This window comes from Parasteatoda tepidariorum, chromosome 4 (genome assembly GCF_982258835.1).
Source record: "Parasteatoda tepidariorum strain Cologne lab strain chromosome 4, Ptep-v5.0, whole genome shotgun sequence".
Classification (NCBI taxonomy): Eukaryota; Metazoa; Arthropoda; class Arachnida; order Araneae; family Theridiidae; genus Parasteatoda; species Parasteatoda tepidariorum.
This window is the reverse complement of record NC_141758.1, coordinates 96,987,891-97,109,786: the sequence shown is the minus strand read 5'-3', so window position 1 is coordinate 97,109,786 and position 121,896 is coordinate 96,987,891. Positions and strand designations below refer to the sequence as shown.

Here is a 121,896-nt window from a genome sequence, read left to right as displayed (position 1 = left end):
AAGGGGCAAAATAAGAAAAAAACTGTGATAAAATTTGATCTTTTCTTCTTCACATTAACATGAGTTTCTAATTTTAAAGCCAGTAGAAATTCAAATTCACGAATGGTTGAAAGTAAATGCTAGAGAAAAGAACAATGAAAATGAGATGCAAGATTAAAGAACAGAATTCAATCTTTCTCATTTATTTACAACTTCAGAGATAAAGTTAAATTGTGTTCCAATGGATAGTGTTTTCTTCACTAGGGAGCGCTGCTGGCTCTTGATTGCCTATACTTCCGGATTACTGTTATTGGTGTGTTTTGAAGATATTTAGCTCACAGCGTGATCATTGTGTTTTGAGACTCTCTTGAGCTGTATTTCTTGTATATACGTGTATTTGTAAACATTATTTGTGTTTAAAAGAGGAATCGTTATAAGACTCGTCATTTGAAGACCTGTCATTGCAAGGCGTAAGAATTGTCATTTGAAAAAGGAATCGTTATAAAGCACTTCTAACCTTATCAACACTATACCAACTTGGAAATTTAGGCCTAAATGATAATTTGTAAAATGAACTTAATCTCGCTGTTCGAACAATATGCTTAACGTATGATGGTGCACGGTTTGAACCAAGAACAAAGAGTAATAATGAGGCCAAATCAGAACTGCCAAAAAAGCGAGTTCTCTCAAAATCTAGCAACCATGTCTTTTTTAACAATACATCTCTAAAAAACCAAAACAAATTTTCACTTCAAACTCAGCAGAATTACTTAATATCATTAATATTTTATGAAATACAGCAGATTTGAGCTCAGCAATTATATAATTCATTTCTTTCATTAAAAAAAAATTATCTGTTTGAAAATATCTCCTCTCAGAATAAGGCGTAGTATACTTTCTAACCGGAAGTAGAGTAAGCCAAGATCTGAAGATTGTCGTTGTTTACATTTATATTGAAAACACCATCCATTTCTTGAAAATATTTGAAGGGAGAAACCAAAGGAAAATCAATTATTCGGTATGCTTAACATTTGTTTTTTAACCAGTCGGTATGTTCTACGACCTCTTGACAGTACTTTTGAAGTGTTCTATTGAATCCATTCGAATCGAAAAGGAGCAAAGAAGCTTTGTAGGAAGGGGCAAACCAAGACATCAACTGTGATAAAAATTTGGTCTTTTCTTTTTCACATTAATATGGGTTCATAATTTTAAATCTGGTTAAAATTCAAATTCAAGAACGGTTGTAACCCAGAAAGTATGTAACCTTACGGCAACCTTGTTTCGGAATTTTCTTTTTACTGTCACGAAAAGGTTTACTCTAAAAACCTTTTTTCAATAAAGCAAAAATATTGCAGTTTCAAACCTTTCATCCTAAAAGGATTAAAAATTATTTTTTAAAGATTTTTTAAAAAGTATTGTCACTTAGGTAAAATGGTCATTTAGGTCCAAAATGACGTTTTAGCTGACGTCACACTAGCGATGGGTCTATTAACATTTCATCAGATACATGACGTTGCGAAAAGACACCTTATAATTACCTAGATTTAAGGTTATTTTTATTCTGAGACAACCTCGATGTAAGGTTTTTATATACAGGTTTATTTTCCAAGGTTTTGGATTAGGGTAATGTGCGTGGAATAGAGCAGATTGTCACAGATCTAGTTTTAAGGTTAGAAGGTTTACACGTAAACCACATAAAAAACCTTTTTAGGTTTACATTGAAAAGTTTTTGCTGAGTGAAAAATAAACCTTATTTTGCTATCTGGGGAGTTGTCTCTTCGTAGTAAATCCTAGAGAAAAGAACAACGAAAAAGAAATGCAAAGAGGAAAAGAACAGAACTCAATCTTTCTCATTTATTTACAACTGCAGAGATAAATTTTGTCAAGTTAAATTGTCGTCTAATTCATCGAAAAATGTCTGGAAGGAGAAACCAAAGAAAAGTCAAGTATTATTCACTATGTTTAACATTCGTTTTTAACGAGGCGGAATGTTCGAGAACCTCTTGACAGCACTTTTGAAGTGTTCTATTGAATCCGTTCGAATCGAAAAATTCCGTTCTTGTGTCACAATCCGCTTCGTAAACTTTTGATTTGTTGTCATACTCTAAACAGGGAAAGTCCATTGCGTAAGAAGGGGGGTTGTCCATCATGCACGATCCTCTTTCTGAGGCACACTTTATATCATTCACCGGGTGATTCACTTTTTTATTGCAACACAACTCACTGTCTGGCATGAAATCTGTAAAAGAGGACACAGTCGAGTTCACGGAACACTCTGCTTTGTGGACATTTTCTAAACAGAAATCCATCGGATTCCGGCGATTGGCTGGGGGACTATTGGATGTGGCAGTTCTTGCAAGCGACCAAATTTTTGGTCTGCTGTTGGAATCGAAGGTTTCCGAAAACCTAGGGGAAACGTCTTTTGCACTAGGTTTTTTGGCCTGCTGGAATCCCGGGTAGCAGGATGTCCTAACTGGGCTAGAATGTTCTGATGTGATGGAATCTTCTGATGAAAGACTTTGAGTTCGATAACATTCCAGAGCACATGATTGGATGGGGGGAGATGTGGAATAATCGGCAGGGAAAGGTTCTTTGCTGTGGAATGTTTCTGGCTCTTGCTTCAAAAAATCTAAAAATAAAAATAATGTTCTTCAGATTAAATAAAATAAAAGTAATAATTTTTCTTGGATTAAACGTGATTAAATCATTAGATAAAATTTGTAGTTAGAAGGACAATGTGGTTTAAATTCCATCGTCATGTTTGTTAATATGCTAATGATTTCAAAGCATTCATTTTTTCAAAGCATCGACGTAGCGCGCTATATTTTAGAATTTCATTTGAAAAATACTTTCCTACAAAATCATAGCTAAAGTTTTATTACAAATAAAAAAGAATTAAAAGTATTTTAGATTTTTTTTGAAAAATATATTTGCTGCTTACTCCACTCGTGTGAGAAAAAAAATTGAGCTTTAAAGTAAGCTGTCTACTTCAGAACATTATACGATGAACCGTTTCAGCGGGATCAGCAAAATACGAAATGGAATTTTTTGATTAGTTAAACGTTAGCCGTTGTTTTAAAATTAACTATAGACGATTCAATTTTTCAAATATTTTAAAGATATAATCAATGATATTTGCTAGTTTATAGCTCTATTTGATTTTTTAAAAAAATACGTAAAAATTTATTGTACGTACTTTAATATTTAATTATTTTTTATTTGCTATGTTAGATGAATTCAGCATTAGCGTGGTAACATTCGTGAACTACTTCACTAAATTATTATTTCAACAGTTATCTGATATCACGTGTTTAGTAGTAAATCTCCTAAAATGTGTTTCTATAAAGTAAATAGTTTAAAATAAACAATAGTTGGAAGAAAATTAGTAATGTATTCAAAGGTAAAATGAATGGAAAAATGGTACTAAATCGCTTAAAAGAATTGCAAAAAATCGCCATTTATTTATTTTCGTCAAAGATTCTGAATTAATTTAGGTAATATATGTATATCGAAACAAAAGAAAAAGTTATGTACTAAAAGGCAAAATTAATGGAGTGAAGGTATTTATATATTAGGCCCTAAAAATTGCCATATCATTGACGACAATGATGCTTAATTACGTTGATAATGTGTATCAATTGAAATACAAAAATGAGCTGCTAAATAAAAAGCAAAGTTAATAGGAAAAAGAAACTTATTGGCTTTGGGGACATTATTATTCATCATATTTTTAATGATGCCAATACTTAATTAATATATAATTAATACATGATATTAATATATATAATTAATATATAATATTAATATATATAATTAATATTTAATATTGATAATATGCAGTAATTGAAATAAAAATAAACTACGTGATAAAACGCAAAGCTAATGAGGAAAAGGTTAATGGAAAATTCGTTAAGGGGAACCATAAAAAATCGCCAAGCTCAGATGACGCTTCTCTAATTTTTGTAGCATCTAGTATTGGTATTTTGGTAATTAGAGCAGCTTCAATAAGAATTCAATATCGGGTTTTCCGTAGTTTCAGAAAATATTTGTTTCAGAGATAGCAGAGATGGTGTATTAATATTTTAATGAATTAAAAGAGCCGGGGTAGCCTGGTTTGTAGGGCGCCAAACTGGCGTTTGTGAGAACGGGAGTTCGAATCCAGCCAGCCGAAGACTTCACGTGCAGTAAATGGTGACTGGTGCACGTTAAATCTGTCACTTCACAAAGTCCTCCACGCTCCCATTTCAAATTTTACTTCTGGGGGTACTGAATTAGAGATTGATTGTTCTCTGGTTCAGGTCAAAATTACGGACTGTGGATGAATGAATGGACTTATGAATGAGTCCGCCCTATAAATGGGTGTGACTTATGGGTGTGGCAGAAGTCGAATTCTTGGCCAAAGATGGTACCACTGGAAAACAAGAACTTGTTTATTAATGTTCTTGTTGCAAGCCGTACACCATCATACGCTGGCGTTAGCATATTGTTAGAGCAGCGAGATTAATAAGTTTTACAAATTATCGTTTAGGTTTAAATTTCGAAGTATATTGCTGACAAGGCAAGAAGTGTTTTATAATGATTCTTTTCCTTATTTTTCACATGACGATTCCTATGTCTCAAAAAAGTCTTCAAACGACGATTCCTTTTTTAAACACAAATAATAAATCCGGTGGCAAATACAGGTATAGTTTGTCTAAAGTAAGAACTCCCCTAGTCGTTCGACCGGACCCTTGGCGGAGACAATGATAATGAGGTATAACTATAGTAGGGCTGTAGGGTCGCTGTTTAGGACAGGTTTTGGCTCGGGTCGACGAGGGAAAGGGAATATTTTTTTTCGGTATTAGCCCTAGAGTGAAGGGAAACAACCCTCCCTGAAATGTGCTATTGTTGTTTCCATAGCAGCAGACGGCCTCAGAATTTGAGGAGGAGGGGGAGTTCTTACCGTAGACAAACTATATACAAGAAATACTCAAGAGTCTCAAAACGTTGTGAGCCAAATGGCTTCAAAATGCACCGGAAAGAGTATCCGGGGAGTACAGGCACTAAAGAGCTTGTAGAGCTCCCTAGTGTAGAAAGCACCAACCATACGGGATACCGAACTGACGATTCTTTATTTAAAGAATATAGAGAATATAGAGCAACCTTAATAAATAGCTAAATGAAAAAAAAATGAAAACACAGTGTACTGATAGTTTTCCAGATCTCCTTCAAAAGATAGAAGACGTGGAACAATTCTAATTTAAGTAGCTTGGAAAGACCATTATTTGTACCTTTTTGTAGTTATTTGTGTGTACTTGTAATAGTCTCGTATTACTACCGGTCATTGTGATTATTGTTTTACTTATTTCGATATTTTCAGATTGCGCGGTTTCATTGTATTTTAGTGAGTATGCGAGAAGATACTATTTGATATTAGTTTTTTTCCTCCATCATGTGAGAGATTAATGAAGATAGGTAGGTACTTTATTTACGTCGAACTAGGGCTGCACAATTGGCTACTGGCGACTGTCTGGGAAACATCAGAATGATCCGAAGACATGCCATCACAATTTTGATCCTCTGCAGAGGGGATGGCTCCCCTGCTTCGGTTGCCCGACGACCTACGTGCGAAGTCGAGCACTTTACGGTGGAACAGTTTAACGAGGACCGATACAGCGCACCCTCGGTCCCTACGCAGGCTGATCAAAGTAGTAACCATCTCGCTTACTGACCGCAGCCAATGATGCTTGATTTCGGTGTTCTACTGGGAACCGTGTTTTTACGAACAGTCCACTGCGGGACGATTAAATAAAGATAACATTTAATGTAGAGTGGGAATTAAATTATTTATTCACTTCTGTGAAAGATAAAATCATGTGTTTATTGGTGCAATACAGTTTTCAATATTTTAAAAAAAAGCAAATGCAAATAAATGCTATTACACTTGAATTAAAAAAAAAAAAACATAAATATTTCAAATTAGAATGTGAATCTCGAAGTATTTATTGAAAAACACTTCTACTTTATTGTTTTCATTTTAATTTCATTTATTATTTAGATACATGCTCAAGTCAAAATTTTTGATGGTTTTCCATTGATGAACCAACATTATCTTGATTTTAACCATCACCAATTCCATTATAAATCATTATATTCTTTGATGGTAACCAACATAAGTAACCATCATTCCAATCTACGATTTCGGGCTGATTTATGATGGTCTAATATTAGAATAGCAACTTGTTTTGATGGTTTGTTTACGCTTAACCATCAGAAATTTCTATCATAGTTTCTTAGGAATCAAATAGTGGAACGATTATGAACCACCATCATCCCAATGTAGGAATTCGGACTGATTTATGATGGTTTAATTTATTGAAAAGCCTAATTGTTTTGATGGTATATTCCTGAGAACCAACAGGAATTTTCAATGAATTATCGCGAAAATGTATAGTTGGAACCATCATGGATTGTTGTTTCATGAGGATCAAACTTCTCTTGATGGTTAACCATCATAGTATTAAGGAAGCATTTTCCATCATGGAATGATGGAAGTGTGTTGGCATATCTAAATCCATGAACGCATAATGTAAGATGTCGATTGATGGTGATCATTAGAGCCCGGATTTTGATGACCCAAAAAGTCTCAACTAATGCCCTTAAAAAGTTCAAAAAATGCCCTTAAAAAGTGCGAAAAATGCCCTTAAAAATGCGATAAATGCGTTAAAAATGCCTTATGACATGACTTAAATAAAGTAAAAATATTAAACCAAAACAATGTTTTACTCTTTAAAATTATAATGAGTCATTTAAAAAATATATAAAACAGTGCAATTCTTGTTCTACGTTAATTAAAGTTTGACACATATGTTTTATATCCTAAAATAACAAAAAAAGAGGAAAATATGTTGACTCCAAAACATTTTCATTTTGTATAGAAACTTTAATGAATATAACAACTCTCATCTCATAATATTGCTAAATATCAGAATTACATTGGATTTTTAAATGTTTTTTGATATTTTGAAATGTAAACGAGCATCTCTTCTGAAAGTAAATTTTTATTCCTGGAGAAGAGAATTTCCTAGAAAATTGAAATGTTCTAAACTATACAAATCAGAGAAAATGGGAAAGCTGTAACAAAGAATTACTTCTAAAGATTTTATATCAATCAATAACATAATGGAAAAACATAATGACATGCAGGTGGTATTGAAAGCTACAATATGAAATTTAAAATTATAAGACAAATATTGCATTTCATGTAATATAAATGCCCCAATAAATAATGAAAGTTGGAAAAAATTAACAAAAAGCTTAAAAAATGCTTTAAAATGCAAAATGCACACCAAAATGCCCTATAAATCTAAAAAATTGCTCTAAAGGACAAAAAATGTCCAAAAATGCAAAAAATGCAAAAAAATGCAAATGTCATCAAAATCCGGGCCTTAGTGATCATCAAATGATGCTGGATCATCATGAATTGTACTGAAATCAACATTAATCATCAAAATTTTTTGATGGAACCTTCAATAATTTTGACTTGCTTGTTGAAAAAATAACTTAATTTTATTAGTGGGTACTAAATAATCGATACTAAATACCCATAATTACGGACAACGCATTTTAATGACGAACAAGAACGTACACAAAATACAAACACGACAACCACATCACTTCTTAGAACAACATTTTAAAACGAACTGAGGAAAAAAAACATTTGTCCTCTCCAACAGCGACATCTATTGCTTAATATCATTAACAATTAGCCTTATGTGAATACAAATATTTCGATATTGTAAAATTTTATTTTGATAAATGACTTAATGATTCATTAAGTGATAAAACTGTAATAAATTCACAAAAGTCTATCATAATTTAAATGGTAGAAAGGTATGCCACACCCTACCGTTCAAGTTGCTGCACTCATCTTCTGCTGTATCGTCTGACTTCAGTTCGTGGGGTGATATGCTGTCGTCTTCTTCGCTTGTTTTGTTTCTAGGTTCCCAAGTCATCTTGTTCTCCTTCTTCAAGCGACGCCTAGCATTCGCGAACCACGTCGACACCTGCAATTAGAAATACTCAATTATTTTTCTTCTAATGATCCTGCTCATTCATTCACCTTAATAAAAACTTAGCCACAATTTCGAAAATAGGGTGCTGATTAGGAATTGATTTACAGATTTTAAGCACAAGGCTTTTTAGGGGCATGCATTTTGAAAAAAACCCCAGGAAAACTGGATACTAATTTTTTTTTTAATGTTTCAAATTATAAGAATTTTATTATTATTTTTTTTTTTAATTTTTTAATTGAAATATCTCTGAAGTACACGAATAATCCTTTTGAGACCTAGGAGTATCCCAGTCATATAATAATAATAATAATAATAATAATAATAATAATAATATATATATATATATATATATATATATATATATATATATATATATATATATATATATATATATATATATATATATATATATATATATATATATATATATATATATATATATATATATATATATTGAAAATAATAAATTTATATTCAGCATGTTTTGAGAGTCAAGAATTCAAATTTGTCAACAAAAAAAAGATAATAATAAAAATAATAATATGATTAAAGAGGAAAAAATATAAATAAAAGTGTGAGTGAAGCACAAATGCAAGTGCAAAACGAACATACTATAGTTTGTGTTCTATAAACATGAACAGCCTACCTCAGTGTCTAAACACCAAATGATGGTATAATTTGTTTATGGCAAGATCTCCCTTTTACCAAGTACAAAAATAGACACACTATAATTTCTGTTATATAACCATGAGCCTTCCTCAGTTTCTAAACACCAAATGATGTTATGATTTATCTATGGAAAGAACTCCCTTTTGCCTAGTACAAAAATCGACACACTATAGTTTTTGTTCTATAAACATGAGCCTTCATCAGTGTATAAACACCAAATGATGGTAAAATTTGTCTGTGGCAAGAACTTCTTTTTGCCACAAAGTTTAAGACTATGATTTAAGACTAAGTTTAAGACTATAAGCTAAGTAGCTATGGGAACAAGAAATTGCACATTTTAAAGAGGGGAGCGTCTCTCCCCTGATTCGCTTTCACTCACCGACCCGATCCAAAACTTGTCTTGAATATACATACAATAGTTAAACCTCGTCATCGTAGTAATCGCCACTACTTCAAACGGATAGAGAGGGGAGTTCTTTCCATAGAAAGATTACAGAGAAGTGAAGAAACAAAGTGGGAACAGCAGAGTGCTCATAGAATCGGGAAACGGTGAAATACTGGAAAGATCAATAACTGGATTATTATAATTTTTCAAAATATGGAATGATTTTCAAAAATTAAGTTCGGTAGACGAAGATGGATGATTTTAGCAGAAAAGAACGCAAACCTATGATTAACACTAAAGATACTATAACAGGTCAAATGACCGTTTAAGAACTTTTGCATCGAAAATGCGCTTTTCATTTTGTCGTTTGACTTTTTTTAAGAGTTATATACAGTTAATATTCTATTTTTTTTTGTATTTTGTTTGTTTCGAATAATACTTGTCCTTTACCTATTTCTACCACAACCGGTCATTTGACCGGGAGAACAATTTATTGCTTTGTAAGGTTATCGGATCAGAAATGACTATGTAGTGCGTGTTCAACGTATTGCATTCGTTTGTAGTTGCACATTTCTGCAAAGACTGTTGCGTAGTTAGCTCAATCAGAATAACTGTGGATTCAAATTTCAAAAAAGTACCTAAAACTTCAGATTGGCATTTTTGTGTAAAAAAAAGTGACAAAAACTAAATGTTTTGGAAAGTAGCTTATATTTTATTTTGATAGCTTTACTTCATTTCTAACTAACTGTCAGTTTTTACCCATAAAAATGTCGAAACCCGAATGTAAGAAAGTACAAGAACTTAGAGGAAATAATATTAATTACAAGAATAGTTATAAGAATTATAATTCTTATACATTCTTATAATTATAATTCTTTTACATTCTTATAATTATAAGAATTATAGAAATGATAATAATTAGAAGAAATACCTTTGTTGAAAATGCACAATGGAAACATCCTGTATAGGTAAAAAATGCGTTGAGCGATGAATTAAAAATTCTTATTCTTTGAGTTTGTAATACATAAAAATTGGCAATATGCAATTTTGTTTAATTATAATAAAGTTTTTTGTTTGTTTATTTCCTTTCTAACATCCATATTTCATCCATTCAATCAAGAAACATAAAGACCTGCATTTGACCTGCTATAGTAGAAATAGGTATACATGTGTTGGTATGTTTAGTGTTAAAATTCCAACTATGTAGAGCTTTCGTGTTCAAAGTTTAAATTGTGGTTAGTTGATCAATAACAGGGGTTTCCAACTTACATGTGGCTTGGGCGGCAATTGAAAACACCAGTCAAATGGCAGCCCACAACTTCATCGAAATTTTATTTAGGACTCTTTTATGTTTGAAGGAACCCTAAATATTATTGTCAGATTTTGATCAAAGTTTTTTTAATATTAAAAAGCAAAATAACAAGCATTACAAATAATACTTGTTACGTATCATTTTGAATCTTCTCTTAATCGAAAACTTAGCGACAAATTTTTTTCTTCTTCTTTTAAATTTAATTCTGTGATAAATTAAATTTTTTTCGACTTTTAGGAATTATGGCAACAACAAAAATTTTCGATCATATGAAATAAATTTTTTTTCTTCTTTTCTGCTCATGCGATATTCAATTCAAGGAATTTAAATAAAACTTGATATTCATTCCCTCTTTTATGCGTTTTAAAATTTTAAAAATGTAAGTAATTTTGTCCAAAAAAAGTGGGAGAATGGGAGAATTTCTTCGAGAAAATTTCTGATACGCATATGCTAAACTATGTTCACAAAATACAAAAAAACGAAATAAAAAAGAGCAACATACACGATTATTTTTGCATTTGAATAAATATTTTCTTGGATGCAAAACCTGAGAAAAAAAATTTTTTTTTGCATCGTTGATAAGTTAAATTTCATAGGAACGAAGAAATTAGTTTTTTTTATTAGGTTTTAGGATGTTTTACAAAAATTGTCTGCAAAAAAGAAAAAAAAAAAAAAAGAAACGACAACTAATATATTTTAATTCTCGTGCCACGAAAAAGGCTTCGAGGGTCGCCAGTTGGAAACCACTGGTCTATAATATACGAAAGACCACATTTACCCGAAATCTGATAAATACCTCAGCTATTAATATAAGCAATAGAGTCTTTACAATCGGCAAGGCTTCATTGATTTACTTAAGATTTATTTATTTATTAAAGGGCTTTAAACTCAAATTTATTTAAAATCTTAGCTATTCGAGAAGTGATTTTTGAATAAGATAAAGCAATAAAATTGTAAACGTTCGAACTAGAGAGTCTGTTTGGATGGCGAAATTCTTAGATGGAATCAATAATATTCGAAAGAAAACCGTGATCTACAGCTTTTCATCTAGGATATATAGTTTGTCTAAAGTAAGAACTCCCCTAGCCATTCGTCTGGACCCGTGGCGATTACTATGGTAAAGAAGTAAAACTATTTCAAGTAGGGGGTTTGGGATCACTGTTTACGACAGGATTTGGTTTTGTTTCCATAGCATCAGACGGTTTCAGACTTTGTGGCGGAGGAGTTCTACAGTAGACAAACTATAGTTTATCCCATTGATATAAATACTGAATGAATGTAGTATTATATGGTAAGATGCTCGTTGCTATGATATTTAAAATTAAACACATTCAAACGATTTTCGCTTGTTTTTATCAATTTAGAGGAGACGTAAGAAACCTCCTTCCATAGTATAGTTCGTTCACCTGGAGTTGGCTCTTGGCTCCACCTCTTCGGGGGAAGAGTTCATTTCAGCGCGGGAGTAAGAGGAGAAACGTCTTCCCGCTTGAATTTAAGACAACCCTTAATGCGAATCATACGCAAACAAGTGAATTCTTTCTCAGTCACTTACTTCGCTTTATCATCTGCTATTATACCTTTCGTTACTCTAGCTAATTAAATATATTAATGTCTAAAAAAGGACTAACTATTCACTCAAAAGAGAGAAATATCATCAAATTTATGAAAATTTTAATGTTAAAAAATGCACATAAAGATTGCGAAATAAATATTTATGTCATAAGATCGTCAAATAGCAACCTTGTTCAGGATTGTTCACATCCTTCTCCCCAAAATAGCGAAATAGTATCGTCGAATACCACGTGATGAAGTCGGAGCCAAGTGCCAACTCCTGGTGAAGGAACTATATTTATATCAAGCTGTTTAAAATGCAAAATTGTTGTGTGTTTCAGAATGAAATGTTGCATTGTGGGAAGTTAGGCTGCCTCACAAGCGTGTTAAGACAGATATGACCTGTGTGAGTGTCATTTTGGTGATGATGGCGAGCATGATCTTCTCTCCTTTTGTAGGGTAAGGGTTCTTCCTGTGTTCGTAGAGCCAGGCCTTCAACGTGTTGGTCGTTTCTCGGGTGGCATTCTTCCTTCTTGCAACACTCTCCATAGAACCGTACCTACGAACAGAAACTTTCTCATTATTATTATTAGTATTAAATACTCAAAAAGACTATTTAACTCAAAAGACTCATAATTTCGTTCCGCAGTGAACTGATGCAATGGAAAGACACGGTTTCCAGTAGAAAAACCGAGATTAAGCATCACTGGCTGTCAGTAAGCTGGTGGGTGACCACTTTGATCAACCTGCGTGATCAGCCACAATGATTACGTACTATGATTGCGTAAAATGATGACGTAAGAAATGATTACGTAAAAAAATTATTGGGTAAAAAATGATTACGTAAAAAATGATTACTTAAAAGAATGATTACTTAAGAGAAATTACTTAAAAAGAACGTGGAGGTAGCGGGTTCGTATCCTGTTATCCTGGATGCTACCTTCGTGCTGTATTGTGCTATAGGTATGTGTGCGAAGGGACCGAATGAGCACGGTATCAGTGTTTGTTAAACTGTTCTACCGTAAAGTGCTCGATTTCGAGCGCGGGCCGTCGTGCTACCAAAGCAGAGTATCAAAATTGCAATGGCATGTTTTCGGTTCATCGTAATTTTGATCCTCTGCAGGATGGCTTCCCTGATTTGGTATACCGATGACCTCCGCGCGAAGTTGAGCACTTTGTAATAGAACAAGTTTAACGAGAACACCGCACCCTTGGTCTCTTCACAAGTTGATCAAAGTGGTCACCTACAAGCTCACTGACCGGTGATGTTTGATTTCGTGTATCTACTAGGTATGCCAGGCAGATACCCGAATATCTACCCGGCATACCTAGTAGATACCCAAAATCATGTACCCGAATTCGGGTATGCCGAGTCTTACAATCAGTTCCTTGTAGGGCTATTTAGTTTAAGAAGCCTCTACCCACGCAAACTTGAACTTAAAGTTAGATTTTTGATTTGCGTTTTCTTGAAATTTCTTTTTCTTTAAACAAACTCTTGAGAATATTCGACAACACAAAAGGCAGAATATAAAAGGATTGATTGATTAGATGAGGAGAAATAGCACTTGATAATTTTTAGGAGTAACACTTGATAATTTGAGTTAGCACTTGATAATTTTTAGTACTTTATAATTTCATGGAGTTTTACTTAAAGCAATAAAGTTATTCTATTTGTGTTCGCAAGTAAATGAGAGAAAACTGTATATTTGCCAGTTCTTAAATAACAATTCAAACTAGTCAAACCAATTTGCATGTCGCTGAAAGTTGTTTTTTTAACGTTAATTAGACAAAGATACTTAGCATAAATCTTAAAACACACATTTGTATGCTATTTAATTACTTTTCAAAAACTGCTGATTGAAGAATGGTTTTGCTATAATTTGGTCAGAAAAAAATGAATAGAGAATCTTGCATAGTTTGTCTAAAGTAAGAACTCCCCATGCCATTCGTTTGGAACCGTGGTGGTGACTATGGTAACAAGGTATAACTATTTCCAGTCGGGGTGTAGGGTCATTGTTTAGGACAGGATTTGGAGCGAGTCAACCTGAGAAAGGGAATCTTTTTCCTCTGTGTACTGTGTTAGCCCTAGAGTGAATGGAAGCTACCCTCTCTAAAATGAGCTATTCCTGTTTCCATAGCAGCAGACGGCCTCAGACTTTGCGGCGGGGGGAGTTCTTACCGTAGACAAACTATAATTACCACATTCTTGATAATTTGATTCTACCTCAAACTGCGATGGGGATTGCATTTTAATGCATCAGGTATCAGTTTATCAGTTATCAGTTTATCTGTGAAAGTTAACTAAAAGGATTAAAAGCATTTTTTTCTCTCCTTCGATAGTTGAGTTTGGACGCTCTTAAGCAAAATATTTTAAATACATGTTTTTTAGAAACATTTAAGGTTACACAAACCTCCGTTTTTTTAAATTTTTTTTATTTTTAATCAAATGAATTGAAACTTTTAACGCTATTTAATCGGCTTTAGAAAAAAAGGATGCATATTTATTTTTTCATCATTTTTGTATGTGAAGTATGCTAATAATTTACACTTTGTATGTTTCATTTGACATGTCTAAAAAATGCTAACTTGTCAAAGATATCATAACTTTTCAATTTATATCATATTTTATCCCTCTTTGTATCCATAAGAAAAGTGAAGAATACTTTGTTGACAAAAATATATATTTTTTAAATTAAAGAGTATTTGTCACAAACATTTACATAAAAATGAATATCTAAAAATGGATCGAAAATATAGATTATGGTTCTTATACATCTGGGACTTTTTCCTTCGCAATTGGTCTGCCAGGTTTAGATATTTGTAAAATGTTATTTTTTTATCTAATTAAATTATTTTGCATGTAAGCATGATGCGTCGCGTTTGTTCTTAATAAAAATTCTTTGTTTTAGAATTTTATTGTACAATAAATAAATAAATAAAAACGGAAAACCCCGAATAACTTTTAATCTCACAATTGGGTATAATATGAAAAAAACACAACTACTTCGATTTAGTAGGAACAACATATGACGCAATGCTAAACGAATGGAATTTAGTTGTTGTTTATTTAGTTATTGTTATTAGTAGTTGTTGTTATTTGTTTTAGTTGTTGTTATTTATTTAGTTGTATTTAGTTTCAATAACTTTTCTTTATAATGCAATAAAATCTGACGAGCAGCTATTTAAACGATCGAACACTTCGTTTGTTTATTTGTGGCTTGAAGTTAGGCTCGCAGAAAATGCCGTTCATGGGTTAAATTTAGTAGGAACAACACAACCTGTGACGTAGGCTATATTATACCCAATTGCTTTCTCACGTGCTGAGAGTCAATTGTAATGGTTTGAGAGCCTAAACTTCAATATGCTAATGAATTATTGCAGACGATATATCAAGTTACGGAATCAGATATAAAAACGTAATTTTTCTGCATAAACATGCCTCGTTTACGATGGATTTGTATTAGCCGTAATTTGTGAAAAAAGATTCTAAAGGCTTGACCAGGTAAGCGGTTGAAAGTTTGGATCCCTTAATGTTGATTTCCTATTTTTGCATTTTGCAATATTATTCTTTACGCACTTTACATACATCCGAATATAATCTAGTTGCTGAATGAAATTATGAGTGGGCTGTTAAAAAATTTTGGGAAAAAAAAAAGGTTCAAGATTTTGAGCTTAATGATAAATGCAAGCAACCGGACACACCGTCGCAGTGTACAGAGTGTTGAAACCGAGGTATTATAAAAATAAAAGGAAACTTATCTAGCTGAAACAGGACTGATGATTATCATCCAATTATACTAATTAACTTGGTATAACGAATTAAGCTGTCGATTATATAATTCAAAATTTCATTGTTTCTTGAAACGGACAGTACATCAAATACGTCATATTTTTCGGTGTTGTTGACGTTGGTCATTAAGACTATGGGTGCGATTGTTCTTATTTACAAACCGGTGCCATCTATGGCCAGGAATTCGACTTCTGCCCCACCCATACGTCGGATCCATTCAAAGGGCGGACCCATTCATACATCCATTCATTCATCAACAGATCGTAACTTTGACCTGAACCAGAGAGATCAATCCCCAATTCAATATCTCCAGAGGAATAATTTGTTGGACATGGAGGACTTAGTAACCTGGCAGATTTAACTCGCGCCAGTCATCATTTAGTACACGAGATATTTTCCGTTACGGGTGTTATACACAAAAACTCGGCATTCTACGCCAAAATTGTCGTCTGCTTTTTTTTATTTATCTATCCTGTTGCATTTCTTTTTATTGTTTCTTAATTATAAATCGAAGTATTATGCTTCATATAACTCCTCCCCCCCCCTTCAAGAAGTGTGAATGAATAGTTGAATGAATCTGATTTCAATATTTGCTACTTTGAATGAAGAAGAATGCATAGATTTACGTAAGAATAAAACATACTTATAGAGACTTCACTCTGTAAGATCATCCCTTCACGAAAAATAAATCGAGTGAACTTGTTCGAAGAAGTATTGCTTTTAGGGAATCGTGATCTGCCGAAAGAGGTCAAGCGATAGTTCGACCACGCCTCCTTTTATTCGATAATCATCGCTCGTTAATCCACATCTTCAGACGATTCATCGGAGTTTTCATTTAACCACAAAACAAATTCTATCACATTTCTTCACTCACGATTCTTCTTTCATTTTTTTTTTGTTTCTTTATTTATGCAAACGATTATTTCATTCGAAGCCGTTTTTTGATGTATGATTCTTTTTGTGCACGAACAGCCGTATCATTTTCTTCTCAAACGATGGGAGGAGTTCTCAAATACAGAACGATTAAAGATACAAACGTATTTTCGTTCAGGAACAGGTAGCAATTAGTGTCAAACGATAGGTTTTCAGAGGAACTAATTGCCGAGCTCCTCCCCCCTTATGATGAGGGTAAAGAAAGGCTTACCAAACGACTTCATTGGATTGGGGCATTTTGAATGATGACACTAAATTGTAGGATAGGAAATGGTATTTTAATCGATCTCCAAAGCTTATAAATTTTCTCCCACACTCATCAAGAACTCGAACAACTTTCGAAATTATTTGAGTCTGATCCTTATACTATGTACAATAATTTACGAACTGTTTTGATGTGATAAATTTTTTTTTAATATAAAATATTTATTTTTTGTAAAAAAAAAAAAAAAAAAAAAAAAGATTTCTAAGTGCGAAGAATCATTTCCTAAAAATCATTTCTTTTTTTCCTGCTGCAAAAATTATTTTGTAAAGAATTATTATGAATTGATACAAGGTTCATTACACATTGGTTGGAAAAGTTGGAATAAGCTTAAAAATTTGCAAAAAGCTAGATTTAAAAAAAAAAAAAAAAAAAAAAAAAAAAAAAAAAAAAAAAAAAAAAATTCAAAACTAGAAAAGTCTAATTTGATCTGGTAATTACAGAGGAAGTAAAATTAATTCATTTTCTAAGTAGTTTTCGATTTTCTGAAATTTTATCCTTATTACCCATTGGCAAAATGGGTCTTGTTTTGGGTTTAATGGCGTGCGCACCTTATTTGGACGTCATCACACTTTTCAACTGTGTTCAAGAGTAATAGCAAATAATAGTGCGCATGCGCTGACATTGCAAGCGTTGCTATGGCGACCGCTGCTGTTTGATAATTTTTTAAGAATTTTTTTTTTCTTTTTCTCTTCACCAGCAGTCAGTCTTAATGTATTTACATAATAATATTTAAAGTATTTTTTATATTATTTTTAATATTAACTTATAATATACTGTCTTGACTGTGGATTTTTAATATAAATATGAATATTTACGAAGGAAAAGTATTCTGTGATTTCTTGAAACACGTATATAGGCAGGATACCAATCAGACCAATCAGAACTTGAAAACCAATCAGACGACAAACATCAATTGAGACAGTTTTTGCAACCCATGATTTGAAATGTTGTGGCGTTTATCGGAGTCAGTTCAGAAAAGAAAAAAACATTTGACCAATGGGCAACCAGTAATCGTAATAAAGCGATCACAATTTTTTCCTTTTTTATCTTTTTTTTAATAGTAGTTTAATCTTTTAAATTGTCTGTGAAAGTAAACTAGTTAATACTAACTCTATATTGACCGGCAATTTTACTTAGAAACTATATTATTGCACTGGTTATTATTTCGTAATTGAATATGGAAGCAAAGCATTCTGAATTAATTTTAAAAAATTCTTATTTACTCTGAACGAAATGAAATTAAAGTTTGTAATATTCTTTATCACACTGGGTTTCGTATATTGACAGAGATAATGCAAGTGCAATGACGAGTTAAATCGTCGCTACTCAATAATGTGTTAATACTTTCAATGTACCCAAAAGTATATTATTGTATCCAGTAAATATAAAAAGAAAATATGAATAAGAAGAACCAACTGACACAAAATTTGCTTCATCTTACAACTTCAGGTAATTTATAAATTTAGTATTGATGACAAATAAAATATTTATGAAATGAAAGAAATTTATTGAAACTGAAGTTAGTTTTTAAACGAGTTTCTCTGCAATTTTCAGCATTTGATTTTCTAATGATTGTATTTTTAATCAACTTTAGATTGTATCTGAATTAATTCATTCTGACTTAATTAAAAAAAATTCTTATTTACGCTGAACGAAATGAAATTAAACTTTGTAATATTCTTTATCACACTGGGTTTCGTATATTGACAGAGATAATGCAAGTGCAATGACGAGTTAAATCGTCGCTACACAATAATGTGATAATACTTTCAATGTACCCAAAAGTATATTATTGTATCCTGTAAATATAAAAAGAAAATATGAATAAGAAGAACCAACTGACACAAAATTTACTTCATCTTACAACTTCAGGTAACTTATAAATTTAGTATTGATGACAAATAAAATATTTATGAAATGAAAGAAATTTATTGAAACTGAAGTTAGTTTTTAAACGAGTTTCGCTGCAATTTTCAGCATTTGATTTTCTAATGATTGTATTTTTAATCAACTTTAGATTGTATCTGAATTAATTCATTCTGAATTAATTTAAAAAAAATTCTTATTTACGCTGAACGAAATGAAATTAAACTTTGTAATAATATTCTTTATCACCCTGGGTTTCGTAAATTGACAGAGATAATGCAAGTGCAATGACGAGTTAAATCGCCGCTACTCAATAATGTGTTAATACTTTCAATATACCCAAAAGTATATTATTGTATCCAGTAAATATAAAAAGAAAATATGAATAAAAAGACACAAATTTTGCTTCATCTTACAACTTCAGGTAATTTATAAATTTAGTATTGATGACAAATAAAATATTTATGAAATGAAAGAAATTGATTGAAACTGAAGTTAGTTTTTAAACGGGTTTCGCTGCAATTTTCAGCATTTGATTTTCTAATGATTTTATTTTTAATCAACTTTATATTGTATCTGAATTAATTCATTCTGAATTAATTTAAAAACAAATTCTTATTTACCCTGAATGAAATGAAATTAAAGTTTATGATATTCTTTATCACCCTAAGTTTCGTAAATTGACAGAGATAATGCAAGTGCAATGACGAGTTAAATCGTCGCTACTGAATAATGTGTTAATACTTTCAATGTACCCAAAAGTATATTATTGTATCCAGTAAATACAAAAAGAAAATATGAATAAGAAGAACCAACTGACACAAAATTTGCTTCATCTTACAACTTGAGGTAATTTATAAATTTAGTATTGATAACAAATAAAATATTTATGAAATGAAAGAAATTTATTGAAACTGAAGTTAGTTTTTAAACGAGTTTCGCTGCAATTTTCAGCATTTGATTTTCTAATGATTTTATTTTTAATCAACTTAAGATTGTATCTGAATTAATTCATTCTGAATTAATTTTAAAAAATTCTTATTTACGCTGAACGAAATGAAATTAAACTTTGTAATATTCTTTATCACACTGGGTTTCGTATATTGACAGAGATAATGTAAGTGCAATGACGAGTTAAATCGTCGCTACTCAATAATGTGTTAATACTTTCAATATACCCAAAAGTATATTATTGTATCCAGTAAATATTAATATTCTATATTTATATAATAAATATTCTATATTTATATAATAAATATTCTATATTTATATAATCAATATTCTATATTTATATAATCAATATTCTATATTTATATAATATATCGTCTAATTTATCCAATTATCAAATTCATATTATATATCTCCTAGTTTTACCAATTGGTACACGAACGTAAACAAGTGCAAACCGGTTTCAGTCGCGTAAAAACAATAAAGCTGTGTAGTATCACCTGATAATTAAGATTTTACATAGAATTTTATAGTCTAATAATTTTGCCTGGGACTGTAGAATTCTAATTGTTACTTCGCTGAACGTTAAACATTTTTCTCTCCGCTTAATTATGTTGATTATAAACTTCTAATCTTTTTATTTGTGCTTATTTTGACTAAAAACCTACACGTTTATTTATTTCATCATCATTTTTAAAAAAAGGGACTTTTTTGCATTTTTTAAAATTTCAATTAAAAAATTGCATTTTTTAAGGAATTTTAACTGGGTGTCGAGTCAATCGTCCCTGCCTTCAACCATCTGGAAACATGACCTTGGTTGTGAAAGTTTATTCAATAATTAATATTCTAATGAATATTTACAACATTGACGCTAATAGGCCTAGATAGCCTGGTTGGTAGGGCACTAGGCCCATGTTCAAGAGTTCATGGGTTCGATCCCCGTGTAGTAAAAGGTGACTGATGCACGTCAAATCTGTGGAGTCACAAAGTCCTCCATGTTCCCATAACAGATCAAAACCTCTGGGGGTACTGATCCAGGAGTTCCCTTTTGTTCTGGATTGGTTCAAAATTACAAGACTACGGAGTTGAACATTAGTAGTTGTAAACTCAAAATTTGGTCAGCTGTTCAACGACGGGTATAAAATAAAATATTGACGCTAAAAAGAAACACATTGGAGAAATAATTTTAAAATTGAGAAATGCATAATTTTTTTTTTTTTTTTTTTTTTTTTTTTGCAGTTAGAATGTTATACACGTAGTAGTACAAAACCATGTTTTAAATAATATGTATAATATTTGAAAAAAAAAATTATTTAGTGTTTTTATAGAATAAAAAAAAATTGATAATTATTCATAACATGAAATGTTCTTATATAGCTAATTACAAATTAGGTATAATTAAATGTATAATAAAAGTTTGATAGTATATTTCTTTCCTTTGGATTACGTCCCTCCTACGATTGAGTTGGGCCGCTAGTAATGAGCCTTTAAGTCTCAAATTAAAACCGTTTTTTTTCTCTAGCGAATGTTTTGCTATTTTTACAACTATTGTGAGCTCGCATTTATATTCGATATTCATCACTGTTAGCTACATATCTAGCAAACTCTCACTAATTATGAAAATGGCGAAAAAAATCAATATAAAGAACATTTTTGTGAAGTAAATTTTGAAAAATTATTCCAACACTGCATTGTCTGGACTCATGCATTGATTTTGTTGATTATTACCTCAGTTAAAAAAATAAATATATCTCGCCAAAATGGCGATTTAAAAAAAATTAAATTAAATAATTATTTAATTATTTTCGAGCTATTTTTTTGCTTGTTCTAAAGCCTAGATAATTCTTGGTGGCCAGAAAATGTCTTTAATTCTCATATATTTTCATATTATTATAGATAACGTGTATTTCTCATATATTTCACCATATTTAATAGCTCCTGCTGGCAACGCTAAAATTTTTTTACAGAACGGTCACTTTATTTTCAATAGCAATCGAACGTTCAGTAATTGAAAGGAAATGATGTTGAGATGTCTGTAATATATTTTATTCTCTCCTGAATAAATACGGCTTGAAATCCTGAATAGAACGTCATGACCTAAATCCTGAATAGAATGGCACTAGTACAGTAAGCAATGCCGTGCCTTACTGATGCTTTTAAACAACGGCAACATTAAGTTAACGTAGTTTGTATTCGAACATATTTTGCATTGTGTAAGGAACTTTTATTTAAATAATTTCAAAAACAGCTGTGATCATGAAAAGGCTAACAGATAATTCTAAAGGAAAAAAAAAAAAGAAAGAATATGTATATCAGTTTACGCAAAACAGCGGTATATACTTCTTTCACAGAAAAATGCATACGCATACACACTCTTATTTATTCACTGAAAAAACAATTAGCGGCCAATAGCACAGTGTGCAAAGTAAAAAAAAAAAATATATATATATATATAAACCTGAATAACTTTCGTTCTAATGATCGTATTTTCATGTAATAACTTTCTATCTTTAAGGCTCCTGAGGGTGACTTCAAGTATAATTAATTAGTGCTAATTATTAATTAAGATACCAAATCAGACACGAAATGCACTTTCTCTGAATAAAAGAACAAAAACAATGAAAAAAAATGAAGAAAAAAATGAAAAATCTGACAATCGAAGCTGACGTTGTCAGGGGGTACCAGGTCCTGAAGCCATAAATGCAAAACCTTTTCTAGCGAGAGCACGACAAATGTCTAAGTTACTCCTTCTGTACCCCAAAGGTTTTGCCGAAGTCCAGGTAGAGAGAAAATTTCAATACAAATTACAAAATCCAAATACAAAAAGTATAATACCTAAACAAACACAAAAGAATACAATGTTCAAAAACTTTGCTTCGAAATTATAAATCACAAAACCAAAGTACACAACATACTACAAAGCCGAAACTAAATTGAAATTAACGAAAAAACAACGCCCTCTAATTTAGTGCGCAGAAGGAAGAAAACAGAAAAGAAAAGGAGCAAGAAAGCAGTTGCCGTTATTAGTACAAATGTTTAACCGGAGCAACTCGGCTAAAACTTGATCATGCCCTATTAAAAGAAAACGAAACTAATAATTTTTTCAATTTTAAATTAAGTATCGCAGAAATTAAATGGAAAACCATTATTTTCCAATTTTTTTACAAAAATTACTTGTTGCCTCTTGAAAGCTTTCAATATTATTGCAAATTTTACTAATTCTAGACAATTGAGAAAAAACTAAATTTTTGAAAATTTTACTGCACAAATTAGTATCATAATTACAGAAAAAAATAACCTTAAACTTAAAAACCTTCCTAAACTTAAATGAAAATATTGATAAATCTCATTGAATGGATATTTGAAAATTTAATCTTTTTGAAAATGTTCTTTTTAATGGCCTTGATTTTTTATAAATAAAATATAGGGATTCCACAAAGTAATTCTTTTTCTAGCCATTTTGCTAATATTTTTTTACATTTTTTTTGAAGCTAAATATCTTGAGTTTAATGATTTTAAAGTTTTCAGATATATTGATGATTTAATTTCATTTAATTGTGATAATTATGATTTTATTTTTAATATTTATCCTAAAGATTTGGTTTTGAGGAAGACTAATGGTAATTGCTAAAACGTTGATTATTTAGATTTTAAAATTGATACTGTTAATAAACAAATTAAAATTGGTGTTTATGATAAAGAGAAGGCTCTTAAGCTTAAGGTTATTTTCTTTTCCTGTAATTTTGATACTAATTTGTGCAGTAAAATTTTCTAAAATTTAGTTATTTCTCAATTGTCTAGAATTAATAAAATTTGAAATAATGTTGAGTGTATTCAAAAGGCAGGAAGTAATTTTTTTTAAAGAAATTGGAAAATAATGTTTTTTCTTTTAATTTCTGTAATATTGAATTTAAAATTAAAAAAAAATGATTAGTTTCGTTTTCTTTAAATAGGGAACGATCAAGCCTTAGCCGAGTTACCCCGGTTAAGCATTTCTATTAATGACGTCAAATGTTTTCTTGTTCCTTTTCTTTTCTTTTTTCTTCTTTCTGCGCATTAAATTAGAGGGCGTACAGAGAATAACTTAGACATTTGTCGTGCTCTCTAAATAGAAAAGGTTTTGCATTTATGACTTCCGGAGCTGGTACCCCCTGACGACGTCAGCTTCGGTTGTCAGATTTTTAATTTTTTTCATTGTTTTTATTCTTCTGGTTTCAAATTCCTTTTAGAATTTCTGCTGCATAGCGCGTTTTGCCACTGGAAGTGTTCTATTGCTTTAATAATTTTGATTTATCTTCTTTCCCTGAATAAACATATTTTTTTACATACATACTTAGATTTCTGACCCCCTCAAAATAGGAGGGAGGAGTGGAGCCGAATCTGGAAATTGTGGTTCTGAGACTTTAGTCAAAAGAGCTGGTGGAAAGTTTGCTCCCATTAATAATTTCGCTTTTTGCGTTTTTGGTCATATCTTTAGAAGTAATTGCGCAATTTTTCAAGAGCATTGCACTCTCTCATGAAACTCGTTTACCCAAACATAATTTAACGCAAAAAATATTTTTAAATATTTAATTATTATTTTTTATTACTTAATTTAATACTGGAAGAAAAAGAAATTGAATTATGAGCCATAAATTTCTTTACTCATGTCAATTTATGTAGTTTTCGATAGGAAATCTCGAGTTTCAATTGTTTTACTAAGTAAAAGCTCAAAAATCTAAATTAATTATTTAAAAAAAATAATTTGGCGACAATGAAAAAAATATTTAAATAGAGCGATTAATGTCTAAATTTGGAGAATTTGCTAACAAGGAACTTAACTTACGAAAGCATAGCGTAAATTTCATTCGTGATTTTCAGTTGTTTTGATTCGATATCGTTTCCTTTTTTTAATTATAAAATATGGTGTTACTAATTGTTCTGTTAATTTATAATTAATTTAGTTAAGAGATTTGAACAAAATAATATATTTAACGAATGTCAAGTTTTATGAAAACATGTTTTTTGATTGAATGTGCGTATGCATCTTTTTTTCTTTAATTTCGGTTTTTAACTAATTTATTCCACAATTAATTCAATTTCAGTAATGTTCATAGGTATGAATTTATTAGGAATATATTTATCAATTATTCAATATATATTTCAATAACTAAACAATAAAAATATAAACGAAGATTACAAGTTATGTAAAAGGTATATCGTCTAATGACGATATACCTTTTACGTGACTTGCATCTTCCTTTATATTCTTCACCGAATCAAATTCTTGTGATATCAACAACGGTTTTCTGAAATATGGTTGATGTTTTAAAAGTCACTGCAAAGAGTATAAAGATGTCGAACATAAAGAACGTCGAATACGTCGTAATTTTTAAGCGTCCTAAAATATCTCAGTATCTTACATATCGTCCTAACATCTTAATTTTAAGATAAAATCTTTAATTACCTGGACACGTGTGAATGGCAAAACTATTCAATTAATTATTTCAATATATTTTCGCATTTTTCAAATTAGCTTTCTTCATGCTACCACGTCCATTTTTTCCCGATAATATACTGACCTATTTTGCTTAATTTTTATTGGCACTTAAAGTTTTTATTTTAATTAACACTCGTTTTAAATAATTGTCAAGTTTTTTTTTCGAGTCTCAGAATATGCCAATTCTGATTTGTCTGAAAAGAATTTAAGCCATTTAGCTGAAAAGTCAGCTTGTTAGAAAGTGCCTAGAGCTGAAAAGAATTTAAGCTATTTAGTTGATAAGTTAGCTTGTTAGAAATTGCCTATAGCTGAAAAGAATTTAAGTCAGTTAGCTGAAAAGTTATTTTGTTTGAAACTGCCTATAGCTGAAAAGAATTTAAGCCATTTAGCTGAAAAGTCAGCTTGTTAGAAATTGCCTGTAGCTGAAAAGAATTTAAGCCATTTAGCTGAAAAGTTAACTTGTTAGAAATTGCTCATAGTTGAAAAGAATTTTAACCCGTTTAGCTGAAAAGTTAGCTTGTTAGAAACTGCCTACAGCTGAAAAGAATTTAAGCCATTTAGCTAAAAAGTTAGCTTGTTAGAAATTGCTCATAGTTGAAAAGAATTTAACCCATTTAGTTGAAAAGTTAGCCTGCACAGTGGGCAGTAGGGATTGCTCCCCAACTTTGATAGTCCGACGACCAGCGCGAGTTTAACGGGGACCAATAACGCGCAGCCTCGGTCGCTACGCAGGCTGATCGAAGTGGTCACCCACCCGCTTACTGACGGCAGCCAGTGATGCTTGACTTCGGTGTTCGACTGGGAACCGTGTCTTTACGATCAGTTCAATGCGGGAAGCAAATTATATAGTTTCCCATTAGATAACTATTAACAGAAATGATTAAAGATGATCAAACAGTTTTTGTCAATTTTTTTGATTGGCTTGCCATTCATTGCATTTTGACCAATCAATAACCCAGAAAATCGGTTCTCCCTGCGAGTTATTACTCAGTGAAGATGGGTCATGTCCAACCGTAGACAAAGAACACATACATACAAAAAAAAAGGTGCAGTGAAATAAAACAATCGGAGGGAAGAAACGATTCTTGTCCTGCCCCATTTTATTTTTCCTCCCAACATTTTGTTTCAAAATGTTTAGAGGATATTTTTACAATTTTAATGTAAATTCATCGATATTTTCGGAATTCTTCGAGAAGAAAAATAACGTCGCTCTGAAAAATGTTGGAGCCCCGCATTTTTCTTCAGGAGGACATTTTGTTTTTGTTCTCTGATAGAATAATATAAATGCTTAATATTTTTAACAGACAAAAAATTCATTTAAAATTAATTCATAAAAAATTCATTTCGAAATTTTTTTTTTCTTTCGAGATATAAGGAATTTTCCATCAAGATCTTTCCTTTGCTTTCAGGAATTTTCCTCCCGTAGTGTCCGTTTTGACACTATTATGAGAAGTGGACAAGTTTATTCCAGTTTCCTTATGAATCGTTGGGCCCAGCTAAATTACATGAAATTTAAGGTACAAATACTCCCAAATCATATTCCTCCAATAGTTTGTATTTGTAACATAAATATAGTCCGTTCGCCAGGAGTTGGAGCTTGGGTCCACCTCCTCGGACGCTGAGTTAATTTTAACGCTGGAGTAAGAGAAGAAACATCTCCACGCTTGAAATTGAGACAACCCTTAATGCGTGCCAAACGCAAACAGTGAATATTATGCCTTTCGTTATTCCAGCTAATTAAATATATTTCAAATTTAAAAACTGCTGTTTTCTCAGCAAAATGTCTCCAAAAGGACAAACTATTCACTCAAAAGAGAGAAATATCATCAAATTTATGAAATATTTAATGTTGATGAAAAAATGACCATAAAAATTGCGAAATGAATGTTTTCGTCATACGATCCCCAAATAAAAACCTTGTTCAGGATTGTTCACATCTTCTCCCAAAAATAGCGAAATAGTATCGTCGGATATCACGTGATGAAGGCGGAGCCAAGTGTCAACTCTTGGTGAACGAACTATACTAAAAGTACACATAATTTAGTGGTTATTGCTGTGAGCTTTGCAGATCAAAGGTTACTCTAACAGGCAGCTCAACAGTCACTTAAGAAAGTTATATTTTCCCACTTATCAACTTATCATTAAATGGAAAAATTTCTGCCTCTATCTTGCTAGCAAAACAACAAACGTGATTTTTTATAGAAATCTTAAAGAACAATATGTAACTTTTATTTTCCACTTCAATTTTTATTTTTTATTTTTAGGAATTAGCAAAGTAGCTACATTTATATAAGCTACATATACAGTTATATATTATAATTTGTCTGTTTTTAACAATGTAAAATGAAAGATTTACGAATTTAGAGAAAACTTATTAAATTACTGTTCTTTTTTTAGAGTGGATTTTTTTTTAGCATTATTCAATCTAAACAGTCACAAAAATATATTTTAAAAAACATACAAATAAGCAATGTATAATGAGAGATTTACGAATTTAGAGAAAACTTATTAGATTGCTGGTCTTTTTTTAAGACGATTTTTTTAGCATTATCCATATTAAACAGTCATAAAAACAAATTTTAAAAAGCATACAAATAAGCAATGTATTATGTGAGATTTATGAATTGAGAAAAAACTTATTAGACTGCTGTTCTTTTTTTAAAAGGATTTTTTTAGTATTATCCAATTTAAACTGTCATGAAGACAAATTTTAAAAAACACACAAATAAACAATGTATAATGAGAGATTTACGAATTGAGAAAAAACCTATTAGATTTCTGTTCTTTTTTTAAGCGTATATTTTTTTTAGCATTATCCGATTTAAGCAGTCATAAAAACGAATGTCAAAAAACATGCAAATAAACAGTGCATAATGAGAGAAAATTTATTAGATTGCTGTTCTTTTTAAAGCTGATTTTCTTTTTAGCATTATCTAAATTTAAGCCGTCACAAAAACAAATTTTAAAAAACATACAAATAAGCAATGCATAATGAGAGATTTACGAATTGAGAGAAAACTTATTAAATTACTGTAACTTTTTTCAAGAGAATTTATTTTAGCCTTATCTAATTGAAACAGTCATAAAAACAAATTTTAAAAAGCATACAAATAAACAATGTATAATGAGAGATTTACGAATTGAGAAAAAATTTATTAGATTTCTGTTCTTTTCTTAAGCGTATTTTTTAGCATTATCCAATTAAAACAGTAATAAAAACAAATTTTTTAAAAAAACATGCAAATAAACAATGTATAATGAGAGATTTAATTGAGAGAAAACTTATTAAATTGCTGTTCGTTTTTTTAGGCGAATTTTTTTAAGCATTATTCAGTTGAAACAGTCACCAAAACAAATTTTAAAAAACATACAAATAAACAATGTATAATGAGAGATTTACGAATTGAGAGAAAACTTATTAGATTCCTGTTCCTTTTTTTAAGAGGACTTGCTTTAGCATTATCTAATTTAACAGTCATGGGAACTAATGTTAAAAAACATACAAATAAGCAATGTATAATGAGAGATTTACGAATTGAGAGAAAACTTATTAGATTCCTGTTCCTTTTTTTTAAAAGGATTTCTTTTAGCATTATCCAAATTAAACTTCCTTAAAAAAAATAAAAAAACAATGTATAATGAGAGATTCACGAATTAAGAGAAAACTTATTAGATTCCAGTTCCTTTTTTTAAAAGGATTGTTTTTAGTATTATCCAATTTAAACAGTCCCAAACACAAAATTTAAAAAGCATTCAAATAAACAATATATAATGAGAGATTTACGAATTGAGAGTAAATATATTAGATTGTTGTTCTTTTTTAAGAGGAATTTTTTTAGCATTATCCCATTTAAACTTTCATAAAAAAAAACAAAAAAACAATGTATGATGAGAGATTTACGAATTGAGAGAAAACTTATTAGATTCCAGTTCCTTTTTTTAAAAGGATTGTTTTTAGTATTATCCAATTTAAACAGTCACAAACACAAAATTTAAAAAGCATTCAAATAAACAATATATAATGAGAGATTTACGAATTGAGAGTAAATATATTAGATTGTTGTTCTTTTCTAAGAGGAATTTTTTTAGCATTATCCCATTTAAACTTTCATGAACAAAACAAACAAAAAAACAATGTATAATGAGAGATTTACGAATTGAGAGAAAACTTATTAGATTCCAGTTCCCTTTTTTAAAAGGATTGTTTTTAGTATTATCCAATTTAAACAGTCACAAACACAAAATTTAAAAAACATTCAAATAAACAATATATAATGAGAGATTTACGAATTGAGAGTAAATGCATTAGATTGTTGTTCTTTTTTAAGAGAAATTTTTTTAACATTATCCCATTTAAACTTTCATAAAAAAAATAAAAAAACAATGTATAATGAGAGATTTGCGAATTGAGAGAAAACTTATTAAATTGCTGTTCTTTTTTTTAAAGTGGACTTTTTTTAGCATTATTCAATTTAAACAGTCACAAAAATATATTAAAACATACAAATAAACAATGTATAATGAGAGATTTATGAATTTAGAGAAAACTTATTAGATTGCTGTTCTTTTTTTAAGACAATTTTTTTTTAGCATTATCCATATTAAACAGTCATACAAACAAGTTTTAAAAAACATACAAATAAACAATGTATAATGCGAGATTTACGAATTGAGAGAAAACATATTAGATTGCTGTTCTTTTTTTAAAAGGATTTTTTTAGTATTATCCAATTTAAACTGTCATGAAGACAAATATTAAAAAAAGTTCAAATAAACAATGTATAATGAGAGATTTACGAACTGAGAGTAAATGTATTAGATTGTTGTTCTTTTTTAAGAGGAATTTTTTTTAGCATTCTCCCATTGAAACCTTCATAAAAAAATAAAAAAAACAATGTATAATGAGAGATTTACGAATTGAGAAAAAACTTATTAGATCGCTGTAACTTTTTGGAAAAAAAAATTAAATTTAAATTAAATATGGCGAAGGAAGAGATCTAATAATAATAATAATACTAAAAAGTCTATAGATAATTCAAACGACACCCATTCAAAATTTAAATGTTCTCACGTGATTTCGTGATGCCATAGAGTATTTAAAAAGAAAAAAAGAAAAGACCACATCTTCCATCGAACCACTGTTATTAACGGATATTTTCTCCACCTGTTGGGGGATGGATGGACGACTTCTGTAGAAAATTAAGGAAGCCATTTCCTCTTTTCTTATATTAAGCATAACAATTATTGTTATAATAAGTGGAAATTCACCATTCGCAGCTGCCTTCGCGTGCACATTAGTCGGCTTCCAAGCAGATTTTTATTTATTTTTTTGCACATTTCCTGTAAGGCACATCTTCTAATGGTGATTATAAAAAACTTTTGGAGAACATATTTAGCGCCTATTAGTGACTTGCTGGTCACATTTTGTAAAAATTAAAAAAAAAATGGTAGGAAAAGATCTAAATTGTTTTCTTAGCTACTATAGATATTTGTATATCGTAGGAACTATATCTCAATGATGCTAATAATTTTCGAAAATTGAAAAGAAATTAAAACCTATTAAAATTTCCAATAGTCTCATTAAACATTTGCCGTCACCTTATTTGAAGTACTTTCCACTCTGTTCTTAGGATATAAACTAAATTTTTGTCACAAAAGAAAGTTAATATCTATCGATCTAGCTATATATATATATATATATAGTTAGAAAATTGAGAAAATGTGGAAAATAATAAAAAATAATGACAAGAGAAGAAAAATTATTAAAATTATTTTTAAAAGTATTCAAAAAAATACTTTTTATTTATTATTTACTCTTTATTATTTATTATTAAAAAAAATTAAAAATCCGGAAAACAAAATAAAGAAAAGATATAATCTCATCATCAGCTCACACGATTATATCCACAAAGAAAGGAGTGCTTTCTAATATTGCATCAATGTAACCAAATCAAAATGCATATATCAATACAATAGTGTGAGGAGCACTCAAAAAATATTTATGAGTTTATTTTATGAGTATTATACCTATTTTATGAGTTTTATATACTTGTAGTTTATGTTAGTTATATATATATATATATATATATATATATATATATATATATATATATATATATATATATATATATATATATATATATATATATATATATATATATATATAGAATAATATATATAGTTTAAAGAATTTAATAAAAAGACTTAAAAGGATTTAAAAAAAAGGAATTCAAAAGAATTCTTTATGGCGGTTATTATAAGACAAATGAAAGAGAAAATGTAGCCAACTCAACCTCACCTGTCTGTATAGGTTGTACAGGAGGCTATAGGATCGTATGGGTAACAGGATGCATTCCATGAGTTTCGTGATTCTTTCAAATCGTAAGGAGCACCCTGAAACAATCATCGATGTATTAGTACATGAACTCATAAAATTAAAATCGTTTCGAAGGAAGTTTCTTCAACAAAAAAAAAAAAAAAAAAAAAAAAAAAAAACAACTTTAGGTATTGAAAAACAAGCCGAAGGAGGTGGTATCAGTTTGTTTATGAGCACATTTGCTTATGCTTCACGGAAAATTGCAAAGGTACCGATTTCGATTCTTATCCATATGATAATATTTTTACTTTCAGTGTAGGCAATCTGAGTTTCTTTATCCTGTAATTTTATTCAGAATGTTAGTAATAATTTATTTACTAGTTAAGGAACTGATACCATTGCTTTTACCCCAAATTTTTTGATTCTTAAAAAAAGGGACGGATTTTTTAAAGACTCCTTCTAAACCTGTTGTTTCTATTACAAAAATTTTATTTTTATTGCAAACTTAATCTAGAAATTAAGAGGGTAAAAATGGTGAAGATCTATGTGATAACAAAATTTACAGTCTTCATAAGTTTAAATTTATCTGTAACTTATCAGGTTTCGTTATTATTATAATAATTAAGCCTGACATGCATAAAGCAGTATTTACATATGTTAAGCTAATAAAAATTATTCAAAAAAAAATCATATTATTTAAATTACAATTTTATGCGATAACTTTGAAAAATGGAATGAAACCTGATACCGCTTTAAATCAAGGGAAAAAATCGCAAATGAATAAAAATATTTATTTGAAACTTTTTAATGTTTTTTTTTTTTTTTAAATTACTAGGCAGTTAAAGAAAAATGCGCACTAAGATGTAAAGAAATGCCAGTTAAAGATTCGCACACTACTTTTTCAGTTTGAGATTATTCAGCCGGCCAGGTGGCCGAGCGGTCAGCGTGTCTTACTGTGAAGCCAATGGTTGCGGGTTCGAATCCGTTCAGGACATGAACGTTTCTCTCTATGTGCTTTTTTTCTTTCCTCCAAGCCCTGAGCATGTACCTAGGTTATGAAAACCCTTAACCATATAGCCCAGGACTTGCTTTCTATGTGCTGTTCTCTATTGTGTGATGTGGGGCCGGGATAGCCTGGTTGGTAGGGCACTAGGCCCGTGTTCAAGAGTTCGTAGGTTCGATCCCCGCCGACCGAGGACTACCCGTGTAGTAAATGGTGACTGGTGAACGTTAAATCTATCGAGTCGCAAAGTCCTCCATGTCCCCATAACAAATCAATACCTCTGGGGATACTGATCCAGGAGTTTCCTTGTCTTCTGGATTGGTTCAAAATTACAAGGCAACGGAGTTTGAACATTAGTAGTCGTAAACCCAAACAATTGGGTTGGCTGTTCAACGAAGAAAATATATAGTGTGATGTGTGAATGTGGCCCACCCAATAAACGGGTATCTGTGGCAGTGTGGAGCTCGCCTTCGTCACTTAGATTCACGTGTGCCCACTGGGTGCTGTTAAATGAGTAACACTGAGGTGAAGAACGAAAGTTCAGTTTATTAAATAAAAATATTTTTATAAAAAAAGAGATTATTTAGGTTTTCAGACCGTTTAGAGAATTTTTGCTTAAGCAAAACGAATAATTTAAATTTTTTGCTTTTACAGCAATTAATGTTTTGATGAGTCCAAAAGCAAAAAAATTGTCAATGAGGATTTTTCATGAAATCGTTTTGCCCTTTACTCTTTAATTTTTTTTCCTTACTTCCTGACAGCAAATTTTTAGCTATTTCTCCTCTCCAAATGTGAGAGGAAAAATCTGCAGATAGTGTGATAATCTGCAGCGCCCGCTGTCGAGTTGGAAAATTTCTGATGCCAGGTACAACCACAACTGTCATTCTGTTACTGCCTTTCATTTTTATCAGATCGATCGCCTTTAAAGTAAATTGCCTGATATATAAAGCAATTATTCTCAAAAACAATGATGTATCATTAGAAGCTCTCCAAACAGATATTTAAAGGTCAATAGATTCAAATAGTAAATTCACAGTTCCGAAACAAAAAAAAGTCTATTACTTTGCAAACTGTAAAATGGATTGAATTGCACCATTGTGGCAACTTCTCATATTGAAATCTTGCTCTCAACCCAATACTTCTACTGGCTACCTTTTAACATTAAATGTTCTATTTCCATTTTGTTATTTTCTTCTGTTGCCATTATTCTTCTTCTTTTCTTTTCTTTTTAAATCATAATATATAAACTCAATTCTGCAGTCTTGGTTTCTTAGGACAGGACACCGTCAGCTGGAAATCAGCGCTAACCCCTTATTGGTCCATTTGCGAGTTTGATAGTATACGTCATCCAACGGTCATCTTGAACTACAATTGCCGTCCAACTCAACTGCAGTTGGATTACAACGTGACGTTAACCACAGAAACAATGGCGGACAACATCCAACAGCACATTGAAATCAGCCAAGATTTTGATTTCGACATTAAACATAGCTTCTTCATTAAACATAGCACTCTTCATTTAGCTCAGCTATAATGTGTTTTTTCTTGGACGAAGTCATTATTTGTTCTTTAAAACACTGGACGACAAAAACAAAGTCAATACAAATTCAAAATAAGTATTTGTTTACGTTATTAACGCATGCGCAATGAGAGATAATGTCTGCGTTGGACCGACTGCTCACGCTGAGCTAACAAAAAAGTATTTTTTTGGCGTCAGCTCTGCGTCAACTTTCCGCTGACGCCCAGATAAGGCGCTTGTCCTAAGAAACCAGACCTTTAGATATCCAAAAGTAACTGGCTAACTTTACAGTACCTGGTCATATTATCAGACGCACTATAAGATTCCATGTAAAATCATAATTATCAGGTGATTCTATACAGCTGTATTGTTTTTACGCGACTGAAACCGGTTTGCACTTGTTTACGCTCCTGTATCAATTGGTTAACATTGTAACGCAATACGTTAATCATAAATACAAATAGGAAGTATATACAAAATCTCCTGAATAAAAACTAATTACACGTATGTTTAAATATAAAAGCATTGCATATAAACTCGTGCAAATCATATCATTATTTAAAAACTACAGTGACTCTAATAATTAGATCTAATTATTATAATACACTAATATAATGATTTATATAATGAATATTCTATATTTACATAATATATCGTCTAATTTATTCAATCGTCGAATTTATATTATATATCGTCTAATTTAACCCATTGATACACGGACGTAAACAAGTGCAAACCGGTTTCAGTAGCGTAATAATCAATAAAGCTGTATAGTATCACCTGATAATTAAGATTTTACATAGAATCTTATAGTGCGTCTAAAAATTTTTGCCATAGACTGTATAATTGTCTGTGGTTTTTTTCTTTTTGTTGAATTTCTTAATGAAAATTTTTTAATTAAACTTTTAGCAAGAATTATATTTAAGACATTTTGCGACTTTATCATCAAACGATCTTTCCGTGTATTTCATAGAGACGGATGGAGTAAAGGTGAGATGAAGGATTGCACAGATTATGACAAAATGAACTACCCATTAAACCCCTTCAACTTCATTGCCAGAAAACCTTCGTCAACTTGGGAAACAATTCCCTCGAATCCCTGAAATTCTTGTCGGGGACTTCCGTAATGGATGGAGGAAAAGCAGGATATCGAACGGGGGGCTTTGTAGCCTCAAGTTTTTGTGTGTGGGAGGGGGGTAGAAATAGAGAACCGCAGGAGTTAAAATCACCCGATGACTCCCCTAATTGAAGGAACGGGGTTATGGGGGGCTGAGTGAGGGTGGTATAATGGAATTGCCTTGTAACTGCCGACATGCTCCGGTGCCCCTAAAGAGGGGGAGGGGTGCTCCTTTCCAGAAAGGTGTCGATAACGAAGCAATCGCTTCCAGAGATTTATTCTTACCTCTTATGGAATCTAATAGGTAACACTAAAAGATTTCTGTTTTCTCATTTTAAAACCACCGTTTAGAATGAATAATGAAAGGCACGCTTAATACCGCTGTTTATTACTAAACGACTATCTCTGGAAAAAAAAATTGTTTTAAGAATGCAATTTTTTGTTTCAATCATTTTATTTTATAACCGGCATTGAACCGTCATTCCATGCTTTGAGAGTGCGACTATCATCACCGTAGCTCTGTCATTTTAAACTAATCCAGAAGACGAGGGAACTCCTGGATAAACTAGCCTTTTTGGGATGACTTTTTGATGGACCCGCAACTACTAAAACCTACTAAAACCGCAACTACTTTTGACCCGCATTTGGGTTACACGGAGAGTGAGAAACTACGAAAACCTTCCACGATTAGCCTGGCGATAATAATATTCTAACCCATTATCAATCTACAGCTGGGATATTTTTACGTCAGCACTGGGTTTACCGGACGAAAGATTCTAATCGATTTTACCGTCGCTGGGTCACCACACTTGGGAGACCCAACTCGGCTGATTTAGGCGAAATAATTTGATAATCATTGAGTTAACTTTCAATCAATTTTTATCAATTCAAAAATCAACTCAAAATCCTTCAAAAGAGTTCAGGTTATTAAGCCATGGGCAAGTGGTAAAATTGATTAAGTCTGTTTACCAATTAATGGAACTAAGTTATTTCTGGTATACTAGAAATTAAAGAACTGCTGTTTCCAAAAATGCAAATTTCATCAAAAGTTACTCGCACATAATTTTGAAATTTGGTACTTGCACTTCAAGAAGACCACCCGCACACGTGATCTATGACGTCAGCGGCAGCTAATCTTTATCAGCAAAATGGCGTATTAAAGTTGAGCTAAGTTTCTCTACATAAGTTAGGACGTTAATTAACGATAAGTTAATTAAATATAGAGCCGTATCGCTCATCGAATTAGTTGAAATATAATTCTTTCTCGCCTACTTCTTTTACTTAAACTTAGGTTTATCATTTGTTTACGCATTTTACTGTAACACGTGATACATTTTTGTTTCGTGTACCGTGCCTGGCAACTTCGATGCCTAATTAGTTTGTTTATGTTCCACATCGTGCCTGTCTTTGTGTTAAGTCTCTCTGTCAATATATAGTGAAAGAATTGAAGTTTCTGAGAAAGAATCTTTGCGAAAGAATTAAGAATGCGTCACTTAAGAGACTTGATACATGACGGGCCTGACTTACTCGGAATAGAATGTAAAGAACAGTTGATAATATAAACAAATGACGCGTTTCAACAACCAATCAGGATCGAAATACCACCACGACGTCACTTGCAAGTATCCCATTCGTTGATAAAAAAGCTCATTGAATTTGAAAGAAAAAAATTAACTGTGTTCCCACTAGAGGGCGCGAAAATAAATGAAATTATTTAATATTGCAAAGGAAACGTACAATGTCTTAGTGTAATTATTAATTTATAACGTCTCTAATATTTAAAGATAATATTTAAATAAAAAAAAATAACACAAATGAGATTCTAAAACAGGATATGAAATTAAGTTTGTCTGTTTTTAATGAGTTAGAAGCAACGGTTTTGTACTAACATATAAACAAATATTCTTTGCCTCGATTATAAACTTCACAATGAGATGTTTTTTTTACATATTCTGAATGGTATAATTCTTCCTATATAACAATAAAGTTTGTTTTTCTTTGAAAATGAACTTTCATCTACGTATATTGTTTAAAAATTAGAACAAAACACTATTCTTCTTCGTGTATTAAGTGTAATATTAACATTAAAGATAATATTTAATCATTAACATGAAATATTTAGTTAATTTAATATCCAATTTTAAAAAAAAAATTATCTCTAGATTCTCATTTGAAAAGCATATTACTTAGCCAAAACACTGAAAGCATCTTTAATAGTTAATCTTGGGGCACTACTTTAACCCGGTGCAAAATATTAATGCGTAAATTGTTGTGGTGAACTTTGTGTTTTTTAGTTGACGAGCACAATTTAAGCATGTTATATGCAAAAAATTTTTAGCTACCAGAGTTGGCAAACGAAAACCGGTTTTTAGCCATCTTTTGTTGCTTTGTTCCATAACCTAAGTTTTAAATGCTGAAAAAAAAAATCAAATTATGGTGTCTTAATTTTAATAGGACTTAATTAAAGCTCACTGTAAGTAATCTGACTTAAAGTATAATAATAATGATTGATTTTCGTTTGAACTCTTGAAAATAGTTTGATTTATTTAGAGCATTTATAAAATGCTGTTGCAGTTAAAATCATAAGGGTAACGAATTCAGGATTGGATGATTACACATTAGAGTTGAAGAAAATTATTCATTTCTGAACCCTCAATTTTCTGTGAAATGCTGTATTATTTGATTGATCGTGATGCGTTTGGTACAGTACCAATTATCAAAGTCAATTTTTGGACATTATAAGTTAGTATGAAAATCGATGAAAAGGAACTAATTGATATATTCTGGATATTAAAATTTGTATAAAAAATGCACGTAGCAAATCACAACTTAGATAACAAGAAACGATAGTTGTAAGAAATGTTAAGTAACTCATTTGAATTTCAATTTTAAAAAAAGGAATGATTTTTAATTATCCCAAAAATTAGGTCGACTGTTCAACGACGGTTATAAAATAAAATAAAATTGGGAAATCAAAATAAACCTTTGCTTGGTAACCAATTTTATTTAACTTTTTCAAGCCTAGATAGAAGATTTTTTTGCTACTGAAAGCTTTTTTTTTCCTTCTCAATATGAGAATCAGGAATTTGTGATCTTCAGTAATTATAGATTTGTATAATATTCCCGATATTGTAATATTCGATGTATATTATTGGTGGTCACTGACCTGTGTAAATTAGAATCTGAAATCATGTTCCCTGTATCCAATAATTACCGATTTCTTATTTATTTATTTATTCATTTATTTTCTTACAAATCTAATGATATTTTCATTTAAAGGAAAACAATATGATTTTAAAATTTGATCGACAATACATTAATATTATGAATATTATTTATTGAGAAATTCATAACATCGCTTTCAACTAATCTCTAATGATGCCTCAAATAATTCATTAGGCTATTAAATTCAAACACAATAAAAAATGTTTTGAACATAAATATATTAATCTTAAAATCCACTGTTGAGATGGCATCTCCAAGGATGACTAAAACAATTCGTTAGGCTATTTAATTCAAACACATTGAAAAATATTTTGAACATAAATATATATTAATTTTAAAACCCGCAGTTGAGATAGCATCTCCAATGATGACTTAAATAATTCATTAAGCTATTTAATACAAACGCAATAAAAAATATTTTGAACATAAATATATTAATTTTAAAACCCGCGGTTGAGATGGCATCGCCAATGATGATTCAAGTAATTCGTAAGGCTATTTAATTCCATAACAATAAAAAATATTTTGAACATATATATGTCACGGCGAAAGACCGAAATCGGTGGTTGTTGACTTTCACCGGTGAATGTCGACAAACACCAAGTACGCCGGTGAAAAATCGTATATTTCATTACATTCTTGTACATTCGGACCCTCACCGGTGTATGACGGCAATCACAGATATGCTTTGATGAATGGTCCGAAATATTTATTACATTCGATTTGATATGAATTTCGTGGATATAATTACATTTATTCGATATTTTAACACTACACTGATGTTTTTTTAAGGTTAAGTGCCACTGCCCGGTATACATTTGCCCGGTATACCCTACACTGATGTTTTTTTTAAGATTAAGTGCCACTGCCCGATATACATTTGCCCGGTATACCCTACACTGATGTTTTTTTTAAGATTAAGTGCCATTGCCCGGTATATATTTGTCCGATACTCCAAACATTGATGTTTCTTCTAATCTATCGTCAGTAGGTATTAAAATATAGAATAAATGTAAATATATCAAATAAATATAATAATATTAACGAATAAATGAATATAAAATTGGATATAACAAATATTTCGGACATTCGCCAAAGCGACTATGTGATTGTTGACATTCACCGGTGAGAGTCAGAAATAAGGGTATTTAGCAAATATTTCGGACATACACCAAGCGACTACGTGAATGTTGACATTCTCCGGTGAATGTCGACATTCTCCAGATTTCGGTGTTTCACCGTAACATATATATTAATTTTAAAATCCGCTGTTGAGATGGCATGACCAATGATGACTCAAATAATTCATTAGGCTATTCAACTCCAACGCAATAAAAAATATTTTGAACATAAATGTATTAATTTTAAAAATCTGCGGTTGAGATGGCATGCTGACTCTTATTTAAAAAAAAGGAACTCACCAGTGTTGAGTAGAAAGTGGTTGTGTTGGCTGCCAGTGATGAGATGTGATCAGCGTATGAAGAACCGTAGAGACCGAAGGATGCCAGCCGAGGTATCTGGGAGAGGAGTCGGCTATCCGTTGTATAGACCTGCGGTGGAGATCCACCCTCACTCGCCGGCTGGCAACACGGTCCGCCGCTGCTCACCAATACCTGCAACACACTTTCTCTTATCATTATGAAATGATTCTTATTTTACTTTTTTGTTTTTGTTTGGCTTGTTAACAACTGAAATTGTCTTAGTGACAACCGTTCTATCTGAGAAAAGATGCCATAGGTTAAAGGACGGAGAAGGATGTCACATTTTATAAAGGTATTAACCTTTACAAAAAGTGACATCCTTCTCTGTCCTTCAACCTATGGCAGGTTTCTTTCTCAGATTCTCGGTTGTCAGAGAGCTCTTCCGTATATTATATTCCATACATTATATATATATTAAATTATATAAATTATATGTAATAATATACATTAGAATTACGTTTATACAATAAGCGTTAAAAACATGGAGAAAACATGAAAAAAATTGAAAATTTATAAAAAGAGAAGAAAAAAAATTATTAAAATAAAATATTTAAGAAAAAAAATTTAAGGAACATACTATTAAAAATCCGGGAAAAAAAGTATAAATATTTTTCCGGCTTTTTAATATTATTTTTAAAATTTTTTTTAAAAATATTTTACTGTGTTTTATATAGTATATATGTATATTTAAAGTATATCTAGAATATATTTTAATCTATTCTTGTATGAAATTGCAATTTTTTTTCTTTTATTTGTGCTACATTGTGAAATCTACTAAATAAAAATGAAATTAGGAGTTTGTCTGTGTTTCTCTCTTACAATTTCGAAATTGTTGGCGCTGTCGTCGTAAAATTTGGGCAGCGAATGCAAGGGGCAGATTAACCGCTGATTGTTAAATTCAGTACGGGAGAGAAAATTTCAGTACGGGAGAGACATTTGAAAAATGGAATTTTCTCATTGATTTAGTATCAGTCATTGCTATACATTGCACTTGTATTTATCAAGTGTTTAAAAGATAATGCCAGAAATATATGCTAGCTTACAGCTCTGTTTGAAGAAAAACTAAAGTTTGTTGCACGATCTGTATTAAGTATATTTGATAGGCTCAGAGATGACAGTGGATGGCATCTGGTGATTAAGTCACATAATTAGTATTCCTAACGTTATTTTCAACCATGCGTATATTTTGTCCATAGTCTCGCTTTTTCAAAGGGGTTTCCGCTAAAATCAACCGTAATGGAAATTTTAAAAAAAGAGTTATGTACTAAAAAGAAATTACCGGCAAAAAGTATCATAAAAGTATTTATTATTAAAAAATTACTCCTTTCGGAAGGCCTACAAAATCACCACTGCTACTGATGTCAATGATGTTTTTGGTGACAGTACTGTAAGAAATTTCTCAGAAAAAATGGTTAAATAACAATTTACATAATTGTTATTTTACCATATTCAAGCAAAACTTTCAAATAACTATAAATAAGATGGCATTCAAGCTGCTAACTGTTGAAAAAACTGTTTATTTACTACTTTTGCCCAATACGATAAATTAACCAGAATTTTATAGCACCAACTAGACTCACCTAATGAAGTCATTCAGTTTCTTGCAGGAGGGTACATATTATAGCAGAGAGGGCTAATCAGTCAATCTCATGACCGACAGAACGGGGGTTCGATTCCCAATAAGCACCACAATAATTCCTCTAATGCCTCTAACACATGAATAGTTTTTAGTGTCCCGCGCTCCCCAATTTGCGATCTGGGCATTTAGAATACCATACATCTCATTCATGCATAGATGATTGCATCACAAAGCTGCTAAACTATCTCCGATGTCAGTTAAAGTGTTTTTGCATGGTTTTGAAACCATGCTAATTACAAATGGTTAAAAAAACAGTATAGCTTTGTATTTATGGTTTCTTAACCTTATTAGTTGCAAACGGTGTCAAAACCGTAAAGGGAAAAACTGTTCTTTACCATAAATTTTACGGTTATTCGGATGGACAGACAGCTACTGGTTATTTTACCATAATTTTAGAAGAAAAATTCTAAATGTAGTATTACTGATATTATGGTAATATATGTTGTTATTACTAAACATACTAATATTGAAATTTAATTTAGGTACTGTGGTAAGAAAATTTCTGTGACTCTTTGAGAGGAATACAAATTTCTTGATTATGATAAATTTTGTCTATCATGATTTGGTTGATAGTAAAAGCAACATGATAAAGTTAAGCTTTAATTTGATCGGATGAACTTCTAAATAGACGCTCCGCCTAATCTAATAACGTAAAGTCACCGGGAATCTAACTAATCATACATAAAAAAAGAGAATTACCAAAGCTTCTAACTAGGCAAAATTGGAGTTGATAATGGTTTAGCAATTTTTTACTGTTCTCTTAGACGAATTAGTACCGTTACCCCATTAATATTGCTTTTAGCATAGTTTTTGGACAGTACTTATTATCAAAACTAATTAAGAGTCTTCGCTGCAAAAATGGTGCATGGTGTTTTTTTACTTTCCTCTTCGAAGAATTAATACCCTTTCTCCATTAACTTTGCTTTTTAGTTCAAAGCTTATTTTTTTTTTTTAATTTCAATTATAGATTTGATTTTAAATTACTAAATTTTGTAGAAAGTTTTAAAAGTCCCACTGTAAACGAAATAAATACATGGCTTCAAATAAATTCAGAAAGACTAAAAGTGTAGGCCACGAAGTTTAAAATACTAATAAGAAAATTTAAAAATATACAAAGGAAAATAAACTGTGAGAAGATAACTTAGGATAGCGCAACGTAGAAGTTCTCTTTGAATAATTTGCTTGCAATTTAATATTTTGAGTCATTTTTTTAGCATGACTTACTCTAGGTTTGCCCGAACTTATTTTTTCTTTCTTTTAAATTTTAAATTAGAAAGAAAGGAGAAAGAAAATTTGCAACGAAAACTTTCTTTCGCTGAACGGCGACCTCTTAAAATGCTCAACATATATAGCGAAATACGCAAAGAGTAGAATTAACATGAATTGATCCAAGCTTCAACAAAAAAAAAAAAAAAAAAAAAAAAAAAAAAAAACTATTTCCAGAAATGATTTAAATATTTGAAAAAGGCTAGAATTAATAACTGAACGTGTGCTCTTATTAATGAAAATTGAAATAATCGCTTTAAAAAAGGAACTTATACAATTCTGAAAAGGAACGCAAGGCATGATATAAAATGAATTTATTTTCCTTCAGCAATCATCATCACTATCTGTTTAAACAACATTTCATGACAGGTGGTGGTGTCTCATCTCAGAGAAAGCATAATCCTTAAGAGAGAATGATAACTAATGAGCTGTTCGATAGAAGATTTCCTTCCAATTGGGGGGTTGCTCAGCAATTAGAATGACAATTATTGTTGAGTTGTCTCCTGAAGGCATTACAGATGCGGTTTCCTTCTTCAAGAGATTTAAGTGAAGAAAAAGTGTTCGCTAAAGTGAACGCGAGATAAAGTGAGGTTGTAGTGGTCCGGACTATTATTTAAATAATGTTACTTCACACACTTATAGTGAAGAAATGTTCGCTGAAATGAATACGAGATATAGTGAGGTTGTAGTGGTATGGACTATTATTGAAATCTTGGCGGTAGACGGATCATGGGTTAGAGTCCCCTTGTCGTAAGGCTAACCGTGGGAGGTTCTCGTGTTCTTCCTCTCCATGTAACGCAAATGTGAATTAGTTTTATCAAAAAGTCCTCCGTGAAGGCAAATTTCTCCCAATACTTGATCCAGGAGTTCACTTGGCTTCTGGATTGGGCTCAAAATTATAAGGCTACGGAGTTGAGCATTAGTAGTCGTAAACCCATTAAATTGGGTCGGCTGTTCAACGACGGTTGCAGTACAAAATAAAAAATATTAGCTGGTGCTGAAGTTATAAGTCACATGCGTGGGTATTGGTTGTCTTCTTCTTGGAGTGCAAGAATCTAATTATTTACTTTTTTTTTAATTATTATTATTAGAAATAACGTTTCCCTAAATGTACCGTTTTTTTTTCTTCTTAATTTCAATGAAAATCACACTGCAACTTTTTTCTCCTCATATACTTATTATTTAAATTTCAAAATTGGCTAGAGTAAAACATGCTTATTATCTATTTTTAGAGATAATAATAGTATTGTTTTAAGAAATAGTCTCCATTTAAAATATTTGATCCCCTTTTATGTGCCCTTTTATATCGAACCTCGAGTGCATTTGTAATTCGGAGGTTCCGACTTTCGCGTCTATCCAGAACAATTTCCAAACAATCTTCTATTGATTCATTCTTTACTTAAATTCCAATTCAAATGTGGAGAATTTATTGTATTTTTCCAACACTACATATTTTTTCATAAGTGAATGTATAAATATTAAAAATCTGTGCTTTTAATTTCTGCGATTTTTACATGACTGATATATTTTGAGAATTTCATTTAAATTTCTTAGAATACTGAAAGGCGTTGACTAATGTGTTACGTATTACGTTATTATTATTTTTATCCTGAAATTTGGTAGTTACATTTTCTGATATTTTTTTGTGCTAAGCTTTGGCGATGTTATTAATATTGCAACATCTAAATAATCAGAGAAAATATTTCAACCTCCAAATCAAAAATTTAAAAAAAATGTCCATTACGTAAGTATATAAGTATTAATAAGTCTTGCTTGAGCCGTGATGGCTCAAGGGATAGAGCGTTCGCCTTAAAACGAGGTGAACCGGGTTCGAATCCCAGCAATGGCCTGCAGATACTAATTCCGCATCCGGCTTGCACCGACCACAGTGCTGACGTAAAACATCCTCAGTGGTAGACGGATCATGGGTTAGAATCCCCTTGCCCTCAGGCTAACCGAGAGGGGTTTTCATGGCTTTTTTCTCCACGTAACGCAAATGTGAATTAGTTCTATCAAAAAGTCCTCCGTGAAGGCAAATTTCTCCCAATACTTAATCCAGGTGTTCCTTTGTTTTCTGGATTGGGTTCAAAATTTCAAGGCTACGGATTTGAACATTAGTAGTCGCAAACCCGAAAAATTGGGTCAGCTGTTCAACGTTGGTTATAAAATAAAATATAAAATAAGCGTTGCTTTCCGAAGAATTCCTATGTAAATAAGAATTATAAAAAAGTATAGAAAAATATTCCTGTTGATCTGTAAGACAATGTTTATAGATTGTTATTGTTGAATAATTTCTATTTATTCTGATTCCTAACTTCTTAACTTTTTTTAAGAAGATAATCAAGTCATTTGTCAACAGTATTTTATTTTCCATTAAAAAGGAGTGGATTTTTGTTACTGTTAGCTATCTATTTGACCTTTTCTTTACCTCGCTTCTTAGCTTCTTAAAACACGCTATTAGAAAATTTATAGTTTTACCCTCACTGAAACATTCGTTTATATTTAACCTTTCTTGGGATTCCGTAATAGACGCAGAATAATAGAAGGGCTAGCTAACTTCTTCGAAGAGACTAGTGCCGCTCCGACCATCTGATTTCAGTCAGTGACGTCACGGCGGAGCAGCATCACCTTCTCGCTTTAAAAATAAATTGTTTCGCATGTAACTATAGCATGTAACTACAGCATTCTTTTTTTAAACTTATTTCCATGTAGTCATTGTAATTTTCTTCTCGTTTGATAGCAAAAATTTACCAGTAGGGGAGAGTCGGGTAGCCCCGCCCGGCGGGTAGCCCTGCCCACTGTCAATTTTATATGTATAGAATATTTTTTCAAGTCAATGGGCCATCGGACATTAATTGTTATATGAAAAAAAGATTATTTTCAAAGTTTCAAGTATTTATGCAGCTGGTAACATGGTAAACAATAGTTTTGAAAATATTTTGAATGCAGTAGTCTTGAAATTAAGAAAAATTGGTTGAATGTTTAGATTAAACTTCATTTTAATACTAAAAAAATAATTTTTTCTATACATACAGCATTAAACTATGTAGTCTTATGTTTTATTTGCACAAAGAAAGAAGTTTATATGTGAAAAATTGTTCGAGTAATTACAAATTTACAAAAAAATTGGATTTCGGGTAGCCCCCCTCACATGAATGTCGGGTATCACCGCCCAATTTCATTTCGTCGATAAATGTACGGTTGCAAAGATTATTATTCTATTGCTTCAAATTTGAATGTTATATGCATTTTTAGCAACAAATATATGTTTTAATATTATATGAAACATAAATTTATATATTTAAAAATGCAAATGAAATATTTTTAAAATGTAATTGATATATCCAAATTAAATTTAATTCAAGAAATTATAAATATTATAATAAGCTATTCACTTACTTATTTGTATTCACTTATTTGGGAACGAATCAGTCTACAGAAGCATTTGAAAGTAATCAAAGTACAAAGTAAATTTGTAATTTTTTAAGAAGTATTTTATATTAAGTTTATAGGAAGAGATCAACCAAATAAGTTTATATTGAAAAAAACTATTGTTATTAATTATTGTTACTTAAATTAAATTATTTTCGTTAAATATTTAATATAAATTTATATTAATATTATAAAATATTAATATACATTAATAATGATAAAAAGTATGACATTTGTTGTTATTAAATGATAGAATTCACTAGAAAAGTATATAAATATGTAATAAATAAAATAATTTTGTGATAAAAATGATAAATGAGGTTTATCTATTGTCAATACATTGGTCATTTTCACTTACACTTGAAAAAACAGTCAAAAAACATTATTTTTGTAACTGGGCTACCCAACACATTTTGAAAAGAGCTGAAAAACATGTTTTTTTAAATTTCGATTTTTTTAAGTTAAACTATTATTTTTTTGGTTTATTCTTTTTGCATTATTTAATTAGATGATAAAAAAAATAGAAACATACAAAAATATTGATTATTACTCAATGTTATACAGAAATATAAGCAATACTCCTTAAGTGAGCGGGGCTACCCGACTCTCCCCTAATAGTCAAATATCAGCCTGCGTGAGAGCGACCGGCAAAAATTATTATAAAACGTAATTTTCCATGTTTAACTTCAGAAAATATATCAAGGTGACTTCGAATTAATTAAAAAATGTACTGGAAGAATTTATCCTGCTCTGAATAACGAAACATTATGCTTCATGTCAAGGCCGTAGCCAGGATATTTTTTCGGGGGGGGGGGGGATATGGTAAGAAGCAAGGACAGTTTCAGACATGCAAAGTAGGGGAAAAAACATTGTAACAAATATTGTTTATTTTGTTGTTTGCAAAAGTTAAACTAGTAATTAAAAAATATTACACAATAATTATTTTTCAATTAATATTACATAGTAATTATAGTCAATTTGTAAACAAAGTTTACAAAGACATGACATTTGAAGAAAATTTTTCGATTACTTTTTTTGGACAACCCGGAATATCCCGAAATATGCTTAATGAAGTTAGCAATGTTAGCCTTTCTTCCTTAGTAGCGTTTCTTGTTGTTGTTTTGACGCGTTTAAGAGTAGAAAAAGTTCTTTCTGCAGTTGCTGTGGTGATTGGCAACGTAGCCAATATTGATAACAAGCAATAAATGTTTGGAAAAAAGCATGGGAATAAGATACTGTCACATTCTTCCATTGCTGAAAGTGCCGTATCTGATCTACTAAGGGATTCACGCAGGTTCCACTTTGATGCCCATACTTCCATTTCTCCCATGAGGTTTTCAATGTCAATGAAATCTGTGTAGATTCGGAAATTGCATAAATTAATATACTGAAAAACAATTAATTTCGGGTCAAGTGAAGATGATGCACTAGCGTAGGTGGTGTACTGGGAAAAGGTTTGATTTGACAGTTTTTGTTTCTCTTTTTACTGAGAGGCTCAAAGAAAGACTAAAAAGTTTGAATCCCAAAATTTCGGGGGGGGGGGGATTTGTCCCGACGGTCCCCCCCACCCCCTGGCTACGCGCCTGCTTCATGTTTCCAGTTTAGACGCTTAAGAACTTTAGAATTTCGCCATTGAAATCGATACAACTTTAAACAAAAAAGAAGAAAAAATGTTCAAAGTCGAAGAAAATAAAATCCTGAACTTCGAAAATAAAAGTTATTAATGCTTAAAAATTCTTCAAATTTCATAATATAACTTTTAATGTCATTATTCAAAATATTTATACATTTTAATTATAGCGCCATAGTTTTAAATATTTATGAACAATATATATATATATATATATATATATATATATATATATATATTAAAATTAGGTATCCCATTTAATAAACTATTGTCATCGAACTATATGTGACTATAAAAGTTTCCTAATATACTTTTTTTATTTAACAATATAAGTTAAAAACGAAAATAAAACGATGACTCTAACCATTGAGAAATTTTTACTACTCTAAGGAATATCAAGAACACGTATGAATGCATAAATAATTTTTTTGACAGCTATTATCCGAAAAGTTCGAGCATTCAACTCATTTCTTACAACAAGTATAAGCAGCAAAGTTTTCATATCCTTTTGTTGAGATTTTCGAGATATGTGTGCCGCGTGACGTCATGATGTGAGACAGTTTTGGTGTCGTAAAGCACACGTTTTCTTACATTGCTTTTGGTATTGCCACCAGTCTTGGCGTTCACTAACACTAATACTAACAAGTTGACATAATCAATAAATTTTATATTATATCTACAAGATAAGAAACAAATAAGGGTAAAAGAAAAGTTTCTTTTTACGAATCAAATAAAAACAAAAACTTCATCGAGGTGTGCAGATTTCCAAATAGGGTGGCAACTACTTGACACCAAATTGGTGTAGTGAAAAATACCATACATATGTAAAGTAGCCGCCACTACTTTTGTGAAAATAAGATACGATGCCGATATTAGAGTCACATAAGAGTCAATTAAGTTATTTTTACGACACAATACAAAGCAAAAATCATAAGTTTTCGATGTAATTAAAATTAGCTTGTTAATATAGCCTACACACAGTATCGTGGGAATATTAATATGAATGCGAAATAGGCTTAACGAAACTGGATGGAAATTAAATATAACAAGATTATTCAACGCAACGGATGGATTTATGTAAATTTTCTCACGAGAACATGATTAGTTTTAATATACACCTAAAAGCATACATGCCTTTTTATAACAATTTTCTTCCGTTTTGGTGAAGTGCTCAGTATAGCGTAAGGCGAAATGTAACTTTCACATTCTCTGCTCGATTGCAAACAATATTCCGTTGTCATCTAACGGTTTCCAAACGCACGCAAACTACTTCATGAATGGTGTAAATGCATCCGAGTTTGGTAGGTTGGCACTTTATATACGTCGCACTAGAGCTGCGCAATGGGCTATTGGCGACGGTTTGGGAAACATCCTTGAGGATGATCCGAAGACAATGCCATCGCAATTTCGATACTCTGCAAGGGGGATGACTCCCCTACTTTGGTAGCCTAATGACCTGAGCGAAATCGAGCACTTTACGGTAGAACAGATTAACGAAGACGGATACCGAGCACTCTCGGTCCCTACGCAGGCTGATCAAAGTGATCCCCCTCCTTACTGATCGCAGCCAGTGATGCTTGACTTCGGTGTTCTACAGGGAACCGTGTCTTTACGATCAGTCCACAGCAGGGGGCATCTGAGTTCGGAGTAAACATTATCAATTATAATTGTTGATATTTATCTACACACTTTAAAGTTAATATGAACCCTCTAATCGATATTAACTTGAAATAAATTATTAATTTTCATAATTTTTGAAGCTTTCAACACCAAATTAAGATAGATCTCCACACAACAACTTTTACAATGTAGTTGAGAATGCAAACACAATACCAAATACAGATGGTGCATAGCAATGCCCACCCAAGTCAAAATTCTTGATGGTACCATCAAAACATTTTGATGGTTTATGCTGGTTTCAATGCTATTCGTGATGGTCCAACATCATTTGATGGTCACCATCATCCAGCATTTTTCATCATGCGTTCATGGTTTTTAATATGCCAGCAAACTTTCATCATTCCATGATGGAAAATGCTACGCTAATGCTATGATGCTTAACCATTAAAAGAAGTTTGATTCTCATGGACCAACAATTCATGGTGGTTCCAACTATACATTTCCATGATGGTTTAATGGAAATTGTTGGTTCTCAGGAATATACCATCAGAACAATTTGGGTTTTTTTATGTTGAACCATCATAAATCAGTCCGAATTCCTACATTGGGATGGTGGTGGTTCATGATCGTTCCAACATTTGATTTTTAAGATACTATCATGGAAATTCGTGATGATTCAACTGGAACAAACCATCAAAAAAAGTTGCTATTCTTATGTTGGACCATCATAAATCAGTCTGAATTCCTACACTGAGGTGATGGTTACTTATGTTGATTACCATCAAAAAATATAATGGTTCATAATGGTTACCATCAGGATTATGTTGGTCCATCTATGGAAAACCATCAAAAATTTTGACTTGGGTATAAAATTCTACCTCTCTTTTTTTTTTCCATTTAAGAAGACGCCATACGACGGGAGAAACCTTTCGTCATAAATTCTCTTGTCGCATAATGTTATTATTTAAGAGGACGCTATACCATGGAGGGAAACTTTTCATTGCAGATTCTTTGTTACTTCCATAACTAATTTAAAATGTTAAGTATAGAAAGAATGAATTCAGGCAAACTTAGAGTAAGCCACAAAGTTTCAAATACTGAAAATAATTTTTTAACATTTCAAAATTAAAGTATATTATGAGAAGATAACTCAGGAATACGCAATGGAGAAGTTCTCTTCCAATAATTTGTGTACATTTTGATATTTTGAAATTTTTTTATTCAGAAATTGAAACTTCGTGGCTTTCTCTTTTATTTAAAATTTTAAATTAGAAATGGGAGTGAAAAAGAGAATTTGTGACGAAAAGTTCTCCCGTGGTATGGCCTCCTCTTAATATACACAGTCGAATGGATAGAAAATCTTTTTTTTTTCTTTTTCGCAACTTAGCACATTTAATATCTCTTTCACATTCGAACTGCCCACCTTTTTTAAATTTGCTTTGAAAGTTTTGAGTTTAATCCTTCAACAGCAGATCAAAAAAATTTTGTTTTATCACACCCTCATTTTAAAAATAATAATAAAAAAAAAAAAAAATGCGGGGTTACCAAAATTTTAAAATGGCCCAGTGTTTGCAGCACTGCGCATCTCCGTCTTTTTTTTCTAATGATTCGTTCTATTTTAGGAAATTATAAAGCATTTTAATTTTTTTTTGAACAAAATTATTTTTAAATAAATAAATAAATGCATCATAAACACAGTCTGCAAGATACAAGAACATTTTACGAACAATCTGATTTTTAATCTAAAAAAATCTAAAATTTTCACGAAATTGATTGAGTACTTCCTGAGGAATAATAATAGCAATAATTATACATTTGAAATTATGGCATGTAACCAGAATTCCATGATTACTATAGATTGTAAGAAAAAAATTTCATAAAGAAATAATAAAAAATTACTACTGTGATCAGAAACTCAGTGTAAATCAGAAACGTTTTATTTTCAAGGAACTTTTATTGTTGATTTCAGTTTTGTGCCAATATCATGTTTAGTATAAAAATGCAGTTAAAAAGAATAATCACGAGGTTGACAGGAAATTGATGATAAAGGGATGCCTGCAAGTGACGGTGGATATCTCTTTAATTAACTTACATTAATTAACATTCTAACTTATATAGAGAAACTTAGCTCAACTTTCATACTCCATTTTGCTGATTAGTTTGTGCTGACGTCATAGTTCACATGCGTGTGTATGAGAAGTCTTCTTCTTTTTGAAGTGCAAATGTATGTTTTGCTTTGTTTTTTTCTTACTTTATGGAATAATTTTTTTTGCTTTTAAGATTTTTCCGTTTTTTTAAAACTTTTTCTTATGAATTTTTAATGGTATTTTTCATTTTAAGTACATTTTTTTCGCGAATTATTATTAATTTTTTTTACACATAAACGAGTATAAATTTTGTGTAGAATATTGTTATTTTAAATACCTTTCAGTAACAAATATTGATCTTGAACAGAATTTCTCAAAATATGAATAATTTTTTGTACAATAGACAATTTTTAAACTTAAAAAAATTAATGAAAAAACATTGCAAGCAATCCAATTTTGCTGTTTATAAAGATTGCTCATAATAATTTATAAATTTATTTCTATCTTCATTAGAAATTAATTTACGTTTCATTTTTTACAAAAATTATAAATTTGTTCCTAATTTAATTTTTAAATATATTTGTTAATGCAAGTTGCAATTTTGTTTCAGAGAAAAAAAGCCAACATAAAACATGTTTCGAAAATTTAAGGAAGTTATTTTTAAATTTTCATTTTTAATGGTTTTTAATCATTTTTTTTCTTCATTTTTAACGGCATTTTTTAAATTTTTTTTGCGTTATTAACCATCTAGCCGTATAAAAATTATAAAAATAACATATCATTCACTAAAAAAATAGTAAGACAAAAGTAAAAAAATAAAGGAAAAAAATAAAGGTTATTTCATCTCCTTTGCCTCCAAAGTAAAAATATTCAGAATTCGACATTTTTTAACGGCATTTTTTTTCAACAATTTTTTAGGTTATCAACCATCTAGCTCATAACAATCATAAATAGCATATCATTCACTAAAATATAAAAAGATGAAAAATAAAAAAAAGGAAGATAGAGAGAAATAAATAGAAAGAAATAGAAAAAAAGAAAAAGAAGGGTTATTTTATCTCCCTTGCCTCTAAAGCGAAAATATTCAAAATACGACATTTTTTTAAACAATTTTTTAGGTCATCAACCATCTAGCCCTGCTCATAACAATCATAAAGGTAGCATATCATTCACTGAAGAAATAATAAGTTGAAAAAAAAGAAAAAAAAGAAAGAAAGAAAGAAAGAAATAGAAAGATAGAAAAAGTAAGGTTATTTAATCTCCGTTGCCTCTAAAGTAAAAATATGCAGAATTCGACATTTTTAACGGCATTTTTTAAAAAAAAATTCTAGGTTATCAACCATCTAGCCCCTCATCATAACAATCATAAAAATAGCATATCATTCAATAAAAAAATAGTAAGATAATAAATAAAAAAAAAGGAAGAATGAAGAAAAAGCTTATTTGATCTCCCTTTCCTCTAAAGTAAAAATATTCGGAATACGACATTTTTTAACGGCATTTTTTTAAACAATTTTTTAGGTTATCAACCCTCTAGCCCTGCTCATAACAATCATAAAAATACCATATCAGCCACTAAAACAAAATAGTAAGATAAAAAGTAAAAAAAAAAGTAAAAAAAAGAAACAAAGAAAAAGAAAGGTTATTTCATTTCCCTTGCCTCTAGAGTAAAAATATTCAGAATGAATTCGACATTTTGTAAAAAAAATTTTAGGTTATCAACCATTTAGCCCTGCTCATAACAATCGTAAAAGTAGCATATCATTCACTTAAAGAATTGGCAGGATAAAAAGTAAATAAAAAGAAAGAAGGAAAGAAAAAAAATGTTATTTCATCTCCCTTGACTCTAAAGTAAAAATATTCAGAATACGACATTTTTAAACGGCATTTTTTTAACAATTTTTTAGGTCATCAACCATTTAGTCCTGCTCATAACAATCATAAGAATAGCATATCATTCACTAAAAAAATAGTAAAAATAAAAAGTAAAAAAAAAAAAAAGAAAGAAAACGAAAGAAAGAAAAAAAAAAAAGAAAGGTTATTTCGTCTCCCTTGCCTCTAAAGTAAAAATATTCAGAATGCGACGTTTTTTAACGTAATAGTAAAAAAAAAAAAAAAAAAGGAAAGAAAGAAATAGAAAGATAGAAAAAGAAAGGTTATTTCATCTCCTTTGCCTCTAAAGTAGAAATATTCAGAACGGCATTTATAACGGCATTATTTATATTATGAGAATATTTTAACGGCATTTTTTTAACATTTTTTTAGGTCATCATCTATGTAGCTCTGCTCATAACAATCATTAAATAAGCATATCATTCACTTAAAAATATAAAAAGATATTGAGTAAAAAAAGAAAGAAAGAAAAGGAAAGCAATAGAAAGAAAGAAAGAAAGGTTATTTCATTTCCCTCGCCTCTAAAAATATTTAGAATACAATTTGTTCGAATAAACCGTAGAAAATGAGCAGGCGTGAGGAAATTTCTCCGCCTCATTCGACTAATCGAATACTCCTCAATGGCAGATGTTATCAACACTTTAATCTCCGCCCCAATGAAAAATTCCTATTGTTCTGAGCACACAATTCGCCAATTTCAAAAAGGCATTAATTAATCACACTAATTGTTCATGACCCAAATATAGAGACTACCAAATACGATGAAGGAAGTTTCTATTCAACCTATAATTAATTATTCCTTTCTGATAACACTTTTTACTAGAAAGAAAGAATAAAAGTAAGAAAAGAGTTCAAATGTTTAGACTCATAGAAATAAGCAAGAGCTCATTTAAGTGTTTGTCAAGTGCTCACAGCCGTTCTGTGAGGGGTTAAACAAGTATACTTAATTTGCATACCACCTTAACAGGTCGCACATCAAGGTAACAAAAAGTTGAAAATGATGGCAACAAAATTAAAACAGGGAATAGGACAAAAATGGACTGTATAAATGTATTTCCTTATAAAGGCTCCCGAAAGGAAGCGTTAAATGTTTTAGCACATAAAATCTGTTAAGCTTACTCTATAACATTCTGGCTCCAAAAAATGTCTCATTTTTGTAGACCTCTGTTTATTTTTAATTTTATTTTATAACCTTCGTTGAACGGCAGACAAATTTTTGGGTTTACGACTATTAATGTTCAACTCCGTCGCCTCGTAATTTTGAACCCATTCCAGATGACAAGGGAACTCCTAGATCAAGTAGTGGGAGAAATTTGCCTTCGTGGAGGACTTTTTTTGATGGAACTAACCCACATTTGCGTTACATGGATAGGAAGATCACGAGAACCTCCCAAGGTTAGCCTGGCGGCAAAGGGACTCTAACCCATGATTCGCCTACCACTGAGGATATTTTAAGTCAGCACTGTGGTCGGTGCAAGCCGGATGCGGATTCATTTTGACCAGACATCTCCGGCATTCAAACCCGGTTCACCTCATTGGAAGGCGAACGCTCTGTCCCCTGAGCCATCACGGCTCAGACCTCTGTTTATATGTCGATTTGAGGTACATATATTGTCTTGGCGTAGAAAAATCGAAGACCGGCAGAATTCGCAAAAAACGGCAACAGAAAATTCTGCCGTTTTTTCAAGGAACAGGAATTCATTCGGACTAGAACAAATGGAAGTATTATATTTTTAAGATTTAAACAGCATCAGTAAAAATTGTTGTCTAATGCAGTCGAATCCCGTTTTAGCGAATTCCTAGGGAACGAAGCAATCGCTACGCAATAACGAAAATTCGTTATACCGATATTGCGAATTTCTGTATTAACCAAAATTATTTCGTCGCATTGGAATTTTTTGCATGAAAAAGATATTAAATACTACATTTAATGACAGTTTTGATCTATTTGTACTCTGCATTTAGAAAATATAAAATCAATATTTTAAGAGCTCGCAAAAACAATTAAATTGAAAAGAACAATGGATTTATTACCACTTACCTATCAGAAATTACGCAAACTGTAATTTTTTTCAGTACAAATGAATTAGAAAAAGTAGAAATTACAAACTTCTCCAAATTATGCACATTTTCTGATTTTTCATCTTTTATTAAACTTTTTATTTTGAGGATGCAAAAATATTTGAATTCTGAGATCATTGTGTACTTTTGAAGAATGGAAAAGTGTTTTTAATCACGAGAGAAAATGAGAATTATTGCTTATTTTCATCTTCGTTAAATCGGGCCACGAGTTTCGTAATATCGGTATTTTTAATCCCTCGTTTCTATGGAGATTCCTTTGGGGTTTTGGAAAATATTCGTTACATTGAAATTTTCGATATGTCGGATTTCACTAAAACGGGATTTGACTGCATTTAATATTTTATACATTAGGTTTTCTTTTCCTGAAGCCGTGGATTCTATTCAACGGGAATAAGTAGTAAAAAGGGAAAGCAAAAACCATGCATAAAGCAGTTAAATATTGCAATTCCAAAGGAAAAATGCGCAATGCAGCAGAAATTTTATAAGAAAATTTAAACCAATAGAAAATTTTAAAGAAGAAAACAATGAAAATATAAAAATGACAACCGAAGCTGAAGTCTTGAGGCTGTACCAGCTCCGGAAATCATAAAAGCTCAAAAGAGTCATTCTCACAAAAAGGTGATTTTTTAAGTCCCTTAGTAATAAATATTAGGAAGAACAGCAGATTTCTTAATATTTTTCTTCATCATTTTTCGTAAAGCTCTAACTAACAAATCATATGCATTTCTGCTAAATGTATTTAATATTTCATTCTTATTTTTTAATAAACATACCTAAAATCCTCTCCGAGGACGTCCCTACGTCTGCGACTCAAAATAATTTTGAATGGCTGTTAAACAATTTAAATGTTATTTTAATGATTTTTGTAGTTTTAACTAGTTAAATGTTTATAATAACTTTTTATTTGATATTTTTTTAAAGAAAATTTATTTTTATAAAATAAATGACCAGTAAACTTGTCCATCAAAAGTGAAATCTCCCTCCATGGACAATTAATATAGTTCGGTAAATATGCAATAAAGGGCAGTATATGCGAAATCCCTCTAAGACTGCAGGTGGGAAAGGTAACCATTCTATTTTCCGATGTTAACTATCAGTTGTTTTTGTTCTCTTTGGTGTCAGTTTTGGATTGTTGTGTTCAACTGGGGTTTGACAAAGTTCTCACCGTATACGCCGTGGACATCATAAAGAAGGTAAGAGAAAATTATTTCATTTTTGATTTATGAATTTTAGATTGCAAAAATAGTATATTTAATAAAAAGAACTGCGCCGTTTTTGTAACTTTAAAATCAAAAATCAGAAAAATTCAAGAACTAGTTTTTGTCTCCTCCGTGGATTTCCCCTTCGTGGACATAACAAATCCACGGAGGAGAAGACACAGTCAATGGAAGAGACAATGTGTTAGATAACCATAATACAATTTTAATAATTAAAAAACTATTTTCTTTTAATTGATATTTTTTAAAATGGAACAAATTTGCTAATTTGTTTGTATTTTTAAAGAAAATCAATTAAGTTTAACTTTTTCTTATCGGAGAAGTAAATATTGGCAATTTTTCAAAATAATTTCTGTGATGTTTAGCATTTTTTTTTCTCCTCAAATTTTAGGAAAATAATGGCAAAACCAAAATGTAAAAAAAGAAAGCAATCAAATGTTCAAATGGAAAAGAGAAGGGAACAGAAAAAACTTAGTATGAGACAAGCTAGACAGAAATTAAAAGAAAACCTTATATTGCTTGAAGAAAGTAAAAAAAAAAGAAAAAAAAAAAAAAAAAAAAAAAAAAAAAAAAAAAAAAAAAAAGAAACTTTAAAATTTGTATCAGAAAAAGATTTAACAGAAAAATCGTGATTAAATGTACTTAAATTTCTAGAAATTGATAGAGCAGGCCATTTGTGCCCAGGGAAAAAAGAAACAATAACAAGAAGAAAAGAGAAAAAACAAAAACGTTATTTGGATGACAGTATGTTTAACTGGCATTAAATGTTCATAAAAGAGTACCCTCAACACTCAACTTTCATGTGGAGTCTGAATTTTTATTTCAATAGTCTTTACATTTTAATTTATTAATTTTCAGTTACTTAAAAAATTGTACACCTAGGTTAAAAATGGATGTTTCCTTTCATAGCAGCATGATTAATCGGAAGTAGCTCTATCTCTAATAATGAAATATTTTATTATTTACTTATTAATGTTAAACTCATATCAGTTGTAACCAATAATTAATGAATTAGTCTTCATTGACATTTTATATTTTATAACATAAAATGTCTCCTCCGTTGACTATTACATCTCCTCCGTGGACAAGGCAGAATTTAAGATATTTTAAATCTTGCAAAAAATAAAATAGAGAACTTGACCATTATTATAAGGACATATAACAAAAACAAATAAAGGCATTTATGTAATTTTTATCACTTTTTTAATTACTTTCATTTAAGAAACTTTTTCAGTCTATTTATACCTTTTCAGTGAGAATGACCTAAAAACCTTTCTTCTATCGAGAGAGTAAGACAAATGTCTAAAAATTTCTCTTTCTGTACCCCAAAGGTTTTGTAAGAAGTTCAGGAAAAGAGAGAAGAAATACAAAATACAAAAACAAAACACAAAAGTAAGTTACATAAACTAATTACTAAGGCCCGGATTTTGATGACATTTGCATTTTTTTGTATTTTTTGCATTTTTGGACATTTTTTGTCTTTTAGAGCATTTTTTAAGATTTATAGGGCATTTTTCTTTAAATTTTGGGGCGTATTTTGCATTTTAATGCATTTTTTAAAGTTTTTTGTTAGTTTTTTCCAATTTTTACTATTTTTTATCAATTTTCATTATTACACTGGCTTCCAAACAATGAAGAAAATCTATAGAATATTAACAGGTGAAGCAAAATCTTTTCAAATTGAAGAAGAATTGTCAGTAAGTGAGACCGTCTTTTTCAAGACATCAGTAGTCACCTATAACATCAGTAGACGTTGAAAGAAGCTTCTGCAGGAACGAAAATATACTTTCAGACAAGAGACACTCGCTTACATTTCAAATTATCAAAAAACATTTAATAATCCAATGTAATTCTGATGTTCAGTAATATTATGAGATGGAAGTTGTTATATCCATAAAAGTTTCTATACAAAATAAAAATATTTTGGTGTCAATATATTTTCCTTTATTTGTTATTTTAGGATATGAAACATATTTTTCAAACTTCAATGAACGTAGAACAAGTATTGCATTGCTTTATATTTTTTAAATGACTCATAATAATTTTAAAGACCAAAATGTTTTTTAATTCAATATTTTTGCTTTATTTAAGGCATTTTTTGCGCAATTTCTGCATTTTTAAGGGCATTTTTTGCCCTTTTTAAGGGAATTTTTTGCACTTTTTAAGGGCATTAGTTGAGATTTTTTAGGTCATCAAAATCCGGGCTCTACTAATTACAAAAGGAAAACATTGTTGAAAAAACCTACTTAAAAAAGGTCCTATTTCAAGCCAAAGCACACAACTTTCTGAAAATCTTTAACCGAACTGAAATTTGAAAACTACGCCCACATTTAATGCGCAGAAAAAAAAAAGAAGAAAAAAAGGAAAGCAAGAATAGGTTTTGTGTTTTTACGACTTCTGGAGCTGGTACCCCCTAACGGCGTCAGCTTCGGTTAATTTTTATATTTTCATTTTTATATTTTCATTGTTTTCTTCTTGAAAATTTTCCACGGGAATTAGTAAGCATTAAAAAAAAATGTGCATTACAAAACTATTTAAAAAAGTCACACGATTGCAGTTGAAATCAATGTCCAAGAGTTGATCATTGCTTTTCATGGAACATACCTGATTCTTTTTTTGTGATATTCAAATCTAATTTATTACTATAAGAATGCATTGAGCTGCGTTGGCTAAGGGATAGAGCGTTCGACTTTCAATGAGGTGAACCGGGTTCGAATTCCAGTCGATACGAATTCCGTATCCGGCTTTCACCTACCACAGTGCTGACGGGAAATATCCTCAGTGGTAAACGGTTCATGGGTTATAGTCTCCCTGCCGTCAGGTTAACCGTGGGAGGTTCCCGTGGTCTTCCTCTCCATGTATCGCAAATGCGGGTTCAAAAAGTCTTCCACGAAAGCAAATTTCTCCCCAATACTTAATCCATGGTGCTTCTCTTGTCCTCTGGATTGGGATCAAAATTACAAGGCTACGGAGTTAAACATTAGTAGTCGTAAATCCAAAGGTTGGGTCGGCTGTTCAACGACGGTTAGAAAATATAAAATATTAAAAAAAATAAAAATATAAAAAAAATATTTTTAAAAAAATATATAAAAAAATAAAAATATTAAAATATATATATATATATAAAAAAATAAAATATAAGAATAATCCGGGGTTTTTAAACAAAATAGCCTGTGATTATTTGTTAAATCCAATTGAATCTTTTCGTTTCAGAAAATGACTAAGGGCTTCAGCTTCAATATTACCGGTGTTTTTCTTACAGCGATGCACTTTCAATTCAGATTTTTAATTTTTTCAGCTTTTTAATTTTTACTAGGAAGAAATTTAGAGATGCTTTTAAATAGGAGTTTCAGCAATCCCCTCCACCTATTTTGCTTTGTTTGCTTATTTTATAAGAATAATCCGGAGATTTTTAAAACCAAAAGCTTTTGATTATTTGCTAAATCCAATTGAATCTTTTCGTTTCAGAAAAGGACTAAGGGTTTCAGCCTCAAGTATTATCGGTGTTTTACCCACAGCGATGCACTTTCAATTCAGATTTTTAATTTTTATTCGGGAGAAGTTTGGAGATTTTTTATATAGGAGTTCAAGCAATCCTCTCCCCCCCATTTTGTTTTGCTTGCTTATTTTAAAAGAATAATCCGAGGATTTTAAAACGAATAGCCTGTGATTATTTGTAAAATCCAATTGAATCTTTTCGTTTCAGAAAATGACTGAGGGCTCCAGCTTCAAGTATTGCCGGTGTTCTACCCACATTGATGCACTTTTAATTCAGCTTTTTAAATTTTTCAGCTTTTTAATTCTTATTAGGAAGAAATTTAGAGATGTTATATACAGGAGTTTCAGCAATCCCTTCCACCTATTTTGTTTTGTTTGCTTATTTTATAAGAATAATCCTTGGATTTTAAAACAAATAGTGTGTGATTATTTGTTAAATCTGAATCTTTTCGTTTCAGAAAATGACTGAGGGTTTCAGCTTCAAGTATTACCGGTGTTTTACCCACAGCAATGCACTTTCAATTCAGATTTTTAATTTTTATTAGGAAGAAATTTAGAGATGCTTTAGATAGGAGTTTAAGCAATCCCCTCCACCTATTTTGTTTTGTTTGTTTATTCCATTAGAATAATCTGAGGATTTTAAAACAAATAGCCTGTGATTATTTGCTAAATCCAATTTAATCTTTTCGTTTCAGAAAATGATACGGGTTTCAGCTTCAAGTATTAGAGATGTTTTACCCACAGCGATGCACTTTCAATACAGAATTTTAATTTTTTCAGCCTTTTAATTTTCATTAGGAAGAAATTTGGAGATGTTTTAAATAGGAGTTTCAACAATCCCTTACCCCCGTTTTATTTTGTTTGCCTGTATATAGGAATAATCCGGGGATTTTAAAGCAAATAGCCTGTGATTAATTGCTAAATCCAATTGAATCTTTTCGTTTCAGAAAATGAGTGAGGGCTTCAGTTTCAAGTATTACCGGTGTTTTACCCACAGCGATGCACTTTCAATTCAGCTTTTTAATTTTTTCAGCTTTTTAATTTTCATTAGGAAGAAATTTAGAGATGTTTTAAATAGGAGTTCCAGCAATTACCTTTCCCTATTTTGTTTCGTTTGCTTGGTTTATAAGAATAATCCGGGGATTTTACAGCAAATAGCCTGTGATTATTTGTTAAATAGAATTGAATCTTTTTGTTTCAGAAAATAAGTGAGGGGTTTCAGCCTCAAGTATTACTGATCTTTTACCCACAGCGACGAGGTAAACAAACCCTCAGCACCTGCCAGCGATATACTTTGTAGCTAAAAACCTCATTGATATTAATGAAATCAACCCTCGGGCACTTCCGTCAACAAGATAAATGTTAGCAATTCTATTTTATCGACGGCTATTATCTACCCTCTAAGTAATTTTAGTGTGTGCCAACTGACTTGGTTGGTATAAAGTAACACTAAAATTTGCAGTACTAATAGGAAATACCGTTTTATTTAACCACTTTGTTTATAAGGACAATGAAAGCAAATCTTTTTCATGTTATACCCAGAAATAAAATTAATAATACTAATAGTATTCAAAGAAAAAAACTATTTCTGATTTGTAATAGCTGAACTTTATTCATTCATTTTTATTTTTTATTTTTTTAAGTATTCAGTTAAATAAAGGGGAGAATAACAATTTATTTTAAAGGTAATATCATATCCTGTTTTTATCCCCACCCTTTTAACGTTACTTATACGCGTTCTTATATATCGCATTTATATGAATTTCAGTTAAAGATAATCAACTGAATTAGCAACTGAACTAATTAACATTATAATTAACTGAAGATAATCAACTGAATAAGGTTGCAGTATTTGCGAGATATTTCAAATGTTTAAAGCTCAAGTATAAAGCTAATCTTCGTTTATAATTGTGCCTTGCAATAAAATTACATTTTCTTGCAAGTTATTTTATTTCAAGAGCCACAATGAAATGTAATTTGATTTTTGCAATAGAATGTAATTTGATTTTTGCAATAAAATGTAATTAGAAAAACATTCAAAATTTTTTTAGTATTTTATACAGTTTTCGGAAATAGAGTAATCTTTGTTTATATTTGCGTCTCGCAATAAAATGCAATTCGATTTTTGCAATAAAATGTTATGTGATTTTTGCAATAAAATGTTACGTGATTTTTGCAATAAAATGAAATTTGATAAACATTAAAAAAGAAATTTTGTAAGATTTTATTTCACTGAAAACAATTCAGTATTTTATACAGTGGTCGGAAGTTGAGTAATCTTTGTTTATAATTGTGGCCTGCAATGAAATTACATTTTATTGCAAGTCATTTTATTACAGGAGCCACAATAAAACGTAATTTGATTTTTGCAATTAAATGTTATTTAATAAACATTTAAAAAGAAATTTTGCAAGATTGTATTTCACTGAAAACAATTTAGTATTTTATACAGTGGTCGGAAATAGAGTAATCTTTGTTTATAATTGTGGCCTGCAATGAAATTACATTTCATTGCAGGTCATTTTATTACAGGAACCACAATAAAATGTAAATTGATTTTTTCAATAAAATGTTACTTGATAAACATTTAAAAAGAAATTTTGCGAGATTTTATTTCACTGAAAACAATTTAGTATTTTATACATTGGTCGGAAGTAGAGTAATCTTTGTTTATAATTGTGGCCTGCAATGAAATTACATTTTATTGCAAGTCATTTTATTACAGGAGCCACAATAAAATGTAAATTGATTTTTTCAATAAAATGTTACTTGATAAACATTTAAAAAGAAATTTTGAAAGATTTTATTTCACTGAAATAGTTTAGTATTTTGCACAGTGGTCGGAAGTAGAGTAATCTTTGTTTATAATTGTGACCTGCAATGAAATTACATTTTATTGCAAGTCATTTCATTACAGGAGCCACAATAAAATGTAATTTGATTTTTGCAATAAAATGTTATTTGATAAACATTTAAAAAGAAATTTTGAAAGATTTTATTTCACTGAAAATAGTTTAGTATTTCGCACAGTGCTCGGAAGTAGAGTAATGTTGTTTATAATTGTGGCCTGCAATGAAATTACATTTTATTGACAGTAATTTTACTGCAGGAGCCACAATAAAACGTAATTTGATTTTTGCAATAAAATGTAACTTGATAAACATTTAAAAAGAAATTTAGTAAGATTTTATTTCACTGAAAACAATTTAGTATTTTATACAGTGGTCTGAAGTAGAGTAATCTTTGTTTATAATTGTGGCTGACAACAAAATTACATTTTATTGCAAGTCATTTTATTACAGGAGCCACAATAAAACGTAATTTGATTTTTGCAATTAAATGTTATTTAATAAACATTTAAAAAGAAATTTTGCAAGATTGTATTTCACTGAAAACAATTTAGTATTTTATACAGTGGTCGGAAATAGAGTAATCTTTGTTTATAATTGTGGCCTGCAATGAAATTACATTTCATTGCAGGTCATTTTATTACAGGAACCACAATAAAATGTAAATTGATTTTTTCAATAAAATGTTACTTGATAAACATTTAAAAAGAAATTTTGCGAGATTTTATTTCACTGAAAACAATTTAGTATTTTATACATTGGTCGGAAGTAGAGTAATCTTTGTTTATAATTGTGGCCTGCAATGAAATTACATTTTATTGCAAGTCATTTTATTACAGGAGCCACAATAAAATGTAAATTGATTTTTTCAATAAAATGTTACTTGATAAACATTTAAAAAGAAATTTTGAAAGATTTTATTTCACTGAAATAGTTTAGTATTTTGCACAGTGGTCGGAAGTAGAGTAATCTTTGTTTATAATTGTGACCTGCAATGAAATTACATTTTATTGCAAGTCATTTCATTACAGGAGCCACAATAAAATGTAATTTGATTTTTGCAATAAAATGTTATTTGATAAACATTTAAAAAGAAATTTTGAAAGATTTTATTTCACTGAAAATAGTTTAGTATTTCGCACAGTGCTCGGAAGTAGAGTAATGTTGTTTATAATTGTGGCCTGCAATGAAATTACATTTTATTGACAGTAATTTTACTGCAGGAGCCACAATAAAACGTAATTTGATTTTTGCAATAAAATGTAACTTGATAAACATTTAAAAAGAAATTTAGTAAGATTTTATTTCACTGAAAACAATTTAGTATTTTATACAGTGGTCTGAAGTAGAGTAATCTTTGTTTATAATTGTGGCTGACAACAAAATTACATTTTATTGCAAGTCATTTTATTACAGGAGCCACAATAAAATGTAATTCGATTTTTGCAATAAAATGTAATTTGATAAACATTTAAAAAGAAATTTTGTAAGATTTTATTTCACTGAAAACAATTTAGTATTTTATACAGTGGTCGGAAATAGAGTAATCTTTGTTTATAATTGTGGCTTGCAATAAAATTACATTTTATTGCAAGTCATTTTATTACAGGAGTCATAATAAAATGTTATTTGATTTTTGCAATAAAATGTTATTTGATAAACATTTAGAAAGAAATTTTGCAGGATTTTATTTCACAGAAAGCAATTTAGTATTTTATGCAGTAGTCGGATGTAAAGAAACTACTGTAGTCGTTATTTTTTCCGTAGTTTGTAGTGTAGAGCGCTACTTTTTGAAAGAAATAGTGTAGAAATAGAGAGTAGAATGGTGAGTAGTGCGAAACAATAAAACAGTAGTATGTAGTGATTCCTGACAATCTAATTTTAACGTTAGTTTAATAAAGAAACGAAGTTCAAACGCAAAAACTTTTCGAATCTGATTGGTGCAAATCCTTCGTGAGCCCATCAACGTACGTAATGAGAATGCCTCTGCTGAGCGTTAGTAAGATCTACGTCTGAATACTCGGAAAAATCGGTGCGAAATCGGTCGAGTTGTTCGTGAGAAATCGAATATTAAATATTTGACTTTTTCAAAATTCGTGTTCTATAAAGCACGTTTTTGTGCCTGATTTCGTAACTTAAAATATCGTCTGCATTAATTGATTATCATATTTACGGTCACCCCCTTAAGCACCCCCTTACGGTCACCCCATTAAGATTGTGTTCCAGAACGGGAAGATCAAAAACTATTCATAGTGGTCCGTTTTTCTTTCTTTTTTCGCTCTGTACTTTATATCTTGGAGGATATAAAAAATTATTGATCACTTAAATCACAAATATTCGATAATTTCCTAGCATTTCTTAAAGCATTGTCTAAGAAAAGCATAGATTTTGAAAGTTAAAAGAACAAATTCGTACAAAGTGCTTCAGAATTAGAAACTACTTCTTGTAAACATGAAATAAACGTCTTAATATCTCCCCCTATTTAACCAAGTCAATTTTTAATTCAAAATCATTTCGAATATTGGTGAAAATTGAGTTTGTCTTCGAAAAGAAACAAAGTAGAGACTGCATTTAGAAAGTAGTTTGTAGTCGGCATATTTAAAAGAAAGTCGTTTTAGTTGTGGCATCCCAATTGCAAACCTCATCCTGGACATTAAACCCCGGTCTTTTACAATGACAGCTTAGAATCTTTATTGCTGAGGCATCACTTTGTACAATGCGCAAAGAAGAAAAAAAAAGGAACACTCTGAATAACTTTCGATTTACTAATCGGATCTTCAGGTACTACGACTCAATCTTAATAGTTCAAGAGAGTGACCCAAAATATGCCTTTTAATAACTGCAGACGATATTTTAAGTCATGAAATCAGACACAAAAACGTACGTTCTCTGAATAAACATTCCTTTTTTTCGACAAATTTGAATTTCTGCTACCCAAAATAAACGAGGTGGCCGTAATCTGGGAAATAGTTTCCCAATAGTTTGGTGAGAAGAGCGGTCTGAAGTTTGGACCCCTTAATGTTAATATTACATTTTGCGTTAACATATATAATATCTATTATATATAATAGATATAATACATATAATATATAGATTATATATATAATATATATTATATATATATAATATATATAATATTTATATTACATATATTATATATTATATTGCGTTAATATAATGTTAATATACAACTTTTTAAAAAGTTTTTACGCACAATTATAAAGTCCGTTTGTTCAAAAAAAAATTCCCTGCAAGAAACAACTTTAAATAATAATTTTTTTCATTACTTTATTTAATAACAGCCGAAATAGTTTTCAACTGCTAAGTATATGTTTTTTTTTTTTAAATTTTTTTACTTTATTTAAAACATTAATTTAACGAATGCAATTTTACAAAGCAAAATACAAAATTTAGGAATTGAGAAATATTTTGAATATCAGAAAATATTAAAAACAAAATTTGAGAAATGGAACTTAAAAAATACGGCTTTTTTTTGAAAGATTTTTTATTTTTTATTTTATAACCATAGTTGAACAGATGACCGAATTTTCAGTTTACGACTATAGCAATGTTCAACTTCGTATTTTTATAATTTTTAACCCAATCCAGAAGACAAGGGATCAAGTTATGGGAGAAATTTCCCTTCGTGGAGGGCTTTTTGAGGGAACAAAACAACATTTGCGTTACATAAAAATGAAGACCACGAAAACATCCCACGGTTAGCATGACGGCAAAGGGACTTTCACCGATGATCCGTCTACCACTGAGGATATTTTATGTCATACCTGTGGTCGGTGCAAGCCGGATGCGAATTCGTATCGACCAGCCAAGGCTCGGATTCGAACCCGATACACCTCATTGGAAAGAGAACACTCTATCCTCTGAGCCACAACGACTTTTTTTTCGAAAAATTGGTGATTTTTCTAAGTTAAAGCTCTCTGAATCTATTTTTTTTCATAAATTTTGAAATTGAGTGAAAAGAAAATGGTTTGAGAGTTCCAATTTTTCAACTGTCGTGAATAAAAATTGAGTACATTTTCACTTAACACAATGTAAATCATGCCTGAGCCGAAATTAACCAACGTGTTTATACGCACCCAATAATTAGCAACACGTAATGAACCTTTAAAATTTCTATACTACGAAATAGTTCGTTTTATTGTATAGGCTAATAAAACATTCAATACTACATAATGACAAAAATTGTTTGTTCCACACAAAATAAAGAAAATTGAACTCATTTTAAGGAACAGTTGATGTAATACATTTTTAGGGACATATGCTATTGGAAAACGATTAAGATAGCCTTTTTAGCATTACTTTATATCATTCGTTCAAAACGTTATCGTTCGTTATTATATCGTTAAAAAACTGATGAGACCACTTTCCTATTCTAATTGAGTTTGCTTAATTGGAGGAGATGCGTCTTCTCTACGATATCGTGCATAGGCAATATCATTGTCGTTAATGAACTTTATTGTACCTCCCTTTCTACATTAAAAGGCACGCTTGAGTCACATAAATGCTTTATTTTTCTTAAAAACTACCGCTTGTCGCTCTTTCCTTTAAAACCGAAGTCATCGATTGTAAAGGCCATCAGAAAAACATCATGTTAACACGATCAGCCACATTTTGTAAATTATCTTAATTCTTATTGTTAACAATCAGCGCAATATTTCGGTTATGTAAATGAGTTTCGGAAAGGGGTGGCGGCAGTGTCATGGTTTGGTGATGCATCCACCAATCTAATCATGTCTGAGCACGCCCTCTAATGACAACCGACACGCGAAGTGTTATGCCCCGATCTATGCACAAATAAAGTTACAGATAATGCCGTCATTACTAGAAATTATGCTTTGCAACGTCATTTTTAAAATGATGCCAAATTGAATCTGATAGGTCCGTTGTATTTTATTCATCACGCGAATTCGTATTCTAAACCCATCGTTAGTTTAACTCTGAAATCGAAATAAGTTTTAATGGAAATTTTAGTTTCTATTAAAGGAAGCACTTTCATTGCGTTTGAATCTCCATCTGAAGCAGCCTGAAGCTTTTATTACCGTTCTTGAACAGCCGACCGAATTTTCAGTCTAGAGCTACGAATGTTCAACTCCGTATCCTTGTAATTTTGAACTTAATCCAGAAGACAAGGGAACGCCAGAGTAAAGTATTGGGAGAAATTTGCTTTCGTGGAGGACTTTTTGAGGGAACTAACCAAAATTTGCGTTACATAAAGAAAAGATTTTCGAAATTTTTTTATTTTAGTTTATAACCGTCGTTGAACAGCCGACCGAATTTTTGGTTTGCGATTAGCAATGTTTAACTCCTTATGTTTGTAATTTTCAACCCAATCCAGAAGAAAATCCCAATTTCTTTAAATACGAATAAATTACATTTTATTCGTACTTAAAGTATTGGGAGAAATTTGCTTTCGTAGAGGACTTTTTGATGGAACTAACTCTCTATTGCATTACATAAAGAGGAGAACCACGAAAACATCCCACGGTTAGTCTGATGGCAAGGGGACTCTAACCCATGATCCGTCTACCACTGAGAATATTTCACGTCGGTTATTGTTGTTATTGTTAATTTACGTCGCACTAGAGCTGCACAATGGGCTATTGGCGACGGTTTGGGAAACATCCCGGAGAATGATCCGAAGACATGCCATCACAATTTATTTCACGTCGGCAATGTGGTCGGTGCGAGTCGGAGGAGGACCTCATTGGGAGGCGAGCGCTCTATATCCTGAGCCACTATGGCTCAAAACAGGGTATTTGCCGAAATTGGGTTGTCGTTAAATTGGATCGCATTTGCCTCTGACTAAAGTTGTAGTTGTGATTTTATTTATGTCGCAGTAGAGCTACACAATGGGCTGTTGGCGACGGTCTGGGAAACATCCCTGAGGATGATCCGAAGACCATCCAACACAATTTTGGTCCCCTGCAGAGGGGATGGCATCCCTGCTTCGGTAGCCCGACGACCTGCGCCCGAAGTCGAGCACTTTACAATAGAACAGTTTAACAAAGACCAATACCGCACACCCTCGGTCCCTTCGTAAACTGATCCAAGTGGTCAACCACCCGCACACTGAACGCAACCAGTGATGCTTGAATTCGGTGTTCTGCTGGGAACCGTGTCTTACTCTGACTAAAGAGTTGGTTTGTTAGGACGGGATCGCGTAGTTGCGGCAACTGAGCCCCTGTTGACCTATAAGCTCAACTTATGTCATCAGACGCCAAGCTTCGCCAGCAGTTGCCGTTCGAAACACTTTGCCTTGATACCGACGTGCAGATTTGATTGATTAAAAAAAAAATAAAAAAAATTTGAAAATATTTCTAATTTAACGTACTTAAAACCTTCAACGTCCTTAATTTAGAATTACGCATAAAAAATAAATATTTAACGTTAATGAATAGGGACACAATATTAAGATTAGACTCTATGAAAAATCTTAATTATCAGGTGATACTGTTGATTATTGTTTTTACGCAGTTGAAACCGGTTTACTCTTGCTTACGTTCGTGTGTCAATCGGTTAACATTGCAATGCAATACGTTAGAAATAAATACAAATAGGAAGTACATAAAAAAATCTCCTGAATAAAAACCCATTACATGTAAGTTTAAATATAAAAGTATTGCTTATGAACTCTTGCAAAGCATGCAATTATTAAAACACTACAGTGCGTCTAATTATTTGGTCTAATAATTATAATAAACTAATGTAATACTTGATATAATAAATATTCTATATTTATATATCGTCTAATTTATCCAATTGTCGAATTCATATCATATATCGTCTAATTTAACCAATGGATACACGAACGTTAAGAAATGCAAACCGGTTTCTGTCGCATAAAAACAATAAAGCTGTATAATATCAACTGATGATTAGGATTTTACTTTGAATCTTATACTGCAATTAATAATTTGGCCACTGTATGTGTCGCACACAGAGAAATCGAACAAGGCTTAAGGAAAATGAAGAAATTATACACGATAAAATCACTTAATAAAGTCCACAGAGATTTAAAAATTAAAATATAATTATCCATATGATACAACAAAAAGCACGCAAATCTATTTTATCGGCGAACAACAAATCATTCAATCAAATCACAACTACTCACAAACAACAAACAACTCTCGATAGCAAATGATAAAAAAAGAAGAAGAAAAAAAGCGTGATTTTGGAAGTTAAAATAATTTTCGTTTTGTTCGAATGAGAGAGAATTTGGTGCTTACTTATTCTATTACATGTTTTTAGATTTAAATTGCCCCTTTTAAATAGTATATGAAAGCTTGATTTGGTGGTGTGTTCCTCAACGCCATTTTTTGTTGTTGTTCTATTTAAATTTTATATTATTACAAATATGGGTTTAAATATTTTTTCCACAAAATAAGCACAGTTTTTGATTCATCAATTATATCATGAAAAGTAAACATGGTTAGTGGGCAGTGCTGACCCTTCCTCCCCTATCATCAGGGCCGGGAGGCAGGCAAGGCAGCCGTTCGCCCGGAGAGCCGAGCGAGGCCCAGATTTAATGTTTACTAAATTATCGATTTTCTTCTTTTTTAAAATGTTGTTTGCTTGAAAGATATATTTGCAGGTTTTTATTTCTTATTTATGTATTCTTAGATTAACTCTTTTTTATGGTTAAAAGTTCTCTATGTAAAAGTTTTAATTAAGCTTCACGCTAAGTAAACGAATGGCAAAAACAGGAGTGACCTTTGAGAATGACCACGTGGACTTATCTCTTTTACATTTAGTATTAGGCTCATTCTCTTCAATTCTTTAGTGTGTCCTATTATGCTAGTTTTATGAAAATATGCAAGATATTTTTTTAATGAAATATAATTTTAGTATTTAGGTAAGTGATTGGAAATTTTGTTTTGTCTTACTTTAATTTACTTTTCAATTACAGATAAAAAAAAAATTGTAAACGAATGATTTTTTTAACACTATATCTCGATACGTCATTCTTTATTTTACAATATTTGGTCTTTTTTTTAAAAATTTTTTTAGAATCGAATTTTAAAAAATCCACTATTTAATATTGGATTTCGAAGTGACTATTTCAGCTATTTCGTTCAAATTTCGTAATTCGCCTTACAAAATTGCATTCTTTAAATTGATGTAAAAATTCATACACCTCACAATTCAAAATTATTTTGACTGTTACTAAATTTAACAATAGAAAAAAAAAATGAGTGTAAAATTTTTTTTACATGGAATTATCTTAGGATTAACTATAATAAATGTGTGCAAAATTTTTATTAGTTCACTTCGGAAATTTTTGAACTACGGTGAAATACACACACGCACCAAAGACTTAAGATTGAGGGGTCAAAATAATTTCTGACCGCTTTCCCGACCAAACAATTCGGAAAATATTTCCAAAATTCCAGATTTTAGGGGCAAGAATCATATGCATCATAATCCTTCGAAGAAAAAAAAACTTTAAGAAAAGATTAGAATAAAAGATTCATTGAAAAAAAGTGCGAAATTTGTTTAGTTAAAATCTTTTAAAAACATTTAATTGAAAAGATTTATTTAAAGACAGTACGTTTTTGTCTCTGATTTCGTAATATCGCTTGCATTAACTAATTAGCATATTTGAAGTTACCTCCTCAAATCATAACGATTGAGCCCTAGTGCGTTATAGTATAATCATTAAATCAAAATTTATTCAAAGTATTTCATTTTTATTTTCTTTTTTTCGAGCATTTTACAGTACGCAAAATTAAATACGGACCACCCGAGTAACTTTTGATCTAATGATCGAATCTTCACGTTCTAGTACTCCAACTTAATGGCTTAAAGGGGTGACCACAACTATGTTAATTAATTGGTGCAGACGATATTTTAAGTTGCGAAATCAGGCGCGAAAACGTTCTTTCTCTGAATAAACATACTTTTTTCGAAGGATTCTGATTTTTGATCCCCAAATTATAGGGGGTAGCCACAATCTGGGAAATAATGTCCTAATAGTTTGGTCAGAAGAGCTATCCAAAGTTCAGATCCCGTAACCCTTAATGTTAATTTTATTTTTTGCGTATTTCACCATATATCGAGAACTTTACTAGGCGAATTCAAAAATTTCCGCCACAAATTATAACATTTGTTTATCCAAAGATAATTCCACGCAAAATTTAAATTTTAGTAAATAATTACCATTTTCTATTATTTTATTTAGAAATAGTCAAAAGAAATATTGAATTGTAAGGTATATAATTTTTTACATCATTGTAAAGTATCTAATTTTACATGTCAAAATATAAAATTTGAGCGAAATCGTTCGAATAGTTCCTGAGAAATCTAATTTTAAAAAAGTCGTATATTTAAAATTTGATTTCTCGGGAACTATTCAAGCGATTTCGGACAAATTTTGTATTTTGACTTGTAAAATTAGATTCTTTAAGATTATGTTAAAATTTGAGTACCTTTTGATTTAAAAATTTTACAACTGTTATTAAATAAAATAATAAAAAATAGTAAATATTGACTAAAATTTATTTTTTGCATGGAATTATCTTTGGATAAACGAATTTTATAATTGTGGCCAACTTGACATGACATGGGCTTTGCTGAAGTACCTGCCCGCGGTAGCGAGCACCCGACTTCTTCACCTGTATTTAGCTGATTGGCAACTGAGACTTTTGGCATAAGGATCTTTCAATTTTGTGGCCAAGGATTTTTCACTTCGCTTTAAAAGTTCTCGAGATATAGCGAAATACGCAAAAAATGAAATTAACATTAAAGACTCGAAACGGATCGTTCTCCTGACCAAACTATGAGGTCCCTATTTCCCAGATTGCAACTACCCCTTTCATTTTGGGGTCAAAAATCTGATTACTCGATGTCACCCCCTCGAGTTATTAAGATGGAGTCCAAGAACGTGAAGATCCGATCCTTAGATTAAAATCTATTCAGAATGGTCAGCTTTTTTTTATTTTTTTTCAAGACTTGTAAAACTAGATATTTTAAAATTATGTAAAAATTCATTTCTAAAATTCATGTAAAGATTCATTTTCGAAATATTTTACACATTTTGTTCTTTGATATATTTATACATTTGTTTTATATATATATATATATATATATATATATATATATATATATATATATATATATATATATATGAAATAGTTATTAAAAGATTTTCTGGAAAACTAAATTTAGATTTCCTTTTCTCTACAAATATTAGTTATTAGCGGAATCGATAACTACCCTTATTTATTCGATTAATCTAAACGTTTATTATTGAAGTAATTTGAGTTGAACGCATGTGTTTGTGTAGGTTTTTTATATATTTTTCATATATATATATTTTTATGAACCTATATTTGCCTCTGGTTAGATAATATCTAATGTTTTCAAAAATCACTTGATAGTAATAATCATTAGTATTTTCCCATTACTACAACGACAGCCCGTTCTTCTGCATTAGTATTTTAATACGAGGCTATATTTAGTTTGTTTTAAATGTTTATTTTAAAGATAATATGTATTTCATTAATATTTCATTACAAGCGGAATAGGGAAAGGTGTATTAACAATGAGTCAGCAATAAGTAGCAGTTAATTTGCGTATTGGCGAATCATTATTGTTCTTTGCAAAACTATTAGACGAACAATAAGTTTCAATGTAAAATCTTAAGTATTAGGTATACAGCTATCCAGCTTTACAACTATCCAGCTTTATTGTTTTTACGTGACTGAAACCGGTTTGCACTTGTTCACGTTCGTATATTAATAGGTTAAATTAGATGATATATAATATAAATTTGACGATTGGATAAATTAGACGACATATTTTAAGAATATAGAATATTTATTATATCAGGTATTATATTAGTATATTATAATAATTAGGCCAAATTATTAGACACATTGTAGTTTTTTAATAGTTACGTGCTTTGCAAGAGTTTATGAGCAATACTTTTATATTTAAACATTCATGTAATCGGTTTTAATTCAGGAGATTTTTTAGATACTTCCTATTTGTATTTATTTTTAACGCATTGCATTACAATGTTAACCAATTGATACACGAACGTAAACAAATGCAAACCGGTTTCAGCCATCCCTTACATATAATTTTCACAAATAAACTGATGACGGATATTTATTCTATTAGAATTCAATGAACAAATACCACTAGTTGATTTAAACTATTTATGTATTATTTTTTTCCTTGCTTATTTATTGGCCGGGAGAATTGTCTTTACTTCACCGGATTTTTGAGCGTTATTTTGTGAGCAAATCAACTGTTTAATGTGGACCATGCATGGATGTTTGCGAGTACATATCACGTCCGGGTCACCAATGTGGGGATTAAATTATCGACCATGTCAACCTTCATCAATCAAAAGGTACCACAAGATAGAATCAAGCTATCAAGTCTTATATAGTAATGAATTGGTATTTTATATTCATAGTGGTAGTTACGCCACAATATTAAGAGTGCGGTATTTTAGAATCTCCATTAGTTTTTTCTCAATGAATTATGCTAATACAATTTTTCAATCAGCAATTTTTTAAAGATATTTAAATAGTTAAGAGTTACTAGTTTTAAGATTTTTGATACAGTCGAACCTCAATTTAATATACTTTGATTTAACGAATTCTCCGATTTAACGATTATTTTCTCTGTCCAGATTAAAAGGGGGCTAAAATGCTCTAATTTAACGAATTTTTAGCTTTGATTTAACGAATAACAACCGCTGGAAAAAATTCGCACAAAAAACTAAAACTTTGAATTTTTCGCACTTAAAATTTTAAATATTTCACACCTTAATCCAAATGTGTAATTGGATGCATGTATTAAGTGTTAAGTTTTAAAAAGAAAGTAGCGATAAAGAATTAAGATCATTTTAAAGTTGATTTCCTTACATATAACATATAATTTTAAATTCGCAGTAACAGTAATCACTTTTTTTCATATTTGTATATCTAAGGATATTTTTGAATTGATATTTTTATGCCATACTCTTTATAAAAATTGATATTCGATTTAACGAATTGCTTTGACTTAACGAACGGATTTGCCGGTCCCAATCAGTTCGTTAAATCGAGGCTCAACAGTAAATAATTTACAAAAAAAAAAACCTTTTTATTTTAACAAACTGATATCAACACGATACCTGATTCTTAAAATGGCATTATTCAAAAATATGTAATTCAGGAAATATTTCATACACCATTACTAACTTTATTTCCGAAGTAAATAAATATTGCAGATACTTCAAAAACAAAGTAATTCAATATTAATCTTTTTTTTTTTCCTGATACAATCCGGAAACTTAACGGTTTTAATATCTGTATACATAAGTTTATTTTGCATTGATAATTTTAGACCATATTCTTTACAAAAATCGATATTCGATTTAACGAATTGCCTCGATTTAAAGAACGGATTTCTCTGTCCCAATCAATTCATTAAATCGAGGTTCAACTGTATATATTTATGAATTAACGCCAAAAGAATTTTTTGGCGTCATCCAAATCGCTTTTCATCAATTCAAGTTGCAACGAGGTTAGACTCTAAAAAAGTCTAAAAACAGAGAATCGCGTACGACCCGCTCCAAACCGCAAATCGAATCATTTTATTGGTTTAATGTTTTAAGAAAAATTTCATAGGAACCAATTATCGAGCGCGATATCTCCTGATCTAATTAAATGACCCTTTTATTTTTTTTAACCTTTTGAATGGAAAGAAGGCGTGGGTAGAGGCCTGTTAATTCTTTGGCAATAATTTCTATTGAAAATGAAACAGTAAAACAATTGAAAGTAAAACAACTAAAGTAAGATAAAGTAAATTTCAACGCTTATACTTATAAATTTCTATGTCACAAAAGATTATGCTCATTAAAAATATTAATTACAATACATATTTATTCTAGAACACTTTAGGTGATATTTTCACTCACTAAACTAATGGCTTTCTTTTTTCAACCTTGAAATCGTTAAGTGCTATTTCATCTTGTTCATATGTTTCTTAAATGGACATTTAGGGCTGATACAGTTTTTATAATTTCCTGGTAGAAAAATTGGAATTTAAAATATAATACATTATTATATTATACAGCGCTGTGTCTCCCCCAACGGGACAATTCAATGAGAAAAATAAGTTATTATCGTTATTATTATTTTTTTAATTCAGTTTCCCTTTCTGAAAGTGAGTTAAGAGGACGCCTTAACACGAGAGAAATTGTTCGTTGCAATTTCTCTTTCACCTCCATGACTAATTTAAAGCACAGAAAAAGTGATTACAGACAAACGTAGAGTAAGCCATGAAATTTCAATTACTGAAAAGAAATTTCTAAAATATCAAAATAAAATTAAATTATACGACGATAACTTAGGATTACGCAATAGATAAGCTCTCTTCCAATAATTTGTTTGCATTTTGATAGTTTGAATGTTTTTTTTTTTTCTCCAGCAATTGAAACTTCATAGTTTACTCTAGGTTTGCCAGAACTCCTTTTTTCTTTCTTTTATATTTTAAATTGATAATGGAGGGCAAAGAGAAGTTGCGACAAAAAGTTTCTCCCGTGGTATTGCCTCCTCTTAAGGGCGCCGTTTTCAGCATCACCTTGGGAGGTAAAACTTCTCCTGCCTGTACTGCCCTATCATGTCCATAGAGTTGATTCTACTATCTCAACTCTATGATCATGTCATGAAATAGGAGAGCTTTCACCATCGTGATGCAAGTGCTTTGTAATCTATGCATAACCCAGCTTCATCAGTAACAATAACCAATTTGTTGCTGTTTTACTTTAAATTGATATTAGTACGTAACTGAAGAGTTCAGTTAACAAGTTTAGGAAGTGAATTTGAGAAAACTATGCGTATCAGAAAGTTCTTCAATTCTACATATCTGAGTTTGTATATATATATATATATATATATATATATATATATATATATATATATATATATATATATATATATATATATATATATATATATATATATATATATATATATATATATATATATATATATATATATATATATATATATATATATATATAAAGGCAAAATTAATGGTATAATGGTACTAATTCACTTAGGGGAAAGGTAAAAAATCGCCATACTATTATTGACGACAATGATGCTTCAGTATTGATAATATGTATTGATTGAAATAAAAAATAACATATTACAAAGAAGTAAAATTAATGGAGAAAAGATACCCATTTGTTTTGGAGATATTATTCGCCATATTAATATTGATATCAATGTTTAATTAATATTGGTAATATGTATTAATTGAAATAAAAGTAAAAGTCATCTGCAAGTAAAAAAAAAACAAAGTTGAAGGAGAAAAGGTAAATGGATTAAAAGGTTAAAGGTCAAGCAATACGTTCCCACTAATTACCACCATGTGTTTGACAATGGAAGTCATTCCATATTTTCTTAAGTCGAGTAATTAATTGGAATGGACAGACCATACCAATTGACTGCCACAGACAAGCCCAAGCAATGATTTCTCCTTAAAATAGTAGTGCGCAGACAATGTTGCCAAAGACAGTACCTTCCTGAAGGTTAAATAAATGAAAGTGAAAATTTTTTTTTAAAAAACATGGAGACATTCGAAAAATTTCGAATGCACATTCTCTTGCGTTGTTACATATGCAGAGCGGTGATCAAACGGAGTTATTTTAGATCATTTTTAGAACTTCTATGGACTCAAGTTGTGCTATTCGTGGCTTAGAGTCGTTTGAAAATATAAATTTGTCAGCTTTTATAATTTTTTAAATTCAATTTTATTACCATTTAAGTGGATGAGAAATAATTTAGTTGATACTAAAAAATTACTTTAATATTAATTGGACAAAAAGATATTTATCTAAAATCTAAAAACAGATAATTGGATGTTGATCTTGCATTTACATGAGTCAAAAAATACATTCGAATACAGCAAATATATGACCATTTTATACCATATTAACCATATTTAACCAATAACCCAATGCACCATTTCAACCATATTTAGCCAAAACTAAATAAAAAAGCGTGAAAGCATATTTAGAATTATCCTTTCAACAGATTCAAAAGTTAAAAATACAGAGAAAAAAAATTTTTTTTTTAAGAGCAGAAGAAAAGTTAGTAATAATTAAAATGTTATTTAAAAATATTTATAAATTTAGAAAGTAAAAAAAAAAAATGAAAATCCGAAAAACAAAGTTAGAAGAAGATATAATCTCGTTGTCAGCTCACACGATTATATCCGCAAAAATGAGTGCTTTCTAATCTTGTATTTATATAACTAAAGCAAAATATATCAATGCCATAGTATGAAAAGTACCAAAAAAATTGAAAAGAAAATGAAACATGTTAAACAAAAAATGCAATATGAAACATCTAAATCAAAGAATACAGAATACAGAAAAGAATTCAAGAAAAATACAGAATAAAACAGAAAATGTAAAAAAGCGAGTAACGAATTCAAATGTACTTCCACTTACCGGCATCGTGCGAAAATGAATTAAATTATTTTCGTAACAAGTTTGCCAGATTTTAAAAAATATGAATATGAAAAAAAAAAAAAAAATATGAAAATAAAAGCGTAAATAGAGGATAGTGGGGCGTATTTTATGTCGCGTTCTTATTGAAGTAAAGAACCGTATTTGATTTCTTAGTCACCTAGGAGGTGCTCCAAACTGGAAATAATAATATCACACTGGATAACTCAAAGTTTATAATTAATAAAAAGTTGAATTTTAATTATAAATTTTAAATCTTATAATTTTTAGAGAAAGTATTGACCAGTATTTTACTTTAAAAAAAATTTTTTTTTTAAATATTAGAAGATTTTTAGCTACGGATTTGCACGTGGTAAAAATATAAATTTAGTTAGCAATCAAATTTTTAATAAATTTATTAATAATTATAAAATATAATTAACTCAACGATTTTACATTGAATTTAATTACACTAGTTAGATATGCATTATATTTTTTTTAAATTTAATTTTGGAAAAGTTTCTTTATTTGCTTTTTTGGATGATTCATTCATTTATCATTCCTTCTATAGATAGATAGATAGATAGATAGATAGATCGATAGATAGATAGATATAGATATATACACGTCACTGTAGTTGCCACCAAACATTTGTTTTGTTTTTCAAGTCATGAGTTTCCTTTTTTTTTCTTTTGAAAAGGGTATTCGACAACATTTATGTTACTTAATTATGAATTAATTTATTTGAAAACTTGCAGTATCTTCAAATAAATAAATAAATAAATAAAATAAAGTGAAGCAAGAAACTTAGTTTTTATGAGTATTTATATTGTTGCAATCGAGTGTCTTGCATACAATGCTTCATTAGAAATCATAGATGGTAAAATTTAGGTATTTTTCCCCTACACTTGGAAACGAAGGAGACGGTTTATATTCATTAATGCACACAAAATGGACACATTTTCCTGACGGTTGGATCGCCATCTGCTTTAAGAGTAGCAAGAACTCGATTTAAAAAGCGAAAATAAAAATATTCCGTAAGTATCCCCTAAGATCTTCAAAACAAAATTTTCAATTTTTGATGCTTAAAAAAATTGAATAAATAAAATTTTAGAAATGGTGTTTCCTCACTATTTTCTCATTAATATTTTCGCCTTCCAAGTTTCGTCTCGTTTCCTTTCCACTTCTTCACAAATTTTCCCCGTTATTCTTTTTTTATAATCCTCAACAGATGGCGATCCTTTAAGGAAAATGTGTCCATTTTGTGTCCATTAATGAACATAAACAGTCTCCTTCATTTCTTTGTATCAAGTGCAGAAGAAAAATTATCTAAATTTTACCCATCCCCTCTGCAGAGGATCAAAATTGTGATGGCATGTCTTCGGATCATCCTCAAAGATGTTTCCCAGACCATCGCCAATAGCCCATTGCGCAGCTCTAGTGCTACGTAAATGAACTACCACCACCACCTAAATTTTACCACTTATGATTTCTAAAGTAGCGTTGTGCGCAGAAAGCTCGATTGGAGCAACATAAATACTTATAAAGTTTCTTGCCTCACTTTTTATAAATTTCTTAAAATTTTATTTGAACAGATTGCAAGTTTACAAATAAATTAATCCATAAGCATTTTACCCATAAGTACATGCCTTGAAAAACAAATGTTTGGTGTCAACTGCAGATATATATAGTATATATATATATTGATTTTCAAAGCCACTTAACTTTAAGAGAGCCCTTTCCCTTTTTGCTTGCATTTCGAACGAAAAATTCTGACAAAATTAGCTGATTTTATCAATAGCAAATTGAACTTAAGAAAGCATGTGGTAATGTGTGTTAAAACTTACTTTTATAATAAATGCAGTGATAATTTTATACATAAATTTAGCTGTCATTAGTTGAAAATGTATATGTAGCATGATAGTGTAACACTGGATAAGGTTTTGCTCAATTCTTGCCTTCTATACAGATTTCTTTTATGGTTAAGAGTTATAAAATAAATAGTAGATACTAGTTTACAAGATAAAGGTGTATCATTTATTTTTTAATTATGTCTAGTGTTTATGAATTTAAAATCTGTTTTGTGTTGTTTAAGTATTTCATAAGGTGATTTTCTATTTAACGAATTTTCCATATAACGAACTTATTATCGGGATTTAGCTACTTCGTTAAATAGACTTCTGAAAAGCATTGTCGACTTATACGCTAAAAGGAATGATAAATGAATGTATCATCCAAAAAACAAATAAACAATTTTTTACCAAAATTTAATTTTAAAAAAATGCATATCTCCCTACAATGCATATCTAACTAGTGTAAATAAATTCTATATAAAAATTATTGAGTTAATTATGTTTTATAATTATTAATAAATTTAACAAAAATTCCTTTGCTAACTAAATTTATATTTTTACCACTTGCAAATCAGTAGCTAAATATCTTCTAATATTTGAAAAAAAAAAAAAAAAAAAAATTGATAAATGCTAATATTTTCTCTAAAAATTACAATATTTAAAATTTTATAATTAAAATTCAACCTTAATATCTGTACCTTAATGTGTGTAACCTTAATGTGTACAATATATCATGAAAGCAAAATAAATAAATAATATAAAAAGAAAGAAAGTAAAAATGTCCCTTACCTGTGTTGAAGAAGGTGGATATGCATAACCGAATTGTGAATAGGACATTATTCGATTTGGACGGATTAGTGGGGTGTGTAGAAAGGGAGATCGGCCTCACAGTGTCATCATTCGGCCTTTCTTGAACCGATCCTCCAAAAACATGGCGATCATCGGTCAAACATTCCGTTATTCCAACTGTATCCCTAAAATCCGAAGCAAAGACCTCGTGGATGTAACCAACTTTCCCCATCGAAAACCACGCCCATCTTCAGTATGATTGGGCGGTGAGACACGCCTCTTTTGTTTCCATAGCAACCATTTCCTAAAAACAACAACAATACAGAGTAAAGAGAAGAAAAAAGAATTTTTTCCCCCCTTTCTTCTTTTTTGCCAGCTGGAATATTGATTACAAAGTGAAAGGAAACAGGCTGGACTCGATCACCTCAAACAAATATGAAATTTTGTCCATGGAAAAGAATCAGAGTTCTTTTTTTTATTTTATGAGATTTTTCCTATTTGTCGAACAAAGAGAGAGACATTTTAAAATAAACAAATAAACTAGAAAAGCTCTTTCTGAATATCATTTTGTGTTTTCGAATGTTGTTTGCTATGGGTTATTGATGGAAAATAAGATAGACCGAAGTTATTCAAAAACATTGTTGTGCACATATTAGTTTAAATTTTAAAAAAATAAAATAAAAAAATTAAACTTCAGGGCTGCGTTTGAAACTTTTTCGCCAAGGAAGTTTGCTGCGCACATATTAGTTTAAACAAAAATAAAATGAAATAAATAAAGTTATGGCATGTGTTTTTAAAACTTTTTCGCCGAGGAAAATGAAAAAAAATTTATTTTAAATTATTAATCATTTAAAATCAAGAATTATCATTTAAATCCAAAGGTATCTTGTAGTAAATATGTTAGCATGTCTTGAAAAAAGGCATGTCTACAACGGACAAATAATGTAAATATTAAAAAAAAAAAAAAAAAAAAAAAAAAAATGTGGAACATTTTTAAAAGTTTTATTGGTATGAGAATCTTTTATTTCGATTTTTCCATTAAAAATATTAAAAGAAAGATATAATTCTCAAATGTTTTCTGAGCCCCTAACACTACAGCATTTGAGTCAACTTTAGTATTAAAAATATTAAACTTCTGAACAAAAGGGGCTCGAGCTAGACTTATCCTAGACTTATCAAAACTTATCCAAAAAGTCAAAAGTAACAGTTACAAAATCACAACTACTATAAAAAATAGCATATTATGAGATAAAAAATAAGCAAAGAACAGCAAGCTGGTATTTTGAATAGTAAAGTATATACGCAACATTAAAAACTTCAAAAAATATTTTTCCGTTATTTTTTCACCGTAATCTTCTACTTAATTTATTATTCAAAACTAAACGCTTTCTCACACTTAATATTACACTTCCTCTTTGCGTATTTTATATTTAGATCTGAAGTATGTATAAATTAACATTTTGGATTTTTCCCTTTAATTAACCGTGAGAAACATTTTCCCCCCTCTAGCTATTTAATAAACCAATTACTACAATAACTCAGATTTCCCTTATTCTCTAAAACGAAATATTTTATGGCATTATTTTGCTAGATTTTCCCTAATTTTTATTAGAGAACACTTCGATTTGTGTGTCATTTGGATTATCGTTGTCTGTTAACAATGGTTTAATAAATATTTATGTCCTCTTCCTCTGCACTGTTAGAATTTTCATTCCAAAATTATGGTAAAATAAGCAGCAGCAGTCTGTCCACCCGATAAACCGTAAAGTTTACGGTAAAGAAGATGTTTCACCTTTACAGTTTTGAAACCATTTACAACTAGCATGGTTATAAAGTCATGAATACAAAACTGTACGTTTTTTTAACCATTTGCAACTACCAGGGTTTCAAAACAGTAAAGAAAGAAATTTAACTGTACATAGTACCTAGGCTTCTCGTTAGATAATGCGCATTGGAGAGTGCAGGGCACTGGAAACTCTTGTCTGTGTGTCAAAAGGAATGGACGTGTCAACGCTGGGGCTCGAACCCCTGGTCTGTCGGTCATGAGATTGACAGAATTGCCCTCTCGGCTATAATATATACGCATCTGCAAGGAACTAAGTTGCTTCATTAGTTGAGCTTAATTGGTGCCATAAAATTCATGTTATTTAACCGTTTTAGGTAAAAAATAAATAAAAATAAAACAATATTTTTAAAAACCACGTTTTTGTAGTGGAGACGAAAAACGTGGGGTGATAACAGTAACAGTATGTGTGCTCATGAGAATATGTGTATGTATATCTGTAATTGTATCTGAATGTGGATGTGCATGTGGAATATGCTTGTGTATATGCATGTGTATGCGGATGTATATGTGGATGTGGTTGTGCATGTGTATGAGTAAGAAAATGTGTATATATGTATATGTACTGTTATGTATTTCCTGCGCCCCACGTTCTTCGTTTTTCAAATTTTTCTTTTTTAACTATTATTCTCCACTACAAAAACGTGGTTTTTAAAAATATTATTTTTATTTATTTATTTATTTATTTTTTTTGTACTCACTTCCAAAATCTCAATTTTTCCACTCACTGTACGCAAAACTTTTTAGCTGACATGTGACACTAATTTGAAATAATCGAATCGACAACAAAACACAATTGCGAAAATATTAATTTTTCTTTAATTTTAATTTTACTTAACTTCGTACGTCTTTTTTTTTTTAATCATTTTCATGCATTGTCATGCAATTCTGAACTATGTACCAAATTTAAAGTCTGTAGCTAGTCGGGAAGTTAGTTTAAAATCGATTAGAAAATTCCACCCGAAACACACATACACGAAGGCAAGTTGGTATAAACGTGGTAAAATAGTTTGTAAACGATCTTTCTCACGTTTAATAGTTTTATTACCATCTTATTTATGGTTATTTGACTGTTTTGTTTAAATATGGCAAAATAACAATTAATTGGATTGTTATTAAGCCATTTTTAAAAAGAAATTTCAAGCAGTGTGCTGCCTAAAACCTGTTTTTATCCATCCTCTCTGCTTTATATATATACCTTCCAACATACACAGAGTAACTTTAATAACTCCTCAACTTACGCACTTTTTTCACAAAGATAATGCGTTCAAATCAAGGTGGATCAGGATGTTATAAATACTCTCTTAATAATGACAAATTAAAAGCATTTCTAATAAGGAGAACGATTTTAAGGATCATCCCAATATTAAATCGATAAAAGATTTTGTTTTGTCCCTTAAAGATAATCATGATAAGATAATGAAAGATAAAGATCGTATTAATAACTTTTCTTTTACTAATTTACAATTCAAAATTCTTTGTTTCGATCTTGTGAAAGCCCAAATGAGTAAAATTTCACCAAATAAGAAGAAAAATTTAGATGACTTATATTTTGTTATTAACTTTCAGAACCCTATTTTTAATTTGTTTAAATTTCATAAAATTTTTGAAAATTAAAAGAAAAATTGTTTTAAGTTAATAAATTTTAACATAATTATAAAATATAAGTATAATAAATTTCTTATTCGAACTACTTTTAATTATATTTAAATTAGCAAACATTTAGGGAAAATTAATGTATCCGATTATGAATGTAACTATGAAGAAATATATGTCTTGAATTTGCTGACAAAGATCATAAACATATTATTACTGGTAATTTAAATATTATAAGAAAACTTATAACTAAGAATAGGCATAAGTTAAAAGGCATAAAATTTAGATCCATTTATCATAAGTCAATTAATAAAATTCTAAAATATTTTTTTTAAACGTTTTAATAATTTTTGTTTGAAGGTATCAAATAAATTCTCTTTACCTTTAGGTATGTTAACAAAATCACTTTGTTTAAATAAGAACTTTATTTTTATTAAGGAAAATTTAAATAGCAGAAAACAATTCAAGAAATTTTTCTAAAACATTAGCATCAACTAAGAAACTACAAAGAAAAAAATTTTTTAATTACTCCCTTAGACAAAGCTATTAATAATTATGCAATCATTTGCAAAAAATTCTGTGCTGATTTTTTACATAGGGAGTTAAAAAGTAGTAAACTTTTTAAGCCTAATAATTTAAAAAACAATATCATTAAAATAATTTAGCTTTATATAGGAGGTTAAAAACTAAAATAAATAATATACAAATTAATTTCCATACTTAATTATCAGTCTAAAATTTCATAAAATTACTACTATATTTAGAACAATCAATTGTGGGTCAATTACTTACCTAACTAAACCTGGTCCCATTTTCTCTGACTACTTAAATAAAATTATTAATAATATAATTAACGAAGGTTTTTCTTGGATTATCACTAATAATCAACCTATTTCAGAATTTATTAAACAAAATAAAATTAATTCTATTTTGATTTCCAGGATCTCTTCGATGGCATTCCCCTTAATAAACTAAAATATGTCCTTTTGAGTTATTACTATGATTATAAAAATATCGTTAATTAAGATTTTAAATATTTGGAAATTCTAATAAATATTTGATTTTTCAATAATTTTCTTTACAATGGAAAACATATTTTTGTCCAAATTGATAGAATACCAGCAAGGATCTAATTTTTCATCACTTTTAGCTAACATAATTTTACACTATTATGAAGAAAAAAATACTCTTAATATTGAATTTGTTTTTAGATTTATTGATGATTTAATTATCTTTAAATTTTAAGACTAATCAATTTCGTTAAATTTTACTTACCCAGAGGAAATAATCTTGCTTTGTAATACCGAGGATAAAATTAATTTTAATTTTTTGGATTTAAGTATTAAAGAAGAAGAAAATATCTACATTGATGATTTATACGATACGAGAAATGATTTTAAATTTAATATAAATAAACTATTTACATGGAATTCTAATGTTTCCAAAAACATTTAATTAAAAACCATTTTTAATCAAATAAATAGAATTAAAAAAAATTGTAGTAATGTTTATTTATCGAAGAAACAAATAGACAAACTAATTCAAAATTTGATTTTAAAAAAAAATGGATATCCAACTAGTGTAATTAAATTCTACGTAAAAAATACTGAGTTAATTGCATGTTATAATTATTAATAAATCTTGTAAATTTTTTATGGGACTTTTTTTTTATTTCACATAAGTTTTTTTTGTTGAGTAAATTTTTATTTTTACCATGTGCTAGTTCAATTCGGTCTAATCTGTGGCTAAAAGTCTTTTAATATTCAATAAGGAATTTTTTTTAAAAAATTCATTTACAAAAAAATCAACTTTTATCAATTTCAATCAAAAAATTTATTTTTTTAGAAAAGGATAGTAATTTATATAAAATCATCCATATTAAAATTTAATACTAAATATATCCTTTTCTTTATAATATTTCTCAGTTCTATCAATTTGAAAATTTAAACTAAGTCCAAACAATTTCAAAATATTCCTAAGTCCAAATAATTTCAAAACTTCAACTACGCCAGAATAGCTTCAAAAATTTTCGAAGTCAAATCAAATGTATCTTCCAAATAGTTCTGAATCCAAACAATTTCAAAATTTTAATGAAGTTCAGGAAGCTTCAAAAATTATCTATGACCAATCAAAACCACTGATTCCGCTCCGATATATATCCTTTTCTTTTCAAAATATTTCTAAATCCAAACAATTTCAGAATTTTTCTGCGTTCAATCCAAAATTCTGCTGTTGCTCCTATAAATATATACCGATTAGTTCGAACGATTTCAAAATATTTCTAAGTACAAACAATTTAAAATTTTTTAACTAAGTCCAAACAGCTTCAAAATTTTTCAATGCGTAAATAAATTCAAAATTTTCAAATTCAAATGTTCAATCAAAATATTTCTGCTACTACTTCTATTATGCTCATTTTTTTCCAACTTCAACAATTATCTAGCTCCAAACAGGTTAAAAATATTTTTAAGTCCAAACGATTTCAAAATTTTCTACGTCCAATCAAAACTTCTGCTCTTATATCTATCCTTTTTTTAAAAAAATATTTCCAAAGTCCTAACAGTTTAAAAATTTAAACTAAGTCCAAACAGCCTCAAGAATAATCAAAGTCCAATCAAAATTTCTGCTGTTGCAATATTTTTAAATCATTTTCACATGACGTTAGTATTAAGTAAATAGAAGTCTTATCTCTCTTCTTTTTACTTTTAACCATTACTGTTGAAAAAAAAGAATATTTTAGATATTCTTTTATTTTTTTACTGAAATATTTTTAGTTTCGTATAAATTTTTTGTGCTCCTCATATTATTCTATTGGCTTTGGCTATAATAATACAACATTAGAAAGAACTTTAATTTGTGGATATAATCACGTGAGCTGACGTGAAGATTACATAATTTCGTTATTTTGCTCTTTGGTCTTTCAATTTCGCTTTATAGATTTCGTTTTATGTTTTATTCTGTTTCTTCTTGATATTTTATTTTCTGTTTTTGCGTGATATTTTTACCTATTCTGTGCTATTTTAATTGTTGCTCCTCACGCTATTGTATTGATATATTTTGCTTTGGCTATATTGATACAATATTAGAAAGCACTCCTTTTTGCTGATATAATCGTGTGAGCTGATGAAAAGATTACATCTTTTGTTTTCCAAACTTTTATAAATTTTTTTCCCCTTTTTTCACATTTTATATATTTTTTAATTATTTTCATTATTATTATTTTTCTTTTTCCGTTTCTTCATATTTCTGCAATTTTTTCCATGTTTTCTCTATATTTTGAGAAAAATACAAATAGGAAGTATATAAAAACCCTTCTATTCCAGTAAATTAAAAATCTAATCCAATAACTATAAAAACCCATTACATGAATGTTTAAATATAAAAATATTGCCTATAAACTCGTGCAAAACATGTCATTATTTGAAAACCAAAGTGCGTCTCATAATCTGGTCTAATCATTATAATATACTAATATAATACCTGATATAATAAATATTCTATATATATATAATATATCGTCCATTTTATCCAATCGTCGAATTTATATTACATATCGTCTAATTGAACCCATTGATGCACGAACGTAAACAAGTGCAAACCGGTTTCAGTCGCGTAAAAACTATAAAGTTGTATAGTATCTCCTGATAATTAAGATTTTACATAGAATCTAACAGTGCGTCTAATGATTTCGATATGGACTGTATAACCGACATATTAAAAAAAAAAAAAAAAAAAAAAAAAAAAAAAAAAAAAAAAAAAAAACAGAATCCTTAAATTTACGTAGAATATTTTATTTTTTTAAATAAAATAAACATTTAAAACTTGTATTTTTAAAATTAAAAAAAGAGGGAAAAAGGAAAAAAAAAGAAGGGGGCGTAGCATAAGCTAAAATTCTGACAAAATCTCGAAATTTGACTGTTTACTTTAATGTACAACAACATTGTTATTCTCATCCTCTTTGATCATCTGCGTGTTGATTGTGGCGGCTATTAAAACGAAAGGCGAGAAATAGCAGGAAATGTTTGTTTGCATAAACCACGAAAACAATGGAGGCGACATCGCCATAAGTATAAAAAATAAACGATATTTGCCCGGGCAACTCAGACGCCAAATAAAATAGTGATCGTCACGCTACTTGCATGTCTTCCCCCCTATAATTCATAAAAATTTCTGATTACGCCATTATTTGTAAAGTAATAATCCCGCCCAATCGAGTACTTTCCTTGTCAATAATGTTCCAACCTTATTTTCGTTTAGTAGTTACATAGAATGTTTTCACGCAAACGGACGTTAGTGTCAGGAACCAATAGGTATCAAACACTTAAAGTAGATCGTTTGGCTGGCCAAAATCGAATAAAAGAAAACGATATTTTTCATCTTTTTTTTTCTGTATTCGTTACCTTGTTCAACAATCACAAACGCGTAGAGAAAAAGATTAAATATTTGTTACAAATTTAAGCCATTTATTTATTGGCAATCGATAGAATGGAACAAAAAAATCTCTTTCAAAAGTGCTTTTTGGAGAATTTGTATTTAGAATGTAAACATTTAAATTGCGAAGTATCAGAACCAGTTTTAATTAGAATTATGACAAAAGTGAACACGAATACTCCATCGTTAAGTTAAAAACAAACAAGGTCTTATTGAGTTTTATTTTATTCCTATTTTAAAAAGAATTATAGAAAATCGGTTAAAAAGAAAGTTTCGACATATAAATATAACTGTTACAATACTTAAATGTCTCTCACAAATTTTTTTGTTTATGTTAAAAAATCATAAGCGTCGAAGCCGATGGTGTTCGACTTCGTGTTACAGTTTTGTTTTGCTGTGAAAAATTAAATAAAAATAAAACTTAGAAACTTTAAATAACGATTGTGTGTTGAAAAATGTACAGAGCGTACGATGAAATAAAAATATTAACATATGATAGTTAATTAAAGTTAATTAAAGAACTGTTAGACGTATAGCAAACAACACCATGCGGGCCGCTCTGCTGCTCGCGGGAATGTAAGAACAGACTTGAAATTCAACATACTGAAAAAACTATGTTTGTTTATAAACTTATTAGAAACTATGTCTGCAATTCCAATTTGTTCGAAAATTATCTCAAATTAAAATGTTTTTTCCAATCATATTGTTCTTTTAATTTTTTTTTGTTTTAAATAATAACTATTTATCCATTGTTGTTGGATTTTTTTTACTCTGGTGATTTTTATTTAATAAGCTCGCGCTTAAACTCAATGTCAAAAGTAACAAGGATTAAAAAAAAATCGAACAAATATAAGAGAAAAAGAAAATGATAGATATTGCCAGATTTAACATTTATTTCGAAAATTTTAAAGATTTAAGAAATATTAAAATTCGTTTCATTACGAACTGTTCTATTTATATAAGGTTATCTATTGTTAACGAGCAACTCATTATTAATTCGTTTTCTGTCGAACATTCTGTATTCCTAAATTTAAATATTCTTTTTTCAAGTACAGGTGACTTGACTTGATGTATTGTACTTCGAAGTACCTATAGAAGCATATGGTGATTCGGGCACCGCACTTCTCAATCTTTGTTACTAACTGGTGACTTTGAGACTAACTAGCGTTAGAATAGAGAAAGGGTTTGGGTAGGTGCAAAGCCTCCTAGAGGCTTTGGTAGGTGGCGGCTAGGTAGGTGGCGGCTCTAGGAGGCTTTGGTAGGTGGCGGCTGTGTAGCTATAAGCAGATACTGATCAAATCATGATTTGTTATAGCGATAATTAGTTAGAGCGAAATAGTTAGGAGTTATGAAGATAATAAGTTAGATAGGAGTTAGAGCGAAGTAGAGCTTTCGCCTTCCAAAGAGGACAACCGGATTCGAATCCCAGTGATGGCGGGTCAATATGAATCTGATCTGATCGTCAATCTGAGATACTAAATTTTTTTGTGTAAATAAAAATTTTTTTAGAGCTGAAGTGTTGTATTTCATAGTTATATTAGGGGGCTAAACCCCCTAATATAACTTACACTCGCCAACCCCGATGATTGCTTTGCAATAATTGTTGTTTCTTAGTATAAAAAAGTAAAAATTATTCTACTTAAAATATATGTACGAAATAGAACACTTGTGTCGCCACTTCCAAATATTTCCCGTATGATACTATTAAGATCTGTTAGTGGACATAAATCATTTTTCTAAGTAATCATTTTTCTTAGTAATCATTTTTCTAAGTAATCATTTTTTTAAGTAATCATTTTTCTAAGTAATACTTTTTCTAATCATTTTTCTATCATTATTTAGAGTTCGAATCCAGCCGGCCGAAGACTTCTCGTGTAGTAAAAGGTGATCAGTGCACTTTAAATCTGTCGGGTCTCGAAGTCCTCCATGTTCCCATTATAAATCAATACCTCTGGGGGAGATGAATTGGAGATGGATCGTTCTCTGGTTTAGGTTAAAATTACGATCTGTGGACAAATGAATGGATGTATGAATGGATCCACCCTATAAACGGGAGTGACGTATGGGTGTGGCAGAAGTGCGAATTCTTGACCATAGATGGCACTACTGGAAAACAAGAACAATCACTTCCCCTCTGCCTTAATGGCTGACGTCAACAACAGCTACAAGTAATCATATTTTGAAATAACATTTAAAATTAAAAGTACACTGATATAAGAAATTTGGTAATTTCACAATTGTAATTTAATATTTTTGCTTACCAAACGGACGGACATATTTTAAATACAATTTTTGCATTCATCACTTTATGCAGGAACCTAAAAGTTAAGTTTTGAATCATTTAACGAACTTCTTTAATCGTAATTCATAATAGTATATTGATTTAATTTGCACCCAAAAATAACAATTGTAAGACAGTTAATAAAAACAGACGTCGATTTATATAACTTTATCTTAAAATGTAACGTAGAATTACGTTATTCTAATAATAATAATAACAATCCTCTTAAATTATGAGGCGAACCGGGTTCGAATCCCAGCAATGGCTGGTCGATACGAATCCGTATCCGGCTTGCACCCACCACAATGCTGACGTGAAATATCCTCTGTGGTTGACGGATTATGGGTTAGAATCCCTTTGCCGTCAAGCTAACCGTGGAAGGTTCTCGTGGACTTCCACTCCATATAATGCTGGTTAGTTCCATCAAGAAAAGTCCTCCAATAAGGCAAATTTCTCCCAATACTTGATCCAGGAGTTCCTTTGTCTTCAGGATTGGGTTCAAAATTGCAAGACTACGGAGCTGAATATTAGTAGTCGTAAACCCAACGGCTGTTCAATTACGGTAATAAAATAAAATATGTGAAACTGCTATCATTTCATGAATCCATTTTCAGAATTTTTTTTTTCTTTTCTTCCTTTTTTAAAGTTGAACACAACTATGAACCGTTTGTTCAGTTCAATCTAAAATTTAAAACAATTATTAGGCGTCATTTTTGAAATTTTTTTTTTAAGGTTTTGGAGTAAATCTTATTTTCAAACATATTTCGCATATCGAGTATGGGGAGAAATTCGCTTTCGTGGAGGACTTTTTGGAGAACCATCGCGGCTCTTATTCAATGTTTTGTCTTTAAATCTGCTTTTCTCAATTCATATTTTTTCTTCAAATGGTGTGCATGTGCCTTGATGTCTCAGGGAATTTAGTGTTCACCTCCCAGGTGAATTTGGTTCGAATCCCAGCGATGGCTGATCGATACGAATTCCCCATCCGGCTCACACCGACCACATTGCTTACGCAAAATATCCTCTGTGATAGACGGATTATGGATTAGAGTCCCCTTGACTTTAGGCTCACTGTTGGAGGTTTTCGTGATTTTCCTCTCGATGCAACGCAAATTCGGGATAGTTTCATCAAAAATTGCTACCAGAACTTAATCCATGAGTTCCCTTGTCTTCTGGATTGGGTTCAAAACTACAAGACTACGGAGCTGAATATTAGTAGTCGTAAACCCAACGGCAGCTCAACGACGGTAATAAAATAAAATATGTGAAACTGCTATCATTTCATGAATCCATTTTCAGAATTTTTTTTCTTTCTTTTCTTTCTTTTTTAAAGTTGAACACAACTATGAACCGTTTGTTCAGTTCAATCTAAAATTTAAAACAATTATTAGGCGTCATTTTCGAAATTTTTTTTTAAGGTTTTGGAGTAAATCTTATTTTCAAACATATTTCGCATATCGAGTATGGGGAGAAATTCGCTTTCGTGGAGGACTTTTTGGAGAACCATCGCGGCTCTTATTCAATGTTTTGTCTTTAAATCTGCTTTTCTCAATTCATATTTTTTCTTCAAATGGTGTGCATGTGCCTTGATGTTTCAGGGAATTTAGTGTTCACCTCCCAGGTGAATTTGGTTCGAATCCCAGCGATGGCTGATCGATACGAATTCCCCATCCGGCTCACACCGACCACATTGCTGACGCAAAATATCCTCTGTGATAGACGGATTATGGATTAGAGTCCCCTTGACTTTAGGCTCACTGTTGGAGGTTTTCGTGATTTTCCTCTCGATGCAACGCAAATTCGGGATAGTTTCATCAAAAATTGCTACCAGAACTTAATCCATGAGTTCCCTTGTCTTCTGGATTGGGTTCAAAACTACAAGACTACGGAGCTGAATATTAGTAGTCGTAAACCCAACGGCAGCTCAACGACGGTAATAAAATAAAATATGTGAAACTGTTATCATTTCTTGAGTTCATTTTCAGAATGTTTTTTTTTTCTTCTTCCTTCTTTAAAGTTTTACACAACTATGAACCGTTTGTTTCAGTTCAATCTAAACTTTAAAACAATTATGAGGCGTCATTTCTTTAATTTTTTAAGGTTTTGGACTAAAAAAAATTTTTTTTTAAAGGTTTTGGAGTAAATCTTATTTTTAATTTTTTTTAAAGGTATTGGAGTAAATATTATTTTTAATTTTTTTAAAAAGGTTTTGGACTAAATATTATTTTAAATTTTTTTTTTTAAGGTTTTGGAGTAAATCTTATTTTCAAACATATTTCGCATAAAAAAAAGACAGGCAAAAATGAAAACTGAACGTCAGAAGGAAAAATTAGCGAATACTGGATGCTCTGCATAGGGGGAGGAGGGGGAGAATAGAAAATTCCGAAAAATAACCGTCTCACTCAATGCCGCAAAAAGAAGTGGCTCATATGTATGTAGTGTGAGACCCCCTACTTCACGTAACATAGCAAATGTTGGCACCAGAGTTTCGCTGCAGGGGGGCGTGAGCAAACGCAATAACGCAACAGGAGGCTACAAATATTGCGCGACCCCCTTTTTCTGACTTTCCATTCATAATGAAAAATGATCAGAATGGATGGGAAGTAAAAAAAATATGCTTCGTTTTTTTGTTCACTTTCTTTTCTGAAGGGGGTGTTCGAGCGAGAGTAACTCTAGTTCTTTTTGAAGAGGGATTAGTCTTTAAGCCACATGATGCCATTCTAACCCCCTTTCCAGGTTCTTTTTATTGAAACACTCCCCCCCCCTCCTCTTCTGAACTTCCGGAATCTGTGTTCCCTTTTTTAATATTTCTCCAAGAATCATTTTGTTGCGGGGATCTGATCAGCAACTGTTTTATTAAATAAAAATTACTAATAAAAAAAATTGAAGAAAAAAAAAACATTGCTATTTTCTTTATTTTATTGACTCACCTTCTCCGTCAGGTGATCGAAATTAGCACAACCCCTGATCAGCTTGCTTATAATAATTCCGCATACAAAAATGTATCGATAGATTTTTCATGCAAGAAATTTCGTTCAAGAAACCATACTCTTGCACTAACTTGATCTGATCCGTCAGGTGATCAAAATTAGCACAACCCCTGATCAGCTTGTTCATAACAATTTTGCATGCAAAAATGCACCGATAGATTTCTCCTGTAGGAAATTTCGTTCAACAAACTGTATTCTGGTACTAATTTGATCCGATCTCATACTAACTTGATCTGATCCGTCAGGTGATCAAAATGAGCACAACCACTGAACAACTTGTTTATAGCTGTTCTGCATACAAAAATGTATCGATAGATTTTTCATGTAAGAAATTTCGTTCAAGAAACCATACTCTGGTTCTAATTTGATCCAATCTGATAGTAACTAGATCTGATCCGTCAGGTGATCAAAATTAGCACAACCCCTGATCAGCTTGTTCATAACAATTCTGCATGCAAAAATGCACCGATAGATTTCTCCTGAAGGAAATTTCGTTCAACAAATTGTACTCAAGTGCTAACTTGATCCGATCTGATACTAACTTGATCTGATCCGTCAGGTGATCAAAATGAGCACAACCACTGAACAACTTGTTTATAGCTGTTCTGCATACAAAAATGTATCGATAGATTTTTCATGTAAGAAATTTCGTTCAAGAAACCATACTCTGGTACTAATTTGATCCAATCTGATAGTAACTAGATCTGATCCGTCAGGTGATCAAAATTAGCACAACCCCTGAACAGCTTGTTTATAACAATTCTACGTGCAAAAATGTATTGATAGATTTTTCCTGTAAGAAATTTCGTTCAACAAACTGTACTCTGGTACTAATTTGATCCGATCTCATACTAACTTGATCTGATCCGTCAGGTGATCAAAATGAGCACAACCACTGAACAACTTGTTTATAGCTGTTCTGCATACAAAAATGTATCGATAGATTTTTCATGTAAGAAATTTCGTTCAAGAAACCATACTCTGGTTCTAATTTGATCCGATCTTATACTAACTTGATCTGATCCGTCAGGTGATCAAAATAAGCACAATCTCTGAACAGCTTGTTTATTATGATTCTGTATACAAAAATGTACCAATAGATTTCTCCTGTAAGAAATTTCGCTCAACAAACCAAACTGTGGTACTTCTTAATCTTGATTTTGTAATTCCATTTCAATGGATTAACATCCAATCAAGGTTGAAGTAATTTTTTTTTGCCGTATTACGGGACCAATAGAATGGCTTAACGTTTAACTGATTTTTTACCCATTGGCAAAATGGGTCTTGTTTTGAGTTTGATGGCGTGCGTACTTTTTTTTTGACGTCATCATACTTTTCAACTGTGTTCAAGAGTAATAGTAAACAGTACGCATGCGTCGTCATTGCATGCATTGCTATGGAGACCGCTCTTGTTTGATAATTTTTTTAGAATTCTTTTTTTTTCTTCTTTTTACTTTCACCAGCAGTCATACTTAATGCATTTACATAATAATAATTTAAAGTATTTTTATATTCTTCTTATTATTAACTTATGAATACTGTCTTGACAGTGATTTTAATATGAATATGAATACTGAAGAAGGATGGTGACGTCTTGAAACACGTACATAGGCAGGATATGAAAACCAATCGGATGACAAACATCAATTGAGACAGTTTTTGCATCCCATGACTTGAAATGTTGTGGCGTTTATCGGAGCCATACCAGAAAAAAAAGCATCATAGAAAAAAAAGCATAACCAGTGATCATAATAAAGCAATCAAAATTTTTTTCCTTTTATTATTATTATGTCTGCAAAAAGCGCAAGATGAGCCACAATGATTCAGGGGATAGAGCGTTCGCCTCCCAATGAGGGGAACCGAGTTCGAATCCCAGCGATGACTGGTTCATACGAATCCGCATTCGCTTTGTACCGACCACTGTACTGACATGAAATATCCTCAGTGGTAGATGGATCATGGGTTAGAGTCCTTTTGACGTCAGGCTAACAGTGGGAGGTTCTAGTGGTCTTCCTTTCCATGAAACGCAAACGCGGGTTAGTTCCATCAAAAAGTCCTCCACGAAGGTACATGTCTCTCAATACTTAATCCATGAGTTCCCTTGTCTTCTGGATTGGGTTCAAAACTACAAGGCAATGGAGTTGAGCAGTAGAAGTCGTATACCCCAAAATTGGGTTGTCTGTTCAACGACGGTTGTAAAATATAAAATAAAACGTCGCAAGCTATTCAGCATTCTCTCATCTGACTGAATTTTTTTATTCTAATGACAATCAGTCTTTCGTCTGATAAGGAAAAGTTTGAAGACTTATTCAATCTGATTAAATTTGTTTAAGCTATTTGCAATTAATCTTTAGTTAGCCAATAAGCCTTCACTACTCTCGGATCATTGTAAGTTGCCTGAAATAAATCAGGCTGCCATGTAAAATACATTTACTAATGAGCCTAAAGGTTTGTAGGACCACTGTTATACACAGGCTAAATATAAAAATGCTTCATATTTTCCCAATTAGCCTGGTGAGTTTGAAGAAGGCGGCGAATACTTGCAATCTGCCGAGTTAATTCAAAGAATTTGAGACTTTAGTTCTATGTGCAACAACGAGATTAGCTTTCGACAGCGAGTTGTTCGGGATGAATATTTTATTTTACAATCGTCGTTGAACAACCAACCTAATTTTGGGTTTACGACTACTAATCCTTAACTTTGTAGCCTTGTAATTTTGAACCCAATTCAGAAGACAAGGAAACTCCTGGATCCCCAAGAGGTATCATTTGTTATGGGAACATGGAGGTTTCTGTGACTCTACAGATTTAAAGTGCATCAGTCACCATATACTACGCGGGGAGTCTTCGGCTGGCGCGGATCAGACCCACGACCTATTGTAAATGTGCCCAGCGCCCTACCAACCGGACTTGTCAGGTGAGTGAATGGCCGGGATAGCCTGACTGGTAGGACACTGGACTCGTGCTCGTGAGAAAGGGAGTTCGAATCTCACCGGCTGAAAAGTCCTCGCGTAGTAAATGGTGACAGGTTCACGTGAAGTATGTTGGGTCACAAAGTCCTCCATGTTCCCATAACAAATCATGTGTCTGGAGAGGTAATGGATTAAAGATTGATCGTTCTCCTGTTTAGGTCAAAATTACGATCTGTGGATGAATGAATGGGTCCACCCTATAAACGGGTGTAACGAATGGGTGTGGCAGAAGTCGAATTCTTGGCCATAGATGGCGCCATTGGAAATCAAGAACAATCGCACCCCTTGCCGTAATGGCCTACGACAACAGCAGGTGAGTGAATAATCATTTTTTTTTTGTGATAAATGTTTTTGAAGATTTTCATTCACTTTGGTGGGAAATTTGGTGCATTCCGAGGGTTTTCATCCTTAAAATAAAGTACACTGGAACTAGATCACTGGATTTGAAAAACTCTGTATTATATCATGCTCAAAAATAATAAATACAATCACGTTTTGTATGATTTACAAACTGTAGCTTAACAATGACATGAGTTGATGAACAAAAATAAATTAATGAAAAATAAATAAATGAAGAATAAATAAATGAAAAATAAATAACTGAAAAATAAATAAATGAAAAATAAAATTAAAATAAAATAAAATAAAACTCTACGATGAATTTTTTAAAAAGTAAAGTTTAAATTCGAAGAGGGGAGATCGAATCTAAACATTTATGCTTAAACTTCATTTTTAAAAAATATCTTGCTGTAAAGAGAAAAATCTATATGCTTTCAAAATACCCTGATTAATCTTTAAGCATTAACTGAATTTTCGTGAAATATTTCATTGTCAAAAATAAAGATATCTTTAATTCTTTATTGGAAATTTAGAAGATGAATTTTTTACTTCACGTACTGTAAGTTTTATACGTGAAATATTAAAAAGAATTGAAAAATATTTTATATTCTAAATTATGACTGGAAAACATATCAATGTTTTTTTCTTCTTCTTTTGTTTTAAATGTTCTTTCGTTCGGGTTTAGCCCTCTCAAATTCTTCACTTTTTAACATCGAAAATAGTAAAATAAACCATTATGTCCTCAGAATTCCTTCTATAAACCCCTTGATGTAAGAGCTGGGATAGCCTGGTTGGTAGGGCACAGGGTCCACATCCAAGGGGTCGTGGGTTCGATCCCTGCCGGCCGAAGATACCCCGTATAGTAAATGGTGACTAATGCACGTTAAATCTGTCCTTCATGTTCCCATGACAAATCAATACCTCTGGGGGTACTGATATAGGAGTCTCCTTGTCTTCTGGATTGGTTCACAATTGCAAGGCTACGGAGTTGAACATTAGTAGTCGTAAACCCAAAAATTGGGTCGGATGTTCAATGGCGGTTATTTAAAAAAATCCATGATGTGTTCTGAAAAATTTGAAAAAAGACGTACAATTTTACGAGGAGTTCAATTTTTTTACTTCTGAGGTGGGGCGCGCTCCGTTATTGATGGAAAAAAAAATTCGTTGCTGCAAGAGTGGGGGCCAGTTGGTTCTTTTTTGCGTACCCTCTTAATAAGCATGATCGATTTCTCACCTGATACTTTTTTTATAATTCTTTTAACCATTGAAAAGGAATAACAGGTAAAAGAAATAGCAACAGGTGAAACTCGGACCTCGCCCACCAATTAAGGCTATCGGGCACCGCCCCATCGATAGAGGAGAGACAGACAAATGAGTAGTTCGTGGTAACCTCCGGGCTCCTCTCCTCACCCCCTTCATCACCTTCTTTTTATTCAATGATAAATTGGATATATATATATATATATATATATATATATATATATATATATATATATATATATATATATATATATATATATATATATATATATATATATATATATATATATATATATATTCACTTGATTTCGAAAACATTACTTTTCGATATTCTTAACCAAATACTAGTGCAGAAAAGTATCTTTTTAACGTTCTTAGTCAAAGAAGATTTTTGTCTGCAGATTACTTAATGGTTACTTCGATTCAGAAAAAGTAAACACTACCTGGGAATTTCGGTTCTTAATGAATTGTCATTTTGAAAAAGTTTTCAGTAATTTTTGAGCTATGATTCTAACCATATGCATTCAATTTTGACTTCTCTTCACTTTATTTGAGCAACATTCATCAGATAACACTCAATTTAAGCATATATATATATATATATATATATATATATATATATATATATATATATATATATATATATATATATATATATATATATATATATATATATATATATATATATAGCACGAAAAGGATGAAAAGAAAGAGAAAAAAAAAGAAATTTAATAAGTTTTATTTACTGTGTATAAGCTGCAAGTATATGGAATTGGTAAAATAAGTTAAAAAATATATGTGCAATAACATGGAAAATAATAAAGATTAATAAAAAGAGAGGAAGAGAATTATTAAAATAAACTAAAATAAATTTAAAATTATTTAAAATGAATTAAATATTTAGGAACAGATTTCGTTTTGTGCTTTGTTCTATATTTTCGTTACATTTTTTTTCTGTTTTTTGCTTGATATGTTTTATTTCGTACTTACTTTTATTTAATGTGTTCTATTTTCGCTTTAATTTTTTTTGAGTGATCCTCACACTATTGTATTGATATACGTATTAATATGATTATCTTGTGCATATCCAGCTTCAGTCCAATCCAAGGTAACTGATAAATCAATATGAGAATCAGTACTTCAGTAAGAATGCTCCATAAAATACATCCCACTATCATATATTTACACTTGTATTTTTATATTTTATAATCAACCAAACTTGTTACAAAAATATTTTAAATCATTTTTGCAAGATGCTGGTGGCTTTATCTGTTATTATTTTCTTGTTATTTTCCTGAATTTTTACTTCCTGTTTCTTGCTTGATATGTTTTTTTGTTTGTATTTTTGCTCAGTATGTTTAATTTTCGTTAAAGTTTTTTTTGGAACTATTCATACATTTTCATTGATATATTCTGCTTTTCTCCTTATTGCTGAAATAACCGTGTCAGCTGATGAAGAAATTTCTTTTATTCGTTAATTTGTTTTCCGACTTTTTTTTATTTCATTTAAATATAAAGTTTTTTTATTTATTTTGAAAATATTTTATTTAATTTTAATAATTTTTCCTCTTTTCTTTTGAAACTGTATTATTTTCTATGTTTTCACTACCTTTTTAACTTATTTTATGAGTACTTGCAGTTTATGCGCAGTAAATATGTCCAAAATTCAAAACTTTTAAATTGAAATTGAGTACAAAAAAATAAAATATTAAAGTAGAATACAATGTCTAACAGAAAGTATAACCTCACCTTGATATTTAATGATGACCCACAAAATATATTATAAATTGAAAATTTTATTGTAAATTAAAAATTCCTTAACACTCAATTTGCATGCACATTCATGCGAATCATGCAATTTATGGATTCACTGTAAAAATTTCAAGTTAACAATTCGATGACTCTATTTGTTATTGTTTGCAATATCTCCCATAGCATACAATAATTTGTTTTAAATACCCACTAAGAGTTTTTTCAAATATTTTAAAGATTTCAGAAATCGGACAGTTATGGTTGGACATCTAAATGACGTGAAAGGCGAAATTTATGTAAACCTTGTTTCACATTGAAAAGTGTTTTAAAGTGTTTTCTCTTACACACACACACATAAATATTTATTGAATTTTTTTAAATGAAGCTTGTCCGTGATGGCTTATGGGATAAAGCGTTCGCCTTCCGTTAAGATGAACCGGATGCTAATCACTGAGCTGACTGGTGGATACGGATTCCGCATCCGGCATTCACTGACCACAGTGCTGACGTGAAATATTCTCAGTGGTAGACGGATCATGTAAGAGTCCCCTTGCTGTCCGGCTAACCGTGGGTGGTTTTCCTGCTCCATGCTATGCAAAAGCGTGTTAGTTAAATCAAAAATTCTTCTATGAAGGCAAATGTCTCCCAATACGTGATTCAGGAGTTCCCTTGTCTTCTGGATTGGGTTCAAAATTACAAAGCTACGGCGGTGAATATTAGTAGTTGTGAACCCAAAAATTGGTCGGCTGTTTAATGACTTATAAAATAAAATGAAGTTTGTTCTAGTCTCAAATGTACTGAAGTTCAGAACATACATTTTGCTACCACTTGGCGATTTTTTTAAAAATAATTTTTAGCAAAAGGGGAATGCTTTTAAATCTTATTTTATATAAAAGTATTAGAGTCAATTTGTTTGAAATATGCCACGAAATAAAGATATTTAAAACATACTTAGTTGTGAATGTCTATATTGTTTGTCTAAAGTAAGAACTCCCCTAGCCATTCGTCTGGACCTGTGGCGGTGACTACGGTAACGAGGTATAACTATTTCAAGTACAGGTGTAGGGTCATTATTTAGGACAGGTTTTGGCTTGGGTCTGCGAGAGAAAGGGAATGTTTTTCTTCGGTCTATTGCGTTAGCTCTAGAGTTAAGAGAAGCTACCCTCCCTGAAATGCACCTTTGCAACATCCGGCCTCACACTTTGTGGCGGGGGGGGGGAGTTCTTACCGTAGACAAATTATACACGTTTTTTAAGTCACTTCTTCGGTTGTTCAATTCGTAATCAGCACAATTTGTAAATAAAAATCAGATCAAACTGCCTGTCGATCTCATTCTTCTGAGACATTTTCAGATTCAGAAATATCTTAAAAGAGAAATTTTGCTTTTCGAAAACAGTTATCGTCAAATGACTTATTTTCAGGCTTTGATCAATTAATTAATGAAATTTTTTAAAAAATTTAATCAGTATCAAATTTCGAATTAACCACAAAAATTGGGAAAACGTTCTGATTTTAGATAAAATTTGAACATTCGGATCGAAAAGAAATTCTAAGCGAATTGATTTGGATCGAAAAGAAATTCTAAGGGAATTTATTTGGATCGAAAACAAATTCTAAGCGAATTGATTTGGATCGAAAACAAATTCTAAGGGAATTCATTTGGATCGAAAACAAATTCTCAGCGAATTGATTTGGATCGAAAACAAATTCTAAGGGAATTCATTTGGATCGAAAACAAATTCTAAGGGAATTCATTTGGATCGAAAACAAATTCTAAGGGAATTCATTTGGATCGAAAACAAATTCTAAGCGAATTGATTTGGATCTAAAACAAATTCTAAGCGAATTGATTTGGATCGAAAACAAATTCTAAGCGAATTGATTTGGATCGAAAACAAATTCTAAGGTAGTTTATTCGAGTGACACAGTATTCCGAATTCAAAAGAGTCGTCTCTATATATGTCTCCTTAATAAATATAACTTAGAAATTTGCATAAATTTAAATATGATTTCTGGTCACATTGAGCATAAAATTTCAAAAGTAAAATCAGACAAAAACGTTCAATGGAAATATTACAAAGAATGGGGACAGGAATGTTAGTTGTAATACTACTTTACATGCTGATAATTAATAGGGAAATCCACTTTAAACTTTAAGGTCTTGTAAGGAAAGATATGAGGTTGCAAAGGCAGAAACTTTTGGACTCAGATCAAGCAAACAAATTCTTGGGTTCAGATCTGGTTATTCAGTGATTGTGGTTCACATTCCATCCTTGACATGATTATAGATCACTGTTGTCTTTTCCTGTTATCTATTATGATTGTTGACCGAAATGTTTTGAATGATATGCAGAACGTGCAGATGGACTCTTCTCAAAGTCAAGTAACACCAATAGTCCGAAAACTCTTTTTCAATTTATAATTTATTCAGAGCCGTGCTAGCTCAGGGAATAGAACGCCAGCCTTCCAATGAGCTGAACCGGGCTCGAATCCCCGGGTACAAATTCCGAATCCAGCTTGCACCGACTACAGTGCTGACGTAAAATATCCTCAGTGGTAGACGGATCATTGGTGAAAGTCCTTTGGCCGTCATGTTAACCGTGGGATGTTTTCGTGGTTTTCTTCTTTATGTAACGCAAATGTGGGTGAGTTCCCTCAAAAAGTCCTCCGCGATGGCAAATTTCTTCCAATACTTGATGCAGGATGTTTTCTGGATTGGGTTCAAAATTACAAGGCTACGGAGTTGAACACAAGTAGACGTAAACCAAAAAATGGAACGGTTGTTAAACGACGGTTATAAAATCTATTATTTAATACCTAGTTTTCAGAAGGTTTTTCTTGGATTGTCACTAATAATCAACCTATTTTCGAATTTATTAAACAAAATAAAATTAATTCTATTGCGACTTTCGATTTCGAAGATTTATTTAATAGCATTCTCCCTTCCAAACTGAAAGATGTGCTTTTGAGTTATTACTTATGATTATAAAAACATCCTTAATTGCGATTTTTATTTCTAGAAAATTCTAATTAATATTTGTCTTTTTAATAATTATCAGTACAATGGATAACATATTTTGTTCAAATAGATTTAATAACACAAGGATCTAATTTTCCATCACTTCTAGCTAACTTCTTTTTACATTATTATGAAAAAAAATCGTAATCATAATATTAAATTTATTTTTAGAATTATTGATGATTTGATTATATTTAATTTTGGATTGATGTATTAAAAAAGAAGAAAACATCTGCATTCTTGCCTTGTAGGATAAAAGCAATGATTTTGAATTTAACATAAATAAACTGTAATTGCATGGAACTCTAATGTTTTTAAAAAGCATCTATTTAATTACTATTTTTAATTGAGCTAATAGATATTAAAGTATTTGTATTAATGTTTATTTATCCAAAAAACAACTATACGAACTATTCCAAACAAGCTATATCCAACTAATGTCACTAAATACTATAAAAATCATTGAGTTAATTGTATGTCATAATTATTTTAAAATTTATAAACATTTCATTTTTAACTAGAATTATGTTTTTACCACTTGCAAATCCTACTCGGACAAATCCACCGCTAAAAATCTTCTAATATTTTTTTTTAAACAAATTTTTTTAAAAATATTAAAACATTTTCTTTTTTAAATCATTGTAATTTAAATTTAATTTAATTTATGTAATTTAAGCAATCAATGTTTAATTTAAATTTAACCCTTATTAATCATAAATTTTGAATTATCCAGGAAAATATTATTACCTTGTGCATATCTAGTTTCAGGCAAATCCAAGGTAACTGACAAATCAAATGAGGTTCAGTACTTTGTAATCTATCAAACTTGTTACGAAAATATTTTAAATCATTTTTGTTAGATGCTGGTGGAAGTACATTTGAATTTGCAGCTCGGCTTTATATGTTACATTTTTTGTTTTGTTCTAAATTTTTCTTGAATTTTTACTTCATATTTTTTGCTTGATATCTTTTTTTTGTTGTTGTATTTTTTCCTTAATTTGTTCCATTTTCGTTAAAATTTTTTTGGTGCTCTTCACACAATTGTATTGATGTAATTTGCTATGGCGATATTAATACAATATTAGAAAGCACTCTTTTCTGCGGATATAATCGTGTGAGCTGACGACAAGATTATATATTTTCCTTTTTTTTTTGGTTTCCTGCTTATTAAGTTTTGCTTAATTTTTCTTTGCTTTAATCTCTTAAAGTTTTTAAATCTTTTTAAAAATATTTTATTTATTGATAGTTTTTTTTTCTTATTTTTAAATATGTATTTTTTCTTGATTTCTTCGTATTTTTAACTTCTTTTCATGAATTCAATGTATTTGTAGAAAATAAATAAAACAAATGGAGTAAATAAATAAAACTTATAAATATACATACTTTGTATCTAAAAACCAATATTATTTTCTTTTCTTTCTTGAAATACCATTTACTTTTTTTGTACCACGCATTATTTTCTTTTTTTTTCATTTTGTTATTTTTTCAAGGTGGTGACATTGAAAAAATGCGTTTTTCACGTTAATACCTTTCTAGTAGGTCAAACATTTGCACTAACTCCACTTTTTTATAACTTTGAAAAATAATTAATATTATTTTCCAGCCTGAAATACAGTGAATTTTGTTATTAAACAAGCTTTTACATTAATTTTTTGAGTTTTTCTCTGATAACGGCAAAAGAAAAATAAATAAATAAATTATAAAAAAAAACCCATTTTGAATACTAAGAAATTTTCTGGATTCTTAAAATGCTCTAAAGAACTTTGTGGGAATCCACCCAAAACGTAATTTTTCCACAGCAGATTTTTTTTCTTTTTTTTTTAAGTGAACATTTTTATGTTTCAAATGGTGGATGTATTTCTCAATTTTGAAGCAGAGATTTATGTTGGGGGGGGGTGAAGATTCTAATGTCTTTATTGCTATATTAAATTATAATAGTAAAACATAATATGTAATCATAAAAAAAATTTTTTTGCCAATGTAAACTATGAATTTTAAGTTGTAAATTGTCTTTAATGATCTGCATCTAACTGTAATAATAACTAACTATTCAAATCAAATTAAAATAAGGAAAATATTCTAAATCTAAAGCTCCTCGTTAAGTTATAAAACGGGTTCATTAATCCTTATTCTCAGTGTAAAAATAAAAGCAGATTTATCTCTCCTCAAAGTGAGAGTTGGGAAATATCGCACGGAGCGGCATCTGGCGGTCAAATCAAGAACGATTCTCTGTTTATTTTAAAATTTACGTCCAGTCCATGAGAGGGTGTTCCTTCTCTATAAAGATTTTACCATTTCATTTTTTTTTTCAAGTAAAAGAAAAAAAATAATTGACCTATCTGTTTTCTATCGCTTGTGACCTACAATATCTAGATGAAATCAAATTAAATTTTGGTAAGAATTATTTTAAAGCACAACAAAACGAAATAAACGCAAGAATGATTTTAAAAAATAGTTATGCCTATTATTGAATAGGGAAGAAACCTATTCTTGAAATTGATCATTTAAAAAAAAAATGATAATCATTCAAGAGGTACTTAAAAGGTTATTTTTATAGTATCATGTTAATTTGATGGCAAGTTCATTTTTAATTAAAGCTCAAAAATTGTGTTCGCCTACATCGGGGCGTGGTTGCGGGTGACGTCAGGTGGAGAATCTTATTATTTCGAATCGTTTTTATTTTTTTATTTTATAACCATCGTTGAACAGCCGACCCAACTACCACTTTACGACCAACTTTACGACTACCAATGCCTTGCAATTTTGAACCCAATCCAGAAGACAAGGGAACTCCTGAATCAATTGAAATTTGCCTTTGTAGTAACCCGCATTTGCGTTAAAAACCACGAAAGAAACCAGAAGAAAACTACACAAAACTCCCACGGTTAGCCCGACAGTATTTACTTCAGCAACGTAATTGCTATTAAACTGTTGTTCTTTGTAATACTGTGTAATTTTTTTGCAATACCCTTTGCCTGTATTAGGATATCACTTCAGTAAATAGCTCTTTCTTACACTCTATATTGATACCATCAAACAGACAGAATAATAACCTGCGCATTTTATTTTATAACCGTCGTTAAACAGCCGACCCAATTTTTTGGGTTCACGACTACTAACGTTTAACTCCGTAGCCTTGTAATTTTGAACCCCTATCCAGAAGACAAGGGAACTGTTGGATCAAGTATTGGGAGATACTTGCCTTCGTGGAGGACTTCTTGATGAAAAAAACCCGCATTTGCGTTACATGAAGAGGAAAACCATAAAAGCCTATCATGGTTAACCTGATGGCAAGGGGACTTTTGCCCAGGATCCGTCTACCACTAAGGGTATTTCACGTCAGCACTGTGGTCGGCGCAAGCCAGAAGCGGAGTTCGTATCGACCAGCCATCGCTGGAATTCGAACCCCGTTCACCTCATTGAAAGGCGAACGTTTTATCCCCTGAGCCACAGTGGCTCTCTAATCGTTTTTATGATTATTTTACACCTTTTAAAATAAATGACGGATTTGTCAGAGGACAATGGGACACTTTTCTTTTTGTTACTGTCTTTAAGGTGTCGAATTTTTTTAAAACAAAAAATGGAAAAATAATTACACAAAGCTAAGAAATGAAGAAAATTAAATTTTCTCGTTTATTATTGTGTCATCGTTGCTAGAACTATTTTTTTTTTATTATTAAAATCTTACATTTTTAGTGTAATTTGACTTCTCCAATATATTTCATAAGGTTCATGGACTTTTGCGAATTTTTAAGTGATACGCTGAAATTATAAGCAATATTCACACCACTACGTTTGAGTCTAGGGTTCTTGAATCTCAGAGATACTTGGGTTTTTCTATAAGAGTCGACAAGTTAACTTGTTTTTAAACGTAATTTATTTTTTTAATGGAAGGCAGTTGGGTCTATTTCTAATTGGTCTCAGGTCCGCAGTGGGCTGACCGTTAAGACACAGTTCCCAGCAGATCACCGAAGTCAAGTATCCCTGGCTGCTGTCAGTGTGCGGGTGAGTGACCACTTGGATCAATCTGCGTAGGTACCGAGGGTGTGCGGTATTGGCCCTCACTAAACTCTTCAACCGTGAAGTGCTCGACTTCGCGTACAAGTCTTTGGGCTAACGAAGCGAGAGGATCAAAATTATGATGACATGTCTTCGGATCATCCTTTGGAATGTTTTCCAGGCTGTCGCCAATGGCCCATTGTGCTGCTCTAGTACGACGTAAGTGAACTACTACCAGATCTACTATCTTATCTTCACCCAGTGGGCACCTAGGGACAAGCCCTGGATGTCTTCGGATGATGATGACATGTCTTCGGATCATCCTTTGGAATGTTTTCCAGGCCGTCGCCAATGGCCCATTGTGCTGCTCTAGTACGACGTAAGTGAACTACTACCAGATCTACTATCTTATCTTTACCCAGTGGGCACCTAGGGACAAGCCCTGGATGTCTTCGGATGATGATGACATGTCTTCGGATCATCCTTTGGAATGTTTTTCAGGCCGTCGCCAATGGCCCATTGTGCTGCTCTAGTACGACGTAAGTGAACTACTACCAGATCTACTATCTTATCTTTACCCAGTGGGCACCTAGGGACAAGCCCTGGATGTCTTCGGATGATGATGACATGTCTTCGGATCATCCTTTGGAATGTTTTTCAGGCCGTCGCCAATGGCCCATTGTGCTGCTCTAGTACGACGTAAGTGAACTACTACCAGATCTACTATCTTATCTTTACCCAGTGGGCACCTAGGGACAAGCCCTGGATGTCTTCGGATGATGATGACATGTCTTCGGATCATCCTTTGGAATGTTTTTCAGGCCGTCGCCAATGGCCCATTGTGCTGCTCTAGTACGACGTAAGTGAACTACTACCAGATCTACTATCTTATCTTTACCCAGTGGGCACCTAGGGACAAGCCCTGGATGTCTTCGGATGATGATGACATGTCTTCGGATCATCCTTTGGAATGTTTTTCAGGCCGTCGCCAATGGCCCATTGTGCTGCTCTAGTACGACGTAAGTGAACTACTACCAGATCTACTATCTTATCTTTACCCAGTGGGCACCTAGGGACAAGCCCTGGATGTCTTCGGATGATGATGACATGTCTTCGGATCATCCTTTGGAATGTTTTTCAGGCCGTCGCCAATGGCCCATTGTGCTGCTCTAGTACGACGTAAGTGAACTACTACCAGATCTACTATCTTATCTTTACCCAGTGGGCACCTAGGGACAAGCCCTGGATGTCTTCGGATGATGATGACATGTCTTCGGATCATCCTTTGGAATGTTTTTCAGGACGTCGCCAATGGCCCATTGTGCTGCTCTAGTACGACGTAAGTGAACTACTACCAGATCTACTATCTTATCTTTACCCAGTGGGCACCTAGGGACAAGCCCTGGATGTCTTCGGATGATGATGACATGTCTTCGGATCATCCTTTGGAATGTTTTTCAGGCCGTCGCCAATGGCCCATTGTGCTGCTCTAGTACGACGTAAGTGAACTACTACCAGATCTACTATCTTATCTTTACCCAGTGGGCACCTAGGGACAAGCCCTGGATGTCTTCGGATGATGATGACATGTCTTCGGATCATCCTTTGGAATGTTTTTCAGGCCGTCGCCAATGGCCCATTGTGCTGCTCTAGTACGACGTAAGTGAACTACTACCAGATCTACTATCTTATCTTTACCCAGTGGGCACCTAGGGACAAGCCCTGGATGTCTTCGGATGATGATGACATGTCTTCGGATCATCCTTTGGAATGTTTTTCAGGCCGTCGCCAATGGCCCATTGTGCTGCTCTAGTACGACGTAAGTGAACTACTACCAGATCTACTATCTTATCTTTACCCAGTGGGCACCTAGGGACAAGCCCTGGATGTCTTCGGATGATGATGACATGTCTTCGGATCATCCTTTGGAATGTTTTCCAGGCCGTCGCCAATGGCCCATTGTGCTGCTCTAGTACGACGTAAGTGAACTACTACCAGATCTACTATCTTATCTTTACCCAGTGGGCACCTGGGGACAAGCCCGTCACGCAACCATAAGCCCGTTATAGGGCGGGTTATATTCACACAGAAGAAAGGACATAGAAAGGACACAGAGAGGGAGAAAGTTACATCCATGTCTAAGGTGGGATTCGAACCCAGTAGCCCCGTAGTACAACACAGTAAGCACTTGAACAGGCATTTAAACACAATATCAAAAGATATTTTAAGCGACAGCGTAATTATATACAACCTGATCTCTTATTTATCGAACAAAAATTTAAAATATTTAATGTATATAAATTATGATACTTCAAAAAACACTAATTATCAAATTTATTTGAGTTAATAATAATGTTATAAAGTGAACATAACTTTTCACAAATTGAAGCAAAGGACATTTGCACCACAATCGTCAATTTATCAGTCCCAGTTTGAAGGTCAGAAATAAAATGTATAACTGATGTACATGTACAGTGCGCAAAAAAAAAAAAAAAAAAAAAAAAAAAATGGAGCGTTTAGAGTAACTTTTGATCTAATTATCGGTTTTCACGTTTGAGGGCTCAATCTTTAAGTTACGACATCAGATAAGGCTTCAAAATTAACGCGTAATAATTCTCAAACTAATAATAGAATCGTATTTTTTTTTTTTTTATTCCTTTGAATTCGTTGTTTATTTTTTTACACACCTTTGTAATTTCAAATGAATTGCGCAGTAAAACTAACTGTAGAATTGAGGATGGAGAGAAAAAATACACTTAAAATCGTTATAACTTTCGAACAAATTGTAATATCGCAAAAAAAAAGAAGAAAAAAAAGAAGTTTGTATTAAATTTATAGTTTTGCAGCGAAAAAAACACTATTTCTTAAGTTGAACACCCAAAACATTTACATCATTTACGATTGCGTCATTTACGATTTTTTAAGAAAAGGAGAAAACTATTATTATTTAATTATTTTAATTAATTATTTCCATAGATATTCAAAAAATTACCAATTATCTATTCTCTACTTCAAATTGTTTTCATTATACATTTTACTTATTTTTAAGTAAATTAATGAAAACCAGAACTTTGACTTGAACATTCACTTTTTTAACCGGGTTCAAATACCAGCTATGATCCGATCAAATTCCGCACCAGGCTCCCACCGACCACAGTGCTGACGTAAAATATCATCAGTGGTAGACGGATCAGGTTTAGAGTCTCTTTGTCGTCAGGCTAACCATGAGAGGTTCTCGTGGTTTTCCTCTCCATGTAACGCAAATGTGTGTAGTTCCATCAAAAAGTCTTCCGCGAAGGTAAATTTCTCCCAATACTTGATCCTAGAGTTCCCTTGTCTTCTGGATTGGGTTCAAAATTACAATGCTACCGAGTTGAACATTAGTTAGTCGTAAACCCAAAATTTGGGTCTGCTATTCAACGACTTTTATAAAATAAAGTAGAATATTGGATTGATAGCTTTTTTCAAGTTTAAACTTAAAAATCAATAGGATCCAAAAAGTGCCACCAAAAAATATGTCACGTGCCTTCCAGTGGTTAAAGGGCAAAAAATTGGGAATTTTTATCATTGGCAAGTTATAGCATTTTTAACAGGGGCCACTCTTTCAAAAATTAAAAGTTTTAATCTGATAAAAAAAAAAACTTTCGATAATAATAATGCCTCAAAATATATACCCTATGACAAAGTTTACTTTTATAAAAAGTGTGAAATGAAGTAATTTTCCTCAGAATAATAATTCCATATTTGCCAAAAAATAAATAAATAAATAAATGAAATAAAAAGAAGAGAATAGTAAAATGCGCATTTCAGCATTTTCGACAAAAAAGTTAGCTATCAGGCGGAACTGGCCAACCGATTTTTGATCGCCATTCGTCGCTATTTAGTCGCCTAGACCGTTTATTTTAACCTAAACTAGCGGCCATAATTTCTTCCATATTCTTTAATGTGATAATTATGCACATTATTTTTTTTATTTTTTTATTTCTAGAAGTGAAGCGATGATTGTCTTTCATTTCTCAAATCCATTGTTCTCTTACCAGATGGCGCTCTTTTCACCTAACGGAACTTTTCTCTCGAAATCAAACGATTCTTCTAAGTTTGGCAGGAGGGATGGATGATAAAAATAAATCTAAAGTTTTGATCCCGCTCCCGGGATGCGGGAGAGCAGATGCGGGGGGATCATTCATCAGGCATCTGACGTCACGGAACAAGTCAAAGGCGTACACCAATCAGCGGAAGGACACAGAAAAGGAGGGACACGTCATTACGTCCATTTACATTTGAGACGGTGATCAGGAGCAGCAGAGAAGGGATATTGGAAGAATGGGGGTAGAGTAGATTCTTCAAAATTTCCTTCTCCAAGGGGAGGGGGGTGACCATTCACTTTTCTGTGTCTGAAAGTGCAATAAAAATACCAATTTTACAAGAAAAATTCCAGCGAACAGCAAAACAAAATCCCGGTATTTATTCCAAATCGAATATTTATTGGATATCGTTTGCTGATCGTAAAATTTTCCAAAATAACTTTAAACACTTTATAATTGAAAGAATTTGTTTGAATAGAGCTAACTGATCTCTATATTTCTTTCGTGCATTTTTGAAATATATTTATGTTTAGGATTTGTACAAGTAAACGCTTAACATTGCATTAGGCACTGTTTTTTCGATTCTGATTTATGCATACCTATTAACCTAGTTCAATAGAAATTTCTGTAAAAAAAAAAAAAAAAAAAAAAAAAAAGAAAAAGAAAATTGTGGGTTGAAAGCAAATTTTTCGAAGAAAAAGGTTTTAAGTTGTCCTTGGTGGGAAAGATAAGTTGACGATAAGTTTATCTTAGCAGACAAATATATAGATTTTCAAATGTTACTTTCTGTCTGCGGTCTCTTTGCCACCTAATGTTGATTCTAATCACCCTAAGTGTCAGAAAATTTCTGCATTTCTTACTTTTGTTTTTCGCGCATCGACTCTTCTTCTTTAAACTCCGAGCTTAACTTCATCCGCTTGCCTGCTCCTGACCGTGAATTTAACCCTTCTTCAGTTGATTCAGCTCTTGCTAAACTCACTAGTTCTTTTAATCCTTACAGGGACATTTATTACTTTACTGTTAGTGCCAATTCCCTTGTTATAAACATTAGTTCCTCACTACCTCAACATAGAGCGTGGAAATGTATTTTGCCTTGATTTGCCCCTCTCGGCTTCAGTGGTTTTTCTATTTAATCATATTATTTATCAGCTACTGAGGTTTTTCTTGTTTTGTTTCTTAACTTTTACCTCGATTCGCCCCTTTCAGCTGCAGTGATTTTTCTTGTTCTATTTTTTCATCTTTAATTTTTCATATTATTCTCTCTCGGCTACTGAGGTTTTTCTTGTTTTGTTCCTTAACTTTTACCTTGATTTGCCCCTCTCAGCTGCAGTGATTTTTCTTGCTCTATTTTTTCACATTATTCTCTCTCGGCTACTGAGGTTTTTCTTGTTTTGTTCCTTAACTTTTACCTTGATTTGCCCCTCTCAGCTGCAGTGATTTTTCTTGTTCTATTTTTTCATATTATTCTCTCTCGGCTACTGTGGTTTTTCTTGTTCTATTTTTTCATATTATTCTCTCTCGGCTACTGTGGTTTTTCTTGTTTTGTTCCTTAACTTTTACCTTGATTTGCCCCTCTCAGCCGCAGTGGTTTTTCTTGTTCTATTTTTTCATGTTTATTTTTTCATATGTCTGCTGCTAAGGTTTTTCTTGTTTTGTTTCTTAACTTTATTTTATATTTTTCGTTGGTAATTTTACGTTTTGAATCTCAAGTTACTTACGTTTTTCTTTCCTCGTTCAAGTTTGAAATTAGGCCTCTTGAAATTCTTGGAAAGTCATAGTTTGGAAAGTCGTGAAATCGGGCCTCTATTTTTGAGCTCTATTATTTCCAATCTGTATATTTTTGAAGCGGATGAAGTATTTAAATCAAGTAAAATCTTGCCGCTTCCAGTTTCTTGAGATTATTTATTTCATAATTGATAGCCAAGTGCTGCTTATCTTTATTTCCTTTAAAAAATTTACAAAATTATTTTAATATTGCCTTTTTTTTTATCTTAATTTATTCTTATTGTGTTTCGTTAGCCATTAGTTGGTTCCTCTCATTTCAATAAGTCCTTAACTTTTGACCGTTATTCTGTGAAATAAGTTATTTCATAGGTATTTCCTGAAATAACTTGACAAGTCAGTTAAAGTGTATAAAATTATTATATAGTTATTATTTATCCTATTATGTAAGTTATTCTGCTACTTAACTAGGTATTCTATAGAATAGCGATTACTTCATCGTGCAAGACATTCTGTCGTTTAATTTCCATATTAGGAATTTGAGTTGCCAAACAAGATTAGTTTACGTACAGTGGTTCAAGGGATACAATGAGACTTGTTGTTGTTATAAGCCATTAAGGCAGAGGGGTTTCTTGTAGCACCTTCTATGGTCAAGAATTCGATTTCTGCCCCACACATACATCACAGCCAGCTTCTAGAGCGGACTCATGCATACATTCATTCACAGATCGCTATTTTGACCTGAACCAGTGTACGATCAATTTAAAATTCAGTATCTCCAGAGGTATGATTTGTTATGGGAACATGGTGGACTTAATGACCAGACATTATATATATATATATATATATATATATATATATATATATATATATATATATATATATATATATATATATATATATATATATATATATATATATATATATATATATATATATATATATATATATATATATATATATATATATATTGTATATATATATATATATATATATATATATATATATATATATATATATATATATATATATATATATATATATATATATATATATATATATATATATATATATATATATATATATATATATATATATATATATATATATATATATATATATATATATATATATATATATATATATATATATATATATATATATATATATATATATATATATATATATATATATATATATATATATATATATATATATATATATATATATATATATATATATATACGGCTACTAATGCTCAACTCCGTAGCCTTGTAATTTTGAACCAATCCAGAAGAAAAGGAAACTCCTGGATCAGTACCCCCAGAGGTATTGATTTGTTACGGGAACATGGAGGACTGTGAGACTGGGATCGAACTCATGACCTCTTGGACATGGGTTCAACACCTCACATCCAGGATATCCCGATCTAACAATGAGGCTTAAATCCCTGCAATGACTCGTGCTTTGCTGATGGAAAAAAATCTCAGTGGTAGACAGATCATGGATCCCTAACCATGGATAGATTTCACGGTTTTTCCGTCTATGTAACGCTCTAACAAAGCCCTCCACTAAGGCTAGTTTGTTCCAATGCTTGATCTAAAAGTTCGCTTGTCCTCTGGATGTTTTTCAGGACTTCGTAACCCGAATATGGGCCGGCTGTTCAACGCTGATTATAAAATACGAAATGTTTTAATGTCATTGGTCTTTTTATTCAAGTTTGTCTGAACTCACTTTCTCTATGCTTTCTATTTTAAAATCAGCTATGGAGTTAAAAAAGAATTCGCAATGAAGAGTTTCTCCGTAAATACTTGTGCCGAATGTTGCTGCAAGGACCACCCCTGTGAAAGGGGAGAGTGACCTCCATTATTTAATATTCATAGGAAAAAGAGAGAGACTCTTTCTTCACCTGCTGCTGATTCCATAGCAGCTGATTCACAGCCTTATTATAACAAGATTAGCTTCTCTGAACACTTAGTTGACGCTTTTGCTCTTCACCGTTAATTTATTTTAAAAAGATGATTCTATAAAAATATGGGTGAGTTTCACATTTTTACCCCCTCCAAGTTATTTATTCAAAGTTTTGTCTTTAAATCTGTTGTTCTCAATTCATATATATATATATATATATATATATATATATATATATATATATATATATATATATATATATATATATATATATATATATATATATATATGAATTGAGAACAACAGATCTGAGATCAGAACAGATCCACTAAGGATATATTACGTCAGCAATTTGGTCGGCTCGCGCCGACCAAATTGCTGACGTAATATATCCTCAGTGGTAGACGTGATCAGTGGTAGACGGCAAGGGGATCGTGGGTTAGAGTCCCCTTGCCGTTAGGCTAACCGTGGCAGATTTTCGTGGTTTTCCTCTCCATGTAATTCAAGGTTAGTTCCATCAGAAAGCATCGAAGGCAAATTTACTCCAATATTTGATCCAAGAGTTCTCTTGTCTTCTCGATTGGGTCAAAAATTACAAGGCTACGGAGTTGGGCTTTAATAGGTGTAAACTCTAAACTTGGGTCGGCGGTTATAAAATATAATACAAAATAAAATGGCGTGCATGATTACTCAACTTCTAATGTACCTATTAAGTTGAAAATCTAAAAATAAATATTTTTTTATTAAATTTTTTATTTTTACTTTGCAATTTCCTTAAGCTGGTGCAATTTTGAAAGAAATTTATTTGACTGTCTAATAAATATGGTTTCAAGTCATTAACATGATTTTTACGATTCTGATCGTTCGTTCTTGTTTCATTGAATAATGTCCGTGGTTATGTTAAGAAATATAGAATAGTTGAATTTTAGTTATAGAAAGTAGAAGGGCGTTGCTCATTAATGTCTTGAAATCAAAACCACCATATCAAGAACCATGAATTATTGGATGATAGAAAAACCATTGGATGATAGAAACCATCCAATGATGTTGAACCAGCATTAATCACACAGAAACCAACATAAACCATCAAAATATTTTGATGGGATCATCAAGTATTTTGACTTGGGTGTAATATAAATTAATTTTACGCTGCATGCGTATATATCCTATACATACAAACACAATGTATTCATACATGTTATAGGTGTGGGCATATAAATACATTGTAATTAAATACGTTGATTAAAAACTCCTTCTATTGGAATGATTCACAACAGAAAACGACCTTTGCCGTTAATTATCTCTCATCCCTCCTATAAATGATAATTTATTCTTTCGAAAAAGAAGAAAATTAGCTTCTCTGAGTAAATGGATTGAAATTTTCCATTTGCATTTTTAAACTTTTACTTCGAGAGAGGAGAATTAAATCGAAAGAGATGTCTCTGTACTATATACAATTATAATGAACACACCCTTTTGTGTACAAAAGGGAGCATCCAGTAAGGGAAAGATAAAAAAAAGAAAAAAAGTACCAATTTGCATACCTAAATCAATCTATTAACCGCTCTAAATATCCACCAAGACCTAATCATCTCTTTATCTCATTCCAATCGTCTCTTCATTTTAAAAATCGCATGCACTGATTTTATAAACAGGGATTATTTGCATTTCACTCGAATCCTTCCCCCACCCCCCTTCGTTCTAGTACGATACCGCAAAAGTATTTTTTGTTTCCCCTGCCGCTTCCGTTAGGCATTGCTTTAAAACTCGTTTAATTAGATTTGACAATAAAGTTTGGTTTGCCACGTGACAAAGCCACTTTTTGGCGCCCCAATCAAAATGCCGCCCCTTTCTGATCGTTTCTTCCACCCCCACCCCCGCAGACGAATTTTCATCTGCCTAATGTTTTGAATCTTCGTTTTTCATTCAAAGAGGCTAACGTCCCCCCTTGGCCCCCCTTCCTTGAAAAATTTTCGGAAGAAATTTTTGTGACATTACGTTAGAGCTATGAAAAGTCAAAGAATCAAATGAACTTATCAGTTGTTTATTATGGGAAGATATTCTATTGCCATTTGTTTACTAGTTTATGAAATCAATATAATGAGCTGGATGTTACGGAAACTTATCAAAACATTAGCTTTTTTTTTTCCTCAATTCCTAGTATTAGTTCGCACTCTTGTTCAAATTTTGATAACATTTGCCATTGATAACGGCAGAAATAATAGGAGTAATTGGTAATAGGAATAATTTCAATCGTTAATAAAATACTTTTTATTCATCCACTCCAGTACAAATACATTTTTTTAAACTTGTACTGGATGACAATTGATATTAATGCAGTTTTTTCAACTATTAATTCATTCATTAAATAAGGATGAATGAAAAACGAAATGGAATTTACGGATTGGTTAAGCGTTAGTCATTGTTTTAAATTTTACTACAAACGATTCAGTTTTATCACATGTTTTAAAGATAACATCAGTGATCATTTCTAACTAACTTATAGCTCTATTTGAACCAAAAAAATAGTTGATTGCGCGCATTTGAATATTGAATTATTTTACATTCGCTGTGTCAGATAAACATTGAACATTGCGTGGAAACATAAAGAACATTGCGTGCAACATAAAGAACATTGCGCAACATAAAGAACATTGCGTGGTAGCACGTGTGGTCCACGTCACCAAATTTATACTTTTATAGTTGTCTGATAGCACGTGACCTTTTTTTTTCTTCTTTTTTCCTATCTATATATATATATTTCTCTTACACGGCGACAAAAAAAACCTCATTACAACTCCCCGAATCGGAACACTAGAAAATCGACCAATGATTGCCGCCAAAAATGTCACATGCCAAATCCAGCTGATGTGGCTCAGCATATAGCGCTTTTAAAAACGGAAGCTGAAATAACCAGAGAGAGCATAAGCTAGGCAGAAGTGAGTAGTCTTTGTCGATAGATCTCTATTTTAGTATTTTGTCGAAAGCGCTTTTTTTCACGAATTTACATATATCAAATTTATTTGACGATTTTTGATTTATATCACGAATTTATTTGTTTTATTATTGTTATTAGTTATTCATTGAAAAATGAGTCTTAGTCGTGCTGTTACCCTTTAAGATTTTATACATTTCTAATAGGTTTAACGAATTACATGTCATTTATTTGAATTCAAATTTATTTTAATGACTTAGTATTTACTAAAAAGATGCAATTAAAAAAAAAAAAAAAGTTGTTATATGGATTTGAAGGATTATTTTGAATTCTTAGAATTTTGTGCATTTGCAATGTACCTAAGTTAGCAGCGAGCGAAGCTTGCGAAGCAAACCATATAACATTGTGTAGCAATTTTCGGGGTTTGGCGAGCGTTAGCGAGCAGGGGGCACAGCCCACTAGTTCCTACTATTAGTTCACACTCACCTTATATATATATTTATATATTTTGTTCAAATTTTCAATCGTTAATGAAATACAAAGTATCAAATGAACTTATCAGTTTATTATGGGAAGATATTCTATTGTCATTTGTTTAGTAGTTTATGAAACCATCATAATGAGCTGGATGTAAAAAGTCACGAAACTTACCAAAACATTGTTTTTTTTTTAATTATTATTTAATGTAATGCCTGTTTGAGTAACATATTTTAATAAGAGATTCCTTCACTGGACATGAGTGTGTGCCAGAAAGACAATTTTACGCCTCGGATTTTCACGAATTCGCTGGCATCGAACTTAAGTGGACGTCATACCACGGGAGAAAACTTTAATCGCAAATTTTCTTTCATCCCCATTTCTAATTTAAAATTTAAAAGAAAGAAAAAGGGAGTTCAATCAAATCTAGAGCAAGTCATGAAGTTTAACTTGCTGAAAAAAAAAAAATCAAAATATCAAAATGCAAACAAATTGTTGGAAAATAACTTCTCCATTCCGAAATCCTAAGTTATTGTCTCATAATTTATTTTCATTTTGATACTTTAAGAATTTCTTTTTAGTATTTGAAACTTCACGTCTTACTCTAAGTTTGTCTGAACTCACTTTTTCCATACTTTAAACTATGGAGAAGAGAGAGAATTTGTGAGGAAAAGTTTCTCCCGTGTTGTATGGCGTCCTCTTAAAGGAGATGAAGGGAACTCATCAGATGTGAGAACTCTACTAAAACTCAGGAATTTTCCCTCTTTTTAAATTAAAAAAGTTGTTTCCCCTTTAATTTTGAAATAATTTTTTTAATTAATTGTTTATTAAATTATTTGTTTTTAAACTAGAAATATGATATTATTTTTAAAATCAAACAGAAGTTATTGACCTGACGTATGACTGCACAAAAGATAAAGCATGAAATATTCTTGCTAACTCTTTCTCAGAGGTACAGGTAAATCCTACATTACTTATTATCAGCTAGTGATTCGACTCATCATGGGTTATGACTCATTATGGCTTACGAAATAAATCAAGTTAAATCCTGTACCAGGTTGAAATGCTTTTTCGCGCTAAAGGCGCTTCATTTTATAAAGTACCGTATAACTAATCAGAAAAAAAATTGAATTTTATACAAGTTCAGAACAAAAAAAAAATTTATTATTTTCTTTCAACTCTGTTTGTTTGAGTATATACAGGGTGTTCCAAAATTCTCTTTACAACTTCAAAAATTCATAACTTCGAAAATGAACAAGATATTTATATTCTGTCTTTTGCATGTATTACTGCAACTAATAAAGTTTTGTTTAGTAGGGGAGAGTGGGGTCAATTGTAACAGGGTACGATTGTAACAGAGCAAAAATTTCGAGTGTCGGGTTCTAGATTTGGTTCCCAGGTGGCGCACAAGGTTTATTTAATAAATCTACATGTACACCTCTGCTGGCAACCATTTTTATGTACTTTTGAAAGAGTTACATCACAAAAAATATTTTCACTCTGCTTAAGTACTTTTTTTGGTATTAGAATACTATATTGTAACAAAGTAATTTTAATTAAACAAATAAAAATTATTAACCGAATATGTAAGTGGACACCTTAATTAACATTTCAATGAAAAAATATTAGTTTTGTAAATTAACTATCATTGTTTTTAACAAATGAAGCTGAAATGGCGTCTTGGGGACGATTGTAACAATAAGTAAAGGGACGATTGTAACAGCTGAAAATAAATAATCTTATGTTTACAAACCATTACTTAACTCTTTAAGAACCACCATTAGTTTCCTATATCATTTATATTATGTTGCATGTGCATTATTTTATTTGTCACCTTTCACAGCATGAATTAAAATTTTTAGCCCCTTAAAGTTAAAAGTTTAACCCTTTAGGTCTCAGCTCACTATTATTTTTACTCCTAAAATATCACTACTATTTTGATCAATCAAAAAATATATCACAATTATGATAATATGTATAAATAACTATGTTTCAGTTGAATTTATGAACTGTTACAATTGACCCCGTAAGTGGGGACAATTGTAACAAGTGCACGACTGACAAAAATTGTTAATAACTAATATAATAATATTTAAAATAAGGTATTTATTTTTTTTTTCTAGTAGAGGATAGTCTACTTTACTTGTCTGTCAATTAATACTAATAATATATTGGATTTTTTATTAGTTAAAAATAGTTAAGTAAAAAATGTTACAATTGACCCCACTCTCCCCTACACTTCAACATGCGCACCATTGGTGGCCCTAATCACTTCCAGTCAGTAATCAATTTCAAGCCAGGTGATGTGAAGATAATTTTGGAACACTCTGTATTATTTATTATGTTATGGGCATGGCAAGCTAGGATCTGTATATTCTAAAACTTAAATTAATGCGAGAGAAAAATGATGGGGGACACATGCATCGTCATCAATACACAACTCAAATAACAAGTATGCACATAACGGTTAATAGCTTTAATAAAGCAGCACATGGCTGGATGCGCTCGCACGTCTTTGCATAGATTTTCGTTTTACTTAGAATGTAGCTAAAATTTAGAAATTCCCTGGTAATGCATTTACGGCCATTCGAAATTGGAATCGTGCGGCAGGCACGGAATTTGCCTAGTAATGATTATTCTTAGTATTTAAAATAGTAAAGAGAAGTAGGTAGAGAATTCTATGTTAATTTAGGTTGAAAAATACGCATTTTCTAGCGGTATCCGTTTTCAGGGTGAGTAGCCAAATCTTTCAACATAAAAAAAGCATCTTTCAAACATTTTTTAAAGCACTCCAAGAATATTTTTAAGACCTATATACATTAACACAAAATGCAAAATAGTTTTCAAAGACTTTACATGATAAAATAATTAGTTTCTGATGAAGAACTTTTTTCTTGATTATATTAACCACCATAAAAATCTCGAAAGATCTTTTTGTTTGATATCAGAGGGTGGAAAATGAAAGCTGAAACTGAAAATGCAGCAGAGTTGCATTTAAGAGTGATGCAAGAATCTCGCCGAACCCAGCTCAGTAGACGCACATGCGGACTCGCAAATAT

The 121,896-nt window shown here is 31.0% G+C and overlaps 1 protein-coding gene across 1 annotated transcript; it reads right to left on the bottom strand.

The window, feature by feature from the left end:
* Positions 1-1,819: 1,819 nt before the first annotated feature.
* On the bottom strand, positions 1,820-81,424 carry LOC107452260 (Iroquois homeobox protein 6a). Its single transcript, XM_016068621.4, has 6 exons — positions 81,226-81,424; positions 39,833-40,024; positions 31,530-31,624; positions 12,353-12,509; positions 7,868-8,024; positions 1,820-2,608 (listed from the first exon to the last, which is right to left on the bottom strand). Exons 1-6 carry the CDS (start codon positions 81,271-81,273, stop codon positions 1,929-1,931), a joined length of 1,329 nt encoding a protein of 442 aa, XP_015924107.1. The 5' UTR covers positions 81,274-81,424; the 3' UTR covers positions 1,820-1,928.
* Positions 81,425-121,896: the final 40,472 nt, after the last annotated feature.

What these genes read in the sequence shown, in the direction of transcription:
- LOC107452260 (XM_016068621.4), bottom strand. Translation starts at nt 81,273, where the DNA reads ATGTCCTATTCACAATTCGGTTATGCATATCCACCTTCTTCAACACAG. An exon ending in CCACTTTCTACTCAACACTG is followed by an intron (nt 31,625 to 39,832) that starts GTGAGTTCCTTT and finishes TGATTGTTTCAG; the next exon opens with GGTGCTCCTTACGATTTGAA. An exon ending in CCAAAATGACACTCACACAG is followed by an intron (nt 8,025 to 12,352) that starts GTCATATCTGTC and finishes TTCTAATTGCAG; the next exon opens with GTGTCGACGTGGTTCGCGAA.